Raw genomic sequence first — 144,179 nt, forward strand, 5'->3', positions numbered from 1 at the left:
TGCTTTTCGTTTTAGAAATATTTAGGTCTAACTTATTAATTGCCACCCACTTTGAAACTAACTGCAGCTCTTTTAAGTGTTTCAGTCATTTCAGTCACTGTAGTAGCTAACATGTATAGTGTTGAGTCATCTGTATACATAGACACACTGGCTTTACTCAATGTCATTAGTAAAGATTGAAAAAAGTAATGTGCCTAGACAGCTGCCATGGGGAATTTCTGATTCTACCCGGATTATTACGGAGAGGCTTCTAATTAAGAAGACCCTCTGTGTTCTCTGTCTTCTGTTAGACAGGTATCTCTTTATCCAGATTATAGCAGGGGGTGTAAAGCCATATCACAAGTTTTTCCAGCAGCAGACTATGATCGATAATGTCAAAAGCCGCACTGAAGTCTATCAAAACAGCCCCCACAATCTTTTTATCATCAATTTCTCTCAACCAATTATCAGTCATTTGTGTAAGTGCTGTGCTTGTTGAATGTCCTTCTCTATAAGCATGCTGAAAAAGTTGTCAATTTGTTTACTGTAAAATAACATTGAATCTGGTCGAAGACAATTTTTCAAAAGTTTACTAAGGGTTGGTAACAGGCTGATTGGTCGGCTATTTGAGACAGTAAAGGGGGCTTTAATATTCTTAGGTAGCGGAATTACTTTTGCCTCCCCCCACACACTTTCCAGTAGGCTTAAATTGAATATATGGCAAATAGGAATGGCAATATCGTCCGCTGTTTTCTAAGTTGTCAGACCCCGCTGGCTTGTTATTGTTGATAGACAACAATATTTTTTTCACGCCATCCACACTCACTTTATGGAATTCAAAATTACAATGCTTGTTTTTCATAATTTGGTCAGATATACTTGGATGTGGAGTGTCAGCATTTGTTGTTGGCATGTCATGCCTACATTTGCTAATCTTGCCAATGAAAAAAATCACTAAAGTAGTTTACAATATCAGTTGGTTTAGTGATGAATGAGCCATCTGATTCAATGAATGATGGAACTGAGTTAGCTTTTATTCCTAAGACGTCATTTTAAGGTGCTCCAAAGCTTTTCACTATCATTCTTTGTCATTTATATTTGTTTCATAGTGGAGTTTGTCCTTTTTAATTCAGTTTAGTCACGAGTTCTTCATTTGCAGTACGTTTGCCAATCGGTTGCGCAGCCAGACTTATTTGCCATTCCTTTTCCCTCATCCCTCTCAACCATTCAATTTTTTTCAATTCCTTATTAATCCACTGGGATTTAACAGTTTTTACAGTCATACAGAACTGTCTTATTTGTGTGTATGGTTTGTGCTTTCTTGGGTGCAGGCACGTGAGGGTGTGTTCATAAGGGAGTGAGACTTGTTTTTTATGGGGTTTTGTCACGATTTAGTGTAATGGGGTTTGGTTGGACTATTTATAACAGTGTTCCTGTTGTTTTTAATCTTTGATTGAAAGTGGACCAGCTGTTGACACAGAGCTCTTCACTGACAAACTGGCTGAGTGAAGAAGGGAAGTGACTAGAGGCCATCACACTGATGAAACACATGTATGATGAAGCAACCGTAAAAGAAAAGATGAAGCTGACCTTTGCCTACTGCAAAAATATTGTCCATGACCCACAGAACTCCTCTGACATACTCAGTGTTTCTGTGGTTCCTGGCCATACTAGGCATGGTATGTATGAAATGGACTCAAATCCATAATATGCACGTGTGAGAACGCTTGAATGACATGTATTGATGTATTGTTTTTTTTACAAAGCATGACCATGTCGCAGTGTGGCCATTGCCAGATGCTGCACTTGATGAATTTATGAAATTGCTTCTTCCAATTATTGATCAACATGCACCTGTTATGAAACTGACTGTTAGAACTGTTAAGGCTCCATGGATTAATGAGGAATTTAAAAACAGTATGGTTTAAAGAGATGGGGCAAAAGGAGTGACTAATAAATCTGGCTGCACATCTGACTGGCTGAAAATGTAGAAATTATGTGACTAAACTTAGATTGAAAGCTACTGAGGATGGTAGCTGACTCTATAGCCACTCCTTTCTGTCATATCTGAGTCGAGAAGAAAGTATTTTGTCCTCAGGCCTGGAGGGAAGGCAAAGTCATTCCGCTACCCAAGAGTGGTAAAGCGGCCATAACTGATTCTAACAGCAGACCTATATGCTTGCTGCCAGTTCTTAGCAAACTGTTGGAACAAATTGTGTTTGACCAAATACAATAACAGACTTTCAGCATGCTTATAGAGAAGGGCACTCAACATGTAAAGCACTGACCCAAATGACTGATGATTGGTTGAAAGAAATTGATAATAAGAAGATTGTGGGAGCTGTACTGTTAGATTTCAGTGCAGCCTTTGATATTATTGACCATAACCTGTTGAAAAAAAGTATGTTATGGCTTTTCAACCTCTGCCATATGTGACTCAGCACCTGGATTCGGTCTTATGTAGCAATGTTTGAATTTCTGTTATTTACATTGGATAAAAGTAGACTGCACTGCATTTTAGGAAACAATGGGAAAGTAATTCTGCTTTGAAAGTTGATCAACTTGTAAACTCTGTCACATCCTGACCAGTAAAAGGGGTTATTTGTCATTGTAGTTTGGTCAGGGCGTGGCAGGGGGTGTTTGTTTTGGTGATTTTGGTTTAGGTTCTATGTTTTCTATTTCTGTTTAAATCTAGTTTTCTATTTCTATGTTGGGTTTTTGGTAGGACCTCCAATTAGAGGCAGCTGGTTGTTGTCTCTAATTGGAGGCCATATTTAGTTGAGGTTTGTTTCACTTGTGTTTTGTGGGTGGTTATTTCCTGTATAGTCTGTGCACCTTATGGGACTGTTTCGTCATTTGTTTCTTTTGTTTAAGTGTTATTTCTAATAAATGAAGAAGATGAGCACTTTACCCGCTGCGGCTTGGTCCAATCCTTACGAGGCTTATGACAACTCACTTTTGAGAAAACCATCTTTCAATGTTTTGGTACAACCATTGGAGAGCCCTTTGTCTACACCCATTCAGCATTGTTCACACCCTCTTAAGCCTTAGACCCACCCATCTCTTTAAGGGTTGATCCGTGTGTTTTGTACTAAATTGCCAGCTACTTCCAGACATCTCAGAACAGCTCACTGAACATGACTTGCCATAGCAGAGCTGGTTAGACTGTTACAGTATGTTATCCAGAGCGTTGGTGACTGTAACAGTGCTGCTGGCAACAATTGAATTACGCTTTGTTGCCGACGTTTATTGACACTGGACATTCAACGGGTGTTGAGCGTTCACAAATTAATCAGTTATTCTGCGCTCTGGCACACTAAGACGAGCATCTTTTGTTACGACATGTAGCTAGATAGCTAGCTGGGTAAACAATGAATCCCAACGCATTACATTTAGTTAGTTAGCGAGCCAGCCAGCTAACAGTCCACTAACTTCAAATGTAAATACTTTGTCAAAATTAGAGCTAAACAATGGACCATAATCACAACTCATGACGTTACTACCCTGCATGAATCAACCAGGTTCTATGGCTATAACTAGTCAAGCAAATGTGTTTGAGATACAAAGAATAAGATCATACACATAATGTTAGTTAGTGACCCAGCTAACATTAGCTAGCTAACAGTACACTGGAAATGAAACCACTTTCTGTCAAAATTGGAAATGTGTAATATCTGAAAATGTAGCTAGCTAGACTATCTTACCAGTATACATCATGGTTGGACGCGTCTCCTGTCTGATGCCATGCACAATGTAATCCAGACTGGTGTTTTCTCCATCTCCTTAGCTATCATACTCAAATTACACTGATTTCCAAACTCGGTCCTCCAGAAAGTGGAGAGCATACACATAACATTAGCTAGCTAACCGTACACTTTAACTTGCATAGGTTTATGCAGTTTTACTACACAATAAAAAAAAATTAAATGAGATTACCTAGACATGCTGACCAGCTCCAATATACAGACGCGTGCTATATGGCAGACCAATCCCAACTAATCTCTCTATGTCCAGTCCACTCATTATCTCAGCCAATCATGGCTAGCAGGAAGGTTGCTTGCTTTTTCTGTGGCTAAACCAACTAGGCTCGTAATTTAACAATTTTGTTCGAATTTACAGATGGCATACAAGTTTGATATTAAGGCACATGAAAGTTCACATGTTTGAGAAGGCATTTCTGCTAAAAAACGCATTTTGATTTAAAAAAAAAGCTTTACTTCAAATGTCTCTCCTGTGAAGTTGTGACTTGCGACATACACCTAGTTTCCTGAATCTTGGAAGCTTCTCTAATGTCAAACATGTAAAGTGTGGTGTACCACAGGGCAGATCTCTAGGCCCTACTCTTTTCTATTTTTACCAATGAACTGCCATTGGCATTAAACCAAGCATGTAGGTCCATGTATGCTGATGATTCAACCATATACACATCAGCAACCACAGCTAATGAAGTCAATGAAACCCTTAACAAAGAGTTGCAGTCTGTTTTGGAATGGGTGGCCAGTAATAAACTGGCCCTGAACATCGCTAAAACTAAGAGCATTGTATTTGGTACAAATCATTCACTAAGTTCTAGATCTCAGCTGAATCTGGTAATGAATGGTATGGCTGTTGAACAAGTTGAGGAGACTAAATTACTTGGTGTTACCTTAGATTGTAAACTGTCATGGTCAAAACATATAGATTCAATGGTTGTAAAGATTGGGAGAGGTCTGTCCATAATAAAGAGATGCTCTGCTTTTTTGACACCACACTCCAAAAAGCAAGTCCTGCAGCCTTTAGTTTTTTCTTATCTTCAGTATTGTCCAGTCGAGTGCTGCAAGGAAAGAACTAGTTAAGCTGCAGCTGGCCCAAAACAGAGCGTCACATCTTGCTCTTCATTGTAATCAAGGGCTGATATAAATACTATGCATGCCAGTCTCTCTTGGTTAAGAGTTGAGGAGAGACGGACTGCATCACTACTTTTTATAAAAAAATGAACATGTTGAATATCCCAAATTGTTTTGCATAATCAACTTACACACAGCGCTGACACACACACTTACCCCAACAGACATTCCACCAAGGGTATTTTCACAGTCCCCAAATCCAGAACAAATTCAAGAATGCATACAGTATTATATAGAGCCATCATTGTATGAAACTCCGTTCCATCTCATATTGCTCATGTGAACAGCAAACCTGTTTTCAAAAAACAGATAAAGCAACATCTCACGGCACAACGCCTCTCCCCTATTTGACCTAGATAGTTTGTGTGCATGTATTAATATGCCTTTTGTTAAAAAAAAAAAAAATCTGTCCTTGAGCTGTTCTATTAATATTCTGTATTATGTCATGTTCCATGTTTTGTGTGGACCCCAGGAAGAGTAGCTTCTACTTTGGCATCAGCTAATGGGGATCCTAATAAAATATAAAATTCCCAAATTACCTTTAAGGTGACAGAACCATGTATTACAAATCTGGTAGCTAAGATTTTATTTTTGTCTTGTCTGTAGATTGAGCAAGATTTAGCACTGATGTTTGGTGACGCAATTTCCTCAAAATTCCTGGGGAAATGGCCTACTGTCTTCAAACAGGTCATCCTGCAGGGTCATAGACACACCAACAACCGAGCTGATACACAAGGAGTTCACAGCTGAGGTGGAAAATGGTACAGTCATGCCACTTTATACTGTAATATGAAGTTCTACGATGAGCATGTGGGAGGCAGACATGTTTTGAAAGTTTTCTGTCAGAATTAAAATGTGTGTTTCTAGGCTGGGAGAGTGACAAGTTGTCCATTCTTCTCCTCGTCCATTTTCTGCCTCCCTCCGCTCAATGCCGCAACAAGCTGGGAAAAATGAACATCTTGTGAAACGGCTGAACATCTTGTGAAGTTCCTAAGGGTCAGGCTACAATTCAACACAAATTTGTTATTGATCCCCTCCTTCCCCCTCTTGCCCTTCACCCCTCAAGTGGTATAAACACTTACCCCAACAAAGAGCACTATCATCAGCTTTACTGCTATAATACCTCTTACTAATTACACTAACTTTAGCAGTATAAAACTGTAATACATATCAGAATCACTATCTGGTTTGTGAGACTTATAGTAAATGTTGTGAGAATTTATAGTAGATGTCCTAATGATATTATTGTCTTAATGGCAGCAACCAGCAGCATCTTGATGGCATCGCTGGAAATCAACAGCCCTATCTGCTTGCCATGGGGACCCAGAGAACGAGCATTCATGCCTACTTCATCATGATTGACAAACATGCGGCACCTTAAGGCATTTGGCTCAGTGGGCTGTTTTGATGAGCTTTCAAAGCTCACTTTGTTTTTGGTACCTCATACAGTCAGGGTCTGGCAAACGGATACACTTTTCTACAAACAACAATCTACGACATTGACGTTGATACAACTAAGGCGAATATAAGGGTAGCAGAGCTGAGGGCCAGAATGTTGCATTTAACATATCTGTTTGAGACAAATGTTTTGTTTTGCTTGCAAATGCCACCAGGCAAATGCCAATAGCCTTGTAAAACATATGAAGTTAATTCAATGTCTTTGTCTAGGGAAATCTCTGCGTTTGAAGTGTGGTCAGGTTGGTTGTTCACATCTATTTGGCACTTTTTCTGGATGTAGAAAGCATCTTAACAAGGCACATGAAGAGCGTACCAAAGCATTTTCTGATAATGATGGTGAAGGCTCCTCTACAGCTGCTAACAATTTTGCAGCAAACGATTTTGGTGATATGCCAGCACCAAGCTCACATTGTGATTCAGCTCTGTATAATAAGAGTGTGGTGGATAATGGTGCCACAACAATAGCTCAACTCAAAGCAGCAGGAGTTGGTGAAACAACGGTGAACACTTTAGTCAGTTCCATGGGAAAGATAGTTGATGATATCCTTAGTCAAGCTAAAGAGTCAGTGAATACGTTTCTGACTTTACAGGAAACTGGAAACAATGATATCGGGTGTAAAATAAATCTGTGTTTTGGGCAAATAGAAAATCCTTTCAATGTATTGAATTCTGAAACCAAAAGGTTTAAATATTTCTGAAGAGAAGTGGGGAACTGTAGATCCAGTTGAATATGTTCTTGGCACAAGATTTGACACGCGACGCAATAGAACCACTGGAACATATGACCAGGTTATTGTTAAAGATAAATGAATGTACATACTAACATCTGGAAAATGGGTCTATTTACAAAAATGCACACAAAACAGAAATTTGCAGCCTGTGGCTGGTCCCAAAGAAAGTCTACTTTATGACTTTCGTGGTGGATTTTTCTTTAAGAATCATGCTCTATTCTCAAAAGGGAAACATGCAATACAAATTCAACTCTTGAATGACTACTTTGAAACCGCTAATCCTCTTGGATTGAAGCGTGGCATACATAAATTGGGTGCCCTGCACTTTAAGAAATGTCTCTCCAAAGTTGAATTCCTCTCTGCTCAATATTCACCTGGTTTCTCTATTTCACACTCAATGTATAAAAACCTATGGGTTTCACTCACTACTTGACCAAATTGTACGAGATGTAAACATTTTGGAAAGTGATGGAATGAAGGTTCCCTAGTACGATTATCAAATTCATTGAACTATTGTCCAAGTAACAGGTAACAACCTTGGCATTCATGGTTTATTTAATTTTGTGGAATCTTTTAATGCAAGACATGGCTGCCGTTTCTGTCTTGCTGAGAAAGATGACTTTCAGACAGAGTTTAGTGAAGACAGTTCCAAGATAGTATTGCGAACTAAAGAGATGCATGTGACATCTTTGATCACTCGTCCATTGCTGTTCTGGTTAGTGTTTATTGGCTTATTTCACTGTAGAGCCTCTAGCCCTGCTCCTTATACCTTATCCAACCTCTCAGTTCCTCCACCCACACATGCTATGACATCTTCTGGTTTCAATGATGTTTCTAGAGACTATCTCTCTCATCATCACTAAATGCCTAGGTTTACCTCCTCTGTATTCACATCCCACCATACCTTTGTCTGTACATTATACCTTAACTATTTTATCGCCCACAGAAACTTGCTCCTTTTTCTCTCTATTCTGGACGTCACAGACGACCAATTCTTATAGCTTTTAGTCGTACCCTTATACTCATTCTTCTTTGCTCCTCTGGGGATGTAGAGGTGAATCCAGGCCCTGCAGTGCCTGGCTCCACTCCTACTCCCCAAGCGCTCTCTTTTGATGACTTCTGTAACCGTAATAGCCTTGGTTTCATGCATGTTAACATTAGAAGCCTCCTCCCTAAGTTTGTTTTATTCACTGCTTTAGCACACTCTGCCAACCCGGATGTCCTAGCTGTGTCTGAATCTTGGCTTAGGAAGTCCACCAAAAACTCTGAAATCTTCATCCCTAACTACAATGTTTTCAGACAAGATAGAACGACCAAAGGGGGCGGTGTTGCAATCTACTGCAGAGAGCCTGCAGAGCTCTGTCCTGCTATCCAGGTCTGTACCCAAACAATTTGAACTTCTACTTTTAAAAATCCACCTCTCCAAAAACAAGTCTCTCACCGTCGCCGCCTGCCTTAGACCCCCCTCGGCCCCTAGCTGTGCTCTGGACACCATATGTGAACTGATTGCCCCCCATCTATCTTCAGAGCTCGTGCTACTAGGTGACCTAAACTGGGACATGCTTAACACCCCAGCCATCCTACAATCCAAGTTTGATGCCCTCAATCTCACACAAATTATTAATGAACCCACCAGGTACAACCCCAAAGCCGCAAACACTGGCACCCTCATAGATATCATCCTAACCAACGTGCCCTCTAAATACACCTCTGCTGTTTTCAACCAAGATCTCAGCGATCATTGCCTGCACCCGTAATGGTTCAGAGGTCAAACGCCCTCCACTCATCACTGTCAAACGCTCCCTGAAACATTTCAACGAGCAAGCCTTTCTAATCGACCTGGCCCTGGTATCCTGGAAAGTTATTGACCTCATCCCGTCAGTAGAGGATGCCTGGTTATTTTTTTTTAAATGCCTTCCTCACCATCTTAAATAAGCATGCCCCTTTCAAGAAATTTAGAACCAGGAACAGATATAGCCCTTGGTTCGCCCCAGACCTGACTGCCCTTAACCAACACAAAAATATCCTGTGGCGTTCTGCATTAGCATCGAACTGCCCCCGTGATATGCAACTTTTCAGAGAAGTTAGAAACCAATACACACAGGCAGTTAGAAACGCCAAGGCTAGCTTTTTCAAACAGAAATTTGCTTCCTGCAACTCAAACTCTAAAAAGTTCTGGGACACTGTAAAGTCCATGGAGAATAAGAACACCTCCTCCCCACTGCACTGAGGATAGGAAACTCTGTCACCACCGATAAGCCCACTATAATTGAGAATTTCAATAACAATTTTTCTACGGCTGGCCATGCTTTCCACCCCTTACTGCATTCAACAGCACTGCACCCCCCACAGCTACTCGCCCAAGCCTCCCCCATTTCTCCTTCTCCCAAATCCATTCAGCTGATGTTCTGAAAGAGCTGCAAAATCTGGACCCCTACAAATCAGCTGGGCTTGACAATCTGGACCCTTTCTTTCTAAAATTATCTGCCGAAATTATTGCAACCCCTATTACTAGCATGTTCAACCTGTCTTTCGTGTCGTCTGAGATTCCCATAGATTGGAAAGCAGCTGCTGTCATCCCCCTCTTCAAAGGAGGTGACACTCTTGACCCAAATTGCTACAGACCTATATCCATCCTACCCTGCCTTTCTAAGGTCTTCGAAAGCCAAGTCAACAAACAGATTACCGACCATTTCGAATCCCACAGCACCCTCTCCGCTATGCAATCTGGTTTCAGAGCTGGTCATGGGTGCACCTCAGCCATGCTCAAGGTCCTAAACGACATCGTAACCGCCATCGATAAGAAACAATACTCTGCTGCCGTATTCATTGACCTGGCCAAAGCTTTTGACTCTGTTAATCACCACATCCTCATCGGCAGACTCAGTAGCCTTGGTTTCTCAAACGATTGCGTCGCCTGGTTCACCAACTACTTCTCTGATAGAGTTCAGTGTGTCAAATCGGAGGGCCTGCTGTCCGGACCTCTGGCAGTCTCTATGGGGATACCACAGGGTTCAATTCTTGGGCCAACTCTTTTCTCTGTATACATCAATGATGTCGCTCTTGCTGCTGGTGAATCTCTGATCCACCTCTACGCAGACGACACCATTCTGTATACTTCTGGCCCTTCTTTGGACACTGTGTTAACAACCCTCCAGACGAGCTTCAATGCCATACAACTCTCCTTCTGTGGTCTCCAACTGCTCCTAAATACACGTAAAACTAAATGCATGCTCTTCAACCGATCGCTGCCTGCACCTGCCCACCTGTCCAGCATCACTTCTCTGGACGGTTGTGACTTAGAATTTGTGGATAACTACAAATACCTAGGTGTCTGGTTAGACTGTAAGCTCTCCTTCCAGACTCACATCAATCATCTCCAATCCAAAGTTAAATCTAGAATTGGCTTCCTATTTCGCAACAAAGCATCCTTCACTCATGCTGCCAAACATACCCTCGTAAAACTGACCATCCTACCAATCCTCGACTTCGGCGATGTCATTTACAAAATAGCCTCCAATACCCTACTCAACAAGCTGGATGCAGTCTATCACAATGCCATCCGTTTTGTCACCAAAGCCCCATATACTACCCACCACTGCGACCTGTACGCTCTCATTGGCTGGCCTTCGCTTCATAATCGTCGCCAAACACATTGGCTCCAGGTCATCTACAAGACCCTGCTAGGTAAAGTCCCCCCTTATCTCCGTTCACTGGTCACCATAGCAGCACCCACCTGTAGCACGCGCTCCAGCAGGTATATATCTCTGGTCACCCCTAAAGCCAACTCCTCCTTTGGTCGTCTCTCCTTCCAGTTCTCTGCTGCCAATGACTGGAACGAACTACAAACATTTCTGAAACTGGAAACACTTATCTCCCTCACTAGCTTTAAGCACCAGCTATCAGAGCAGCTCCCAGATCACTGCACCTGTACATAGCCCATCTATAATTTAGCCCAAACTACTACCTCTTCCCCTACTGTATTTATTTATTTTATTTATTATTTTGCTCCTTTGCACCATATTATTTATATTTTAACTTTGAACTTTCTTCAAATTATAATTCTACCATTCCAGTGTTTTACTTGCTATACTTTATTTACTTTGCCACCATGGCCTTTTTTTGCCTTTACCTCCCTTATCTCACATCATTTGCTCACATTGTATATAGTCTTATTTTTGTCTACTGTATCATTGATTGTATGTTGTTTTACTCCATGTGTAACTCTGTGTTTTTGTATGTTGTCGAACTGCTTTGCTTTATCTTGGCCAGGTCGCAATTGTAAATGAGAACTTGTTCTCAACTTGCCTACCTGGTTAAATAAAGGTGAAATAAAAAAAATAAATAAACATGCAAATTCTGAGCTTCCACTATGGTTATATGGAAAGAAACAAGTTACTTGAGGGTTCCAATGATTTGGGCTTAATGCCATTCAATCTTGTTTTCTACTGCGCAATCTATTTGAAGCACTTGATTGCAGAAAACCACAGATTGTTTAAGCATTTCTTTCCTGGAAAAAGGTTGTTACCAAAGCAAAATTTTATGGTGCATTATCCATGATGTATTCAGAAAATCAGGCTGATTCTCCATAGCTGGTGTATGTGCTGCGAAGCAAAACACAATAAAAAATATATATAAATACAATGAAAAGCTTTACAAACATAATAAAAATATTGGCCGAGAAAGACCAAAGTGGCATGACATACAACTGCCAAACATTTGACCTAGGTAGATTGGATATTGGTCCAGGGAAAGCGGTGTCCTTAAATTTGGAAGGAGCTCATTAGGTGGCAAATGCACTCTGGGTGCCTTCTTCCACTAAGGTTTTGAGTGTAAAATGGCCCAAACATCAATAGAATGTATACCGTTCAAATTTGGTTGTTTGTATTAAAGTTCATTGTGAGATGCCAATATTTCACGCATTCCAGTCTATTCTTGTAAAAGATAACCAGCAGTATGTTGTCATCTTGGCTTTAAACACACTGTTTCTTTGTGAACATTTCAATGTGTTTAAAGTTGTACGGACAAGAAAGGGACTCCATGTTGTTGACGTTAAAGATCTTTTGTATCACAAAGCATTCGACATACAGATGTCCTGTGGTGGTGATGATTCAAGTTAGTTTGGTCCCGTACTGCTTCATGTGATTTCATTTCCACGCTTGTACACAGTATCAGAACAATTAAGACATTTCCCCACCGAGGCACTGGTGTGTGGCTTTCAATTCATACTGTCCCTATTGCTTTATTTTATTTCAAAGATTGTGCACCATGCAAGTACTGTTTGGGCTGTTTTTGGCATCTCATGTAATAAACAAATGCTGTTATGCAATATTTTGTGTTGACTGATTTATGGTAGTAATCACATTTTTCTGCGTCTACCCTGATCAAGGTCAATTCATTTAGTATTATGAGTCAGAGTAAATGTGTAATGACACTGGTAGGAGTAAACATTACACTCAACAATTAACTCTAGAATACTGAACAACACTGCAGAGTAAAAAAAGTGACAGTTATTTTATATTAATACTGTACAGAGTGAAACGCTATGACTCAGGAGTTAAATTTCTACACTAAGTTGAGCAAATACAACTCTGAAAAAATAACTTGCCAGAGTACATTTTACTCTTTTGACTGGGACCAAATGTTATCTTTGGTAGAGATACATTTTCTTTAAATAGAGTTAAATTCACTCTAATTTCTACTCTGTACTTGTCTTCAGCCTCGTCGTGGTACACACACACACCTAACCACATGCAAAAAGGGTTTTCTATTATTGGGGTTTCTATTATTGACTGCAGGTCGGTGGTGGGGTCATCTTTCTTACGCAGGCGAGACGATGAGCCACCACACACACACACTACATTACCTGTGGTGAAGGCTTGACCTAAAAGAAACTCCCTTCCACTGTATAGAGTACTGTAGATGTGTTTCTGGATTGTCCTCTGATTTTCATGAACTCTAAAACATTATAAACTATATAAGCATTCCCACCAGGATAATAATAGGCTCATCAAATCTGCTTTCATTCAAAAGATGTGAAGCTTCAAAGTTGACATGTTGAATTTCTACACAGCTGGATCGCCTATTTTTACTGAAACAATCATAGTTGCTGTAAGTATTTAGCCCAGTGACATACACTAACAGCAGCATAATAACATAGTAACACACAAAAAATGGGACCTGAGGCTCCCTAGTTCCTCACCGCTTCTATGAAGCCACACTGATGCTTACCTAACTTAACACTGAAGGGAAGAGCAGGAGAGAGAATAAGAGAAGTTATACCCCTTACAAACCAAGACGAAAACCTGCCAACTTTAGCATGCTGGCAACTTTTTCCATCTTTTCTATGTATCTGTCTGAAAGCTATTGCTGGTTTCAAAGCACAAACTTTTATTGCCCCCAACCGACCTAGTCATGATTGTGGTAAAGTTCTGCCTACGGCTTAGTATAATATAAATGTAGCCATAAAGCTGATTGGCACAAATTACATTTTAAATATTCTATTGTTGTCAGACATCACACTTGTTCTTGGCAATCACAAAGCTTCACAGAAATGCTTTTAATGCATTTATTTTCTCAATTTAAATGTGTGTAGTTCTGTCCTTGAGATGTTCTAGTATATTGTCACAGATATGCTTTGGCATTTAGCCTGGGGGAATTCACACTGCAATTTCATATATTTTTTTAAATATTTGACAGGTAACTATTTAAATGCTCTTTTATTTAGATAGTAAATGATGGGTTGATCTGCATACGTTTTCAACTTGGCCTACTAGCGATGTGTAGTTTATCGGTCTTCAGCCAAAATAACCAATGTGTACTGAGGAATTTGAAAAGAGAGTACGTTCACAATGGGGTAATCACATCTAACATGGATCAAAAAAAATTATCTCAAATCCAGGTTAGATTTTTTATTTAACATGATCGGAAAGAGCAGATTTAGTGTTTTTATAAAAATTAGGACATGGGCTCTGTTTCAAAATACTACTTTTAAATTAGCCTAGGCTATATGACAGTGGTTCCATATATTCCATGGCACTCAAGTTGTGTGGGAAAAATATGATTTGTATTTTATAATCCATTATATATAAAATATGTGTTGACTGTGATCAAGGCAGGGGAATGTAAGTGTCTTGTCTGTTTAATGAACAAAATAAGAACTATTGATTTAATTTGCATGGCGCAGCCTTGTAGCCTAAAGGTTGCACAGACCAGTGACATAGTTAAACTCGAAATATATTATTTTATTTTGAAAATACATGTTATTAGTCTTTTGTTTGTCATGACCTGACTAAATTAATTAGTAATACAGATAATGGAAACACTTACTGAGGGATACAAAGTATATTGAAAGCAAATGCTTCCACACAGGTGTGGTTCCTGTGTTAATTAAGCAATTAATATACCACCATGCTTAGGCTCATATATCAACATGCTGGGCAGGCCATTATTTTGGCTACCATGGCTATGCCCTCATAGGATGACAATGCCCCCATCCTCAGGGGACGAGTGGTCATTGAATGGTTTGAAGAGCATGAAAACCAATACAAATCATGTATGCCATGGCCGTCTCAGTCACCAGATCTCAACCCAATTAAACTCTTATGGGAGATTCTGGAGCAGTGCCTGAGACAGCGTTTTCCACCACCATCAACAAAACACCAAATAATGGAATTTCTCATGGAAGAAGGGTGTCGCATCCCTCCAATAGAGTTCCAGACACTTGTAGAATCTATGCCAAGGTACATTGAAGCTGTTCTGGCTCGTGGTGGCCCAACGCCCTATTAAGACACTTTATGTTGGTGTTTCCTTTATTTGGGCAGTTACAGTACCTGTAGATTTCTTTGTGATGGTGTATATTCAATGGATTTATTAGCCGCCCACCCACATCGACACACCCCTACCACACTCAATGTGCCAGCATGCTTTCTGGATATGGTCAGGTTAACTCTTCTATAGGGTGGTATCAGTGGTCAGTGTGGGAGTCAGACAGGAGGGTGGATGCACGGCTCCATCGGCAGTTTGGCACTCCTCTATCTATGACTGTTGGCAGCTCTGTGAACTATGTATTCAACAGGTGTGACACCCTACCCCTCACTCTCTCTGTGGTTACTTTGTAAACAGGAAGCTGAATAGTAAAAACCACATGTTGAGGAAGGAATCAACAAACTGATTTATGTTAGTGTAACTATATTCAATGTAAAGGGTGAGCTCATTATTTATTTGCTTTTAATGACTCATGCATGAGCGAAGTTGGCTACTTTCTTAATTTTGTGTGGTTAAGTTGAGGGCCTTTAAAAATTATCTTATCGTGTTCTTTAAGAGAACACTAAGAACAACATGAAATGTAACATTTAAAGTATTATGTTCATGAATTGCAATAATTATTGTAGAGAAACATGTTGCAGTAGCCTATAATTTAACAAACTGTACAGTATGACTTCATTTCTTTTCAGACGGGGAATTAACCCATGTCTACCGCACGGTGGGGGTCTACCACGCCTTCCCAGCTCGTCCACTGCAGTCTAATCGCGTAGCCGGTCACTGACACATCTCTCTCCCAGACTCCCACACACATCCCGTTCTCTCACACGCACAACGGGACAAAAGAAGACGGAGGTCCGTTACAGCCAACTATTCTCTCCACATTTTACACCAAAAAGTAAGTATTTGTTTATTTGTGGGGTTATTAGATGTTAGTTAATATCAGAGGTATTTTGATAACTTTAATGACAGTCAGCACGCTACATAGCTAACTTAGTATGGCTAGCTAGTTTACATTTCTGAATAGAGATAAAGTTATCTGGTTTATAACTGAGCCTTACCTAAAGTAGCTAGCTGTAGCTATTAGTAATTTACTGTGAATAACATTTGGTAGGGAAATGTGCTATGCAAAGTGGAACTTCCCATCACATCCCGAAGTTATGGACAGCTGTCAAGCCTCGGGGTAGATAGAGAAACGATGAGCGAGCGCTATGCGCCTTTGTTTAATTTGGTGATTAGAAAGAAAGTTGTAGAAACATTTCCCCTCTGGCTGTACTTTACTATATGTAACGTTAGCTACAATAACAATAACGTTAGGTCGATTTGTGAAGTTCACACTTCTTGCATTGGATAGCTGACACAATCTAAAAATTGTGTTTTTCCTTTGCTTTGGCCTTGGTCTTGAGAGATGGACCCATGAATGTTGTAGCTCCAGGCTTGGTGCAATACGGCTTGGTGCAATACAACTTGGTGTAAACGGATTCTGTGTCCATGTGCCGCCTCCATTTTTCCTGTGAGCTGACAGTTGTTGTTAATAAACAGAGAACGCTGGGGACCCATAACAAGGTACTTAACCCCAGAGGGAGGTCTATACCATGACAGGGAAATGGACTCACAGATGTGAATATTATGGATGTGACAAATAGAACAATTTTATTAACGTTTAAATAGACGGCTTTAATCGGTTCCGTTAAAACATTGAGAAAATTCATAAAATTCCACATGCACTATGCATAATCTGATCCTATTTCGTATGACCGCTAGGGGGCAATTAAGTTCTATTGACACTTAGAAAAAAAGGGTTCCAAAAGGGTTCTTCGGGTGTCCCAATAGGAGAACCCTTTTTGGTTCCAAGTAGAAACGTTTATTTTCTAAGAGTACCACAGTCATAGGCTGAATTTAATCTGAAACCAAACAATTGGCCTTTAAGCCCTTTATAAAGTGTCCACTTACTGTTGTGTTCGATAGCGATCACTTGAGTCTGCAAGTGTTTTGGCCAAAATGAGCATTGAGACATTGCACACTCCATGTCCCAACTGACACTTCCATTTGTGTCAATTGGAAGACAATCCATTTGCGAGCATTGTGTTCCGCGACCTGTCTTGTGCATGACTCACTCGCTATGAAACACGGGCACTGGGGCAAAACGAAGCATCAGCTGATTTAGCTTGTTGTAGCCTGCCTGCTGCTAGCTAGCTTCAATGACAAACACATGGATTGAATTTTAGCTAGCTAGCTAAGGATGTTGGGCACTGCACTGATAGATTTGTCACTTATTTACAATAGTTTGACAGCTTGCTGATGAAGTTGTGGACATGTTCCCAGCAGTCAGTCAGGACCTCAGCTTGTTTCCAAAAGCACCAACTGCTTCATTGTAAAGTTGAGTCAGCTAAAAGCACAGCGTAGCAGCAGACTCGACAGGGGCAGAGCAGGCTGTTCGTGGCTGTCGCTTGCCTTTCTGTATAATTTTTCCAGCTTAACGACGATGATGTGCGGAGTGCTCAATATCCGTGGCAAATCATTTGAAAGATGCATATCTCCTACTAACGTTACAGCATTGTTGACCAGACCATGCGTGCGTCCGTCCGTCCATGTTGATTTTGTCCCCCAAAACCATACGCGATCAGGACACGCTGGTTGAAATATCGAAACCAACTCTGAACCAACTACATTAATTTTGGGACAGGTCGATAAGCAAACATTTATGACAATTTAGCTAGCTAGCTTGCTGTTGCTAGCTACACTTCCCTCGATCCTGACTAGTCTCCCAGTCCCTGCCGCTAGGGAGCCAGCCAGCTAATGTTAGCTAATTGGCTAACAGTACACTAGCTTGAAATGAAACTATTTTCTGTCAAAATTAGAAATGTGTAATATCTGAAAAAGTAGGTAGCTAGACTATTTTACCCGTATACATCATCATGCATGATGGACTCATCTTCTTGTCATGGATGCCATGCCACGGTTGCCCTTAGATTGAAGACGTAATCCGGAGACAGGTGTTTTCTCCATCTCTTTAGCTTAGAGGTCAACCGATTAATCGGAATGGCCGATTTAATTAGGGCCGATTTCAAGTTTTCATAACAATTGGTAATCGGTATTTTTGGCCACCTTTATCTAACTAGGCAAGTCAGGTTAAGAACACATTCTTATTTTCAATGACGGCCTAGGAACGGGGGGTTAACTGCCTTGTACATTGCACTCCACGAGGACCCTGCATGGCAGGCTGACTACCTGTTACGCGAGGGCAGCAAGAAGCCAAGGTAAGTTGCTAGCTAACATTAAACTTATCTTATAAAAAACGATCAATCTTAACATAATCACTAGTTAACTACACATGGTTTATGATATTACTAGTTTATCTAACGTGTCCTGCGTTGCATATAATCGATGCGGTACCTGTTAATTTTTCATCGAATCACAGCCTACTTCGACAAAAGGGTGATGATTTAACAAGCACTGTTGTTGCACCAATGTACCTAACCATAAACATCAATGCCTTTCTTTAAAATCAATACACAAGTATATATTTTTAAACCTGCATATTTAGTTGATATTGCCTGCTAACATGAAATTGTGTCACATCTCTAGCGTTCCGTGCAAGCAGTCAGGGTATATACAGCAGTTTGGGCCGCCTGGCTTATTGCGGACTGTGTGAAGTCCATTTATTCCTAACAAAGGCAGTAATTAATTTGCCAGAATTGTACATAATTATGACATAACATTGAAGGTTGTGCAATGTAACAGGAATATTTAGACTTAGGGATGCCACCCGTTAGATAAAATACGGAACGGTTCCGTATTTCACTGAAATAATAAACGTTTTGTTTTCGAAGGGATAGTTTCCGGATTCGACTATATTAATGACCAAAGGCTTGTATTTCTGTGTGTTATTATGTGATAATTAAGTCTATGATTTGATATTTGATAGAGCAGTCTGACTGAGCGATGGTAGGCAGCAGCAGGCTCGTAAACATTCATTCAAACAGCACCTTCGTGCGTTTTGCCAGCAGCTCTTCGCAATTCTTCAAGCCTATCAACTCCCAAGATTAGGCTGGTGTAACCAATGTGAAATGGCTAGCTAGTTAGCGGGTGCGCGCTAATAGCGTTTCAAACGTCACTCGCTCTGAGACTTGGAGTAGTTGTTCCCCTTGCTCTGCATGGGTAATGCTGCTTCGAGGGCGGCTGTTGTCGATGTGTTCCTGGTTCGAGCCCAGGTAGGAGCGAGGAGAGGGACAGAAGCTATACTGTTACATTGGCAATACTAAAGTGCCTATAAGAACATCTAATAGTCAAAGGTATATGAAATACAAATCGTATAGAGAGAAATAGTCCTATAATTCCTATAATAACTACAACCTAAAACTTCTTACCTGGGAATATTGAAGACTCATGTTAATAAAAAGGAACCACCAGCTTTCATATGTTCTCATGTTCTGAGCAAGGAACTTAACCTGTTAGGGCTAGGGGGCAGTATTGACACGGCCGGATAAAAAACGTACCCGATTTAATCTGGTTACTACTCCTGCCCAGTAACTAGAATATGCATATAATTATTGGCTTTGGATAGAAAACACCCTAAAGTTTCTAAAACTGTTTGAATGGTGTCTGTGAGTATAACAGAACTCAAATGGCAGGCCAAAACCTGAGAAGATTCCATGCAGGAAGTGGCCTGTCTGACAAGTTGTTTCATCTTGGCTCTTTTTATTGAAGACTGAGGATCTTTGCTCTAACGTGACACTTCCTACGGCTCCCATAGGCTCTCAGAGCCCGGGAAAAAGCTGAACGATATCGAGGCACCCTCTGGCTGTCACGACTTTCTTCGTCGGAGGACGATATAGCGAAATCGTCGTCTGAAAAGGTGGACCAATATGCAGCAGAGTTGGCGTTCATTTTCTTAATTTATTAAAGAACGTTGAACACGAAAAACAAGAAAACAATAAGCACGACCAATGACAGTTTTGCAGGCTCACAAAACACGCAATGCAAAAACAATCTCCCACAAATACGAGACAAACACACCCAACTAATATAGGACTTCCAATCAAAGGCAACACCAAACAGCTGCCTTCAATTGGAAGTCCACCCCAATTAACTCAACATAGAAACACACTCACTAGACTACACATAGAAATACATAAACATAGACCATAACTCAAAACCCGGAAATAATAAATCAAACGCCCTCCTAACTAACACACCACCCTGAAACACATAAAACAAATACCCTCTGCCACGTCCTGACCAAACTACAATAACAATTAACCCTTATACTGGCCAGGACGTGACACTGGCTGAAACACATTATCGCTTTTGGCAAGTGGCCGATCAGAGTACTATGGGCTTAGGCGCGTGCCCGAGTCGACCGAATGCTTTATTTTCTTTCGTCTGTTTACCTAAACGCAGATTCCCGGTCGGAATATTATCGCTTTTTTATGAGAAAAATGGCATAAAAATTGATTTTAAACAGCGGTTGACATGCTTCGAAGTACGGTAATGGAATATTTAGATTTTTTTTGTCACGAATTGCGCCATGCTCGTCACCCTTATTTACCCTTTCGGATAGTGTCTTGAACGCACGAACCAAACCAACATTTGTTATTGAAGTAGAAGTCCTGGGAGTGCATTCTGACGAAGACAGCAAAGGTAATAGCATTTTTCTTATAGTAAATCTGACTTTGGTGAGTGCTAAACTTGCTGGGTGTCTAAATAGCTAGCCCTGTGATGCCGGGCTATCTACTGAGAATATTGCAAAATGTGCTTTCACCGAAAAGCTATTTTAAAATCGGACATATCGAGTGCATAGAGGAGTTCTGTATCTATAATTCTTAAAATAATTGTTATGCTTTTTGTGAACGTTTATCGTGAGTAATTTAGTAAATTCACCGGCAGTGTTCGGTGGGAATGCTAGTCACATGCTAGTCACATGCTAATGTAAAAAGCTGGTTTTTGATATAAATATGAACTTGATTGAACAAAACATGCATGTATTGTATAACATGATGTCCTAGGGTTGTCATCTGATGAAGATCATCAAAGGTTAGTGCTGCATTTAGCTGTGGTTTGGGTTTATGTGACATTATATGCTAGCTTGAAAAATGGGTGTCTGATTATTTCTGGCTGGGTACTCTGCTGACATAATCTAATGTTTTTCTTTCATTGTAAAGCCTTTTTGAAATCGGACAGTGTGGTTAGATTAACGAGAGTCTTTAAAATGGTGTAAAATAGTCATATGTTTGAAAAATTGAAGTTTTTGCATTTTTGAGGTTTTTGAATAACGCACCACGGAATTACACTGGCTGTTACGTAGGTGGGACGATTTGGTGCCACCTACCCTAGAGAGGTTAAACGTTTGCTTTTTTACATGGCACATATTGCACTTTTACTTTCTTCTCCAACACTTTGTTTTTGCATTATTTAAACCAAATTGAACATGTTTCATTATTTATTCGAGGCTAAATTGATTTTATTGTATTATATTAAGTAAAAATAAGTGTTCATTCAGTATTGTTGTAATTGTCATAACAAATAAATAAATAAAACAATCGGCCGATTAATCGGTAGTGGCTTTTTTTGGTCCTCCAATAATCAGTATCGGTATCGGCGTTGAAAAATCATAATCGGTCGACCTCTACTAACAATAATGAAAATGTCTGCAGTTTCTACTGGTCATTGTTTTCAGGCTGGTTATATTGGTGCTAGCTAGGTACAAAGCTAAAGTTAGCTACCCCAGAAGTTGCGGTCAGACAAATAATGCTTTCTAGCCAACTGTATTGTAAACACATCATTCGTGGCAGGTGTTTGCTTGCTTGCAGACTTTTTGTACAGCTTTGACAGTGCTACTGATAGTAGTGGTGGAGCTTGGCTTGCACGTGCAAATTCAGCACATACAACATTCTATAATAGTGTTATTTGACATGTCAAATTAAAAGCTTATTTAACTGTTATTGTCAAATAGTGTTATTTGATGCGTATCTTTTTTGACACGCAAAGACCCACATGGCGTTCCATAGTATGTCGTGAAGCTAATAGCAGTGACTCTATTACTGTGTAAATCCGGTAGGGCAACATCTGAACAATAGCGCACTTGGTAACATTAGTGTGTACCGGTGCTCGACCAGTCGCGAAAGCCAACATCACCCACAACAGAGAACGGTTGATTGTCAAGGGCAATGAATCCCATTATCTTGGCATTAATGGATTTTGCCTTTGAGTTGTCTCACTGAAAATATCTTACTCATTCAAATGACTGCTTGACTTGTTGACTGCTCGATCCACACAGCGTACATTGTGGGCTAGGTTCGGAATGCTGTGTTGCACGTGTAGCGCAAAAGTTTATGTGGCGTCATTACGTCCTGTACCTACGTTATAAAGGTATGCACGGTAGCTTAGACATCGGTTGTTAACATTGGCGTTAAACTAGACATCGGGCCGATACCGATGTTGCCATTTTTAGCTAATATCTGAATGTTCACCGATGATATGTTCACCGATGTATTGTGCATCCCTATTTTGCACACCTAGTGTATGTAAAAACAAAAAATGCCTTTGTTACAACTATGAAACAGAAAGCATGTGTTGTTCATAACAATATGCAACCAATATACAACCAAGACACACAATAAGCAAGATGTGAGGTCAAATAAACAACGAAGCTGGTGATTGCGTTGCTGACGTTGTTTTTTGCTTGAGATGTAGTAGGGCCTGCTCTCTCGGTGATGACACTTTGTGCTGATAATCGGCCCGTACCATTGTCACCGGCTTACGGTGCTGTCCCTTTCTATCTCCCGTCTCAGTTTCATTTGGGTGTGTCACAGGAAACTGCTCAGTGTGCACCATTCTGTATTTTTTGCACTTAGGCCTCGAGGCTCAGAATCAGAAGAATAATCATCAGAGATGTCATGATTAATTTCTTCCCGACCATCTGAGTCGTTTTCATTCAGATTATGTAGCAGTGCTAACGCAGCATGTGTATCCATTCCTCTTGGTCTTCTTGCCATTGTAAATTACACACACTCACTGTGTACTCCAGGTAGGCCAGAGTAGACTGATAGGAGTGGTTGGATTTAGTGGACTGATAGAGGGTATCAATTGTGGACTGATAGAGGGGATCAATACAATAGAATGGCCCACCCTGTATGTACCCTATATCAAAGTAACTGCAATCAAGCGCTTCCTATAGCCATCGATGAGCTTCCTGCACCTTTGTACTGGCAGTTTGGGCCACTCCTCTTGTGCCAGTTGCTCCAGTTCTTCCAGATTTAAAGGGTGCCTTCTCCCAACTGCTGTTTTCAGATCTCTCCACAAGTTTTCAATGGGATTTAGAACTGGACTCATTGCTGGCCACTTCAGAACAGTCCAGAGTTTTGTTTTTAACCATTCCCGGGTGCTTTTCAAAGTGTGTTTGGGTCATTGACCTTATATGGAGACCGAGCTTCCTGACCCTGGGTCCGACATTGCGCTCCAAAATGCCTTGGTATCAGTGGAGGCTGCAGAGGGGAGGACGGCTCATAATAGTGGATGGAACTGAGCAAATGGAATGGCATCAAACAAATGGAAACCATGCGTTTGATGTTGTTGATACCTTTCCACTTATTTCGCTCCAGCCATTATCACGTGCCCGTCAAGGTGCCACCAACCTCCTGTGCTTGGTATTCTCCTGATTTCATGATGCCATGCACATGTTCAAGGCACACATTGCCAGAGGCAGCAAAGCAAACCCAAAACATTTTTACATTACATTTTAGTCATTTAGCAGACACTCTTATCCAGAGCGACTTACAGTAGTGAATGCATACATTTCATTTCATACATACAATTTTTTTTTCATACTGGCCCCCCGTGGGAATCAAACCCCGAACCCACAACCCTGGTGTTGCAAACACCATTGCGTTGCAAACACCATGCTCTACCAACTGAGCCACAGGGTGTCTCTGAACCTCCTACATATTTGACTGTAGGGAAGGTGTTCTTTTCTTTGAAGGCTTCATTTTGTTTTCTGTAGACATGGAAATGGTGTGCTTTTCCAAAAATATCTAATTTGGTCTAATCTGTCCACAGGACATTCTCCCAGAAGGATTTTGGCATGTTCAGGTGTGTATTGGCAAATTGCAGTCAGCCTTTCTTGGTCTCCTACCATATAACCCCTTTTCAAAAAAATGACATGCCCTCCTAAAACTGGTTATAACTCCAGTTCAGTTTGTGATATTAAGATTCTAACAACGACAGTGTGTTATATAGACATATTTAGAAAGTCAAGGACAGAGGGGGGCATGACTTTAAAAATGGCAGAGTAATAAGATCATTTGATTAATGAGCAGTCCAAATGACTGCTTTAGCGGTTCTAGTGTTAAGGATTATGTGCTTTGTGTAGTAGACTATAGTATCTGCTGCTACTGTACTTAGGCCTACTTTGTTTTTATGTGCTCGACTAGGATATCTGGTTCTGATCAATCCTGTCCTTACAAGTTAATAATGTGAGGGCAGATGCTGGAGATGAGAAGCAAGTACAGGGAGTGAACATTTAATTAACAATGGGCATGGAACAGGACAGGACCGCGTCTGGAAATGAAAACATAACGACAATAATGCTGACACGGGGAACCAAAGGAGGAATAGACAGAGATAGATGGGGCAATCAACAAGGTGAAGGAGTCCAGTTTAGTCCAATGAGCGCTGATGCGCATAATGATGGTGACAGGTGTGTGTAATGAAGCGCAGACTGGTGCCCTCGAGTGCCAGAAAGGGAGAGCAGGAGCAGATGTGACAGTACCCACTCCCCTCTAGGGGCGCCACCCGGCGTCCCACCTGGGCGAGCCTAACGGGCTGGCCGAGGCATGGGCGCTGGACAAGCCGGCTGAAGTGTAGAAGCCCGACGAGCCTGCAGAGGTCGTGGGAGCTGGCTGAGGCGTGGTAGCCTGACAATCCCGCTGAGGCGTGAAAGCCTGACGATCCCACTGAGGCGTGAGAGCTTGACGAGCCGGCTGAGGCGTGGGAGCCCGATGAGCCGGCTGAGGCATGACGTGGGATGGGTGCCTACCGAGGCAAGAAAACCTCTTGAACCAGCTAAGGCATGGAAGCCCGACGAGCCAGCTGAGGCACCCTCGGTTCCATTGGCGACAGCACCCGGACCCGACGTCACCAACAAAAACAAAAATATTCACGGTATGCCGACGGATGTATGGTTACCATGGGAACATCCCTTGGCTTGTTCAGTGGACAAAATAAGTTGTCGGAGAAACATTCAAAATGATGTTTCTCTCTGTGTGTTTGGCTCTGGTGTATAAAAGTCAGTTTCACTCAGGCTTTAGACAAGTGGGAGATAGAAGTTGAGGCTTTCATTAAGAGTCCAATCAAATCTCTAACCCAACTTTACTGTCTGGTGTTTATGATTTCAATGCAATAGACCTAGATGTCTTTATAGAGTGCTACTTTTGCTGTCTTTGTATGAGCGACCCTTCAGTGGTGTAGGATTTAATATCCCCTACTGCTGAAGTACTGCTGAGCTCACCACAAAAAGTGGGGGTTCCCAGTCTTTCCTTTTGTTTTGTCCTGCTACCATTGACTCTTATGACGTGTGGGCTAGGCCTATATTTAACTAGGAGGGTTGGATTAGCACACATACCTAGACCTATATACGAGGGACATGTTTACCACTAGTTCTTGATAGAAGGTGCTATGTAAATCCTGCCCTGCCAATGGAAGTGTTGGGGAAAGTGTCCCAATTTAGTTAGCTACTTCTCTTATTCTGTGGGTTTGGCTTTCACACTTCTCTAATCTGTGCCTAATCAGACATTACACAGGCGTCTGTCTGTTGGAATAAAACCTTTGTGATGAACATCTTCAAACACACACATACTTGCTCGTCCTCATTGAGGCAAGAATCAGTGTTAAATATTAGGTTACTGATTATACAAAGCCAGTTTGGTTCAAAGTTCAGAAAAACGGCGCAGCTTTTGTCTGGATCTAGACAGTCTATTCAACAGTCTATTAAAAGCAAATAGATAATGATGTTCTTTTCCTACCGAAAGCCATGGAGAATAGGCCTAAGGTCTAAGCAGTTAGACCATCTGTGTGTGCGCCTTACACTGTCTGGATGAACTGTTTAGCCACAGTTTGACAATCAGTGGATTGTAGCAGCCTAGCCTAGCCTACACTCAAGTTCAAAGGACATGAACAAAACCTTTAAAACTGAATGGGAAAGGGAACAAAGAGAGGGAGAAATGTGGTGGACATTCTAAAGAGTATTTTCCTACTACTAAGCTTTCAACTTGTTGTCTGTCTGTCTGTCTCGGGAGTCAGACTGTAGTGGAGAGCTTGATTGTATTATTCTTAGGTTGCTGGTTTGGTTTGGGTGTGTTCCCTGCCGAACGTCGGTCAGAACGCATTGATGGGAAGACGCAGTGAACAGTTTACTTGAAGATAGAAAGTATAAAGAGCACAGTATGCTCATGGGCAACAAGATGACCTTCAGCCTTGTATGAAGGGAGCTGCCAAGGAAGCGACCTTATAGAGCACATGCTAGTGAGAGACTACATCCAGAGAGAGAGAGCCCAGCTACGGCAGTCCCAGCGAGCCATTCAGGTCAGTCTCACTTAGCTACGTGAGCTACAAGAAGTAGTACAGCTCACAGAGACTCTCCGCTCCGTGCTGCCACCGCTCACATCCCACTCCATGGCTAGCCTCTCTTCCACTAAGCCAGCCTCTACAGAGCTCATCCTGAGTCATCCAACCAGCAGAGAGAGTTCTGCTGGCACCACCACAGCTTGTGATGGACAGAATGACAGCAGTGAGTGGCTTGCCCCCCCACCGTGGCCTCCAATTAGTGACGAGTCACTGCTGCAGTGTCTCCAGACCACCATGGTACTATAGCCCTCTTCTGCCTACCCCTGTCCCGGAGCCCAGACCCCACAATGTAGTGGAGGGCTAAAGTTGCTGTTTGTTTTGGGTGTGTTCGCCTTGGGGTGTCGGTCAGAACGCATTGATGGGAAGACACAGTGAACGGTTGACTTGTACTTTACTTGAAAATAAACAGTATAAAGACCAAATTATGTCTAGGGCTATGGCTGTATCACTAGGAAGGCTACTGCTTATACCACTGATCCATAACAGAGGGCCAGGGTTCTGGTCTCGAAGCACACGTTCCACTGTGCTCAGCGGGTACTTTTGGTACTGCAGGTTAGCTGAAGCCGAGCCCAAAAGGACAATTCCTATAGATGGCCCCATAGAGAAGTAATATTTTTTTATTCCTAAAAAGACACATTTGTTGTCACCGTTGTACCAAAAATATCCATAGAATTTTTCCAGTAATTGTCTTTGAGTCCGATTTTTTTTTTTTCTCCATCAGTAGCCAGGTTTTCATCCAACCTTTTTATGTGAATAAAATGTTGAATAAAAAATGTCACGACAGGCCTGATGGAAACAGCTAATTTGTCGGTAAACTTACCAAATGTCGACTGAACAAAATCCGCTAGACAAGGTGGGATCTTTTTGTGTCTGTAAAATTAATTATGCAAGAAATGGCGGTGGAAATGCTTTTATGTGCTAATATTAATTTGATAAGTATTATGTGGAAGTAAACTTGGAGTCAACCAATGACATGTTGTGTGGTCCTCCCACTACGATTGGGGTGCATACTGTTTATTAGAATACAGATGAATGAAGTTATGATGAACTTCACAGGGTGGTGAAAGTGCAAGTTGTTGCGCTTGATGATCCTTTCCAAAAAATATTGATGGTCTTTTTCTGGTGATGATTAATGCTTGGCTGCATTTTGACAAATAAAAATATGCTCGCTCTTTTTTGACAAATAAAAATATGCTCGCTCTTTTGTCGATTTAATAATTTCATCATGTAGGCTATACCCACACTATATATGCGAGCTGTTGGCTAGAGTGCACGTGCCAATACCAGTGGGCACATTCTCTATATGACACACATTTTTTGTGACAAACCATCAGTACAGTTGAAAATGCGATGGAAACCCATTTAACTTGAATTTTTTATTTAGTACATGGGAATTTAACCTCAAAAGTAATTGTTATGTGCACAACGTCATCGCGCACAGTCTTTTATCCGCAACAAGTCAATTTGATGGAAATTTCTCTGGTGGGAAAATGTGCATATTGTTTGTATGCGGATATAAGAATATTCGCATGAAAATCTGTTGCCAATTGGATGGAGACCTAGCTACTTGCAGCTGACGATATTAACATTTAATATTCATCCAATGTTTGCCATTCTTCTGGATGACACTAGGGGTGATACATTCCTAGACCACTGTTACTCAACCCACAAGCAAGCATACAACGCCCTCCCTCATCCCGCCTTCAGCAAATCAGATCATGTCTCTATACTCCTGCTTCCTGTTTCCGAATAGAAGCTAAGCAGGAAGTACCCATGACGCACTCCGTAGAGAAATGGTCTTCCAAATTGGAGGCTATGTTGCAGCACTGCTTTTCTGGCACTCACTGGAATATGTTTCAGGACTCTGCCGATAGCATCGTCTCGGGCTTCATCAGGAAATGCATCACCAACATTGGCCCCACAGTGATGGTTCGCTGCTTCCCCAATCAAAAGCCCTGGATTAACACTGAGGTACACGCTAAGGTAAAGGACAGAGCTACCGCACGCAGGCCTATTGCATCCAACAGCTACTGCGGAGGACACAAACGCGAACAATAAGTCCTGCTACGACCTCCCCCGAGCCATCAAACAGGAAAAAGGACAATATAGCAACAAGGTAGAATCCTATTACACCTGCTCCGGAACTGGACGCATGTGGCAGGGGCTACAGTCCATTACATATTCAAGTAATGGCCTTTGAGTGTGGACTGTATTATTATGCATGCAGGATGGACTGGTTACCTTGTGCTATGCTCCAAAATGTCTATCCACGAGTCTGGGAGTGAACGTATAGCCCTAAGCTATGCTGTTGGTTCATTGATTGTGCAGGGCGGCTTACAGTTAGCCTACAATTATAGTGAATTTGTATTTGATTTTCAATAGCCTAGTAATAGGGATTTTTTTAGATTTTCACAATTAATTACCTTTAGTTATACAGAATATCTCACCGCTATGCGCTTCCATCTTCTCTCTCTCTATTCCTTTCTCGAGCGCGCAGAGGGGCTTTCAGCAGTTTAGTGAAATGTGTTTTGTTGCGAGAACATTTTACTATCTGTTCCGCAACAGATTTCACTTAGTTTCCCAAATTAAGCACTGGGTAGCTGCAGAAACAGGGTTGGAGAGCCAATGGCATACAGTTTGGGGCAGAATATCACCTTACACGCAGCAAGAGCATTCTCCTCAAACAGTGGTTGATGTGTGGAGTGAAATAAGTGTTGTTATATTTCTTTCTCAGCAGCTCATATTAAGCACAGCTCAGCAATAAAACCCAAGTAGCCTACCCTGCATCTTTGAAAAACGGACCGATGGGAAAGGCCTCCATTTGCTATTCCAGTGCATACAGATGACATGTATTTTTCCCCCGGCCCTTGTTCCTGCCTGTTTGATAATGGGCTGTTCTAAATCGAAACAAATTTGACATGTTAGTAAAGACAATATTACATTGAGAATAGTCTGATGGGTACAAATATTATTTACATTTACATTTAAGTCATTTAGCAGACGCTCTTATCCAGAGCGACTTACAAAATGGTGCATTCACCTTATGATATCCAGTGGAACAACCACTTTACAATAGTGCATCTAAATCTTTTAAGGGGGGGGTTAGAAGGATTACTTTATCCTATCCTAGGTATTCCTTAAAGAGGTGGGGTTTCAGGTGTCTCCGGAAGGTGGTGATTGACTCCGCTGTCCTGTCCTCCTATTATCACTTGATGAGAGAACAGCTATGCAGCCGGAGGAATGGAACAGAGCGCAAGCTTTTTTAGTGACTTTCTCAAATCATCAATAGCCTATACTCGCACCATGCAGCTCACATGTTTTGATTTCTAAGACATTCTAAGGTTTTTATCATTCACAACTAAAGTTGCCAAATTACTCTAAATCTAGCATATAAGACCCGTTTCAAATGATCACTTTTACTGTCAACATATGCACACTCGCTCCGGAATGGGAAAATTACCCTTTCTAAGTTAAATTATATTCTTCTTACTATAAAATCATATAATATTAAATTATGGCACATCTTGTCTGCTAAATGAACAAGCCTACAGCCTATGGCATGGAGCATAGCCAGATAAAATACAGTAGGCCAACTCATTCTGTTTTTCTGAAACACATTTTCTTCATATCATAATGTTTCTTCAGACCTGACTAATAAATAAATAATGGATTATTTAGACCTGACTAATAAATAAATCATGGATTTATTGTGATGGTGTGTATGAAATTGAATTAGACTTTTTTAAATGTAAACGTTTCCAAAGGTGCTGTAATGAGCATGATGGGAGACAGAGAGCTGGTTTCAACAGCAGGGCGCAGTAGGTGTTTATTGTAAAGGACCACAGGAGGAGGCAGGTAGCTGGGTCCAGTGGTAGGCAGAAGGTCATACACAGGGGGTCCAAAAAGGCAACAGTACAGGCAGGGAAAAGGCTGGTAACGTCGTCCGGGAGATCAGGCAATAGGTTAATAACAGGAAATCCGATAGGCTAAAGTACAGGCAGGAAATAGGCAAAAGGCGTCATTAGTGAGGCAGGCAAAAACTATCATACACGGGAGGATTAAATTATGGGAAAAACAGAGCTCCGAATAGAAGTGTGTCACAAAACAAACAATACCTCACAATGATGGGGTGCAAAGAGCTGAACGAAATAGTGTGTGATAATGACATACAGGTGTGTGAACAGGTGATCAGAATTCAGGTGATTGGGGTCTGAAGAGTGAGCTGCGTTCAGGGGATCTATGTGTTTGAGAGTGTGAGCTGGAAAGTGAGCTGCGTTCAGGGGGTCTACGTGTTTGAGAGTGTGAGTTGGAACCAGCTCCTTCAAGTTGGATGGGTTCCGCTGGTGTACAGCAAGTCATACCACAGATTCTGAATTGGATTGAGGTCTGGGCTTTGACTAGGCCATTCCAAGACCTTTACCCTCTATGGGCTAGGTGGGACGTTAGCGTCCCACTCTATTCAACAGCCAGTGGAATCGCGTGGCGCGAAATACAAATACCTCAAAAATGCAATCATTTCAATATTTCAAACAAATGACTATTTTACACCATTTGAAAGATAAGACTCTCGTTAATCTAACCACATTGTCCGATTTCAAAAAGGCTTTACAGCGAAAGCAAAACATTAGATTATGTTAGGAGAGTACATAGCCACAAATAACCACACAGCCATTTTTCAAGCAAGCATATATGTCACAAATACCCAAAACACAGCTAAATGCAGCACTAACCTTTGATGATCTTCATCAGATGACACTCCTAGGACATTATGTTATACAATACATGCATGTTTTGTTCAATCAAGGTCATATTTATATAAAAGAAACTGCTTTTTACCTTAGCATGTGACGTTCAGAACTAGCATTCCCACCCAAAACTTCCGGTGAATTTACTAAATTACTCATGATAAACGTTGACAAAATACATAACAATTATTTTTAGAATTATAGATACAGAACTCCTTTATGCAATTGCTATGTCAGATTTTAAAATAGCTTTTCGGCGAAAGCACATTTTGCAATATTCTGAGTACATAGCTCAGCCATCACGGCTAGCTAATTTGACACCCGCCAAGTTTGGGGCAACCTAAACTCAGAATTACTATTAGAAAAATTGGATTACCTTTGCTGTTCTTTGTCAGAATGCACTCCCAGGACTGCTACTTCCACAACAAATGTTGTTTTTGTTCCAAATAATCCATAGTTATGTGCAAATATCCCCGTTTTGTTCGTGCGTTCAGGTCACTATCCAAAGGGTAACGCGCGAGCGCAATTCGAGAGAAAAAAATTCAAAATGTTCCTTTACCGTACTTAGAAGCATGTCAAACGCTGTTTAAAATAAATTTTTATGGTATTTTTCTCGTAAAATAGCGATAATATTCCAACCGGACAATGCTGTATTCATTCAAAAAGGAAGAGAAAAAATGGCGGTCTTGTGAATGCGCATTTCCCATCTCTTCGCCACCAGGCAGTCCACTGACAAACTGTGCTCCTGTTATCTGCCCGGAGACAGGAGACGCGTCAATCCACTTTCTGAACGCTTTAGAGAGCCAATGGAAGCCTTATAAAGTGCTACATAACCCCACGGGCACTGTAGTTTTGATAGAGAAGGAAAGGGAGAACTACAAAATCGCAGACAGGCCACTTCCTGCTTGTAATCTTCTCAGGTTTTTGCCTGCCATATGAGTTCTGTTATACTCACAGACACCATTCAAACAGTTTTAGAAACTTCAGAGTGTTTTCTATCCAAATCTACTAATAATATGCATATTTTCATTTCTGGGAAAGAGTAGTAACCAGTTTAAATCGGGTAAGTTTTTTATCCGGCCATGAAAATACTGCCCCCTTGCCCAGACAGGTTAAATGTTTCCTCTTAAATCACTCGAGTGTTGCTTTAGTAGTATGCTTACGGTCATTGTACTGCTGGAAGGTGAACCTCCGTCCCAGTCTCAAATCTCTGGAAGACTGAAACAGGTTTCCCTCAAGAATTTCTCTGTATTTAGCGCCATCCATCATTCCTTCAGTTCTGACCAATTTCCCAGTCCCTACTGATGAAAAACATCCCCACAGCATAATGCTGGTGTTCTCGGGGTGATGAGAGGTGTTTTGTTTGCGCCAGACATAGCATTTTTCTTGATGGTCAAAAAGCTACATTTTAGTCTCATCTGACCAGAGTTATTTTTTCCATATGTTCGGGGAGTAACCCACATGCCTTTTGGCGAACACCAAATGTGTTTGCTTATTTTTTTTCTTTAAGCAATGGCTTTTTTCTGGCCACTCTTCCATAAAGCCCAGCTCTGTGGAGTATTCGGCTTAAAGTGGTCCTATGGACAGATACTCCAATCTTCACTATGGAGCATTGTTGCTCCTTCAGGGTTATCTTTGGTCTCTTTGTTGCCTCTCTGATTAATGCCCTCCTTGCCTGGTCCGTGGGTTTTGGTGGGCAGCCCTCTTTTGGCGGGTTTGTTGTTAATAATGGATTTAATGGTGCTCTGTGGGATGTTCAGACTCTGGGCCCTTTCAGAACAGGGCTGTGGTCCAAACACTTAAGACACACCCTATCCCCTCAGCCCTCAAATTAGTGGACACTTCTGACGACGTATCATGACGTCTGACGAGTATACACTTGCAAGGGAAGAAGGAATGATTTTTAAATGGACCACCCTTGGCCGGAAATTCATCACTCGTTCATCCCACGGTAATTGTGTTTTCAGCCACCTGTAGCTTGTGGGAGCTTGTGGGCACCTGTAGCTTTATATGTGCTACAGTCAATTATGAGTGTATGTCTACTTATATTAAATATATAATGATTAATATACGCCTACTGTATGATAGCTAACAAATTAATTAGCTAACTAACCTTAGCCTGCCTAACTTCTGAAGAAGGAAAATGTTTTATTTCTACATTTTCCAAAAGATAACCAAACGAAAATGTATTTACTTTTTATGTAGTAGCAAAATGTCCAACTTATTTGCATTCGTTTTTACTTACACTTGTATGTTGATTTCTCTATTGATGTTGTTTTTAAGTTTTCGCAGACTTTTCTTAGTGGATGTACAATCGTCGCGAGTTGAATTATGGGGAGTTTCAGGCCCCGGAGTGAACATAATTGTACACTCGTAAAGCCAACTAAAAATGAGGGCTGAGGGGCTTACGTTGCAAACCTCCCTTGGCTAATCATTTGGACCACCCTCCAAGATGGCGACGGTGATTCGCCCAAGGGCATAAGGCGAGGGTAAGTGAGCGAGGGTGTGTCTTTTAAGTGTTTGGACCGCAGCCCAGTTTTATATATACTGAGATCATGTGACACTTAGACTGCACACAAGTGGACTTTATTTCACTAATTATGTGACTTCTGAAGGTAATTGGTTGCACCAGATCTTATTTAGGGGCTTCATAGCAAAGGGGGTGAATACATATGCACGCACCACCTTTCCGTTTTTTATTTTGGGGAATTTTTTTAAACAAGTAATTTTTTTCATTTCACTTCACTGTTTTGTGTATGTCCATTACATGAAATCCAAATAAAAATCTATTTAAATTACAGGTTGTAATGCAACAAATAGGATACACGTCAAGGGGGCTGAAACTAACAAAAAAAAATCACAATGCCGTCGTAATATAAGCATGAACTGGCCGGACCTGTTTCAGATGGGAAGCATACGGACTTAAGGCTACCTGCCAAAATGACTACCGCCCTGTAGCACTAACGTCTGTAATCATGAAGTGCTCTGAAAGGCTGTTCATGGCACACATCACTTCCATCATCCCAGACTCCCTAGACCAACTCTGATTTGCATACCACCCCAACAGATCTACAGACGATGCAATCTCAATTGCTCTCCACACTGCCCTCTCCCATCCGGACAAGAGGAATACCTATGTGAGAATGCTGTTCAAATCAAAATCAAATCAAATTGTATTGGTCACATACACATGGTTTGCAGATGTTAATGCGAGTGTAGCGAAATGCTTGTGCTTCTACTTCCAACTATGCAGTAATATCTAAAAAGTAATCTAACAAATTCACAACGACTACCTTATACACACAATGTAAGGGAATGGAATAAGAATATGTACATAAATATATGGATGCGCGATGGCCGTGCGGCACAGGCAAGATGCAATAGATGGTATAAAATACAGTATATACATATGAGATGAGTAATGTAGGATATGTTAACATTATTAAAGTGGCATTATTTAAAGTGACTAGTGAAACCATTACTAAATTCATTTATTAAAGTGGCCAGTGATTTGAGTCTATGTTGGCAGCAGCCTCTCTATGTTAGTGATGACTGTTTAACAGTCTGATGGCCTTGAGATAGAAGCTGTTTTTCAGTCCCTCGATCCCAGCTTTGATGCACCTGTACTGACCTCGCCTTCTGGATGATAGCGGGGTGAACAGGCAGTGGCTCTGGTGGTTGTTGTCTTTGATTATATTTTTGGCCTTCCTGGGTGCTGTAGGTGTCCTGGAGGGCAGGTAGTTTTCCCCCAGTGATGCGTTGTGCAGACCGCACTACCCTCTGGAGAGCCTTGCAGTTGAGGGCGGTGCAGTTGCCGTACCAGGCAGTGATACAGCCCGACAGGATGCTCTCGATTGTGCATCTGTAGAAGTTCGTGAGGGTTTTTGGTGACAAGCCACATTTCTTCAGCCTCCTGAGGTTGATGGCTGTGGACCTATTAGGGCGGTAAGCAAACTGGAGTGGGTTTAGGTTATCAGGTAGGTTGGAGGTGATATGATCCTTGACTAGTCTCTCAAAGCACTTCATGATGACAGAAGTGAGTGCTACTGGGCGATAGTCATTTAGTTCAGTTACCTTAGCTTTCTTGGGAACAGGAACAATGGTGGCCATCTTGAAGCATGTGGGGACAGCAGACTGGGATAGGGATTGATTGAAAATGTCCGTAAACACACCAGCCAGCTGGTCTGCGCATCCTCTGAGGACGCGGCTTGGGATGTCGTCTGGGCCGGCAGCCTTGCGGAGGTTAACACGTTTAAATGTTTTACTCACGTCAGCCACATTGAAGGAGACCCCACTGTCTGGTAGTGGGCCATGTCAGTGGCAATGTATTGCCCTCAACGCGCAAAGAAGTTGTTTAATTTGTCTTGAAGCGAGACGTCGATGTCCGCGACAGGGCTGGTTTTCTTTTGTAATCCGTTCATCAACTACAGCTCAGTGTTCAATACCAGGAGGTCAGAGAATTCACTTCTCTGATGTTAGGTTAGCCTATATCCTATATTTTCTGTGTTTTTGAATGGAGCAGAGAGTGAAACCTAGGCTGCTTCCAGTTCCATAGTCTGGTATTTGAGTCAATTGGATGTGTACCTGTGGATGTATTTCAAGGCCTACCTTCAAACTCTGCGCCTCTTTGCTCGACATCATGGGAAAATCAAAATAAATCAGCCAAAACCTCAGAAATAAAATTGTAGACCTCCACAAGTCTGGTTAATCCTTGGGAGCAATTTCCAAACGCCTGAAGGTAACATGTTCTAGAGGTCGACCGATTAATTGAAATGGCCGATTAATTAGGGCCGATTTCAAGTTTTCATAACAATCGGTAATCGGTATTTTTGCATTTACATTTACATTTTAGTCATTTAGCAGACACTCTTATCCAGAGCGACTTACAGTAGTGAATGCATACATTTCATACATTTTTTTTCTCCGTACTGGTCCTCCGTAGGAATCGAACCCACAACCCTGGCGTTGCAAACACCATGCTCTACCAACTGAGCCACACCATTCCATTTTGGCCACTGATTTGCCTTTTTTCAAATGTATTTATTTTATTATTATTTTTATTTTTTTACACCTTTATTTAACTAGGCAAGTCAGATTAAGAACACATTCTTATTTTCAATGATGGCCTAGGAACGGGGGTTAACTGCCTTGTTCAGGGGGGATTCGTTTTTGCAACCTTCCGGTTACTAGTCCAACGCTCTAACCACCTGCCTTACATTGCACTCCACGAGGACCCTGCATGGCAGGCTGACTACCTGTTACGCGAGGGCAGCAAGAAGCCAAGGTAAGTTGCTAGCTAGCATTAAACTTTTCTTATAAAAAAACGATCAATCTTAACATAATCACTAGTTAACTACTCATGGTTGATGATATTACTGGTTATCTAACGTGTCCTGCGTTGCATATAATCGATGCGGTGCCTGTTAATTTATCATTGAATCATAGCCTACTTCGCCAAACGGGTGTTGATTTAACAAGCACATTTGCGAAAAAAGCACTGTCGTTGCACCAATGTACCTAACCATAAACATCAATGCCTTTCTTTAAAATCAATACACAAGTATATATTTTCAAACCTGCATATTTAGTTAATATTGCCTGCTAACATGAAATTGTGTCATATCTCTAGCGTTCATTGCACGTCGAGTCAGGGTATATGCAACAGTTTGGGCCGCCTGGCTCGTTGCGAACTAATTTGCCAGAATTGTACGTAATTATGACATAACATTGGAGGTTGGGCAATGTAACAGGAATATGTAGACTTAGGGATGCCACCCTTTTGATAAAATACAGAACGGTTCCGTATTTTACTGACAGGAAAAACGTTTTGTTTTCGAGATGATAGTTTCCAGATTCGACCATATTAATGACCTAAGGCTCGTATTTCTGTCGGTTACACCAGCGGTTACACCAGCCTAATCTTGGGAGTTGATAGGCTTGATTGAAGTCATAAACAGCGCAATGCATTGTAAAGGGCTGCTGGCAAAATGCACGAAAGTGCTGTTTTGAATGAATGCTTACGAGCCTGCTGCTGCCTACCATCGCTCAGTCAGACTGCTCTATCAAATTAAGTCTATGATTTGTATAGACTTGATAAGTCTATAGCTAGTTAGCCGGGTGCGCGCTAATAGCGTTTCAAACGTCACTCGCTCTGAGACTTCGAGTGGTTGCTCCCCTTGCTCTGCATGGGTAACGCTGCTTCAAGGGTGGCTGTTGTTGATGTGTTCCTGGTTCAAGCCCAGGTAGGAGCGAGGAGAGGGACGGAAGCTATACTGTAACACTGGCAATACTAAAGTGCCTATAAGAACATCCAATAGTCAAAGGTATATGAAATACAAATCGTATAGAGAGAAACAGTCCTATAATAACTACAACCTAAAACTTCTTACCTGGAAATATTGAAGACTCATTTTAAAAGGAACCACCAGCTTTCATATGTTCTCATGTTCTGAGCAAGGAAATTAAGCGTTAGCTTTTTTACATTGCACATATTGCACTTTTACTTTCTTCTCCAACACTTTGTTTTTGCATTATTTAAACCAAATTGAACATGTTTCATTATTTATTTGAGGCTAAATTGATTTTATTGATGTATTATATTAAGTTAAAATAACATGAAGGAGGCCTGGCTCTGGGCACAGGCACTGGACTCACCAGGCTGGGGAGACCCACTGGAGGCCTGGTCCGTGGAGGAGGCACAGGACTGACCAGGATGGGGAGACCCACTGGAGGCCTGGTCCGTGGAGGAGGCACAGGACTGACCAGGATGGGGAGACCCACTGGAGGCCTGGTCTGTGGAGGAGGCACAGGACTGACCAGGATGGGGAGACCCACTAGAGGCATGGTCCGAGGAGGAGGCACAGGATAAACCGGGCTGTGGGGGAGCACTGGAGTTCTGGTACGTAGGCTATTCACCCATACTCCAGGCTGAATGCCCACTTTTGGCCCGGCACGGGCGGAGCGCAGGCATTGGGCGAACTGAGCCCTCCCAGCGCCCTGGAGACACAGTGCGCAGAGCCGGCGCAGGATAACCTGGACCGAAACGGTGCACTGGAGACCAGACGCGCTGAGCTGGCACAATCCGTCCTGGCTCGATGCCTACACTCGCATGGCACTTGCGGGGGGCTGGCCTATAGCGCACCGGGCTATGAGTGCGCACTGGAGACACCGTGCGCTTCACAGCATAACTCGGTGCCTGACCAGTACCACGCTGCTTCCGGTAAGCACGGGGATTGGCTCAGGTCTAACGCCTGACTCCGCCAATCTCCCCGTGTGCCCCCCCAAAACATTTTTTGGGGGCTGCCTCTCGTGTCCGTCGCGCTCCCTCGGCAGGTTGTTGCAGTGGTCAAATAATTGTTCCCATGTCCAGTCAATCCTTGACTCCAAAACCTCCAGCGACCAGGATGCCATTACCTCCCAAGCACGCTGCTTCATCCCCTCCTGGTGCTGCTCCTTCCTCCGCTGCTTGGTCCGTTGTTGGTGGGTGATTCTGTAACGGCCGTCGTCAGAATTAGACCAAGGTGCAGTGGAGGATGTGTTCATCATTAGAATTTTAATAGACTGAACGAACACAATACAAAAACGACCAGAAACAGTTCTGTCAGGAAAAAACACTAACAGAATACAATCACCCACAAAACCCAAAGGAAAAACAGGCTACTTATGTGTGACTCCCAATCAGCAACAACGAACTACAGCTGTGCCTGATTGGGAGCCACACACGGCCAAACCAAAGAAACCAGCCAACATAGAAAAATGAACATAGAACGCCCACCCAATGTAACACCCTGGCCTAACCAAAATAAAGAACAAAAAACCCCTCTCTATGGCCAGGGTGTTACAACCTGGTAAAGTGATTGCTGTCCTCGTAATGAAATTATCAACAACCCTGTATATATACAAATGACCATATACAGTGATTGTTTAAAGCCAAACTATCAAAACTATTGCTCATGTTGAACCTGAACAATCTAAATAAAATATATTGTAATCTCCATTCAACAGGTAGCCTATAGCCAGATGAGAGTTGTGTCTCCAGTAGCTTACTTTTATTCTGGTAAAAGACCATTTTCAACAGCGCATAGATAACAATAACCTATCAAATGACATAGGTTGTCACTCAACTAGTAAAGCCACTTTAGTATTTGAATGCTGAAAGTGCCATGCAGATGTTCAAGATCAGGAACAGGCCGCATACCTGGTGTTGGTCAGCGCTTAAAGCTGGGCACTGTGCCCAGTTTGACTAGGCTACTGATATTCCATGGGGTTGCTCGGCATGCAAAATGACTTGTAGATCAATGACTATCAACACAGTTACATGCTTAGTTTGACATTGAAGGAGAGGACGCATCAGTCGTCACATTAGGTATTTTCAGAAGGTAGAAAGAAAGTAATATGAACAAAACATTTTAGTGAATCGGCAATGCCTAACAGTTTGAACTGATTTTCTGACCAATGCATTCTACATTTGGATCGGTTTGGGGTCCGCAGACCGATGCAGTCTGAACTTAAACATTTGAATCTGCGACCAGTATGGGTGAATCGTTACATCCCTACACACTAAAAAGAGGTTGTTGTCTAGAAGTGGAGATGACAGTAGAATTGCAATATATGGTCTACCACAGGACTTGGGGATATTAAGGACTGGGGGTGAAACAGCACTGCAGGGATAGGCAGTATACCCTCTTTTACTATATATCAGTATTGCTGCATGGACCGGTTTGGGTTTTTATTTTACTTTCTGCAATGGTATTTCAATGTTTGGTTTGTTAAATGTGATACGCCACTCCAATGCTGTTTTTATATTTCACCTCATATGCTAGATGAGTTGTCTCTCTTCCTCTCCTTCTGCTTGCCACTTCCCCATGCGCTTCCCACACCCAGCCCTTTCCCCCGTCACTCAAGGAGAGCAAGTTGTTGCTCGACCTCGGAGTCACGGGCACTTACCGACAAGTTGTCTGCATGGTTAGATGCAACAGGACAATGATGCTGCTTTCCACTTTGCTTCTCATTATAAATCTGCAAGCGTTCTATTATTACACTATTTGTTTGTGTATCTTACTGTCTGCAAACAGATAGTTTGTATTTTCTTAGCAAGTGAATAAATTGCGTCAGCTGGCTAGCTAAATGTACTCATTTAGTCAGCGCAAACGTAGTTAGCTAAAACAGGCTCATAACAGTGCTGATGTAGGCTTAGATCAGCATTTTGTTTGTGCAACGATATCTTCTAAATCAGAGAGGAATAGGCTAGCATTAATATGTTAGCTAGCTAGCTACATGAAGTAAGAGAAAACAAAAATATAACATCCAATTAGGATCAGCTGGGAAACACTGACCAACACTTTGGTTCCTACCCTGTCACAATAATTCCTCCCAGGCTTTTTCATTCGTTGTCATGCTTTCCTCCTGGCTACCCTAACCCCGGCCAACAGCTTCGCACTCCCCGCAGCTACTTGCCCGAGCCTCCACAGCTTCTCCTTCACCCAAATTCAGAGAACAGATGTTCTGAAAGAGCTGCAAAACCTGGAGCCGTACAAATCAGCTGGGCTAAACAATCTGGACCCTCTCTTTCTAAAATTATCCACTGCCATTGTTGCAACCCCTATTACTAGTCTGTTCAACCTCTCTTTCGTATCGTCCGAGATTCCTAAAGATTGGAAAGCTGCCGCGGTGATCCCACTCTTCAAAGGGGGTGACACTCTAGACCCAAACTGTTACAGACCTATATCCATCCTGCCCTGCCTTTCTAAAGTCTACGAAACCAAGTTAACAAACAGATCACTGACCATTTCGAATCCCACCTTGCCTTCTCTGCTGTGCAATCCGGTTTCCAAGCTGGTCACGGGTGTACCTCAGCCACGCTCAAGGTACTAAACGATATCATAACTGCCATCGATAGAAGACAGTACTGTGCAGCCGTCTTCATCAACCTGGCCAAGGCTTTCGACTCTGTCAATCACCGTATTCATATCGGCACACTCGACAGCCTTGGTTTCTCAAATGACTGCCTCGCCTGGTTCACCAACTACTTCTCAGATAGAGTTTAATGTGTCAAATTGGAGGGCCTGTTGTCCAGACCTCTGGCAGTCTCTATGGGGGTACCACAGGGTTCAATTTTCGTGCCAACTCTTTTCTCTGTATATATCAACGATGTCGCTCTTGCTGCGGGTGATTCCCTGATCCACCTCTACGCAGACGACATCATTCTGTATACATCTGGCCCTTCTTTGGACACTGTGTTAACTAACCTCCAAACGAGTTTCAATGCCATACAACACTCCTTCCGTGGCCTCCAACTGCTCTTAAACGCTAGTAAAGCCAAATGCATGCTTTTCAACCGTTCGCTGCCCACGTCCGCACGCCCGACGAGCATGACTACTCTGGACGGTTCAGACCTAGAATATGTGGACAACTACAAATACCTAGGTGTCTGGCTAGACTGTAAACTCTCTTTCCAGACTCATATTAAACATCTCCAATCCAAAATCAAATCTAGAATCAGCTTTCTATTTTGCAACAAAGCCTCCTTCAATCACGTCGCCAAACTTACCCTAGTAAAACTGACTATCCTACCGATCCTCGACTTCGGCGATGTCATCTACAAAATAGCTTCCAATACTCTACTCAGCAAACTGGATGCAGTATATCGCAGTGCCATCCGTTTTGTTACCAAAGCCCCTTATACCACCCACCACTGGGACCTGTATGCTCTAGTTGGCTGGCCCTCGCTACATATTTGTCGCCAGACCCACTGGCTCCAGGTCATGTATAAGTCTATGCTAGGTAAAGCTCCGCCTTATCTCAGCTCACTGGTCACGATAACAACACCCACCCGTAGCACGCGCTCCAGCAGGTATATCTCACTGGTCGTCCCCAAAGCCAACACCTACTTTGGCCGCCTTTCCTTCCAGTTCTCTACTGCCAGTGACTGGAGCGAATTGCAAAAATCGCTGAAGCTGGAGACTTCAGCGATACATAGTCCATCTGTAAATTGCCCACCCAATCTACCTACCTCATCCCCATATTGTTTTTATTTACTTTTCTGCTCTTTTGCACACCAGTATCACTACTTGCACATCATCTGCCCATCTATCACTCCAGTCTTAATCTGCTAAATTGTAATTACTTCGCTACTATGGCATATTTATTGCCTTACCTCCTCACGCCATTTGCACACACTGTATATAGACTTTCTTTTTTTTCTATTGTGTTATTGACTGTACGCTTGTTTATTCCATGTGTAACTCTGTGTTGTTGTTTGTGTCGCACTGCTTTGCTTTATCTTGGCCAGGTCACAGTTGTAAATGAGAACTTGTTCTCAACTAGCTTACCTGGTTAAATAAAGGTGAAAAAACAAAACAAAAAAGAGCAATATTTTAGAAGTGCTGCCCACTGTATTCCAACTATTTACAATAGTCATTATATTTCCATGATTTCAACAGATCACCCAAGTGTTTTTATCTAGTTTGCCCATATCATGCAGCCCTATGTGGCACAGTGTGGAAATGATAAGAAATGAGTGCAGGAAATGCAGAAATGAATGAAAATGCTGAAAATTATTGATTGAAGTTGGATTGAACAGTATAAAACAATCAGCATGGAGAAAACCCCACCTATAATTTGTGTTGCCACTCCCCTGCCACCCATACACCACTTATGAAGCATATTTCGAACTTGTATTATTCAAAAATGCTGTCACATACCGCCATATCATAAAAAAATATTGTGGTATGATATTTGGGCCATTCCGTACAGCACTGTATGTCTGTTGAGAATGAGCCATGTCGGTGCTGTGAAGATCAAATTACTGTTTTAACCAGGACCCTTGCTTGTGTATAGGATTAGAGTTCTGGAGGGGGTTTCTCTTTCTCTCTCTCTGCCTCACCATCTCTCTTTCGCTCCCTCTCCCTTGCTCTGTTGTTTTTCAGTGCCAGCAAGTAGTCAGGGGCAGGAGTGCAAATCTGTTGAAAACTTTAAAAGGATACCAAAACTCTCTCACGCTGTGCCGTACTGTGATTTGCTGTGTTGAAGGATTCCAGTTGGAGGTTTGTCTCCCTGCTTATTCCCTCCTGATTCAGGGAATCCTCCAACTGGGATTTCTGAAACTTTGGGAATATTTCTGTAATTTTGCAGCCCTACTTTACTTTGTAGCCTAATTATACTACTGTAGCTCCCGAGTGGCGCAGCGGTCTAAGGCACTGCATCTCAGTGCTTGAGGCGTCACTACAGACATCCTGGTTTGAATCCAGGCTGTATCACAACCGGCTGTGATTGGGAGTTCCATAGGGCGGTGCACAATTGGCCCAGCGTCGTCCGGGTTTGGCCGGTGTAGGCCGTCATTGTAAAAATACGAATTTGTTCTTAACTGGCATGCCTAGTTAAATAAAGGTAAAATAAAACAAATAAAAAGTAGCCTTCATCTAACCTAACTGTTTCTTTCTCTCAGTTGCAGAGTCGTAACCATGGGGAAGGGATGCATCACAGCAACTAAGTACTTCCTGTTCCTCTTCAACCTCCTCTTCTTTGTAAGTGACATCACCACCTTCAGCCCTAGCCTGCTATCTATGTCAATGGATATCTATGACAACCCCAGCCACTGTAGCCTTCATTTGCATCAAATCCATCTGATTTAAGAGAATATTACTCTACGTGTATAATGACTAGTAGTTATTGAAGATCATTCATAGAAAATGTGTGTATCCAGTGCCCAGTTTCTGTTTGCTGTTCTTTCCATGTTGTTCCTGTTTTCATTATCATTTGAATATGGTAGGCTGTTTATTGAAATATCCCAGAGATTAGCAGAGTACATGTTATTTTCCAAACTGATGTGTTGTAGTACTGTACACATTCAGAACTGCTGGTTTTCATCTTCTAGAAAGGAAGGAAATACCATTGAGGTCAAAAGACTTTACCTGGCAGAGACTGTCCATAAGAGGTTTTAAGAGAGTTCCACGAAACCATGCTAGAAGTAATTTTCTTTAGCTCCGGTAAAATAGGTCTTTAGTTTTGAACGGTTTGAGCTAGAGAGAAGTGGTTTTCTGCATTGTAAATGTGCAACCATGGACACAAAGCCATGCTCTGTTTGTTTCTATGTCAGAGCCTGTGGTACAACTAAGCCTATTCACTTGCTAATAGTTCTCACAGGCAAAGTAAAATGATAAAAACGATACCAATGTAACAACAGGCTGAGTGCACCAGACTTGAAAAATAAGAGAAAAGAGAGGGAGCAGACATAGTATAATTTCTTATTTTAGAGACATACCGCTTTTCCAGTTGTCTCTATTTGTTATCTCACTGATCTGGTTTGCAATGAGCCCAACATTTACAGTAAGAATCTACCTGCCTGTATTATATTGTACTGGTCCAGGACAATTGTTGCTATCTGGCTCTAAGGACCATGAAAAAGAGTGCCACCTTGTAACTCAATTCCTTTTCCCTCTGTAGATCTTTGGAGCATTGATCATGGGCTTTGGACTGTGGGTTCTCCTGGATAACCAGAGCTTCATCGCAGTTCTGCGTAAGTAAGAACACAGGCACACACACACCCTTTGTGATCTTGCCTGATAGTTGTTGATACTGTCTTTCTTTGCTCAAGTGTTCTATGCACAGGGGAAGCCAAAAGTAGAGATTGGAAATTGTGCTTGTCAGATCCTAAAGTGTTACTACCTCAATCCATGTCCAATCCTAAACCCTTAGCCCAGTCTGTGCAGTTTATGTGGCTCTCATCTTACTTGTCTCATTCCCACAAACACCAACCCAAGGGAAGAGGGCCATAAATTAAGAGCAGATGGATGTAAGCACTAAAACAAAAATGTGACCCACAACTGATAGATAGCGTATGGTACTCTCAACCACTAGAAACAGCTAAACAGCTATATGCACACACACATGCATGCGCAAGTGCAAACACATACAGGCGGAAGTGATAGATCACTAGCGATAGGTTAGTGATTAACATCTGAAGTAGTTTCATACTGTGTTAGAGGATGGCAGTTTACTTCAACCCTACTAACTTTGCCGTTCACACACAGCACGTCACCTTATTTCCTAGATTGTCTCCATATGTGATAGATCACCTTAATTTGGTGTTATGTAGCAAAATTTGAAACTGTGTTTTTTACATTGGATAAAAGCAGAGACACAGGGCTACAAAATGGTATATCTTACGCTGTATTTGAGGAACAATGGGAAAGTAATTCTGCTTTGAAAGTTGATAAACGTGTAACCTCACTTTTGAGAAAATGTCCCTTGAATGTTTTTGTACACCTACTGGAGAGCTCTTCTTTGTCTACACCCATTGTTCACACCCTCTTAACCTCTCTAGGGCCGGCGGGACGAAATCGTCCCACCTACGTAACAGCCAGTGGAATCCAGTGGCGCGTTATTCAAATACCTTAGAAATGCTATTACTTCAATTTCTCAAACATATGACTATTTTACACCATTTTAAAGACAAGACTCTCGTTAATCTAACCACACTGTCCGATTTCAAAAAGGCTTTACAACGAAAGCAAAACATTAGATTATGTCAGCAGAGTACCCAGCCAGAAATAATCAGACACCCATTTTTCAAGCTAGCATATAATGTCACAAAAACCCAGAAGACAGCTAAATGCAGCACTAACCTTTGATGATCTTCATCAGATGACACACCTAGGACATTATGTTATACAATACATGCATGTTTTGTTCAATCAAGTTCATATTTATATCAAAAACCAGCTTTTTACATTAGCATGTGACGTTCAGAACTAAACTTCCGGTGAATTTACTAAAAATGTACTAAATTACTCACGATAAACGTTCACAAAAAGCATAACAATTATTTTAAGAATTATAGATACAGAACTCCTCTATGCACTCGATATGTCCGATTTTAAAATAGCTTTTCGGTGAAAGCACATTTTGCAATATTCTAAGTAGATAGCCTGGCATCACAGGGCTAGCTATTTAGACACCCAGCAAGTTTAGCACTCACCAAAATCAGATTTACTATAAGAAAAATGTTATTACCTTTGGTGTTCTTCGTCAGAATGCACTCCCAGGACTTCTACTTCAATAACAAATGTTGGTTTGGTCCCAAATAATCCATAGTTATATCCAAACAGCGGCGTTTTGTTCGTGCGTTCAAGACACTATCCGAAAGGGTAAAGAAGGGTGACGAGCACGACGCATTTCGTGACAAAAAAATTCTAAATATTCCATTACCGTACTTCGAAGCATGTCAACCGCTGTTTAAAATCAATTTTTATGCCATTTTCCTCATAAAAAAGCGAAAAAAGCCACTTGCCAAAAGCGCAAATGTGTTTCAGCCAGAGGCTGCCTCGATATCATTCAGCTTTTTCCCGGGCTCTGAGAGCCTATGGGAGCCGTAGGAAGTGTCACGTTACAGCAAAGATCCTCAGTCTTCAATAAACAGAGACAAGAAGAACAAGATCTTGTCAGAGAGGGCACTTCCTGTAAGGAATCTTCTCAGGTTTTTGCCTGCCATATGAGTTCTGTTATACTCACAGACACCATTCAAACAGTTTTAGAAACTTTAGGGTGTTTTCTATCCAAAGCCAATAATTATATGCATATTCTAGTTACTGGGCAGGAGTAGTAACCAGATTAAATCGGGTACGTTTTTTATCGGGCCATGTCAATACTGCCCCCTACCCCCAACAGGTTAAGCCAGCCCCACCCATCTCTTTAAGGATTCACATGTGAAGTCATGTGCTACACAGTGAGTAGTGTAGTAAAGATTAAGACTAAGAGGTAAAAGTAGTAGCCTACAATAACGAAAAATTCCAGTTACAGATAAATATTTTATAAATATTAGATGACACTTGTCTAAATTGATAAGTCATGTGAAATACATGCTATAATCCCACAGCCACATTTTGTTAAGTGGATGGGTCTCTACAGAAGGTGTAAACGGTAAAGCGAAATGGTTACTTGCATAGTAGCAATATCAAAAATAGATAGTGTCAATATAAAGAAAAAAATAACAAGTGTCGATGCCAGTAGAAAAAAAGCAAAATAATATACAGTATGTACAAGAACAATATCAATAACGATATCAGTGATGTATGAGTTATATGCATACAATCAAGGGAAAAGTGGTTGAGCAGTAGGATAAAATGTTTTAATTGTAGTAGCAACGTATGGCAAGTGTGTTAGGAGAGAGTCATGTGAATAGAGGCACTGCAGATAGTGTTGATGACTGGGAACTCACCCCCTGTCCAAACCACGCATGAACAATGGAATCTATATTCGGAGAGCCTGTTTCTGTGCTGCCATTGACTTTGGTGCAGGGCATGTGATGTCCATAGCCTCTTCGTCGCAAAACTCCCTGATCTTGTCAAAAATATATGTTTGTCTAGCTGTGTCCAGTCCAGGTGGTGCTTGTACAGGCAGACCATCTATGGGAGGAAGGATGTCAGCATTGCACAGCAACTGAAACCTGGTCATGACTGAGTCCGAATGCTCCTTGGAGACAACAATACCAGGCTCCAGAGCATCGAAGCTGTAAAACAGGAAATAACCAAAAAAATTGAGAGGACATTACAACCTTGCGTAACATCAATTCACCTCCCAAGTTTAGATAAGAAGAATAACCTAATACAATGCAATGAAAATAATATTCACATGAAGTGCTGGTACTGCTTGATCTGTGGCAGCTGCCTGAACTACGGAGTCAGGTGTTGTTGCAAGCCATAGCTTTCCACTAGGAAGTGAATGTCCAGACTGTGGTGGAGCTTGTGCATGGTCTGCCAGGCTGAATACCAGAGCACAATCTTTTTCTTGTTTTGACCACTGCAGACAGACTGCTCACTGTAAACAAGTGCTTGCTTGAGCCAGCTCTCTTTTTGATGGGAGGCATTAGATCATTCTCCTTGTATGACTGGCGGAGGAGAGTCAGGGGTGTTCTACTGATGCTGAAAGTCAAATTCCAGGTAAAAAATGTTAACATTATAGTACAATAGATAGCCGTAATCACCGTCAGACACACCTGTATAACTTGATGGGTCATGTAATCCTCTGATCTTTTGTTTAGACATGCTAGCTAAACAATGAACCATAATCCTAATCCGTAGTACTAGCAATAAAAATCGATTGTCATAGCTAGATAAAGTCAACCAAATAGGTTCAATGTTAGCTAGTTAGCTAGCTAACATTAGGCTATAACTAGCAATGCAAATGGATTTCTGAGATAATATTACTCCACAGATCATACACATAATGTTAGTTAGCAAGCCAGCCAGCTAGCTAACAGTAAGCTTTAATTTGCAATAAAAACAACTTTCTGACAAAATTAGATACATTTGAAGTCGGAAGTTTACAGACACCTTAGCCAAATACAGTTAAATTCAGTTTTTCACAATTCCTGACATTTAATCCTAGTAAAAATTCCCTGTCTTAGGTCAGTTAGGATGACCACTTCATTTTAAGAATGTGAAATGTCAGGATAATATTAGAGAGAATGATTTATTTCAGTTTTATTTCTTTAATCACATTCCCTGTGGGTCAGAAGTTTACATACACTCAATTAGTATTTGGTAGCATTGCTTTTAAATTGTTAGGTCAAACGTTTCGGGTAGCCTTCCACAAGCTTCCCACAATAAGTTTGGCCCATTCCTCCTGACAGAGCTGATGTAACTGAGTCAGGTTTGTAGGCCTCCTTGCTCGCACACACTTTTTCAGTTCTGCCTACAAATTTTCTATTGAATTGAGGTCAGGGCTTTGTGATGGCCACTCCAGTACCTTGACTTTGTTGTCCTTAAGCCATTTTGCCACAACTTTAGAAGTATGCTTTGGGTCATTGTCCATTTGGAAGACCGATTTGCAACCAAGCTTTAACTTCCTGACTGATGTCTTGAGATGTTGCTTCAACATATCCACATCATTTCCCTCCCCATGATGCCATCTATTTTATGAAGTGCACCAGTCCCTCCTGCAGCAAAGCACCCCCACAACATGGTGCTGCCACCCCCGTGCTTCACGGTTAGAATAGTGTTCTTCGGCTTGCAAGCCTCCCCCTTTTTCCTCCTAACATAACAATGGTCATTATGGCCAAACAGTAAAATTTGTATTTCATCAGACCAGAGGACATTTCTCCAAAAGTATGATCTTTGTCCCCATGTGCAGTTGCAAACCGTAGTCTGGCTTTTTTAAGGTGGTTTTGGAGCAGTGGCTTCTTCCTTGCTAAGTGGCCTTTCAGGTTATGTCGATATAGGACTCGTTTTACTGTGGATATAGATACTTTTGTTCCTGTTTCCTCCAGCGTCTTCACAAGGTCCTTTGCTGTTGTTCTGGGATTGATTTGCACTTTTCGCACCAAAGCACGTTCCTCTCTAGGAAACAGAAAGCGTCTTCTTCCTGAGCGGTATGACGGCTGCGTGGTCCCATGGTGTTTATACTTGAGTACTATTGTTTGTACAGATTAACATGGTACCTTCAGGCGTTTGGAAATTGCTCCCAAGGATGAACCAGACTTGTGGAGATCTACAATTTTTTTTCTGATGTCTTGCCTGATTTCTTTTGATTTTCCCATGATGTCAAGTAAAGAGGCACTGAGTTTGAAGGTTGGCCTTGAAGTACATCCACAGGTACACCTCCAATTGACTCAAATGATGTCAATTAGCCTATCAGAAGCTTCTAAAGCCATGACATAATTTTCTGGAATTTTCCAAGCTGTTTAAAGGCACAGTCAACTTAGTGTATGTAAACTTTTGACCTACTGGAATTGTGATACAGTGAATTATAAGTGAAATGATCTGTCTGTAAACAATTGTTGTAAAAATGACTTGTGTCATGCACAAAGTAGATGTCCTAATCGACTTGCTAAAACTAGTTTGTTAACAAGAAATTTGTGGAGTGGTTGAAAAACAAGTTTTAATGACTCCAACCTAAGTGTATGTAAACTTCCGACTTCAACTGTATGTATAATATCTGAATCTGTAGCTAGACTCTTACCCCTATACATGGATGAATGCTTCACAGCAGACAGCAACCCCTTTCATTAAATAACATGTCCTGTGTCGTTTCCGTTTTTTTTGTACAGCTTTCTTGGCCCGTTGTGTCAAATCACTCTGGTTCCCATCGTCTGATTCATTTTCAGAGTCAGAGAGAGTGAACATGGTATGATTGTCCTCCTGAAAGTAGTCCATCACAACTTGTTCCCACTGACCTTTGTCGATAGCGCCAGATCAATTCAGGGCAGCAATGTTATTGAGAGAAGTCGCAACACATTTGTAGTTCTCCATGGCTAACGTTATATCTTTATCAAAAACTGCAGTAGAAAGGATTATCTACTCATAACGAGCAGCTCATTTTATAGACTGAAGATGCTACACGGCAGACCAATCCAAAACTCATCTCTCGGCATGTCCAGCCCATTCATTATCTCAGCCAATCATGGCTAGCGTGAAGGTTTCTGACTTTTTCTTTGGCTAAACCAAATCAGTTCGTAATTCAACAACTTTATTCATATTTACAGATGGCATTCACGTTTGTTATTAAGGCACATAAAAGTTCAAATGTTCAAGAAGGCATTTCTACCCGAAAACGCATTTTGATAAAAAAAACGCCTCCTGTGAAGTCGTGACTTGCGACATACGCCTAGTTTCCTGAAACGAGTCATATATGCAGGTACAAACACTTTGCACGCCCGCGCAGATGCAGGTGCGCAGACACATATCGTTAGATCTGTTTCAATACCTTACATGCCGTGTGAAGAGGTAGCAGATTTCCCCACCATCTTTTCTGCTTTAGTTTTATTGGTTTCTTATAGACACTGCGAGTCAGTAGGAAGCCCAGTCTCACTCTGTAGCCCAAGGAGAGCAGGCCATCAAGGGAAACATGGATGAAAAACCACCTTTTATAAATCTACCTTATCCATTATAAATGCTGACAATGTGTTCAGCTTCAGCAACAGATGGAGCTACAGAAGAGCATAAAGTTGATCCTCTCCCTTCAATGATTCTTTTGATTTTCATCTGGAAGTCATACATCACCAACTTTCTATTTGAACTGCTCTTGGAAATGTACTTCTCTTGGCATGTAGGATTCTTTCCTGCATAACTCTGAACTTAATTCTAGTTGATTGTATTCCATCAACGAGTTGTATTGCTGGAGCAACCAGTGAGATCTCTCTCAGAAGGTTAGGTGGAGTAGTAGATAGTCTATATTTAGTCTGGAGAGAGTATTAACTGGCCAGAACTGGAAGTGTTTCCCGGACCTCTCTTCCCTGTGACACACACACACACACACACACACACACACACACACACACACACACACACACAGAAACTTAACATGTTTCCCGGAGCTCTCTGGTCTGGCCTGGGTCCTCCCTCCTCTCTTCCCTGTGGTCATAATTTTCCACTGGGTCTCCTTTAAAAAAAAGATTACTCATCTCATGGGGCTTCTTGGCTAAATAAAGGCTAAATTAAATATATCACTGAGGAATGGAGATTCTGGAATCGGCATTTCCCTCTTGATGTTTTCCAAGGTCACTGAATGTTGATTGATGCCTGCTGCTAAGCCTAGGCGATCATCCCTCTCTGCTGATCTAGGATCTGTGCCCCCCTGCCATATAATCATATTCATTATAATCTAAAAGGCGTACCCAATCCTAAATCAGCACTACTCCTACTCTGACACTCATTGTGAATATGGGATACTGAACCACCCTGGATCTGTTCTGACCAAGGTCGGGTGTCCGGGACATAACACAAAGCACAGCCCTGGCCCCAGTCTCTTTATCATGCATTGTTTTCATTATCCAGCTGTTCCTCTACAGATAGCTGAGATCCTGTATGCTCCCCCTATTCCCTCGGATCATACCCTTACCTTTTTCCCCCAGGACCCACTTTTTCACATAAAAAAAATGCCCCCAACCTAGGATATGTATAGACTTTTTTAACCTGTTGGGGCTAGGGGGCAGTATTTGCACGGCCGGATAAAAAACATACCCGATTTAATCTGGTTACTACTCCTGCCCAGTAACTAGAATATGCATATAATTATTGGCTTTGGATAGAAAACACCCTAAAGTTTCTAAAACTGTTTGAATGGTGTCTGTGAGTATAACAGAACTCATTTGGCAGGCCAAAACCTGAGAAGATTCCTTACAGGAAGTGGCCTGTCTGACAATTTCTTGCCCTCCTTGATCATCTCTAACAACTACAGGGGATCTCTGGCATGACGTGACACTTCCTACGGCTCCCATGGGCTCTCAGAAGGCGGGACAAAGCTGAACGATGTAATTCCATCCCCAGGCTGAAACACATTAGCGCGTTTGGCAAGTGTTCTATCAGAGGGCCATTAGACTGAGGCTCGTGCATGAGGGGATAGCATGCTTTTACTTTCACTCTCTTTGTAATAAAAAAAAGAATTTCCCGGTCGGAATATTATCGCTTTTTTACGAGAAAAATGGCATAAAAATTGATTTTAAACGGCGGTTGACATGCTTCGAAGTACGGTAATGGAATATTTACAAAAAAAATGGTCACGAAATGCGCCGTGCTCGTAACCCTTCTTTACCCTTTCGGATAGTGTCTTGAACGCACGAACAAAACACCGCTATTTGGATATAACAATGGATTATTTGGGACCAAACCAACATTTGTTATTGAAGTAGAAGTCCTGGGAGTGCATTCTGACGAAGACAGCAAAGGTAATAACATTTTTCTTATAGTAAATCTGACTTTGGTGAATGCTAAACTTGCTGGGTGTCTAAATAGCTAGCCCTGTGATGCCGGGCTATCTACTTAGAATATTGCAAAATGTGCTTTCACCGAAAAGCTATTTTAAAATCGGACATATCGAGTGAATAGAGGAGTTCTGTATCTATAATTCTTAAAATAATTGTTATGCTTTTTGTGAACGTTTATCGTGAGTAATTTAGTAAATTCACCGGCAGTGTTCGGTGGGAATGCTAGTCACATGCTAATGTAAAAAGCTGGTTTTTGATATAAATATGAACTTGATTGAACAAAACATGCATGTATTGTATAACATAATGTCCTAGGTGTGTCATCTGATGAAGATCATCAAAGGTTAGTGCTGCATTTAGCTGTGGTTATGTGACATTATGGGTGTCGGATTATTTCTGGCTGGGTACTCTGCTGACATAATCTAATGTTTTGCTTTCGTTGTAAAGCCTTTTTGAAATCGGACAGTGTGGTTAGATTAACGAGAGTCTTGTCTTTAAAATGGTGTAAAATAGTCATATGTTTGAAAAATTGAAGTTTTTGCATTTTTGAGGTATTTGAATATCGCGCCACGGGATTACACTGGCTGTTGAGTAGGTGGGACGCAAGCGTCCCACCTAGCCCATAGAGGTTAAAGCTTATTACCTGCAATTCTATGTAGTTTAACAAGACTCAAGACAACAATAATAAAATTGATAATAATTGATAAGGAAAATAAAATCTAGACCCGATTTCCCCAAATATTATTTCACTACCAAATGTTTTATTATGATAATCTATATGAACCTTCAATTTAATTATACATATTATTTTTTACAGAAAGTGAATTGATCAATTCCCAAGCAAAGTCAATTTGTAATTACTCCTCGACTTTAAAAGGTTGTAGCTCAGCTCCTGAATGTCATAGAGAGAAGCCTTGTGCATCAGAGTCGTGTCTTCCTCTGGCATTTTGCCGCTTGCTTCTAGCCTAAAGCATCATGTTATTCCCATCAAATTCACCATAGAATCCTCAAACAAGGTTCTAAAGACTGTTGACATTTAGTGGAAGCTTTAGGAAGTGCAAAATGAAACCTAAGTCACTGTATACAGTCAAGGCAATCACTTGAAAAAACTACAACCTCAGATTTCCCACTTCCTGGTTGGATTTTTCTCAGGTTTTTGCCTGCCATATGAGTTCTGTTATACTCACAGACATCATTCAAACAGTTTTAGAAACTTCAGAGTGGTTTCTATCCAAATCTACTAATAATATTCATATCCTACATTCTAGGCAGTTTATCCTACATTCAGGCAGTTTAATTTGGGTACGTTTTTCATCCGGCCGTGAAAATACGGCCCCCTATCCCGAAGAGGTTTTAAGATGAGAGAAAGATTATAGCTCATAGAAAGATTTTTCATTGTACACAAACACACACTTTATGAGGTAAAAATATGTATTATATCCATTGTACGGGTTGGATTTGGGTTCAATCTCAAACTGCTGCATTTATCAGTTTAGCTCAGGGAAAGTTTTTTCAGTTTACATGTATCCTACACCAAATCTTGTTGAGGTAAAAACGTGATATATTATATCCATCTTACAGGTTGAATTTGAGTTCGATGTGGAATCACTGTGTTTAAAATTAGAATATGTACTCCATTTTAAGCGTTCATTCGGTATTTGAATACAGACTAAATATGTTGCCCTAGCTGGAAATGTTTATACATTGAACCCTGCTATGCCAAATATTCCCCCTAAGTCTGAGTAGGTGCTGGTTTCCAAATGTCACCCTATGGGCCCTGGTCGAAAGGGAATAGGGTGCCATTTGGGACGCAGCCTCGAAATAAACTCTTTAAATGTACGTTTCTGTGGAAACCACCAGAGGAACTATTTTGGAAGTTCCAGGGGAAGGAGACCTACTTGGAAATGTGCCACAGTACAAGACAGAGTAGAGCAGAGAACACATCCTGACAACTGGGAAAAGTTGTGTTTTAGCTACGCTACCACTAGAGAATACAGATGTGTTACGCGGAGCGACACAGGGGAACCCAAGAGCAGACTCAGATGAGGAAACAGGGATGAATGAACCAAAATATTTATTGTTACACAGATAGATATGGAGTGCAGATCCGGGCAAGCTCGGATGTGGAGACTGAGGTTGGAGTTAGCTGAGTAGAACAGGGTAAACAGATCCTGAGGGGAATCCAAGGTAGTTGGGTGGTGAGATGTGGAACAGGAGCCAGAGACAGAGCAGTAAATGCAATGAGAGGATAACGGTGTCAGGCAGGGTAACAGGCAGAGCAGAGTAACAGATCTTGAATAATCATAAATGGCCACAATCATGAACTGACTGAGCAGAGATTATGATCTGGCAGAGTGGAAGTGGCAGGACTAAGTATTTGTAGAGGTCTTCATTATGGAACGAGTTGCAGCTGGTAGGGATCTGCTCTGACTCCAGCACACCTGTCTCCAAACACACAATCTCACAAAGAGGGAGAGGGACAGAGAGTGTACAGGGGGAGTAACTGCAGGTCAAGAAGACACCGGATGAACGCCAGAGGGCGTAGCAGGAGCAGATGTGACAAGATGTGCATTCGGAGAGAAGTTAGTAGTCTGAAGGCTTTGAGATCCTGCTTTCAGAAAGTATCCAGCTGTGAAATGAAGTCTGCATGCAAGTTTCACTGTTTTGTTTGCTAACTTTTCTGTCACCAACAACCTTGATTGGGCTGATCTCTGTCAGTCCACTGTGTTCCTTGCTTCACGTGCTTTGAGTCTTACAGTATAGTACACTGGTGCTCAGTACAACTGCTCCTCTCTCTCCTCTATTTCCACAAATAATCTGTGTTTTGTAGTGAGAGGCTCCTATCAGTGGGTGCCAAGTGCTGTAAGACAGGTGGAGCTTAGATCTGTGTTTTCTGTGTGTGAGCCCTTTAACTAGCTTATTTCAGTATGGCTCTGTAATGCCGTATGTGTGTAACACACACATACATTGGAGAGGGCTTTACTGGATATAGATCAGTGTGTGTGTTGCATCCCCATAAATTATAGTCCTGAGCCACATACAGTTTGTCTATATGGGATGTCCTGCTCTGTACTTAGTAGTAGACCCACCCTGAGAAACCCAGGCCTTTTCATTATCCCATAACCACTGCCACTGACATATGCATGCATGTAGGTTATGAGTGTGTGTATGAAGTATAGATGTATGTGTTTTTGCCTGTCTGAAGTGGGATAGCCTATATATGTCTGTCTGTACACACTACATACACACAGTGATGTACTGTACTACGCTGACTTGGTTTACTTTCACTATAGCTATACTGTAGAATAGATATATGATTATACAGGCATTGTTTATCCTTCATGGACATGTAGGGTCAATTGCAACGAAGAGGCAGAACTTAAAGTGCCCCTGCAGGTTAACGCTGTATTTCTTAAAACGATACTAACGGGAGATAACATGCACCTGCGTGTTAAAACAAAGTTGTTTGCAACAAAAAATTCTTATAGAGCAGTTGATCTCTCATGTTACCTTGCCATGTGATTATGATATGATTATGATACTAGACAGCTGCGTCTACGTTCTGGACCCAGTAAGAGTGAAAAAAGACTAGAGTATAAGAATATAGAAATAGTGGGCTGTTTCACCTTCAATGGAAAAAGAATATGTGTGCTATTTGAAATAACTTTATTACACTACATTTTCACTTGATAAAAAACATCAATATATAGGCCTAACGCATCATGATTGACTTCATTTAATACACATTTCAAATATGGACAGTCCAGGGATATTTCCCCAAATCTTGATAAGAAATTACCATACTTTTTAAAGACAACTATCTTTTAAAATAAATAATAAAATAACAATAGGCTACACAAACAGTAGTTTACCATTCATATAAGGTGGCTGGTATTGCCACAGTATTGATTTAACAAAGGCAGGTTCTGAAATTAATATATTCTGCACTCTGAACCAATACTTTGAAGTGACTTATTGTGTTTTATCTTTAGAGCATTTTGGCTGGTTTGATGTGACTATATTGTAATTCTATTATTCATGGAACAGGGTTGAGTAAAGGTTATTATGCAGTATATAGGACTCTCTGATTCTCCTGGCCGTGGCCCCAGTGATTTGGAGCCGTGTCCCAGAGCTATGAGCCAGGCTTAATTTCAGACAGAGATTGAGCCTCTGGAGCTTCTCTGGACCTCCTCCAAGAGAGAGAAAGAGATAAAAGACAAGAGGTCTCTATCTCTCACAGCCAGTCAGCCATGCAAAATGTCTAAAGACAAGTGAACTACAGCGCTTTCTGAAAGTATTCAGCCTTATTCTAAAATTGATAAAAAATTACAAAGCAAAAACAGGTTTTTAGAATATTTACATAAGTATTCAGACCCTTTGCTATGAGACTCGAAATGGAGCTCAGGTGCATCCTGTTTCCATTGATCATCCTTAAGATGTTTATACAACTTGGAGTCCACCTGTGATAAATTCAATTGATTGGACATGATTTGGAAAGGCACTCGCCAGCTCCGAGACAGGATTGTGTCGAGGCACAGATCTGGGGAAGGGTACCAAAAGATTTCTGCAATATTTAAGATCCCCAAGAACACATTCTTAAATGGAATAAGTTTGGAACCACCAAGACACTCTTCCTAGAGCTGGCCGCCTGGCCAAACTGAGCAATCAAGGGAGAAGGGCCTTGGTCAGGGAGGTGACCAAGAACCCGACAGAGCTCCAGAGATCCTCTGTGGAGATGGGATAACCTTCCAGAAGGACAATCATCTCTGCAGCACTCCACCAATCAGACCTTTATGGTAGAGTGGCCAGACGGAAGCCACTCCTCAGTAAAAGGCACATGACAGCCCACTTGGAGTTTGCCAATAGGCACCTAAAGGACTCTCAGACCATGAGAAAATAGATTCTTTGGTCTGATGAAACCAAGATTGAACCCTTTGGTCTAAATGCCAAGCATCACGTCTGGAGGAAACCAGGCACCGCTCATCACCTGGCCAATACCATTTCTACGTTGAAGCATGGTGGTGGCAGCATCGTGCTGTCTGGATGTTTTTCAGCGGCAGGGACTGGGAGACTAGTTTGGATCAAGGGAAAAATGAACAAAGCAAAGTACAGAGATCCTTGATGAAACCCTACTCCAGAACGCTCAGGACCTCAGACTGGGGCAAAGGTTCACCTTCCAACAGGACAATGACCCAAAGCACACAGCCAAGACAATGCAGGAGTGGCTGCGGGAAAAGTCTTTGAATGTCCTTTAGTGGCCCAGCCAGAGCTCGGACTTGAACCCAATCCAACATCTCTGGAGGGACCTGAAAATAGCTGTGCAGCGACGCTGACAGACCTTGAGAGGATCTGCAGAGAAGAATGGGAGAAACTCCCCAAATACAGGTGTGCCAAGCCTGTAGCGTCATTCCCAAGAAGACTCGAGGCTGTAATCGCTGCCAAAGGTGCTTCAACCAAGTACTGAGTAAAGGTTCTGAATACTTATGTGAAATGTGACATTTCCGTTTTTATTTTTTTTACATAAATTAGCAAAACATTTTAAAAAACTGTTTTTGCTTTGTCATTATGGAGTATTGTGTGTAAACTGATGATGGTAAAAAATATTTAATTCATTTTAAAATAAGGCTGTAATGTAACATTATGTGGAAAACAACAAGGGTTCTCAATACTTTGTGAATGCGCTGTATCTCCTCCTTTGCTTTGGTGGGCCATTCAAACTTGTGAAGAACAGAGAATTGCTAGACTGTTTAGAATGCCTCATTTGAGCCCTGGTCTGTGGCAGGCCGCATTGCTTTGCTTGACTATGGTACTACTGAATGCACAGGTTAGATGGTACTTCACCTGCCACATGTGCATACCTTTTTAGTTGAGCATACCTTTTAGTCCAGGAGTAGGCCTGATTTTAGCTAGTGGGTAATATGGATTCTGGTTTAGTGTATGGTCTGTTGTGGGCTGAGGGTTTACCTTTTCCACTATGTCTTCCCTACAGAGGAATCCTCTACCACCCTGAAGGTAGTGTCCTACATTTTCATCAGTGTGGGGTCTCTCTCCATGGCCATGGGCTTCCTGGGCTGTATAGGAGCCATCTATGAGATACGCTGCCTGCTGGGCCTGGTGAGTAAACACACACACCGAGTAATATGAAGTGGAAATATGATGTGAAACCTTTGCAATTACCTAAGATTTCTGCATAAATTGGTCATCAAATTTGATCTTCATCTAAGTCACAACAATAGACAAACAGTCTGCTTAAACTAATAACACACAAACAATGATACTTTTTCATGTCTTTATTGAACATACCGTATAAACATTCACAGTGCAGGGTGGGAAAAGTATGTGAACCATTGGATTTAATAACTGGTTGACCCTACTTTGGCAGCTATAACCTCAACCAAACGTTTTCTGTAGTTGCGGATCAGACATGCAGTCTCAAAACTGCAATATTCTTGGGATGTCTGGTGTGAACCGTTCTCTTGAGGTCATGCCACAGCATCTCAATTGGGTTGAGGTCAGGACTATGACTGGGTCACTCCAGAAGGCATATTTTCTTCAGTTGAAGCCATTCTGTTGTTGATTTACTTCTGTGTTTTGGGTCGTTGTCCTGTTGCATCACCCAACTTCTGTTGAGCTTCAATTGGCGGACAGATAGCCTTACATTCTCCTGCAAAGATCAACTTTTATGACCAATTTATGCAGAAATCCAGATAAGAAAAAGTATGTGAACCCTTTGGAATTGCCACTGTACACACAACACCACTACTAACACGCTAATGCTAAACCTAAAGTTTCACATTTCGAATTACGCATTGACTCTTGGGTCTTCAATTGTTATTTGGCGGCCTTGATTTGTTATGGAAGTGTGTATAGACTAGAGGTCGAATGATTATGATTTTTCAACGCCGATACCGATTATTGGAGGACCCCAAAAAAACGATACCGATTAATCGGCCGATTGAGATATATATATTTGTAATAATGACAATTACAACAATACTGAATGAACACTTTTATTTTAAGTTAATTTAATACATAAATACAAATCTGTTTAGTCTCAAATAAATAATGAAACATGTTCAATTTGGTTAAAATAATGCAAAAACACATTGTTGGAGAAGAAAGTAAAAGTGCAATATATGCCATGTAAAAAAGCTAACGCTTAAGTTCCTTGCTCAGAACATGAGAACAAAGCTGGTGGTTCCTTTTAACATGAGTCTTCAATATTCCCAGTTAAGAAGTTTTAGGTTGTAGTTATAATAGGAATTATAGGACTATTTCTCTCTATACCATTTGTATTTCATATACCTTTGACTATTGGATGTTCTTATAGGCACTATAGTATTTCCAGCCTAATCTCAGGAGTTGATAGGCTTGAAGTCATAAACAGCACTGTGCTTCAAGCATTGCGAAGAGCTGCTGGCAAACGCAGAAAAGTGCTGTATGAATGAATGTTTACGAGCCTGCTGCTGCCTACCACCGCTCAGTCAGACTGCTCTATCAAATCATAGACTTAATTATCATGTAATAAACACACAGAAATACAAGCCTTAGGTCATTAATATGGTCAAATCCGGAAACTATCATTTAAAAAACAAAACGATTATTCTTTCTGTGAAATACGGAACCGTTCCGTATTTTATCGAACGGGTGACATCCATAAGTCTAAATATTGCTGTTACATTGCACAACCATCAATGTTATGTCATAATTATGTAAAATCCTGGCAAATTAATTACGGTCTTGTTCGGAAAAAATGGTCTTCACACAGTTCGCAACGAGCCAGGCGGCCTACACTGCTGCATATACCCTGACTCTGCTTGCACTGAACGCAAGAGAAGTGACACAATTTCCCTACTTAATATTGCCTGCTAACATGAATTTATGCAGGTTTAAAAAAAATATACTTGTGAAAGGCATTTATGAAAGGCATTGATGTTTATGGTTAGGTCCATTGGTGCAAAGACTGTGCTTTTTTTGCGAATGCGCTTTGTTAAATCGTCACCCGTTTGTCGAAGTAAGCTGTGATTCGATGATAAATTAACAGGCACCACGTTGATTATTTGCAACGCAGGACAAGCTAGTTAAACTAATAATATCATCAACCATGTGTAGTTAACTAGTGCTTATGTTAATTCTTACGACAACGATCCTGTAACCGGGACTGAGTTTGACAATAGCCAGTGAAAAATCAGAGCGCCAGATTCAAAACCACAAATCTAATAACTTCAATTTCTCAAACATAGGACTATTTTACACCATTTTATAGATACACTTCTCCTGAATCGAACCACGTTGTCCGATTTCAAAAAGGCTTTACAGCGAAAGCAAAACATTAGATTATGTTAGGAGAGTACATAGACACAAATAACCACACAGCCATTTTCCAAGCAACTAGCATGCATCACAAATACCCAAAACACAGCTAAATGAAGCACTAACCTTTGACGATCTTCATCAGATGACACTCCTAGGACATCATGTTACACAATACATGCATTTTTTGTTCGATAAAGTTGATATTTATATCTAAAAACAGCATTTTACATTGGCGCGTGACGTTCAGAAAATATTTTCCCTCAAATACTGCCGGTGGATCAGCACAACAATTTACAAAAATACTCGTCATAAACGTTGATAAAATATTAAACTGTCATTCAAAGAATTATAGATGAACATCTCCTTTATGCAACCGCATTGACAGATTTCAAAATAACTTTACTGGGAAAGCACACTTTGCAATAATCTGAAAACTGCGCTCAGAAAAATACACTAGGCAATACAGATAGCCGCCATTTTGGAGTCATCTAAAATATTAAATAGCATTAGAAATATTCACTTACCTTTGATGATCTTCATCAGAAGGCACTTCCAGGAATTCCCAGGTCCATAATAAATGTTGTTTTGTTCGATAAACTCCATAATTTATGTCCAAATAGCTCCTTGTTGTTCGCGCGTTCAGTTCAGCTACTCCAAATGTAGGAAGCGCGCGGAAAATGTCACGACGAAAGTTAAAATAAAATCTATTTACGTTCGATCAAACATGTCAAACGTTGTAAAACATCAATCTGTAGGGCCTTTAGAACGTGAAAATTCAGTAATATTCCAACCGGACGATTCCAGTGTCTTGAAAACGTTTTGGAACACAGCTACCTCATCATGTGAATGCGCGCCAATGAACTGATGTCCTTCCCTGGGTCTACAACTTCCCAGCCTTCTCGTTCGGACTCTGTTCATCGTAGATGCCTCAAACAACTTTCTAAAGACTGTTGACATCTAGTGGAAGCCTTAGGAAGTGCACAATGATTACTGAGTCACTGTGTGTTCGATAGGCAATGACTTGAAAAGAGTCCACACATCAGATTTCCACTTCCTGGTAGGATTTTTCGTCAGGTTTTTGCCTGCCATATGAGTTCTGTTATACTCACAGACATCATTCAAACAGTTTTAGAAACTTCAGAGTGTTTTCTATCCAAATCTACTAATAATATGCATATCCTAGCTTCTGAGTTTGAGTAGGAGGCAGTTTAATATGGGCACGTATTTCATCCGAACGTGAAAATACTGCCCCCTACAAATAAGAGGTTAAGATTGATTGTTTTTTATAAGATACGTTTAATGCTAGCTAGCAAATTACCTTGGCTCCTTGCTGCACTCACATAACAGTTGGTCAGCCTGCCATGCAGTCTCCCCGCGGACTGCAATGTAATCGGCCATAATCGGCATTCAAAAATGACGATTACCGATTGTTATGAAAACTTGTAATCGGCCCTAATTAATCGGCCATGCGGGGTTACAGGGAGATAAACCTGGGAGCTTCAGGGGTGTAGTGAGGTCAGCCATGCTCTACTTCTGCGAAAACATTTCAAATGACTTACCTTATTTCAGTGTCCATTCAACTTCTGAGATTCCATTTCAGATTGACTACTACTATACTCTAACTTGAGCATGAACATTGATTTTTTTTAACTAACTAACATTTCAAGTCAATAACATTGATTAACATTCTCTGTAAAACTTGGTTTGGCCTGTGTCATGCAAACTAGACCATTGTTGTTTTGAACTGTTATAATGAACCTGTCAAACTCACTTTCCCATTATGCTCTCTGTCTGTCTCTCCCCAGTACTTCACCTGCCTCCTGCTCATCCTCATTGCCCAGGTAACCGCTGGGGTGCTCATCTACTTTCAGAGAGACCGGGTGAGTTATACCTTCCTCCCTATGTCCTTCCCTGTTCTTTCTACCCCACACTCTCTCCATCTTCACCTCCCTCTGCCTCACTCTTCTACCGCCTCTCCCGTCATCCCTCTCCCACCCCCCTTAATCCTTCTCCCTCTTTGCCTTCCTTTCCCCCCTCTCCCTTTCCCAATCCCTGCCCCTCTCCCACCCCATCTCCCAAGTCCCGCTCTCCCCCCTTCTCCTTCCCTCTCTTGGCCTCGCAGCTGGGACATACCTTGCATTCCCACTCCCCCCTACACAGCTGTACCTTCCCTGACTCCTGGGAAGGCCTTCTCAGAATCCCCCCTCTGACCCCTGACTGTGATGGAATGGACAGTTAGTGTAACAGGAACAGGGTGTGCCAGGAGTGAAGCATTGTTCTGTGATGAATCAACGGTTGAGTTCTGATTCTCGACCCTTCTCCGGAAGTGTACACTCGTGTACTTCCACTTATGGATTTAAAAGGATTTAAGAAATATGGTGGAAACTTCCTCCAGCCATGCTTGCTCCAGTGCAGTGTTTTTAGGGGGGATTGAACGAGTAGACACCACTGGGTGAAGAGTAGAGAATCGGACTGCAACCCATGAGTGATACCAGTGGAAAGTGAAAGACTGGGAGACTGAGAGCAGGTGGGGTTGAGAGAGAAATGTGTGAAATCTGCAGAGGATGCGTGTATTGCTGTACTGTGGTGTTGTATGTTTTCATTGTGAGCAGTTCATACAGGTAGTTCCGCTTCTACTGGGGTGGGGGTGAGGGGTGGGAAAGGTTGTGGAGGGGGGACAATGTGGAAGGCATTTGCTTGTGAAATGTGTTTCCAGCTCTGTCGTGACGCTTGCCAACTCTGAGCGGCTGGTGAAATGACAGCATGGGGATGGAGACGTGCCATCACGGTGTATGATGGCACGTCGCCCCCTATAGGTGGGAGAGGGGCACTAGCAGCACCACAAGGGTTGGTCAACTGTATATCTACTGTAACTCTAACATTAAAACAGCATAGATACAAACTTGAGTTTGAGCTATTTCAAATTGCACAAGCTCAAGGAGGAAGCTTTTATTTAATTGTTTAACTCAAAATCGAGGTAGAATAATGATATTCAAGATTTCATATCAACTTGTTTGGACCTGTGATTCTTGTTTTATAGAAGAAAGAAGAGTAGGCTAATGGGTGAAATTGGATGTGTGTGTGTGAACAAACGGGAGTGTTTTGTTTGAGCCGATCTGACCGGTTTGAGTTCTGTTAGCTCGGCCGTTCCCATGACTCACGATAGGTGGGGGTTGCTATGGCTGTTCGTGTGTGTGTGTGCGTGTGTGTGCATGCTTGCGCTCTGTGTTTAGGGTTTACCACAGGCCAGGGCAGGGTGGCACACTTTCCCAGAACAGGGTTGGGCTCCCTCACCTCTCCTCCCCTATTAAGGCATGTAGGCTAGGCACAACTCCCCTGCCTCCCTACCATGTGGCCCTGTAATATACACTGAGTGTACAAAACATTAGGAACACCTTCCTAATATTGAGTTGCACCCCCTTTTGCCCTCAGAACAGCCTAAATTAGTCGGGGCATGGACTCTACAGGGTGTCGAAAGCATTCCACAGGGATGCTGGCCCATTTTGACTCCAATGCTTCCCACAGTTGTATCAAGTTGGCTGGATGTCCTTTGGGTGGTGGACCATTCTGGATACACACGGGAAACTGTTGAGCGTGAAAAACCCAGCCTGGCACCGAATACCATTCCTCGTTCAAAGGCACTTCAATCTTTTGTCTTACCAATTCACTCTCAATGGCACACAAACACAATCCATGTCTAAAATGTCTCAAGGCTCAAAAATACTTCTTTAACCTGTCCCTTCCCTGTCATCTACACTGATTGAAGTGGAGTAAACAAGTGACATCAATAAGGGATCATAGCTTTCACCTGGATTCACCTGGTCAGTCTATTCCATGAAAAGAGCAGGTGTTCCTAATGTTTTGTACTCTTAGTGTATAGCTTGTTGTCATTATTTGTATATAGAAAGACTGACATTGTGCTGTTTATGTGTGCGTTATTACCCATGCTCTGTGCTATATTCAGGTCTCATAATATTAGTGCATCATGCCTAGATAATATTAGTACCTTTTATTGTCCTAACTTTAAAAGTTAAATTAGCTCAAGCATGTATTATTTCCTTTGTCTCCCTATGCAGCTGAAGCATGAGATGTCCAACATCATCAAGGGGATGTTGGTCAACTACACTGGTCAGAACAGGACCACAGAACACACCTGGGACTATGTACAGAGGACGGTGAGTAACTGGACCTACCTTAGTTTCCACTTTATCAACATTGATATTTACACTGAACAACAATAGAAACCCAACATGTAAAGTGCTGGTCCCATGTTTCATGAGCTGAATAAAAGATCCCCGAAATGTTCAATGCGCAGAAAAAGCTTATTTCTCTCAAATGTTGTGCACAAATTTGTTTACATCCCTGTTAGTGAGCATTTCTCTTTTGTCAATATAATCCATCCACCTGAAGCTGATTAACCTGTCTGGGCCAGTGGGACGCTTGCGTCCCACCCTAATCAACAGCCAGTGGAATCGCGTCGCGCTAAATGCAAAACCTCATAAATGCTATAACTTCAATTTCTAAAACATATGACTATTTTACACCGTTTTATAGATACACCTCTCCTGAATCGAACCACGTTGTCCGATTTCAAAAAGGCTTTACAGCAAAAGCAAAACATTAGATTATGTCAGCAGAGTACCCAGCCAGAAATAATCACACAGCCATTTTCAAAGCAACTAGCATGCATCACAAATACCCAAAACACAGCTAAATGCAGCACTAACCTTTGACAACCTTCATCAGATGACACTCCTAGGACATCATGTTACACAACACATGCATTTTTTGTTCGATAAAGTTAATATTTATATATAAAAACAGCATTTTACATCGGCGCATGACGTTCAGAAAATCTTTTCCCTCAAATGCTTCCGATGAATCAGCGCTACAATTTACAAAATTACTATTCGAAAATATTGTTAAAATGTAATATTGTCATTCAAAGACTTATAGATTAACATGTCTTGAATGCCATCTCTTTGCCAGATTTTAAAATAACTTTACTGGGAAATCACACTTTGCAATAAACGACGTGGTATGCCCAGAAAAAAAGTCTAGGCTATAAATGTTGGAGCCATCTTGGAACGATCAACCATCAAAAATACTATTGTAAATAATCCCTTACCTTTGATTATCTTTATCAGAAGGCACTTCTAGGAATCCCAGGTCCATAACAAATGTAGTTTTGTTCAAAAAAGTTTATAATTTATGTCCCAATAGTGTTAGCGCGCTCCGAAGGCTAGTGAAAATGTACCGTGTGCGTCTGACTTGTCGTCAGGAATGAGCAAAAAAAATATATTTAAGTTCGTTCAAACATGTCAAACGTTGTATAACATAAATCTTTAGGGGCTTTTTCAACCAGGGCTTCAATAATATTCCATTGGGACGGTTGCATTGTCTTTCAAAACGTTTCGAAAAGGGAGAGTACCCATGGGCGCCGACGTCACAATGGTAATGGCCCATCCCCTGTGACCAAGATAAACATCCTCTCTTTCAGTCAATTTTGATAGTAGGAGACTCAAACCACTTTGTAAAGACTGGGGACATCTAGTGGAAGCCATAGGAAGTGCTAAATGAATCACAAGCCCCTGTGTGTTTCAATGGCAAATGTTTGAAGTGATATCCACACATCAGATTTCAGTTTCCTGTCAGGATTTGTCTCAGGGTTTTGACTGCCATATGAGTTCTGTTATACTCACATACACCATTCAAACAGTTTTAGAAACTTTAGGGTGTTTTCTATCCAAATCAAACAATTATATGCATATTCTAGTTACTGGGCAGGAGTAGTAACCAGATTATATCGGGTACGTTTTTTTATCCGGCCGTGCAAATACTGCCCCCTAGCCCTAACAGGTTAAACAACATGATCATTAACCTCTCTAGGGGGTGTGGGATGGTAGCGTCCCACCTGGCCAACATCCGGTAAAATTGCAGAGCGCCAAATTCAAATGAAATTACTATAAATATTTAACTTTCATGAAATCACAAGTGTAATACATCAAAATAAAGCTTAACTTGTTGTTAATCCAGCCGCCGTGTCAGATTTCAAAAAGGCTTTACGGCGAAAGCAAACCATGCGATTATCTGAGGACAGCGCTCAGCACACAAAACATTACATACCAGCCAAGTAGATTAGTCACGAAGGTCAGAAATAGCAATAAAATTAATCACTTACCTTTGATGATCTTCGTATGGTTGCACTCACAAGACTCCCAGTTACACAATAAATGTTAGTTTTGTTCGATAAAGTCCCTCTTTATATCCAAAAACCTCCATTTTGTTGGCGCATTTTGTTCAGTAATCCAATGGCTCAAATGCGGTCACAAAAGGCAGAAGAAAGTTCCAAATAGTATCCATAAAGTTCGTAGAAACATGTCAAACGATGTTTACAATCAATCCTCTGGTTGTTTTTAGCCTAAATAATCGATAATATTTCAACCGGACAATAGCGTCGTCAATATAAAAGAAAAACTAGAAAGGTCATGCGCAGGAAACAGCTCTGGGGACATCCCACTATCCACTGACTCAAAGTTGTCATTCTCCCTCATTTTTCAGAATAAAAGCCTGAAACAATGTCTAAAGACTGTTCACAACTAGTGGAAGCCATAGGGAATGGAATGTGGGTCCTATCCCTTTAAATGGTGGAAAAGCTTTCATTGGAAAAACAGCTATTTCAAAATAATGGCACTTCCTGGATGGATTTTCCTCAGGTTTTCGCCTGCCATTTCAGTTCTGTTATACTCACAGAAATTATTTTAACAGTTTTAGAAACTGTTGGAGTGTTTTCTATCCAAATCTACTAATTATATGCATCTCCTAGCTTCTGGGCCTGAGTAGCAGGCAGTTTACTTTGGGTACGCTTTTCATCCGGAGGTGAAAATAGTGCCCCCTACCCTAGTGAGGTTAAACATGTGCACCTTGTGCTTGGGTCAATAAAAGGCCACTCTAAATGTGCAGTTTTGTCAAAACAACACAATGCCACGGATGTCTCAAGTTTTGAGGGAACAAGCAATTGGCATGCTGACTGCAGGAATGTCCACCAGAGCATTTGCCAGAGAATTGAATGTTAATTTCTCTACCATAAGCCGCATTCAATGTCGCTTTAGAGAATTTGCATCACAATCGCAGACCACGTGTGACCACGCCAACCCAGGACGTCCACATCCGGCTTCTTCACCTGCGGGATCGTCAGAGGGGGTGCGGAGGAGTATTTCTGTCTGAAATACACCCTTCTTGTGATGTAAAACTCATTATGATTGTATGGGCCTGTCTCCCAGGCCCACCAATGGCTGCACCCCAGCCCAGTCATGTGAAATCCATAGATTAGTGCCTAATGAATTGATTTAAATTTACTGATTTCCTTATATGAACTGTAAGTCAGCAACATCTTTGAAATTGTTTCATTTGCATTTATATTTTTGTTCAGTATAGTTCAGTTGTCAACTGAATGTGATACTGTGCTTTCAAAAGCACAAGCACTCTCACGGCGCTATTTATTCAAAAGGTTTCCACTTTAACATCCCCCTCCCGTGTTCATTCTTGCATATCTGGCTCTCCTGCCAAGCCTATCACGCCATAATGTTCATGCGAGCATCAGGCAAGGAGTGTTGGGTTTCAGCAAAGAATTTAACTGGTACATATGAATCATGCTTTCTCTCCCTATTTCTTTTGTTCTTTCTTTCTGCCAATCCCCCTCTCTCTCTCCCCCATCCTCTTCCCTCCTCCCTGTCCTGCCTCCACCCCCCTTCCCACCTTCCAGATGAAGTGCTGTGGTTGGACTGGCCCAGGCAACTGGTCGGAGAATGTATGGATCAGGAACAGTTCTGTCTCCATGTACCCCTGCTCCTGTCGGAACGAAACCCTGCCCGGGACTGATGTCAAGGAGACAGGGCTCTGTGAACACTTGTCCAACGACCTGCCGGTCTACGAAAAGGTATGTTGAAGGAGGGAGATGGAGAGAGGGGGGGACAGATGTCAAGGAGTAGGCTGTGTGAACACCTGTCTACTGACCTGCCTGTCTACAAAAACAGTATGTTGGAGAGAGGGGGAAGGGAGGGAGAGCTAAAGAGAGAGGATGGGAGAGGGGGGACTGACATTAGACCATGCTCTACCGATCTGCCAGTCTACGAAACGGTATGGAAGGAGGGAGGGCGACAGATGTCAAGGAGACTAGGCTCTGTGAACACCTGTCTGCTGACCTTCCTGTATACGAAATAGTATGGAGGGAGGGAGAGGGACAGATGTCAAGGAGGCTGGGCTCTGTGAACACCTGTCTGCTGACCTTCCTGTATACAAAATAGTATGGAGGGAGGGAGAGGGACAGATGTCAAGGAGGCTGGGCTCTGTGAACACCTGTCTGCTGACCTGCCTGTATATGAACCACACCCTGGCTCTTGTTCATTAGGGCAAACCATAGCAAAACTTCTCTGTTTATATTTAATTTGAACAGGAAATGTATTTTTAGCAAAGGTCTGTCTCATCTCATTACAAAGTTGTATTCCTATATGAATCTAATCAGACCCCATCTGACCATCCGACAGCAACCCAGTCATGTCCCAGATGGTAATTCAGTAAGGCAGGACTACAGTAGTACTTAATCACCCTGCTACTGTATGTTGACAGCAGCAATCCCTGTTGTTTGTGTTGAGTAAAGGCCTCTATTCACACAGCAGAGACACACACACAGCAGAGGGCCGATGAATGTTTCCTATGTTTTCCCGTAAGGCTGTTGGACTGTTATTATAGAGGGATCCTTTTTATGTTCTCTCTTTCCAGCCAGCCTCTGGTTGTTATTCTACCGCTCTACAGGCCCCGCCAAAGACAACACACACACACACCGGTATGCATGCTGCACTGAGCCTCGTCCAAAGACAACAGTGGTGTTTGGAGAGCGCTCTGTGTCCTGACTCGTTTGGATCATCCCTTTATTCATACCTCTTTCTCCACACCTCTGTCTCTCTCTCCCTCTCTCTCCCTGTATCTATTTCTCTCCCCTCTCTATTTCTCTCAATCTCTCTCTTCAGGAGAATTCTGAAGAGACTCCGGGATGCTGGCCTTCTAGGCAGAGTTGCAAAGAAAAAGTCATATCTCAGACTGGCCAATAAAAATAAAAGATTAAGATGGGCAAAAGAACACAGACAATGGACAGAGGAACTCTGCCTAGAAGGCCAGCATCCCGGAGTTGCCTCTTCACTGTTGACATTGAGACTGGTGATTTGTGGGTACTATTTAATGAAGCTGCCGGTTAAGGACTTGTGAGGCGTCTGTTTCTCAAACTAGACACTCTAATGTACTTGTCCTCTTGCTCAGTTGTGCACCGGGGCCTCCCACTCGTCTTTCTATTCTGGTTAGAGATAGTTTGCGCTGTTCTGTGAAGGGAGTAGTACACAGCGATGTACGAGATCTTCAGTGTCTTGGCAATTTCTCGCATGGAATAGCCTTCATTTCTCATAACAAGAATAGACTGATGAGTTTCAGAAGAAATGCTAATGCTCCAGATACTCAACTAGTCTGAAGAAGGCCAGTTTTATTGCTTCTTTAAACAGGACAACAGTTTTCAGCTGTGCTAACATAATTGCAAAAGAGTTTTCTAATGATCAATTAGCCTTTTAAAATGATAAACTTGGATTAGCTAACACAATGTGCCATTGGAACACAGGAGTGATGGTTGATGATAATGGGCCTCTGTACGACTATGTAGATATTCCATAAAAAAATCTGACGTTTCCAGCTACAATAGTCATTTACAACATTAAAAATGTCTACACTGTATTTCTGATCAATTTGATGTTATTTTAATGGACAAAAAAACATGGACATTTCTAAGTGACCCCAAACTTTTGAACGGTAGAGTATGTACAGTTGAAGTTGGAAGTTTACATACACCTTAGCCAAATACATTTAAACTCAGTTTTTCACAATTTGTGACATTTAATCCTAGTAAAAATTCCCTGTCTTAGGTCAGTTAGGATCACCACTTTATTTTAAGAATGTGAAATGTCAGAATAATAGTAGAGAAAATTATTTATTTCAGCTTTTATTTCTTTCATCACATTCCCCAGAAGTTTACCTACACTCAATTAGTATTTGGTAGCATTGCCTTTAAATTGTTTAACTTGGGTCAAACATTTCGGGTAGCCTTCCACAAGCTTCCCACAATAAGTTGGGTGAATTTTGGCCCATTCCTCCTGACAGAGCTGGTGTAACTGAGTCAGGTTTGTAGGCCTCCTTGCACACGCTTTTTCAGTTCTGCCCACAAATTTTCTATAGGATGGAGGTCAGGGCTTTGTGATGGCCACTCCAGTACCTTGCCTTTGTTGTCCTTAAGCCATCTTGCCACAACTTTGGAAGTCTGCTTGGGGTCATTGTCCATTTGGATGACCCATTTGCAACCAAGCTTTAACTTCCTGACTGATGTCTTGAGATGTTGCTTCAATATATCCACATAATTTTTCTCCCCATGATGCCATCTATTTTGTGAAGTCCACCAGTCCCTCCTGCAGCAAAGCACCCCCACAACATGATGCTGCCACCCCCGTGCTTTACAGTTGGGATGGTGTTCTTCGGCTAACAAGCCTCCCCATTTTTCCGCCAAACATAACGATGGTCATTATTGCCAAACAGTTCTATTTCAATTTCATCAGACCAGAGGACATTTCTCCAAAAAGTACAATCTTTGTCCCCATGTGCAGTTGCAAATCGTAGTCTGGCTTTTTTATGCCGGTTTTGGAGCAGTGGCTTCTTCCTTGCTGAGCGGCCTTTCAGGTTATGTCGATATAGGACTCGTTTTAATGTGGATATAGATACTTTTGTACCTGTTTCCTCCAGCATCTTCACAAGGTCCTTTGCTGTTGTTCTGGGATTGATTTGCACTTTTCGTACCAAAGTACGTTCATCTCTAGGGGACAGAACGAGTCTCCTTCCTGAGCGGTATGATGGCTGCGTGGTCCCATGGTGTTTATACTTGCGTACTATTGTTTGTACAGATGAACGTGGTACCTTCAGGCATTTGGAAATTGCTCCCAAGGATGAACCAGACTTGTGGAGGTCTACAATTTTTTTCTGAGGTCTTGGCTGATTTCTTTTGATTTTCCCAGGATGTCAAGCAAAGAGGCACTGAGTTGAAAGGTAGGCCTTGAAATACATCCACAGGTACACCTCCAATTGACTCAAATGATGTCAATTAGCCTATCAGAAGCTTCTGAAGCCAGGACATAATTTTCTGGAATTTTCCAAGCTGTTTAAAGGCACAGTCAACTTAGTGTATGTTATCTTCTGACCCACTGGAATTGTGGTACAGTGAATTATAAGTGGAATAATCTGTCTGTAAACAATTGTTGTAAAAATGACTTGTGTCATGCACAAAGTAGATGTCCTAACCGACTTGCCAAAACTATAGTTTGTTAGCAAGAAATTTGTGGAGTGGTTGAAAAACAAGTTTTAATGACTCCAACCTAAGTGTATGTAAACTTCCGACTTCAATCTATTTAATTTTTTGGGCAAAAAATGTGGGGCTCAAAGCTGCCCTGAATGACGAGTCGCCACTGTGTATGGTATGTACATTACCTGGATTGTGCCATTAAAGGATTTCTAAAATTATATATCTGTCTCTCTCGCTCTCTCTCCCTCCCCCCTCTCTCTACAGGGCTGCATGCATAGTGTGGAGGGCTGGCTTCTGGAGAACTGTGGAGTTATTCTTGGAATCTGTGTTGGAGTGGCAGTCATTGAGGTATCGCACACACACACAGGCCCTCACACACACATTACATACATCCCCACACACAGTCCCTCATCATGTGAGGTATGAATGTGTATGCATCCTGCACCTTCAAGATTAATAATAGGAGGTCTACTGTGCCCTACCCTGTTTCTGCGCCTAGTGTGGTTCTCTTTGTGTATGCTAGTTTTGGTTTTCATGCTTGTATGTGTGCTTGCCGTGTGTGGGCGTGCGTGTGTCTGTCTATCTGTGTGTGTGTGTGTGTGTGTGTGTGTGTGTGTGTGTGTGTGTGTGTGTGTGTGTGTGTGCACGTGTGTGTGTGTGTGCACGTGTGTGTGTGCACGTGTGTGTGTGCACGTGTGCGTGCGTGCGCTTTTAGCATAACTAACCCAGTTGTTTCGTCCTCCAGCTTCTGGGAATGATCCTGTCTATGTGCCTGTGTAAGAGTGTTGTCCAGGAGGACTACACCAAAGTACCCAAGTACTGACTACGAAGACCTGAAGACAGGAAAAGCTATACACCACACACAGCATAGAAACACAGACATGCAGCCACACACTCTGACAGTGAAACACAGACACAGTGTCCGGACACACACACACACACACCCTCTCAATCAAGCACAACATATGCACCTGCATCTTTTTGGACACACACATTTTGCCTTATCTTTCATCAAATTACTTGGTTTTAGAAGACACTCATCTTTAGGTATTAATGAATTCAGCGATGGGTTATACCGTATCTGATGGAGTGAGTGTGAACAAACACCCATATGAACCCAAGATGTTCCTCAGTTCTCATCGATTATTTTCTGTCTCTTCCTGAAGCGCTTATCGGGGTTGAAAGGTAATTAGTTAGTAAGCTAGCTTTGTTTGTGAGAGCACTTTAGTGACTTTTTGTGAGCTGTTGATCAGTGAGACAGAGAGAGGATCCTGGACCTGTGCTGATCTAGGATCAGGTATCCCCTTTCCGTTCTTATCTATTCATTATTATCTAAAAGGCAACTGATAGTAGATCAGCACTCCTACTTTCTGAAGATGGGCTTTGGGGAGGAGCTTGAGATGCAACACTATGGAACACTGTGGAGGGGGTACTGCAGGAGGGGTATCCCACAGCTGCTATTTGTGGTGCTGGGGTGGGTTTTACTCCACTCTTTCATCATTCTCTCCACAGAGGCCTTAGTATCTTCTGCCTTCATCTGCCCTCCCTCTTTCTTACGGGTGTGTCTGGTCTGACTGGTCTCCGGAAAACGAGTAGCTACCAAGATTAATTAATAGATTTCATGAAGTATATTATACACTGAGTGTACAAAACCTTAGGAACACCTTCCTAATATTGAGTTGCACACCTTTTTTGCCCTCAGAACAAGTCTCAATTCATCGGGGCATGGACTCTACAAGGTGTTGAAAGCGTTCTACAAGGATGCTGGCCCATGTTGACTCCAATGCTTTCCACAGTTGTGTCAAGTTGGCTGCATGTCCTTTGGGTGGTGGACCATTCTGGATACACACAGGAAACTGTAGAGCATGAAAAACCCAGCAGCGTTGCAGTTTTTGACACTTAAATCGGTGCCCCTGACACCTACTACCATACCCCGTTCAATGGCAAATCTTTTGTCTTGCCCATTCACCCTCTGAATGGCACACATACACAATCCATGTCTCAATTGTCTCAAGGCTTAAAAATTATTCTTTAACCTGTCTCCTCCTCCCCTTCATCTACACTGATTCAAGTGGATTTAGAGCAGGTGTTCCTAATGTTTTGTACACTCAGTGTATATGTGTGTATGATATATTATGCTTGTGTTTTACCTTCTTTTATTATTTTATTTTCCTAATTTCTTAGTCATTTTTTCATGGGATTTTTTAAAACATGTGACTAGTAAGGGACAAATTAGTGATGGTTTGAGTCACTGAGCTTGGTCAGCATTTTATATTGGAAAGAAAGCGATCGCCTCAACCCGCCTGCTCTGTTTTTGTTTTATTTTCAGAATGCTATTCTTTGTTTCCACTCTTATTGTGTGCGCCCCAAATTGCAACCTATTTCCTATATAGTGCACTCTACTTTTGACCAAAGCCCTATGTATTCCCTATGAGCCCTGGTCAAAAGTGGTATGCTTTAAAAGAAAAAGGGCACCAATTGGCATGCAGACATTGTCTCTTATTAAGAGTCTGGCTGGCTGATGTAGTAGCATCACTGCTATTATCGGCACTATTTTCTGTGGAATAGGCAGAGAAATTGGATCCTGACTTTATGTAGCTATTGTAGTCAGAATGAGACTGTTGGTGAAACTGTTGGTCCCCTTAGGTCTCTGGTCTTCAGCCCACGAATTCCACCACCATGACTGTCAGCCCTTTAAGAGGTTGCTACATTTCTCATTTCAGCATTACTTATATAACTACACATTCAAAAACAGATGTATTATTATTTTATTAAGTTGGCCATTTTCGACACGAAGAGGAGAGTTTTTAATAATAAGACGAGGCGTTATTCGAAGTGGAGGTATGAAAATGAAAATCCCTGTGAAGTCCTCTTTGTACTGCCAAATTGAGACTTTTATAATTGAACTTATATTATGTTTTGAAAGTTTCTATTTGACTCAATAGAAACATTCTAAAGTCATGTATGTATTTGTTGTATGTTACTTGTAAGGGTGTTCCTGGAGTTAGAAGCCATGTTGAAAAGGAAAACTATTGGGATTTTCTATTCACTATCAAGAATTGTTAATAAACTGAATCCATCACAAACCATTAGCAGTATTATATTTTATTAAGAAACTATAAAAACAAGGATTTATACTGTTTTGTGAGTTTTATTTTAAATTTTTTGTGGACTGTCTTGTTGATATAGGAAGAAGACTCACAATCTGCAGATTTACAGTGCCTTCGTAAAGTATTCAGACCCCTTGACATTTACCACATGTTGTTATGTTACAGCCGTATTAAAACATTTTTTTATCATCAATCTAAACACAATGCCCAATAATGACAAAGCAAAAACAGGTGTTTAGAAATATTTGCTAATTCTTTCAAAAAAAAAAAAAAAGGAAATATCACATTTACATAAGTATTCAGACCCTTTACTCAGCCCTTTGTTGAAGCACCTTTGGTAGCCATTACAGCATCGAGTCTTCTTGGGTATGACGCTACAAGCTTGGCACATCTGTTTATGGGAAATTTCTCCCATTATTCTCTGCAGATCCTCTCAAGCTCTGTCAGGTTGGATGGGGAGCGTCGCTGCACAGCTATTTTCAGGTCTCCAGAGATGTTCGATTGGGTTCAAGTCCGGGCTCTGGCTGGGCCACTCAAGGACATTCAGAGACTTGTCCCGAAGCCACACCTGCGTTGTCTTTGCTGTGTGCTTAGTGTCGTGTTCTTGTTGGAAGGTGAACCTTTGAGCGCTCTGGAGAAGGTTTTCATCAAGGATCACTCGGTACTTTGCTCCGTTCATCTTTGCCTCGATCCTGACTAGTCTCCCAGTCCCTGCCGTTGAAAACATCCCCACAGCATGATGCTGCCACCACCATGCTTCACCGTAGGGATGGTGCCAGGTTTCTTCCAGATGTGGCGCTTGGCATACAGGCCAACGAGTTCCATCTTGGTTTCATCAGACCAGATAATCTTGTTTCTCATGGTCTGAGAGTCTTTAGGTGTCTTTTGGTACTCCAAGCGGGTTGTCATGTGCTTTTTACTGAGGAGTGGCTTCCGTCTGGCTACTCTACCATAAAGGCCTGATTGGTGGAGTGCTGCAGAGATGGTTGTCCTTCTGGAAGGTTATCCTATCTCCACAGAATAACTCTAAAGCTCTTGATCACCTCCCTGACCCAAGGCCCTTCTCCCCAATTGCTCAGTTTAGCCGGGCGGCCAGCTCTAGGAAGAGTCTTGCTGGTTCCAAACTTCCATTTAAGAATGATGGATGCCACTGTGTTCTTGGGGACCTTCAATTCTGCAGAAATATTTTGCTACCCTTCCCCAGATCTGTGCCTCGACACAATCCTGTCTCGGAGCACTGAGGACAATTCCTTCGACCGCATGGCTTGGTTTTTGCTCTGATCAATGGAAACCGGATGCACCTGAGCTCAATTTTGAGTCTCATAGCAAAGGGTCTGATTTTTTTATTTGTTATATATTTGCAAACTTTTCTAAACCTTTTTTGCTTTGTCAGTGTGGGGTATTGTGTGTAGATTGCTGAGGAATTCTATTTATTTAATCCATTTTAGAATAAGGCTACAACATAACAAAATGTGGAAAAAGTCAAGGGGTCTCAATACTTTCCGAAGGCACTGTAAATGGAGAGCAGGCTGAAATGTGGCCAAGGCAGGATCAGACAGCTGCAATACTGAACACAGCCAGAAGATAGCAGCATAGGCACACAGTTAATGTCTGTCTGCCCCAGCTGACCAGAGAGTAATGTTGAAAGCCTGGGCCTATATTCATAAAGCGTCTGAGAGTATAAATGCTGATCTAGGATCAGTTTTGTCTATTAGATAATAATGGATTAAGATTACATGGACGGAGTAGTCTGATCCTAGATCAGCACTGCTACTCTGAAACGCTTTGTGGATATGGCCCTGGTGGAGCAAGAGTACAGGAAAAAATGGAGCTTCTCTAATGTTAAACAAAGTGGAGTGGAGTGGACTGCAAGGCAGCTCTCTTGGCCCTCTACTGTTTTCTATTTTTACCAATGACCTGTAACTGCATTAAACAAAGCATGTCTCCATGTATGCTGATGACTCAACTTTATAAGTGTCAGCAATCACAGCTAGTGAAATCACTGTTTTGGAATGGGAGGCCAGTAATAAACTGGTCCTGAACATCTCTAAACCTCAGAGCATTGTATTTGGTACAAAATGCCCTAAGTTCTAGATCTCAGCTGAATCTGGTAATGAATGATGTGGCTGTTGAGCAAGTTGAGGAGACAAAATGACTTGGTATTACTTTAGATTGTAAACTGTCATGGTCAAAACATATTGATTCAATGGTTGTAAAGATGGGGAGAGGTCTGTCCATGATAAAGATCCTGAGTATTGTCAAGTGCTGCAAAGAAGGACCTAGTTAAGCTGCATCTGGCCCAGAACAGAGCGGCACGTTTTGCTCTTCATTGTAATCAGAGGGCTGATATCAGTGAAGGGAACGGCACCTCCATACCTTCAGGCTCTGATCAGGCCCTACACCCAAACAAGGGCACTGCGTTCATCCACCACTGGCCTGCTGGCCCCCCTACCTCTGAGGAAGCACAGTTCCCGCTCAGCCCAGTCAAAACTGTTCGCTGCTCTGGCACCCCAATGGTGGAACAAGCTCCCTCACGACGCCAGGACAGCGGAGTCAATCACCACCTTCCGGAGACACCTGAAACCCCACCTCTTTAAGGAATACCTAGGATAGGATAAAGTAATCCTTCTAACCCCCCCCCCTTAAAAGATTTAGATGCACTATTGTAAAGTGGTTGTTCCACTGGATATCATAAGGTGAATGCACCATTTTGTAAGTCGCTCTGGATAAGAGCGTCTGCTAAATGACTTAAATGTAATGTAAATGTAATATCAGTACTATGCATGCCAGTGTCTTTTGGCTAAGAGTTGAGGAAAGGCTGACTGCGTTGCTTCTTGTTTCTATAAGAAACATTGTGTTGGAAATTCCAAATTGTTTGCGTAGTTACATACGACCAGGGGTCTTTTCACAGTCCCCAGTTCCAGAACAAAATTAAAGAAGCATATAGTATTATGCAGAGCCATGATTGCATGGAACTCATATAGCATAAGTGGCCTAGTACAATAGCATTACAATAGCAATACCTAGTATGGCCTAGTACAATAGCATTAATACATGCACACACATAGGGGGAATGCACACAAACACACACACACACACACTAGTGATGCACAGGGTAACTCATAACCCGGTTCAGAGCTGGTGGTTTTAGGGTCATGAAATATTGTCTGGATGAAAGGCAGGTGGGTGGCTGGTGGGCTGAATAAAGAGAAAACAATACATAAAAAAATCCCAAAAATGTATAATTCTTGTGCAATTTATATCTACAGGCTACATTGAGGTTTTTCTTTAATTAAATCTGGCATTAGTGTGTAAACCTAAGCTCTAGGACCTAACTGTACAAGCACCAAATAGCCTACACGCCAATGGCCAAATGCTTTTGGGAACGCGCAGAACAAGTATGAACACTAACCACTTTTCCATCTACAGTTTTAATGCGAGTAAAGTCATACCATATAAAAAAAATCACTACAGGAAGTTTTGGGTACAGTTTTATAAATGCAGGCAAATCAGTTCTTCGTTTGACATGGTGGGATCGTTTCGTGTCGATATAATACATTATGTGACTAATGGTGTTGGAAACACCTTTATGTGCAAATATTGATATAATAACTATGATATGGAAGTAAACTTGGAGTCACTCGATATGGTGTGTGGTCCTCCCACTACGACTTGGGAAGCATCGATCATCATGTCACCAGAATAAGACCCTCAATATTTTTGTAAAGGAGCATCAAGCTCTTCACCTTGCACATTCACCACCCTGTGAAGTTCATCATCATTGATTTAATCAGTAGCCTAATAAACTGCATTCTTTCCTGAGTCGTAGTTTCCACCGCCATTTCTCACATAATTTATTTTACCGACAAAAAAAGATCCTACCATGTCCCAACAATCAACAAATTGTCTGTCGGCATTTATAAATTTGTACCACCATTTCATGTTTCCATCAGCCCGGTCGTGACTTTTTTTATGCATAATGTAATTCATCCACATGAAATGGTTGAATGGAAACATGGCTAGTGGTGGAAAAATTAGCATAGTTTCTTAATGCGGATTTTATAATATTAGCATGAAATCTAATCTGTTGCCAATTGGATGGAAACCTAGCTGGTGTCAGAGTTTAATTCAATAAGAGAAAAGCTGCGAAATTGAGATTTTAAAATAAAGAGAAGGGAGAGACAGAAAAGTAATGTTTGGGAATGATTTAGTGAAGTGGTAAAAGAGGATGATAGCAGTGAATGTTACGTGTGATGATTGTGAGATGCTATTCAAATTCGACAGTAACAAGATGGGGACTTCAAATAGGCCTATGGCACGTCAAGCGAACTGTAGCCTACTGTTCAGATGGGTAAAATGGAAACTGAAATCTGGACACTGACTGTAGGTCTATAACCTCGCACATAGCCTTAATATTAAGTATCTTTATCACCGTCATAAAAGCTGATAGCATTTCAACCACATAAAATATGCATCCAAGCCAAACTGAAATCTTATCAGAAACATGTTGGGTCATTTTTACAGCTTGCTATTTCCTTACAACCAGTCAAACTGATGTAATTTGAAAATGTTGCACAAAGCATCATTCCCGTTTTCTTTTCATTATTGCATTCCCGGTCCCTAAACATCTTTGCTCTGCGAAAGAAGCAGAGCTGACAGAGAACTTTACCGATGTCAACTAGAGTGAAGCATTCATCGATTCATGGCATTATTCAGGGGAGCAAGGGTTTATTTAGTCTTCTAGGGCAACATATAATGACAGAAAAGAAGCAGAAACATCTAAATTAGGCTAAATAAATCCTGCACACTGTCAAAATATTGTTCCGCCATCTCTGACTGTAGCATATATTTGCTGTTAGGGTCGGGTGCGGGAATCAGAGTTTCACTTTATCACATACGGGCATCAGAGTATAAATTTATCACATATAGTCGGGCGGTTGCTGATGGGTTATTAGCAACTGAGGGTGGCGCACCATTAACACGTATACACACTCAGAAGCACATTAGCCTCAAACACACACACTCATATGCAAACATACATACACACACATATACTCTAGTTGTCCAAGAATCACTGCCCTTGCCAGATTAAGATTGCCTTAAGCCTGGAGGTAACAGAGATGTGCTCTGACTCACTGTCTGAGCTCACATACCAGGGAGAGAAAGAGAGGGAGAGAGAAGAGGAGTCTGAGGAGGGAGCAAGAGAGAGGAGAGAGAGTGAAAGAAAAAGAGAGAGAGAGGGAGAGAGGAACAGAGAGAGAGATCAGTCTCATTCCATTAGCTGTTTAAATTGTTCCTCTGATAGGCAGTGAGGCATCGTGTCTCGGGTCCCAGATTAGTGGCTGCTCCATAAGGCTCATTTCCTGCTCAGCAGCCCACCATCACCTAGCACGGAGCTCAAAATGACTCACAACACCCTCCCCAATCCCCACACAGCTCCTTTCTTTCTCACAGGGCTAGTCTGTCCAAAGTGACTTACAGTACAGTGAGTGCATACATTTTAGTATGTGTATGTGATCCCTGCAGGAATTGAACACACAACCTTATAATTGCTAGCTAGTGCCAGTCTCTTACCAACTGAGCTGCTCAGGACCTGAAAGCAAGATAGCAGTCATCCTTCCTTAACATGCAGCCTCCGTGTGTGTGTGTGTGTGTGTGTGTGTGTGTGTGTGTGTGTGTGTGTGTGTGTGTGTGTGTGTGTGTGTGTGTGTGTGTGTGTGTGTGTGTGTGTGTGTGTGTGTGTGTGTGTGCGCGAAATGAATATGGTGCAGCTCCAGCCCTGCCAGATATCAGGGAACATCAGGAATATGAGTCTGTGAAAGCATGCTGTTTCCAGCCTCGCGCTGTAGAGAGGGTGAGAGAGAGAGAGAGAATTGGAGCCAGGTCCAAATGAACACTCCTCCTCTCCTATATATCCCATACAGAGTGACACATGTGCATGATTTACATTTGACTTTATCTGGATAAGTCTGTGACTTTTGATGGATTGACATTGCAGTTGGGTGTTGTTATTCCTGCTTATCTCACCAGCGCTAAAGAAGTCGATTCATTTGTATGGCTCAGATTACACCCTAGATGTATTAAAACTTCATAAAAGTTCATTTAAACTGTAATGTGATGTGATAGCTCGCAGTTAGGGAGTGTGTGTCTATCTCTTCTGTACAACTCCAACCACATGACACTGATTGATGGAGGTGGGTGTAGAAAGAGTAGAGAGTATCTTGTGAGAGTAGAATTGATTGCCACTACAGGCAGCAGTGTTAGGATTCTCATTAACCTATGGTAATGCATCTGTCACACTGATATGATCGGCTGATCGAGCCTCACAGCACAGTTGTAGGGGATGGCTATCCACGCTCAGCTATCTACGCTTCAGTTGTCTCTCTCTCTCTCTCTCTGTGTGTGTGTCTTTCTCTCTCTCTGTTGCATACGCACACACACATATCCCTATATCCCCAGTTCTTCTCCGAGCAGCGTGTGTGTGTGTGTGTGTGTGTGTGTGTGTGTGCCTGCCTGTGCATGCATCCATGTGTGTGTATCCCCTATATTCCCAGGTCACCTCAACATAGCAGCAGCTACAGATTCTAATGTAATCTATGCTCAGTAACCCAATGAGATCCCAGCATGGTCCCAACACAGTAAGCCAATGAGAGAACAGCACGGCTGCATGGTGCCAGACCAACTATAACCTGTAGATAGCAGTCCACATGAACACATGGCTCTGTTTGCTCATGAACTTAAGTTACACCAGGGCCTCACCAAAGTGTCTCACATGCCTTTACACCACATACAGTAATATATTAGAACCCAGATCCAAATCCTACATGTACTAGCTAGCTAAAATGTATATTACAGCTGGCTCTCACAGTCTCGTGTCAGAATTAGACATTCAGCCATGTTTTTTAAACGTAAAATGTTGAAGTTGTTCCGAAGGTCAAATTTCGAAGTGTTTAAAGTTAAGTTTAGGCATTAACTCATTAACTTAATTTTTTAAGTTTATGTAACGAAAACGCTGTGAGTTGAGAAGCAGGTGCAGGTGAAACATTTAATAAAACAACAAACATGAAACGAGACAACGTATCAGTGGTGTTTACGCATGAACACAGGAACAATACTGACTGAGGAAGGAACCCAAGGGAGTGACAGATATATGGGAGGTAATCAGGAAGGTAATGAAGTCCAGTTGAGTATGATGATGATCTGCAGGAGCGCGTAATGTTAGATGCCAGGTGTGCATAATGATGGATCCCAGGACCGGTGGTTAATATACCGGCGAAGTCGAATGCCGGAGGGAAGGAGCGGGAGTAGACGTGACAGTACCCCCCCGACGCACGGCTCCCTCCGCAGGACGACACCAACAGAAGGCTCCAGTCCACCAGGTACTGGAGCCGACCCCACACAACATTGGGAGTCCAGTAGGGATCTGATGGCATATGCCGGTTTTCCCTCGATGTCCAGGGGGGATGGAGGTGTGTAATGTGGGACAACATCAGCTAGGGGACTAGGAACCACCGGCCTGAGAAGGGAGACATGAAAAGAAGTTGAGATATGGTAGTCACTGGGAATCTGTAACCTATACGTCACCTCTTGGCCCTCCGGAGAACCTTGAACGGGCCCACACACCGGGGGCTCAGTTTCTTGCAGGGCAGGCAGAGTGGGAGGTTCCTGGTAGAAAGCCAGACACGATCCCCAGGGTGGAACACATGGGTCGCTCTGCGGTGGTGGTCTGCCTGCTCCTTTTGATAGTGGATGGCGCGCTGGAGTCTCACGTGAGCATCGCTCCACACTTCTTCTGCGCGCCGGAACCACTCATCAACCGCAGGAGCCAGGGCTGGCTGAAAACCCAGAACACACTGGAAGGGGGTCAACCCAGTGGAGGAGTGACGTAGAGAGTTCTGGGCGTACTCTGCTCATGGAAGGAATCGCGCCCACTCTTTTTTTCCTTTTTTTTTCTCATTTACAACTGCGACCTGGCCAAGATAAATCACAGCAGTTCGACACATACAACAACACAGAGTTACACATGGAATAAACAAACATACAGTCAATAATACAGTAGAAAAAAGAAAAATCTATATACAGTGAGGTAAGGTAAGGTAAGATGAGGTAAGATAAGGGAGGTAAGGCAATAAATAGGCCATGATGGTGAAGTAACTACAATATAGCAATTAGACCCTGGAATGGTAGATGTGCAGAAGATGAATGTACAAGTAGAGATACTGGGGTGCAAAGGAGCAAGTTAAATAAATAAATACAGTATGGAGATGAGGTAGTTGGATGGGCTGTTTACAGATGGGTTATGTACAGGTGCAGTGATCTGTGAGCTGATCTGTCAGCTGGTGCTTAAAGCTAGTGAGGGAGATATGCGTCTTCAGCTTCAGTGATTTCTGCAGTTCGTTCCGGTCATTGGCAGCAGAGAACTGGAAGGTAAGGTGGCCAAAAGATTGGCTTTGGGGGTGACCAGTGAGATATACCTGCTGGAGCATGTGCTACGGGTGGGTGCTGCTATGGTGAATCAGTGAGCTGAGATAAGGCAGGGCTTTACCTAGCAGAGACTTGTAGATGACCTGGAGCCAGTGGGTTTGGCGATGAGTATGAAGCGATGGACAGCCAACGAGAGCGTACAGGTCACAGTGGTGGATGATACATGGGGCTTTGGTGAAAAAACAGATGGCACTGTGATAGACTGTGTCAAATTTGTTGAGTAGAGTGTTGGAGGCTATTTTATAGATGACATCGCTGAAGTCGAGGATCGGTAGGATGGTCAGTTTTACAAGGGTATGTTTGGCAGCATGATTGAAGGATGCTTTGATGAGAAATAGGAAGCCAATTCTAGATTTAATTTTGGGTTGGAGATGCTTAATGTGAGTCTGGAAGGAGAGTTTACAGTCTAGCCAGACACTTAGAATATGTGGACAACTACAAATACCTAAGTCAGAACCGTGCAGTGTAGTGATGCTGGATGGGCGGGCGGGCAGGTGCGGGCAGTGATCGGTTGAAGAGCGTGCATTTAGTTTTTTTTCCATTTAAGAGCAGTTATAGGCCACGGAAGGAGAGTTGTATGGCATTGAAGCTCGTCTGGAGGTTAGTTAACACAGTGTCCAAAGAAGGGCCAGAAGTATACAGAATAGTGTCGTCTGCGTAGTGGTGGATCAGAGAATCACCAGCAGCGAGAGCGATCACTCTGCTACATATAGCAAATAATACATCACTGTTTTTCTACTCCAGCCCAACACAGCAGCATCCCACAGCAACAAGACATAAGTGGAGTAAATCAATTACTGTCTGCATCCCAAATGGCACTTTATTCCCCATATGTATACAGAGAAGAGATTCAGACCGAGAATTGAACCCTGTGGCACCCTCATAGAGACTGCAAGAGGTCCGGACAACAGGCCCTCCGATTTGACACACTGAACTCTATCAGAGAAGTAGTTGGTGAACCAGGCGAGGCAATCATTTGAGAAACCAAGGCTGTTGAGTCTGCCAATAAGAATTTGTTGATTGACAGAGTCAAAAGCCTTGGCCAGGTCAATGAATACAGCTGCACAGTAATGTCTCTTATCGATGGCGGTTATGATATCATTTAGGACCTTGAGCGTGGCTGAGGTGCACCCATGACCACCTCTGAAACCAGATTGCATAGCGGAGAAGGTACGGTGGTATTCAAAATGGTCGGTAATCTGTTTGTTGATTTGGCTTTCGAAGACCTTAGAAAGGCAGGGTAGGATAGATATAGGTCTGTAGCAATTTGGGTCTAGAGTGTCTCCCCCTTTGAAGAGGGGGATGACCACAGCAGCCTTCCAATCTTTGGGAATCTCAGACGATATGAAAGAGAGGTTGAAAAGGCTAGTAATAGGGGTTGCAACAATTTCGGCAGATAATTTAAAAAAGAGAGGGTCCAGATTGTCTAGCCCGGCTGATTTGTAGGGGTCCACGTTTTACAGTTCTTTAGGAACATCAGCTATCTGGATTTGGGTGAAGGAGAAATGGGGGAGGCTTGGGCGAGTTGCTGTGGAGATTGCAGGGCTGTTGACCGGGGTAAGGATAGCCAGGTGGAAAGCATGGCCAGCCGTAGAAAAATGCTTATTGAAATTCTCAATTATAGTGGATTTATCGGTGGTGACAGTTTTTCCTATCCTCAGTGCAGTGGGCAGCTGGGAGGAGGTGCTCTTATTCTCCATGGACTTTACAGTGTCCCAGAACGTTTTGAGTTTGTGCTACAGGATGCAAATTTCTGCCTGAAAAAGCTAGCCTTAGCTTTCCTAACTGCCTGTGTATATTTGTTCCTAACTTCCCTGAAATGTTGCATATCACGGGGGCTATTCGATTCTAATGCAGAACGCCACAGGATGTTTTTGTGCTGGCCAAGGGCAGTCAGGTCTGGAGAGTACCAAGGGCTATATCTGTTCCTGGTTCAATTTTTTTTTAAAGGGGCCTGCTTATTTAAGGGAGGCCCCCGTAGGTTGGTGTGGAGCCCAGCTGCCGATGAGGCCTTCTGTCTGCTCAAGGGACATTTCACCTCCATCCCATTGCTCAAACATCCAGATCCCACGATATCCTTTTTGGTAGAGGTGGACGCTTCAGATGTAGGCGTGGGGGCAGTTGTACCGTGTGCTTTTTACTCTAAGAAACTGTCCCCTGCAGAGAGGAATTACGACGTCGGTGATCGTGAGCTCCTGGAGGTGAAGTTGGCATTAGAGAAGTGGAGACACTGGCTGGAGAGCGCCAAGGAACCATTCGTCATTCTCACCGACCCTCTGAACCTAGAGTACATATGGACAAGCGAGGAGGCTGAATCCGAGGAGGCTGAAGCCAAGCAAGGTGGGCTAAGGTTTGACTCCACGCTGATCTATCACCCAGGTTCAAAGAACACCAAGGCCGATGCCCTGTCCCGTCTCTACGATTCGGGAGAGGGTCCTGTCCAGAAGGCTCCTATAGTCCCATCCTCCCGAGTCGTAGCTCCTGTAGTCTGGGACATCCGCAATGCTCTGGAAAGCAAGCTCGCACCCACTAACTGTTCTCCCGAGCGCATTTAAGTTCCTACAAGGATAAGGGACCAGCTGCTGCCATGGGCACACACAGCTGTCATCACTGGACATCCAGGTATTTCTCGCACTACCAAATCCATCTCTGGGAAACACTGGTGGCACACCTTAGCACGGGATGTCACGCACTACATCAACTCCTGTTCTGTATATACCCAAACCATATCCCCACGGAACACTCCAGCAGGGAATCTCCTTCCCCTTTCCGTGACTCAGCATTCCTGGTCCGATCTATCTATTGCCTTTGTGACCTCCTCTGATGGTTTCACCACCATTTTGGTGGTTGTAGATAGATTTTCCAAATCCTGTCGTTTCATCCCTCTTTCTGGTTTCCCTACTGCTCTCCAGGTCGCTGAGGCACTCTTCCAGCAGGTCTTCCGGAATTACGGCCTTCCGGAGGACATCGTCTCTGACCGTGGCGCCCAATTCACATCACGGGTACGGAAAGCCTTAATGGAGAAACTCGGGGTCATGGTCAGCCTCACTTCTGGGTACCGGTGGAGAGGAAGAAGCAGGAGTTGGGGAGGTTCCTGAGGAGTCACTGTCAGGACGGGCAGGGAGAGTTTTAAAAGTGCCTTAAAAGAATTTAAAAGTGCCTTCCTCACCATCTTAAGATGCCTTTAGGACCTAGATTTGGCGCTCCGGTACAGCTTGCCGTTCGGTAGCAGAGAGAACAGTCTGGAGTCTTTCGCAATTTTTAGGGCCTTCCTCTGACACGGCCTGATATAGAGGTCCTGGATGGCAGGAAGCTTAGCCCCAGTGATGTACTGGGCTGTACACATTACCTCTGTAGTGCCTTACGTTTGGAGGCTGAGCAGTTGCCATACCAGGCAGTGACGCAACCAGTCAGGATGCTCTCGATGGTGCAGCAGTAGAACCTTTTAAGGATCTGAGGATGGGCTTACAATAAATAAATAAACGTTCTATCGCTGAATTCGAACATGCAACATTTGACACCAGAGGCAGATGCTTACGCCCATCCACCATCCTTGTACAGCAAAACCAAAACCTACTTGAAGGTAACAGCATTCACTGTTGCCCCTAGTGGTTGGTTTCCACTTCATCTCCTGACATCCTCTGACATTACGTTAACAGTCTGTCACAGGAGACTACACCACATACAGTGGCATCTCAACACTGAGGAGAGGGAATCAGTGCTTGGTGTTGATGTGATGATTGGAAGGACTAATTCGTTTGAACATAGACTGTCCTGTAAAAATAAAATCCCTAGAAGTGACAAAGACCCTTTGACCAATATTTGACTGCAGTTGAAACTATTTGTGACTGTCCAACAGGCTCTAATAGAGAAACTCCAGCCTCATCGCCATCACCAGATGTCTTCCATTTCCCTCTTCTCTCTTCTCCAGGGGGACTGTGTGATTTATTTATCCCATCCGCACAGTGCCAGTAACACACCCAGGTTGGGAGCATACAAGACCATGGGAATTCCATGGGAATGGTGGGGACAGGGACCAGGTGCAGTGCCTATCAGAGAGTCAGTACATCACACAGAATTAAATAGGACACATACTGTAGGTATGTATCTCTATGGTACATCACTGAGGATATTGAGTGAGTCCGCCATATCCTCCTTGTCTTCCAACAGCGTGTCATATCACAGAAGAAGACAGAAGAAAGACAGAAGGAGAGACAGGAGGAAAGTAGAACATACTATATATGTGCTAAGGGTACAGAGCATTTGGTCTCTTTCTCAATACTTTCTTTTTGAAGTCTTGTCACAATGGCTTGGGGCTTTAGGTGTGTCAAGGCTGTGCTGTCCTCATAAAGGAAAAGGAGAAAGGACAGTCAGTACACATAAAGAAAAGGACATCCTTGTTTCACAGAGACAGCGCTTCCTGCCTTCACCCACGCTTCACTTCCTGTTGTCCCCTATAATGTGACACATCTGACTGACAACCTATTGACCCTCCTTTGTCCTGGATGTTTTAGAGAAATAAACCTGTCTTCCTGTCCTGGCTTGGGCTAATCAAGGTTACTCTCTTCTGTGAAGGCTGTGTTTCTGAGTGCACACATCCTGTCATCTCTTGTTTTGTGACAGGATATAGGCTACATCTTCACAAAGAGACTGCGATTCCAGGTTGTTTTTGTAAAAGATCATTTGTTCTCAATAACTTACCTGGTTGAATAAAGCCAATGAATGAAACGGCAAGAACTGTTTCCCAAAAAACTGCTATAACTTGATTTCTGACTGTACCGCCACATTTGAGTGTCACAGATAATAATGTTCATGAGTGGTTTGGTGGCCTTAATCTCGTAAACTGCAATTTGGAAAGCACAGCTTTGAGCTTGACTGCGTAACAATTTCAAATGCTCATTTGCAGGCCTAAAATGGTGGAAAACAATTCCCCTCAATTATCAACCAAGCGTTTACAATGGAGGTATATGAGTATGCAACATGGGCATGGGTGTTTTCTAGTAAGATAAGGACAAGTTATTGTGACTGACAACAGTATGCAACAGTATGTAACAGCTCCATTCATAACAGCAGCTTTCTTCAGGGGACATTTTTTATCAGAACTTTTGCATTTTATGAATTTATGCATTAGTGACTTCTAAATGAAAAGGGGAAGAAAGCAGAATAGAAAGGGTGTTGGAGCGGTTGGGGAGGAGCAGCCATGAGTTCGTAGAATATTCCTGGAGACTGATTAGAGAAGATGTTAATGATATTCATTGGCACAATCTAATATGAACAGAATGGCCCCTGCTGTGACTGTTTGTTCCATCTGTTCTGCCCCCTTCTCTTCCCTCGATCCCTCTTTATCTGTCTCTTTCTCTTTCATGCTTTTGTTCTATCCATGCACCCTCTATCCCCCCCATGGCTCTCTCTAATCCCTCTTTCTCTCTCTCCCTCGCTTCTCCCTTTCTCAGTGGTGTATCATGTTTACAGCTGACTAAACCACCAGGGGATCCTTGCTGCCACATCCCCGTCCTCTCAGCGGAGGCGTTGGCATGTGTGCGTGCTTTCGTCTGTCTTGGTGTGTGTTTGTCCTCTGTGTTCCCGTCCCTGGTTCACAGCGATGTCACCTTTAGTCCCCCACACTGCACTGAGCCCCCGTCTTTAGTTCTCCCAGCAGGGGAGTGAGGAACAGAGGATGCTTTATAAATGGCACCCTATTCCCTATGTAGTGCGCTACTTTTAGTTGGCCCTGATTAAAAGTAGTTCACTAAATAGGAAGCCATTTGGGGTGCAGACAGACACAACCAGCAGCACTGTACCCTGGGTATTTTGGAGCAGAGCCATGTGATAGGGAGACAGCTGGGCCACATTAAATGGAATGACAAACATGTCACCATGTTGGTTCTCTCTAATGCTGCAATGCATTATGGTACACCCAAGTACTGACTGTCGACAGAGCAGAGTAGTGTGCTCTGAGCTACAGGAATTTTACCAAAGGAATGCTTGGTAAAAATCTAAAGGATAAAGTACTTCTGTGAGGCGATAGATAAGTGTAGCCGATCCTACGCCACCCCAGGTCTAAATAAGAGCATGGGAAGCTCTGCCTAACATACAGTGCATTCGGAAAGTATTCAGACCCCTTGACTTTTTCCACATTTTGTTACGTAATAGCCTTATTCTAAAATGGATTAAATAATTTTTTCCCCCTCATCAATCTACACATAATACCCCATAATGACAAAGCAAAAATAGTTTTTGGGAAAATGTTGCACATTTATTAAAAAACTAAAACAGAAATACCTTACTTCCATAAGTATTCAGACCCTTTTCTATGAGACTCGAAATTGAGCCCAGATGCATCCTGTTTCCATTGATCATCGTTGAGATGTTTCTACAACTTGATTAGAGTCTGTCAATCTGTGGAAAATTCAATTGATTGGACATGATTTAGTAAGGCACACACCTGTCTATATAAGGTCCCACAGTAAAGACCAAACCATGAGGTCGAAGGAATTGTCCGTAGAGCTCCGAGATGGGATTGTGTTGAGGCACAGATCTGGGGAAGGGTACCAACACATTTCTGCATCATTGGAGGTCCCCAAGAACACAGTGACCTCCATCGTTCTTAAATGGAAGAAGTTTGGAACCACCAAGACTCTTCCTAGAGCAGACCACCTGGGCAAACTGAGCAATCGGGGAGAAGGGCCCTGGAAAGGGAGGTGACCAAGAACCCAATGGTCACTCTGACAGGGCTCCAGAGTTCCTCTGTGGAGATGGGATAACCTTCCAGAAGGACAACTATCTCCGAAGCACTACTCCAGTCTGGCCTTTATGGTAGATTGGCCAGACGGAAGCCACTCCTCAGTAAAAGGCACATGACAGCCCGGTTGGAGTTTGCCAAAAGGCACCTAAAGACTCTCAGACCATGAGAAACAAGATTCTCTGGTCTGATGGAACCAAGATTGAACTCTTTGGCCTGAATGCCAAGCGTCACGTCTGGAGGAAACCTGGCACCATCCCTACGATGAAGCATGGTGGTAGCAGCATCCTGCTGTGGGGATGTTTTTCTGCAGCAGGGACTGGGGAGACTAGTCAGGATCGAGGGAAAAATAAACAGAGCAAAGTACAGCTAGATCCTTGATGAAAACCTTCTCCAGAGTGCTCAGGACCTCAGACTGGGATGAATGTTAGTCTTCCAACAGGACAACAACCCTAAGCACACAGCCAAGACAATGCAAGATTGGCTTCGAGGAAAGTCTCTTAATGTACTTAAGTGGCCCAGCCAGAGCCCAGAATTGAACCCAATTAAACATCTCTGGAGAGACCTGAAAATAGCTGTGCAATGATGCTCCCCATCCAACCTGACAGAGCTTGAGAGGATCTGCAGAAAAGAATGGGAGAAACTCCCTAAATACAGTGCCTTGCAAAAGTATTCATCCCCTTGGTGTTTTTCCTATTTTGTTGCATTACAACCTGTAATTTCCATAGATTTTTATTTTTATTTCATGTAATGGACATACACAAAATAGTCCAAATTAGTTAAGTGAAATGAAAAAAATTACTTGTTTCAACAAAAACAAATACGGAAAAGTGCTGTGTGCCCCTAAATAAGATCTGGTGCAACCAATTACCTTTAGAAGTCATATAACTAGTAGATTGCACACAGGTGGACTTTATTTAAGTGTCACATGATCTCAGTATATATACAGCTGTTCTGAAAGGCCCCAGAGTCTGCAATACCAAGGAGCTCTCCAAACAGGTCAGGGACAAAGTTGTGGAGAAGTACAGATCAGGGTTGGGTTATAAAAAAAGATCAGAAACTTTGAACATCCCACTGAGCACCATTAAATCCATTATTAAAGAATGGAAAGAATATGGCACCACAACAAACCTGCCAAGAGAGGGTCGCCCACTAACTCATGGACCAGGCAAGGAGGGCATTAATCAGAGTAACAACAAAGAGACCAAAGATAACCCTGAAGGAGCTGCAAAGCTCCACAGCGGAGATTGGAGTATCTGTCCATAGGACCACTTTAACTTTTTAGTGACAGGGGGCAGTATTCGGGAAATTCGGATGAATGACGTGCCCAAATTAAACTGCCTACTACTCGGCCTCAGAACGTAGGATATGCATAACCCATCCAACTTGAAGGAGCTGGAGCAGTTTTGCCTTGAAGAATGGGCATAAGTCCCAGTGGCTAGATGTGCCAAGCTTATAGAGACATCCCCTTAGAGACTTTCAGCTGTAATTGCTGCAAAAGGTGGCTCTACAAAGTATTGACTGGGGGGGGGGGGTGAATAGTTATGCATGCTCAAGTTCTTTTTTTTTGTCTTATTTCTTGTTTGTTTCACAATAAAAAATATTTTGATCTTCAAAGTGGTAGGCGTGTTGTGTAAATCAAATGATACAAACCCCCGGCCTATTAGCTGCCACCGATCGTTGTTTCTGTGTCGTTTAGTTTTGTCTGTCTGTTCCGCACCTGTTTTGTGTATGTCATTAGTGGGGACTTAATTAATGTGTGTTTTCAGTTGGGATTTTGTGCGGGATTGTTTATTGTCCACGTTGTGTGATCGACAGTTTTTTTTGTGGAAGGATTTACCGGGCTGCGCTCCTTGCCTTAGGAATTATATTTTGTGCTGTACGGGCGCAGTTAACAAATACTGGAACTGTGTATAGCGCCCTGTGCTTTTCGGCGTGTGTGAGTAAGAATTATTAAAAGACACTCACCTCCAGCACCTCTGTCTCCTGCACTTGATTCCACCTATCAGCCAGTCCAAGTCCGACGTGACAGAATCCCGCACCAAAACTGATGGAGTCAGCAGGAGCAGAAGCGCCATCCATGGCTGAGCAGGTCTCCCAGCATGCCGGCCTCCTCCTAGGCTCGGCCACGGATCAGGTGTTGGCCCGGTTGGAGAGATGGGAGAGAAGTGCCTCCCCAGCAGGACCAGCTCCGGTCCCTCACCCTGCGCCCCTACCCACATCCACTGAAGCGGGTGCCAGCGGGATCCGGATTTCACCTCCCAGGGAGTTCGATGGGACGGCCGCTGGGTGCAAGGGGTTCCTCCTCCAACTGGAACTGTACCTGGCGACCGTCCGCCCCCCTCCCTCCAACGAAGAGAGGGTGAGCGTCCTCGTCTCGTGTCTCACGGGTCGAGCCCTGGAATGGGCCAATGCGGTCTGGGATGGTCCAGACTCGGCCCGGGGTGACTACCCTGAGTTCACCCGGTTTTCGAACATCCCCCGGAGGGCAGGGCGGCGGGTGAGCTACTATTCCATTTGAGACAGGAGACGAGGACCGCTCAGGATTTCGCGTTGGAATTCCGGACTCTCGCCGCTGGATCGGGGTGGAACGAGCGGGCCCTGATAGACCACTATAGGTGCAGCCTTCGCGAGGACGTCCGCCGGGAGCTGGCATGTAGGGACAACACCTCCACTCTGGACCAACTGGTGGATTTGTCCATTAGATTGGAGAACCTGCTGGCTGCCCGGGGACGTTCCAGTTGGGGCATGTTCGTTCCGCCTACCAGTCCTCCCGCTCCACAGCCCATGGAGATAGGGGGGGCTGCACCGAGGAGGACCGGAGGGGGGGGGTCTCTCCTGCACCCGATGTGGACGCAGAGGACACACTGTGGACCGGTGCTGGAGAGGTCCCTTCGGGAGTTCGGAGGGCAGGCAGAGCACTGCTTCGGCCCCCCAGGTGAGTCCGCACCAGCCACACCCAGAGCCCCCTGTCGACCACTTGTACACCTCCGTTTGTTTTCCTGATTTTTCCCCTCACTTCCAGTGTAAGGCGCTAGTCGATTCATGTGCAGCTGGGAGTTTTATGGACCATGGGTTAGCTAAGAGGTTAGGGATTCCCCGGGTTCAGCTGGACCACCCCTTCCCTGTGCACGCCCTAGATAGTCGACCGCTAGGGTCAGGCCAAGTAGGGGAGGTCACTGTGCCACTGGTTATGCAGACGTGGGGGGGTCATGTGGAGCGTATCAGCCTGTTCATCATTGACTCCCCAGCATTCCCAGTGGTACTGGGAATCCCCTGGCTAGCCACACACAACCCCCAGATTTCGTGGAGGCAGAGGGCTCTAACGGGGTGGTCGAGGGAGTGCTCAGGTAGGTGCATAGGAGTTTCCATCGGTGCGACTACGGTGGAGAGTCCAGACCAAGTCTCCACCGTGCACATTCCCTCAGAGTATGCCGATTTGGCTATCGCTTTCAGCAAGACGAAGGCGACTCTATTACCACCCCATCGACGAGGGGATTGTGCGATAAACCTCCAGGCTGACGCGGTTCTTCCTAGGAGTCACGTGTATCCTCTGTCTCAGGAGGAGACAGTGGCTATGGATACATACGTCGCTGAGTCCTTGAGACAGGGATACATTCGGCCCTCTAAATCCCCCGTCTCCTCGAGCTTCTTTTTCGTGAAGAAGAAGGAGGGAGGTCTGCGCCCGTGCATTGACTATAGAGGTCTAAATGCTATCACAGTGGGTTTCAGTTACCCGCTACCTCTCATTGCTACGGCAGTGGAGTCATTTCACGGGGCGCGCTTCTTCACGAAATTGGATCTCAGGAGTGCGTATAACTTGGTGCGTATCCGAGATGGAGACGAGTGGAAAACCGCATTTAGTACCACATCGGGCCATTATGAGTACCTCGTCATGCCGTATGGGTTAAAGAATGCTCCCGCTGTCTTCCAATCCTTTGTGGACGAGGTCCTTAGGGACATGCTCGGGCAGGGTGTGGTGGTGTAAATCGATGACATCCTGATCTGCTATGCCACACGCGCCGAGCATGTGTCCCTGGTGCGTAAAGTGCTTGGGTGGCTGCTGGAGCATAACCTATACGTCAAGGCTGAGAAATGTGAGTTCTTCAAAAGAGCCGTCTCATTTCTAGGATATCGCATTTCCACCTTGGGGGTGGAGGTGGGGTGTGACCGCGTGATGGCTGTGCGTAATTGGCCAACCCCAGCCACTGTGAAGGAGGTGCAGCGGTTCTTGGGGTTCGCTAATTATTATCGGAGGTTTATCCGGGGTTTTGGCCAGGTAGCAGCTCCCATTACCTCACTGATGAAGGGGGGGCCGGTGCGGCTACGATGGTCAGCAGAGGCGGACAGAGCCTTTAGTCGTCTGAAGGTTCTGTTCACCAATGCACCTGTCCTGGCGCATCCGGACCCCTCTTTGCCATTCATAGTGGAGGTGGACGCGTCCGAGGCTGGGGTAGGAGCTGTGCTGTTTCAGCGTTTGGGCGTTCCTCCGAAGCTCCGCCCATGCGCGTTCTTTTCTAAGAAGCTGAGCGCAATTATGATGTGGGGGACCGGGAGCTGTTAGCCGTGGTCAGGGCTTTGACGGTGTGGAGACATTGGCTTGAGGGGGCACGTCACCCTTTTCTCACCTGGACTCCCGACATCGGGTAGGGGACTTGCAGTACCTCGTGGACTGGGAGGGGTACGGTCCAGAGGAGAGGTGCTGGGTTCCGGCGGCGGACGATCTGGACCCCTCTATGCTGCTGGACTTCCACCGTCGCCGACCGGATCGGCCGGCGCCTCGCTCTCCGGGCCGTCCCCAAGGGGAGGGGTACTGTCACAGGATCTAACGAAAGTGGCGCCCCTCCTCGGTCAGGCGGCGCTCGGCGGTTGTCGTCGCCGGCCTATTAGCTGCCACCGATCGTTGTTTCTGTGTCGTTTAGTTTTGTCTGTCTGTTCCGCACCTGTTTTGTGTATGTCATTAGTGGGGACTTATTTAATGTGTGTTTTCAGTTGGGATTTTGTGCGGGATTGTTTATTGTCCACGTTGTGTGATCGACAGTTTTTTTTGTGGAAGGATTTACCGGGCTGCGCTCCTTGCCTTAGGAATTATATTTTGTGCTGTACGGGCGCAGTTAACAAATACTGGAACTGTGTATAGCGCCCTGTGCTTTTCGGCGTGTGTGAGTAAGAATTATTAAAAGACACTCACCTCCAGCACCTCTGTCTCCTGCACTTGATTCCACCTATCAGCCAGTCCAAGTCCGACGTGACAGAGGCTGTAATCACTGCCAAAGCTGCTTCAACAAAGTACTGAGTAAAGGGTCTGAAAACTTATGTAAATGTGATATTATACATGTGCAAAAAAAATTCTAAAAACCAGTTTTTGCTTTGTCATTATGGGGTATTGTGTGTAGATTGATGGGCGAAAGAGGGAGAGGAGAACCCAGATGTTTGATGGGTGAAGTCCTGTAAGATAGGTGAGAGTAGAGGAGTGAAATGCAGGGGAAAATGAAGAGGGGACAACCCAGATGTTTTCTCTCTCCTAGGATGGACCCGAGGGCGAGTAGGGGGCTGGTCCAGAAAGAGTTGGAAATCCCGGATGATGTTGGGGACCAGGATGTCCGCCACCTGGACCCAGGAGCACTCCTTGGGACCGTACCCCTCCCAGTCTGCTAGGTACTGGAGCCGACCCCCACGACGTCGAGAGTCCAAGAGGGACATAACAGCATAGGTCCCCTCAATGTCCATGGGAGGCGACGGGGTGTCATGGGGGATGGCGTCAGCCAGGGGACCTGGCACCACCGGTCTGAGGAAGGAAACATGAAAGGAAGGTGAGATCCGGTAGCTGGTGAGGAGATTGAGACAATAGTTGAATTTTTTTAATTTCACCTTTATTTAACCAGGTAGGCTAGTTGAGAACAAGTTCTCATTTGCAACTGCGACCTGGCCAAGATAAAGCAAAGCAGTTCGACACAGACAACAACAGAGTTACACATGGAATAAACAAACATACAGTCAGTAATACAGTAGAAAAAGTCTATATACAGTATGTGCAACTGAGGTAGGATAAGGGAGGTATGGCAATAAATAGGCCATGGTGGCGAAGTAATTACAAAATAGCAATTAAACACTGGAATGGTAGATGTGCAGAATATATGAATGTGCCGGTAGATCCCAGGTTACCTTGAAGGCCCCACAAACCGGGGGCTCAGCTTCCGGCAGGGCAGGCAGAAAGGGAGGTTCCTGGTGGAGAGCAAGACAGGATGGAACACCGGAGCCTCACTGTGGTGGTGGTCCACCTGATCCTTCTGTCAGCGGAACCACTCATCCTCTGCAGGGGCGTCAGTCTGGCTCGGAGTCCATGGAGCCAGGGCCAGCTGATATCCCAGGACGCACTGGAAGGGAATCAGTCCAGTGGAGGAGTGACAAAGTGAGTTCTGGGTGTAATCCGCCCAGGGAAGGAACAGGGCCCCACTCACCTTGCCGGTCCTGGCAGTGACTCTGCCAGTACCCGGATGTGAGGCTGACCGTGACCCTCAGCTTATCCATAAAGGCATTCCAGACCTGCAACATGAAACGGGGGACCACAGTCGGAAACGATGTCCTCCGGAAGGCCATAGTACCGGAAGACCTGCTGGAATAGGGCCTCAGCGACCTGGAGAGTGATAGGTAGACCAGAGAGAGGGATAAAATTACAGGATTTAGAGAATCTGTCAATAATGACCATAGTGGTACAACCATCAGAAAGGGGGTGATCAGTTGCAAAGTCTATGGACAAATGAGACCAGGACTGCTGAGGCACGGGAAGAGGAAGTAGTTTCCCTGCTGGAGCATGCTGGGGAGATTTGGATTGAGCTGACTAGAACCAAAAAATTTGATCATATTACTCCAGTGCTAGCCTCCCTACACTGGCTTCCTGTTAAGGCAAGGGCTGATTTCAAGGTTTTACTGCTAACCTACAAAGCATTACATGGGCTTGCTCCTACCTATCTTTCCGATTTGGTCCTGCCGTACATACCTACACGTACGCTACGGTCACAAGACGCAGGCCTCCTAATTGTCCCTAGAATTTCTAAGCAAACGGCTGGAGGTAGGGCTTTCTCCTATAGAGCTCCATTTTTATGGAATGGTCTGCCTACCAATGTGAGAGACGCAGACTCAGTCTCGACCTTTAAGTCTTTACTGAAGACTTATCTCTTCAGTAGGTCCTATGATTAAGTATAGTCTGGCCCAGGAGTGTGAAGGTGAACGGAAAGGCTGGAGCAACGAACCGCCCTTGCTGTCTCTGCCTTGCCGGTTCCCCTCTTTCCACTGGGATTCTCTGCCTCTAACCCTTTTACAGGGGCTGAGTCACTGGCTTACTGGTGTTCTTCCATGCCGTCCATGGGAGGGGTGCGTCACCTGAGTTGGTTGAGTCACTGACGTGGTCTTCCTGTCTGGGTTGGCGCCCCCCCTTGGGTTGTGCCATGGCGGAGATCGTTGTGGGCTGTACTCGGCCTTGTCTTAGGACGGTAAGTTGGTGGTTGGAGACATCCCTCTAGTGGTGTGGGGGCTGTGCTTTGGCAAAGTGGGTGGGGTTATATCCTGCCTGTTTGGCCCTGTCCGGGGGTATCATCGGATGGGGCCACAGTGTCTTCTGATCCCTCCTGTCTCAGCCTCCAGTATTTATGCTGCAGTAGTTTATGTGTCGGGGGGCTAGGGTCAGTCTGTTACATCTGGAGTATTTCTCTTGTCTTATCCGGTGTCCTGTGTGAATTTAAATATGCTCTCTCTAATTCTCTCTTTCTCTCTTTCTGTCTTTCTCTCGGAGGACCTGAGCCCTAGGACCATGCCTCAGGACTACCTGGTATGATGACTCCTTGCTGTCCCCAGTCCACCTGGCCGTGCTGCTGCTCCAGTTTCAACTGTTCTGCCTGCGGCTATGGAACCCTGACCTGTTCACCGGACGTGCTTGTTGCACCCTCGACAACTACTATGATTATTATTATTTGACCATGCTGGTCATTTATGAACATTTTAACATTTTAACATCTTGACCATGTTCTGTTATAATATCCACCCTGCACAGCCAGAAGAGGACTGGCCACCCCTCAGCCTGGTTCCTCTCTAGGTTTCTTCCTAGGTTTTTTGCCTTTCTAGGGAGTTTTTCCTAGGGAGTTTTTCCTAGCCACCGTGCTACTTTCACATGCTTTGCTTGCTGTTTGGGGTTTTAGGCTGGGTTTCTGTACAGCACTTTGAGATATCAGCTGATGTACGAAGGGCTATATAAAAATAAATTTGATTGAATTTGATTGAGCACATATGGAGCATGAGTTGACATTGTAGGTGACGTCCTGCGCCAAGGTGGGGCACCAGTACTTTTCGGAGAGGGATTGGATAATGCGGGTGATACCTGGGTGTCCTGTGTGTCCAGGTCAACAATCGATCTCTTACTCCTGTGGGAACGTAGATGCACTCCAGAGGGCAGGTGGCAGGAGTGTGTTCCCACTCCAGAGCCTGGCAGATGTACACATCTACATCCCAACACATGGGAGGACCAATTGACGGGCTGGTGGACACTCACAGGACCCTCAACCGGCGTTGAACCAAAGGGTACGGGAAAGCAGGTCCTCCGCTATCCTGCTCCCTAGGCAGAAGTTGACATACTCGACCTTGTGATGGTGGCATTGTGATGATGGAGCCACGGGAGGCCGAGGATTACCTTGTGTGCAGGTGTGGAGGTGATGAAGAAGGGAGGGCTTCCCATGTGCATGGGTCCCTCAGTGAGGGTGAGTGGTGCGGTGATGTGCATAACTGTGCCGGATTCCAATGGTCGTGTGTCCAGAGCTTGGATAGGAAAAGGAGAGAGAGCGGGTATGAGGTTAAGTTTAGGGAGGAGGCAAGGGCCTGGTCGATGAAGTTCCCAGTGGCACTGGAGTCCACTAGAGCTGTAGAGACAACACTTGAGGGACAGACAGCCAGTGAAATAGGAATCGTAAAGGGTTTGGCGGGAAATGATGAAAATGGGATACTCACGCTTACCCTGGGAGATGGTAGGTCATGGGGCCACCCCTCTGCTCTAGTGGACCGCAGGTTAGGGCGCACCGGACACCACTGAAGCTGGTACCCCTCCTGGCCGCAATAGGGACAGAGCCCCAGCTGTCTGCTGCTGAGTGGTGTGTGGCCCTACCTCCATGGGTTCAGGCTCTGTCTCAGGACAGCCAAAGCAGGGAGGCGAGTGCTGAGGTGGACACCAGCGCTCCCGCAGAAGGTTATCCAGACGGATGACCATTAAGATGAGAGCGTCCAAGGAAATATTGTCATCCCGACATGCCAACTCCGTCTGGACCTCCTCACGCAGTCCACTGTGGAATAGAGTGTGGAGCGCCAGCTCATTCCATCCACTGGAAGCTGGTACAGTCCAAAAGGTGAGGGCATACTCCGCAGCTGTCTGGGCGCCCTGCCAGAGCCGGAAAAGTCGCTCACCTCCCTCTCTGCCCTCTGGAGGATGGTCGAAGACTGCTCTGAACAGAGCTATGAACCTCTCATAGGAGCCCAGCTTCTCCTCTCCTCTCTCCCAGACGGCCGTAACCCACGGTCAGCAGGGAAATGACCGTGGCAACCTTGGGCCTCTCGGTGGTGGGAGCTCCTGTCTGATAGGTGAAATAGAGGAAGCACTGGATTAGCAAACTACGGCAATTTGATGGAGTTCCGTCATATTTTTCCAGAAGAGATAGTCGCACATCGCTGACCTGGGCGGACGGCTGTGTAGGCTGGGGGATTGGCTCACTGTGACGACCCGTGGTAGGAGGCCTTCTGATAGGGTTATGGAGAACCTCACTGGTGGTGGAGGCGGTGGAGAATGTGAAGGAGAATGTGAAAGACCTCCTCCATGGCCATATCCAGTTGCGCCAGCTGGTTGTTGTTCATTGACCATCTGGAAGATGCTTTTATCCTCTGCTCCTTCTATATTGTTGAGGTGTTATTCTGTAACGTATACGCTGGGAGTCAGGAAGCAGGTGCAGAAGGTGAGTTTATTATAGAATAGGCTTCTACACAAAGGCTATCTAAATCATGATCCCTGGCCTCCCCTGCTCTTGCTCATTTAAACCCTTTTGTGCTGCCTAACCAATGGCTGTGCTGTATACAGTGGCACTTCAACAGGCGAGTCAAAGGCTTCTTTGGCTTCTTTTTTAAAAACAGTATCTGTGTGTGGACTTGGCCTACTGATGTCCTATTCAATTTGACAGGGAGAGCTTGGAGATGAGGAGGACCGGAGGTAAGCTTGCTACTGCTATAATTGATATGAATAAAAACAATATGTTTCATTGCCCATAATGAAGCTATTTATCAGAGTACTTGACCTCACCATAAGCCAGATTTGAGTAAGTTACATAACTTACAATGAAGCGGCAGCCGTAGAGATGGACAGGCATGGTTGCTGAAGCTCTGGACTGGGAACTGTCGCCGGAAGCTCTGGACTGGGGACTGTCGCAGGAATCTCTGGACTGGGGACTGTCGCCGGAAGCTCTGGACTGGGGACTGTCGCCGGAAGCTCTGGACTGGGGACTGTCGCCGGACTGGGCAGGCGCACTGGAGGCCTAGTGCGTGGAGCCGGGACAGGTGGCACCAGACTGGGGACTGTCGCCGGACTGGGCAGGCGCACTGGAGTCCTAGTGCGTGGAGCCGGGACAGGTGGCACCAGACTGGGGACTGTCACCGGACTGGGCAGGCGCACTGGAGGCCTAGTGCGTGGAGCCGGGACAGGTGTACACCAGACTGGTGACACGCACTTCAGGGCAAGTGCGTTGAGCAGGCACAGGACGTACTAGACTGGGGAGGCGCACTGGAGGCCTGATGCGTGCGACCGGTACAGGTGGCACCAGACTAGTGACATGCACCTCAGGGAGAGTGCGAGGAGGAGGCACAGGACATACCTGACTGGGAACACGCACTTCAGGGAGAGTGCGGGGAGCAGGCACAGGACGTACTGGGCTGTGGAGGCGCACTGGAGACCAGGTGCAGAGAAACGGTGCAGGATATACTGGACCGTGAAGGCGCACTGGAGGTCTGGAGCATAGAGCTGGTACAATCCGTCCTGGCTGAATGCTCACTTTAGCCCGGCACGTGCGGGGCGCTGGCACAGGACGCACTGGGCTGTGAATGCGCACTGGCGACACAGTGCGTAGAGCTGGTGCAGGATATCCTGGACTGAGGAGACGCACCAGAGAAAAACTTTTTTTTTTTTGGAACTGCCTCTCGGTCTTCCGTCGTTGCCGTGCTAGTTCCTCGTATTGTCGCCGTTCCTCTCTCGCTGTCTCCGCCTGCTTCCATGGCAGGGTCTTGTCTCCTGCCATTACCTCCTCCCAGGTCCAGGATGTCCTCCATCCTCTTCTCTCCTGGGCCCAGGATCCCTGCTCTTCCTGGGCACACTGCTTGGTCCTTTGGTGGTGGGAGATTCTGTCATGGCTGTCGTATGAACGAGACCAAGGCGCAGCGTGCGTATCGTACCACATCTCTATTTATTTGTGAAACTATGCAATACATACAATAAACTATTAAAAAAATATATTAAAAAAATAATAAATAACTTAACAAAGAGGTACAACATGCACTAACTCAAACAATCTCCCACAAAACCTGGTGGGAAAAACAACAACTTAAATATGATCCCCAATTAGCGACAACGATGACCAGCTGCTTCTAATTGGGAATCATACAAAAACCCCAACATAGAAAAAAGAAACTAGAACCAACATAGAAATAAATATACTACACAAACTACCCAACATAGAAAAAAGACACTAGAACCAACATAGAAATAAATAAACTAGACAAAACCCCCAACATAGAAAAAAGAAACTAGAACCAACATAGAAATAAATAAACTAGACAACCCACCCCCCAGTCACGCCCTGACCTACGCTACTATGGTCAGGACGTGACAATACAATAGATAAGTACACATTTTTTCTAAATGCTTCTTAAAACAGATAACAAAAAATAATAATTATAAATGTATAAATTAATTGATCAGTTGTCATTAGAAAATATAAATATATTTTTTTTGTTTAAATATGTGTGTGCATGTGAGAGTTAGGCTATATGGAGGAGATTACTGAGTAGTTTGGTTCTTCAGGCTGACCCCCAGTCTTCGCTTCAGTTAATGAGGGGTGAGTATGGCCGCGGTTATGGGTGGGCCCAGTAACATGGTGGATAAAGTCCATAGAGCTCAAAAGATTCCGAAATTCAATGGCCTTGGAGTCAGTCTCTTTGTCAACATGAATATTAAATTCACCCAACACAATGATTTTATCATAATTCTCAAGGACAATAGACAGTAGTTCAGAGAAATCAGTAAAGAAAGTGAGGCAGTGCCTTGGTGGACTACAAAGGGTTATGGCCAGCACTGGTGGCTGACATTTAAACAGTATAGCATGATGCTCAAAAGACCCAAAGTTGCCAAATGAAATGTCCTTACAGCTGAGAGCATTAGTAAAAATAGAAGATCTCCCCCCACGCTTTTTCCCTTTTCCGAGCATAAAAAGACTTAGTCCGAGGGGAGGCTTCAATAAGAGCAGCATTACAGTCTGAAGACAGCCATGTTTCAGTGAGAAACATGCAATCAACTGCACTCAGTAATGAGGTCATTCACGAGAAAGGTTTTAGTAGTGATTGCTCTTACATTTAAAAGTGCCATATTCAATGTGTGGGCCACTCTGCCCCTGTGGCATCTGCCTAGAGGTAACCAATGGAATAACAACCAAATTATTAATGTTACAACCAGGTAGCCTTGGTTACAGCGTTGGGCCAGTAACCGTAAGGTTTCTGTTTCAAACACCAGTGCTGTGGCATTGAGCAAGGCCCTTAACCCTAATTGCTCCAGTGGTGCTGAATAAATAAATAAAAATGTAGACATAGCCTATTTAAAACAAGTTATTGTTTCATTTTATTAGAATTTCATTATAATTATTCACTGTCCTTTTAGGTCTTATCAACAGTGAATATAATGTTGCTAATTGACAAAGTTTGGCATGTCCATGGCTCAGACAAAATGCATTTTACAGTAGGCCTATGTCAGTGTGAATGATATGTTAACAATATCTTACATATTGAAGCCATGCAATTACTGTTAAAAAACATGTTCAAAATATTAAGGAAAGATAGGATAAGGCTACTGTCATGACGTTGGCCTCTTTGAGTACAGGGAGGACAGTTGACCCCCTCCCCCCTTGCACCATCCCCCAACCTACCTTCCCCCACCCAGTCCCTGTGGGAAGGAGTGGTAACATTCCAGGAGAATCTCTTGCCACATGGCCCATAGAGAGACACAGGAAATTCTTCCAACTCACAGAATTGGGGAGCCAAGCGACATTTGTGTTCTGGAGAAGGTATGGAAGATTGGTGAAGAATCCAGCTACGAACTGGTCCGCTTGGTACAATTTTGTGATACTCAGAAGAGACAATATAGCCATATTACCATAAAACGGTTTATATAATAGCCTCATGTGGCTTCAGCCCCAGGGAGGAGCGTACCCTAGTGGTGAAGGGTCCCAACATTTGACCTACGGTTTACACTTATGATATCCAATCAATGGAGATTGTATGGATTATCATCTCATTCAATTTAATAAGTTAAATTGTCGAACATACCTTTCTAGGTTCTTCCAATTAAATGAGACAACTTAAACTTTGCATATTAACCTGGATGAAGCAACCTCTCAGGTAATTCAAGTTTAATACCCAGATAGCCTACCCAGGTAGGACTAATCATTGGCATTGATTAATTCAATTTGCTTTTGCAAATTCATTCACGTCCAACTTCCACAGTACTGTACAGTACTGATGGTTCATTAACGTCTATAAATAGATTAAAATCGTCTTTGCAGCTCCCCACATTCCAAAACCAAATTTTGGAAAATTAGGAAAAACATTTTTTTACGATGATGTCCACGCCAAACTAGATAAATCTGAAAAGTTATCTACAAAAAGGAGCGCTCAACTTGACAACATGCATGCTGTTTTGTTGAATGTTACTCAAAATAACACGGTTCTCCTCAAAGCGCTGCAAACCAAAGACGATTAGTTAATGAACACAGTGACAAAGTTGGATGATAAATCAGCAGAACTTATTGAAGTCGCTGACCAAATGAATGATGAGAGAATTCAGGTGATGAGGATGGAAATATTGATTTCTAAGCAAGCAGAGGAAATCTCATCACTGAATCTCTCGCTCCGTACTCAAGACCTCTATCTGCAAACCATTACAGATAAGTTTGAGACCGAAAGGAGCAGGTGTGACACTCACGTGTCCAAAATCAGTACTCTAAGCTCTCAAGTTGACTCTGCAATGCAGCAGAATTCCACCCTTAGGTACCATCTGGAGGAAATCCAGAATGGTCACGCTCTACAGCGCGACTACCCATCCAAGCAACCGGAGCACTGTACTCACAGGAGTGAAGACAATAGGTTTCAGACCTTGCCTCCCTCATGTGTCCCTCAGTCTTCTCCTCTTGGCCCTTCGGCACTGAGTAATATGGCGCCTCTTGGTCAACAACAACAAGGCTTGGCTTCTTCTCTTGGCCTTTCGGCCCCAATTTCTCCACAGGATGAAGCCAACCCTCTCCGCCCGCTTGGCGCGGAATACCTTGACAAACTCGTCAAGAATTTCCCCACCTTTGACCCCGTTCCAGGTCAGCCAAACGATACTGAGACGTTCCTAGCTGACATAGAGGACGCGTTGGATGGCTACCCGAACGCTACGGGTTCTGACAGGGTTCACCTGTTGAAGCGAACGTCGAATAGACACGTGACGAGGTTCATTCGTCTACAACAGCAATACGTGCTAAATGACTACGCTAAACTTGCCACAGCTTTGTAATTAGAATTCAGTGGTTCTGCGACTCGCAAACACGATAGCTCACTGGCTAACACCGTCAAACATGCTCGGAACGAACACCCACAAGCTTACTATCATAGGCTTCGTTCAGCTTACTTTGGCCTACTCACTGAAACAGGAATGGAAGAGCTGTTACCATTCAAACAAATGTTTCTGTCGAACATGTATCCCACCTTCATTACCTACTTGGGCCCTGCCGCTCACGTTGGCTTGCCTATCTTACAACTCAGAGAGCTTGCAAGCACAGCTTTTGAGGCATCAAAAGCTCACAACGCTAAGAGCCCTGACCACTCGGTTTTGAAGTTTGACCAGGAGCACTCACTCCAGTTAGAGGGTACATTATCAGGTATTGGAGCGTCGAGAGATGACGCACAACAACAGTTTCTACCACGAAACCATGATTCCAATAACCTCCGCGGTCTAAATAACTGTAAAGTACGTAGCCATCAACATGACTACCACTACAATCGACCCGTTCGCTACGTTCCTGCACTCAACCCACAAAAAGTGTCAGAGCACAAGGGTAACAAAGGGTTGAAGGACGATCAAAACGTAGACCAATGTTCTCCAGAAGTCCCACTACGGGAAGAACTTAAGCGAGAACAATTTGAGAAAAGGGTAAAAGATTTAGTCACAAGGACTAGATGGGGAATTACCGGACACCAGGTCCGCAGGAATTAACACCCATAGCAAGGACGTTAAAGTTCAAATTTCTCCCGCTCTCATTCAAGACCCTATCCAGGGCCCGCTTGATCAAGAAACAAGCCCCCGGGCTCTGTCTATAGACTCTGATACAAAAGCGAAGAGAAAGGTCAAACGCTTCGTTAAAGCCAAGCCCACTCAAAATCGGAAAAGTCAATCTGCTTCCATCTTGAACAGACATGGCACATCACGTCGTTGCGAACAACCACTCCACTTTGTGGGGAATATGTCCACTAACCACGAATCTAAATGGCCATACCTGGAAACAGTCCTGGAGGACTGCTTAGCTTGTCATGCGCTAATTGATTCGGGTGCGACAATATCACTCATCTCTCAAACATTGTTTGATGATCTCAAAAGGGCTTTGAAGCCAACTAAACGTTGGTTAAAAGTGGAACGATGCGACACTAAACTTCGAGGGGTCACTCAGACTACCTCGCCTCTCACATTGAGAGTCATGCTGAAACTACACTTCCAGGACGTATCGCTCGTTCACCCTGTGTATGTTACCAGCCTCGAAACTGTACCCCTGCTACTTGGAGCAGACTTGATGGATCGGTTACTCCCACTGATGGATTGGAAAACCAACCAGGTATGGTCACAGGCCACGGTGCCTTCTCCACTGACCACACTGTCTCCCCCTAACGCTATCTGCAACGCAGTCATTCACGAGGGGTATCTGTCGAAAGCACCCCTTGGGAAAAAGACGTTTAGAAACCTCTTGGTACAGAATCCGATCCACGGAGATAGTATGATATCTCGACACATTCCATCAGCCAACCTGATTGACCAGTCTTTTCATGATTATCGAGCCAGCTGTCTCTGTGAATAAGCAACTTCCCTCCTCCTTGCAGTCGTGCAATACGATAGTTGAGATGAACTCTTGCCCTTTGGACACTTCCGCAAGCACTGCGGCCGTCTCAGCAAGAAAAACATTGATGCGCAGAGTATACTCTGTTTCCGATGATACACCTTCCGCTTTGTTGGGGACTGTCACCCCTTACAATGACACTAATGGCGTCAGTCCAGCAACTGACCCGATGACTCCCACTGTTGAAACACTTTGCGATATCACAGACCGATATCCTCGTCTCAGTTCGCAGGTAATGAAGAGGTTGCCACACGCGGACGCGGTGGTGACTGACAGACCTCGACAGCCACTGAGCGTTTTGAAGCACAAACACCAGGAGATTTGGTTGAAAGGTTACAGCCATTCTCATAACAACGCGGCCGCTGACAACTCGTACATAGGGTTCGACCTTTTCATTTGCGCATCGAACACCAACACCACCCGCTGGTGGGGGGGTCCCGAGGCACAAAGGGGGGGAATAGTAGCCCAGACCCATGATGAGCCTCATCGAGGCCGGTGGGGGGGTCAAGACTAAGGACAACACCGTACGAGGCCGCCAGAGCATAAATCAAATCTAGTTGTAAACTCCCCTATGAGAACAGTGAGGAGCAGACAGGCCCCTAGACGGGGATTATCCTGTTAGGGCTAGGGGGCAGTATTTACACCGCCGGATAAAAAACGTACCCGATTTAATCTGGTTACCACTCCTACCCAGTAACTAGAATATGCATATACTTATTACATATGAATAGAAAACACCCTAAAGTTTCTAAAACTGTTTGAATGGTGTCTGTGAGTATAACAGAACTCATTTGGCAGGCAAAAAACTGAGAAGGTTTCATGCAGGAAGTGGCCTGTCTGACAAGGTGTCGTTCTTCTTGTCTCTGTTTATTGAAGAGTGAGGATCTTAGCTGTCCCGTGACACTTCCTACGGCTGCCATAGGGTCTCAGAAGGCGGTAAAAAGCTGAATCGTGGCTTTGCAGGCTCTGGCTGAAAAAAAGTAGCGCGTTTGGGTAGTGGCTGGTTACAGTACTGTGAGACTCAGGCTCGTGCCCGCGTCGACCGAAAGCTTTGTTTACTTTCCTCTGTTTAGCTAAATGGACATTCCCGGTCGGAATATTATCGCTTTTTTATGAGAAAAATGGCATAAAAATGGATTTTAAACAGCGGTTGACATGCTTCGAAGTACGCTAATGGAATATTTAGAATTTTTTTGTCACGAATTGCGCCATGCGCACGACCCTGATTTACCATTTCAGATAGTGTCTGGGACGCACGAACAAAACGCCGCTATTCGGATATAACGATGGATTATTTTGGACCAAACCAACATTTGTTATTGAAGTAGCAGTCCTGGGAGTGCATTCTGACGAAGACAACAAAAGGTAATCAAACTTTTATAATAGTAAATCTGATATTGGTGAGTGCTAAACTTGCCGGGTGTCTAAATAGCTAGCCCGTGATGCCTGGGCTATGTACTTAGAATATTGCAAAATGTGCTTTCACCAAAAAGCTATTTTAAAATCGGACAAATCGAGTGCATAGAGGAGTTCTGTATCTATAATTCTTAAAATAATTGTTATGCTTTTTGTGAACGTTTATCGTGAGTAATTTAGTAAATTGTTAGCGAATTCCCCGGAAGTTTGCGGGGAATTTGCTAGTTCTGAACGTCACATGCTAATGTAAAAAGCTGTTTTTTTATATAAATATGAACTTGATTGAACAAAACATGCATGTATTGTATAACATAATGTCCTAGGGTTGTCATCTGATGAAGATCATCAAAGGTTAGTGCTGCATTTAGCTGTTTTCTGGGTTTTTGTGACATTATATGCTAGCTTGAAAAATGGGTGTCTGATTATTTCTGGCTTGGTACTCTGCTGACATAATCTAATGTTTTGCTTTCGTTGTAAAGCCTTTTTGAAATCGGGCAGTGTGGTTAGATTAACGAGAGTCTTGTCTTTAAATAGCTGTAAAATAGTCATATGTTTGAGAAATTGAAGTAAATGCATTTCAAAGGTTTTGAAAATCGCGCCACAGGATTCAACTGGCTGTTACGTAGCTGGGACGAATTCGTCCCGCCTAGCCCAGAGAGGTTTTAACTTGGAAGACATCTAAGATAGTACTGAGGTGTACCACACTTGTGCTCACTATATTATACAACTGCATACCACCAAAAATAATTGAATGCAGCTCAGATATCTCCTGGCTTGGGTCATAGGCAGAAAAGGTAAGAAAATTGATTGAAACACGTATGAACTACTATACCTTAACGTTTGCCCTAATGAACCTTATTCCTATCCCAGATGGTCTATTATAACGGCAAGGTTATAGGCGAGGTGTTGATCTGTTTTAGGAGAGGTGTGGTGTGGGCCTCTCCTCTGAATGACAGGAGAGGAAACGATAAGCTCATCTCTTAGGTCACCAGTCACTTTTTCCCTTCTTTACCATGTATGTCCTTCACAGTCTGCTGGAGCCATCCAATCATAAACACTTTCCTTTCAAAGCCATCCAATCACAAGCTAGTTCCTCTGAAAGCCATGCAATCAGAAGCCAGTTCCTCTGAAATCTGCCCAATCGCTGGCCTGGAGGACTTCTGGAGGCCAGCCTATCATGTGAGGCTTGTTAACTGTTTTAATGGGTGCAGACCAAACAGACAGGGAGAATGGAACCAAGGCAGACAGGGTTTTATAGATTTTGGGGGGATAGTGTGGAAGATAGTGGTGTTCCATCCCAACCTTATTAAAGTCTTCCCCAGGCAGGCTCTCAAGGCCTGTGTCGGGGCCACACTGCACCTGGGGTCTGACTCTCTGAGACTGGACTTAACCCTTTCTCTCCTTTTCTGGCCATCACTATTATGGTGATGTGTTGGTTAGTGTCCCATACTACCTCCGAAGGTGGCCTGGGAAAGAGAAATTTGAAACTCCAGTAGATCCGTCTATTTACACTATAAATGTATTTTGTCCAGGAACTAGTATGTGTCGTCAAAGTAGTGTAGGGTAAAGAGCCTCTTAGTTGGTTAGTGGTTGGCCTTGGTCGGGACAGCACTGGACCTGCGGTCTGGCTCCCTGGCCTTCTGACTTGAGAAATTGACTTACCCTTTCTCTCCTCAGTCCCATCCCATCTCCCCTGTCCCCTCTCCGTGTGGCTATTGTGGCGAATGAATGGCCACCACTCTTTAATCTGGAGTTTGTGGTAATGAGTTGGTTAGATTAGTTGGTTACTGGCTGTAGTGGTTAGTTGGCTTGAGGTTGCCTTGTGGTCACAGTGAGTGGAGATGATAAGTAAGCACAGCTGATCTTACTGACCCTCCCGACCTACACCTCCTCTCTTTCCACTAACTGTGTTTTATGTGACACATGTGTGCCCATAAAATGTTAAGTCTGTTTCCTCTGAAGGAACACATGGTCCAGTTAAACCTCATAGACTTTATAAACTCTAACCCTCTAACAGGGAAAAAGAGGTTAGACAGCTGGACAGTTTTGCCTGGCTGTTGTACACCTGATTGGGTACTTACCTTTTAAAACGACATTAATTTTGACAGCTATTATTCCTCTATATAGCTATTCTTCTTTGTCGTATTCAAACCTGCCCTTGGCTACCTAGCCAAGACCCCCCCCACCCCCTTCACCCCCTTCACCCCCTCCCCCCCTTCACCCCCTCTCCTCCCTCTTTCCTTTTAAAGCCAAACCACAAACTCCTTCACATACCTGCCCGTGCCTACACACATCAAGGACCCAGTCTCCTGCCCAGGGAGAAAGAAGTAGAATGTTCCACTTGATTGGCCTTGTCACTTTGATTCATGTGGGGGTCTGGGTGCCCACCCTCCCCCGTACCTCCCTGTACCCCTCTCTGGGGGAGCGGGTAAAATGGAAATTATAAATTGTGAGCAGCGTATTATTATAATTTTTTCTTGCTTTCGAATCTGCAGGCGGCTGATTGAAATGTCACTGTCTTTACTGCACTGCAGCTGTGGTGTCTCACAGACAGAAAGAAGAGGGATAGATGAAAGGAAGGAGAGAGAGAGCAAGAACGAGAAAGGTAGCTGAGCTTTTCATTGCAGATTGTAGGCTACAGTAGGGTAAATGATGCCAGACATTACAGCCTCTTTTTCACCTTTTCGCGTCAGTGTGTTTGTTTCACAAGCTCAGCAGGCGGTTCTCATCAGCCTCTGTTTGCGTGTGTGTTTATGTGTGTGTGTTTCACAGCTGTGGTGGGGGTTTCTCACCTCAAGAGGAGTTCACACCAAGTCAGGTCAGATGCCTCCCCTCCTCCATTTCTCAGGCTGGCTGTATCATGAGGGTAAACCAATGTGACAGACTTGCTGATGCACTGACGTTACAATCCTCAGGTGTTGTTGCATTTGTTATAACAGGTGAATGTCTTTCTTTTGCTTTTCTGGTGGATTGTTTAGCGCAATTAGGGGCATGAAAGGTAAGCTTCTACATTTGCATTGCTTGCTGTTTGGGGTTTTAGGCTGGGTTTCTGTACAGCACTTTGTGACATCAGCAGATGTAAAAAGGGCTTTACAAATACATTTGATTAAATTTGATTGAAGAACAAAAATCTTTTTTCGAAATCTTTTTTTTTTAATGTTTATTTTGTTTAAAATTGAAATTGTTTTTATATATACACTAACGTTCAAAAGTTTGGGGTCACTTAGAAATGTACTTGTTTCTGAAAGAAAAGCACATTTCTCAATCAGAAATACAGTGCAGACATTGTTAATGTTGTAAATGACTATTGTAGCTGGAAACGGCAGATTTTTTATGGAATATCTACATAGGCGAACAGAGGCGCATTATCAGCAGTTCCAATGGCACGTTGTGTTAGCTAATCCAAGTTTATCATTTTAAAAGGCTAATTGATCATTAGAAAACCCTTTTGCAATTATGTTAGCACTGCTGAAAACTGTTGTCCTGATTAAAGAAGCAATAAAACTGGCCTTCTTTAGACTAGTTGAGTATCTGGAGCATCAGCATTTGTGGGTTCGATTACAGGCTCAAAATGGCCAGAAACAAAGCACTTTCTTCTGAAACTCGTCAGTCTATTCTTGTTATGAGAAATGAAGGCTATTCCATGCGAGAAATTGCCAAGAAACTGAAGATCTCATAGAACGCTGTGTACTACTCCCTTCACAGAACAGCGCAAACTGTCTCTAACCAGAATAGAAAGAGGAGTGGGAGGCCCCGGTGCACAACTGAGCAAGAGGACAAGTACATTAGAGTGTCTAGTTTGAGAAACAGATGCCTCACAAGTCCTCAACTGGCAGCTTCATTAAATAGTACACGCAAAACACCAGTCTCAACGTCAACAGTGAGGAGGCGACTCTGGGATGCTGGCCTTCAAGGCAGAGTTCCTCTGTCCAGTGTCTGTGTTCTTTTGCCCATCTTAATCTTTTCTTTTTATTGTCCAGTCTGAGATATGGATTTTTCTTTGCAAATCTGCCTGGAAGGCCAGCATTCCAGCTATGCCTTTCAAAGCACTTCATAGCTACAGACATGAGTGCTACGTTTCGGTGGTAATTTAGGTAGGTTACCTTCGTGTTCTTGGGCAGAAGGACTACGGTGGTCTGCTTAACCTCTACTCAACAGCCAGTGTAATCCCGTGGCGCGATATTCAAATACTTCAAAAATGCAAAAACTTCAATTTTTCAAACATATGACTATTTTACACCATTTTAAAGACAAGACTCTCATTAACCTGTTTAGGATAGGGGGCAGTATTGACACGGCTGGATAAAAAACATACCCAATTTAATCTGGTTACCACTCCTACCCAGTAACTAGAATATGCATATACTTATTACATATGGATAGAAAACACCCTAAAGTTTCTAAAACTGTTTGAATGGTGTCTGTGAGTATAACAGAACTCATTTGGCAGGCAAAACCCTGAGACATTTTCTGACAGGAAGTGGATACCTGATGTGTTGTATTACCTTTAAACCTATGCCATTGAAAAACACAGGGGCTGAGGAATATTTTGGCACTTCCTATTGCTTCCACTAGATGTCACCAGCCTTTACAAAGTGTTTTGAGTCTTCTGGAGGGAGATCTGACCGAACAAGAGCCATGGAACGATGATGGCCCATTAGACACCTGGCGCGCGAGTTCATATTGGGTACCCTCGTTCCAATACGTTATAAAAGAGAATGCATTCGTCCACCTTGAATATTATTCATGTTCTGGTTAAAAAAGGCCCTAATGATTTATGCTATACAACGTTTGACATGTTTGAACGAACGTCAATATATTTTTTCCCCTCGTTCATGACGAGAAGTCCGGCTGGCTTAGATCATGTGCTAACAAGACGGAGATTTTTGGACATAAATGATGAGCTTTTTTGAACAAAATTACATTCGTTATGGACCTGTGATACCTGGAAGTGACATCTGATGAAGAGAATCAAAGGTAATGGATTATTTATATAGTATTTTCGATTTTAGATCTCCCCAACATGACGTCTAGTCTGTATCGCAACGCGTATTTTTCTGGGCGCAGTGCTCAGATTATTGCAAAGTGTGATTTCCCAGTAAGGTTATTTTTAAATCTGGCAAGTTGATTGCGTTCAAGAGATGTAAATCTATAATTCTTTAAATGACAATATAATATTTTACCAATGTTTTCTAATTTTAATTATTTAATTTGTGGTACTGACTTGACTGCCGGTTATTGGAGGGAAACGATTTCCTCAACATCAATGCCATAGTAAAACGCTGTTTTTGGATATAAATATGAACTTGATAGAACTAAAAATGCATGCATTGTCTAACATAATGTCCTAGGAGTGTCATCTGATGGAGATTGTAAAAGGTTAGTGCATCATTTTAGCTGGTTTTATGGTTTTGGTGACCCTGTCTTTGAATTGACAAAACATTACACACAACTCTTGTAAATGTACTGTCCTAACATACTCTAAATTTATGCTTTCGCCGTAAAACCTTTTTGAAATTGTAAAACGTGGTTAGATTAACGAGATGTTTATCTTTCAAAGGGTGTAAAATAGTTGTATGTTTGAAAAATTTGAATTTTGACATTTATTTGGATTCAAATTTGCCGCTCTTGAAATGCACCTGCTGTTGATGGAGTGCACCACGGGTGGGACGCTTGCGTCCCACCTAGCCCATAGAGGTTAATGAGAGTCTTGTCTTTAAATAGCTGTAAAATAGTCATATGTTTGAGAAATTGAAGTAATAGGATTTTTAAGGTTTTGAAAATCGCGCCACAGGCTTCAAGTGGCTGTTACGTAGGTGGGATGAATTCGTCCCGCCTAGCCCATAGAGGTTAACCTGTTAGGGCTAGGGGGCAGTATTGACACGGCCGGATAAAAAAACGTACCCGATTTAATCTGGTTACTACTCCTGACCAGTAACTAGAATATGCATATAATTATTGGCTTTGGAGAGAAAACACCCTAAAGTTTCTAAAACTGTTTGAATGGTGTCTGTGAGTATAACAGAACTCATATGGCAGGCCAAAACCTGAGAAGATTCCATGCAGGAAGTGGCCTGTCTGACAAGTTGTTGTTCATCTTGGCTCTTTTTATTGAAGACTGAGGATCTTTGCTATAACGTGACACTTCCTACGGCTCCCATAGGCTCTCAGAGCCAGGGAAAAAGCTGAATGATATCGAGGCAGCCTCTGGCTGAAACACATTATCGCGTTTGGCAAGTGGCCGATCAGAGTACTATGGGCTTAGGCGCGTGCACGAGTCGACCCCGTGCTTTATTTTCTTTCCTCTTTTTACCTAAACGCAGATTCCCGGTCGGAATATTATCGTTTTTTTTACGAGAAAAATGGCATAAAAATTGATTTTAAACAGCGGTTGACATGCTTCGAAGTACGGTAATGGAATATTTAGAATTTTTTTGTCACGAAATGCGCCATGCTCGTCACCCTTATTTACCCTTTCGGATAGTGTCTTGAACGCACGAACAAAACGCCGCTATTTGGATATAACAATGGATTATTTGGGACCAAACCAACATTTGTTATTGAAGTAGAAGTCCTGGGAGTGCATTCTGACGAAGAACAGCAAAGGTAATAACATTTTTCTTATAGTAAATCTGACTTTGGTGAGTGCTAAACTTGCTGGGTGTCTAAATAGCTAGCCCTGTGATGCCGGGCTATCTACTGAGAATATTGCAAAATGTGCTTTCACCAAAAAGCTATTTTAAAATCAGACATATCGAGTGCATAGAGGAGTTCTGTATCTATAATTCTTAAAATAATTGTTATGTTTTTTGTGAACGTTTATCGTGAGTAATTTAGTAAATTCACCGGCAGTGTTCGGTGGGAATGCTAGTCACATGCTAGTCACATGCTAATGTAAAAAGCTGGTTTTTGATATAAATATGAACTTGATTGAACAAAACATGCATGTATTGTATAACATAATGTCCTAGGGTTGTCATCTGATGAAGATCATCAAAGGTTAGTGCTGCATTTAGCTGTGGTTTGGGTTTATGTGACATTATATGCTAGCTTGAAAAATGGGTGTCTGATTATTTCTGGCTGGGTACTCTGCTGACATAATCTAATGTTTTGCTTTCGTTGTAAAGCCTTTTTGAAATCGGACAGTGTGGTTAGATTAACGAGAGTCTTGTCTTTAAAATGGTGTAAAATAGTCATATGTTTGAAAAATTGAAGTTTTTGCATTTTTGAGGTATCGCGCCACGGGATTACACTGGCTGTTGAGTAGGTGGGACGCAAGCGTCCCACCTAGCCCATAGAGGTTAATGTAACCACACTGTCCGATTTCAAAAAGGCTTTACAACGAAAGCAAAACATTAGATTATGTCTAAAGGGTAGAACTGACGCTTTCTGGAGTGGGACACTAACCCGGATGCTGATAATAAATCTCGCTATGCCATCCGACAAACCATTAAACAGGCAAAACTTCAATACAGGACTAAGATGGAATCATACTACACCGGCTCTGACGCTCGTCGGATGTGGCAGGGCTTGCAAACTATTACAGACTACAAAGGGAAACACAGCCGCGAGCTGCCCAGTGACATGAGCCTACCAGACGAGGTAAATTACTTGCCTGTAAATCCATGGTTTTTGGTTGGGGTATGTACGTACGGTCACTGTAGGGACGACGTCATTGATGCACTTATTGATGAAGCCAGTGACTGATGTGGTGTACCTCTCAATGCCATTAGAAGAATCCCGGAACATATTCCAGTCTGTGCTAGCAAAACAGTCCTGTAGCTTAGCATCTACGTCATCTGACCACTTCTTTATTGACTGAGTCACTGGTGTTTCATGCTTTAGTTTTAGCTTGTAAGCAGGAAACAGGAGGATAGAATTATGGTCAGATTTGCCAAATGGAGGGCATGAGAGAGCTTTCTATGCGTCTCTATGTGTGGAGTAAAGGTGGTCTAGAGGTTTTTTTCCTCTCGTTGCACATTACATGCTGGTAGAAATGAGGTAAAACAGATTTAAGTTTCCCTGCATTAAAGTTCCCGGCCACTAGGTGCGCTGCCTCTGGATGAGTGTTTTACAGCTCATTGAGTTCGGTTTTAGTGCCAGCATCGGTTTGTGGTGGTAAATAGACAGCTACGAAAAATATGGATGAAAACTCTCTTGGTAAATAGTGTGGTCTACAGCTTATCATGAGATACTCTACCTCTGGTGAGACAAACCTTGAGACTTCCTTAATATTAGATTTCATGCACCAGCTGTTGTTTACAAATATACACATATCACCTCCCCTCGTCTTACCAGAGGCGGCTGTTCTATCATGCCGATGCACCCCACCAGCTGTATGTTATTCATGTCGTCGTTCAGCCACAACTCAGTGAAACATAAGATATTACAGTTTTTAATGTCCCGTTTGTTGGATATTCATCATCTTAGCTTGGCTATTTTTTTATCCAATGATTGTACGTTGGCTAATAGGACTGATGGTAGAGGCAGATTACCCACTCGCCGTCAGATCCTTACAAGGCACCCCGACCTACGTCCTCGATATCTTCGTCTCTTTCTCATGTGAATCACAGGGATTTGGGCCTTGTCGGGTGTCTGATGGCACCCTATTCCCTTTATAGTACACTACTGTTGACCAGGTCCCATAGCTGGGCCACAGTGACAGGCTAGACTAGCAGTGCATCCCAAATGGCCCCCTATTCCCTTTATAGTACACTACTTTTGACCAGATTCCATAGCTGGGCCACAGTGACAGGCTAGACTAGCAGTATGGCCCAAATGGCCCCATATTCCCTTTATAGTACATTACTTTTGACCAGATTCCATAGCTGGGCCACAGTGACAGGCTAGACTAGCAGTGCATCCCAAATGGCCCCATATTCCCTTTATAGTACACTACTTTTGACCAGATTCCATAGCTGGGCCAGAGTGACAGGACAGACTAGCAGTACGGCCCAAATAGCCCCCTATCGCCTTTTTATATTATACTACTTGTGACTAGATTCCATAGCTAGGGCACAGTGACAGGACAGACTAGCAGTACGGCCCAAATGGTCCTATTTCCTAGTGCACTACTTTTGACCTGAGCCCTAAGGTGTCATTTGGAATGAAGGAACTGCAGTTCAGTGCTTGATTAGTGGACATAGCCCTGCCAAAAGCTAGGCCACAGTGACAGGCTAGAAGATGTTAGTGTCCTCAATTGGGGTCCATTATAAATCAATCATATAAAACCTTATGTTTGACTCCATTCCATTTATACCATTCCAGCCATTACAATGAGCACGTCCTCCTATAGCTCTCCACACCAGCCTCCTCTGGTCTGTGTGCATGTGTGTATGTGTGTATGCGTGTGGTTAATGGGGAGAGAAACCTCTGTGGAGGACGCCTATGTTTTTCTAACTCATCTGGCTTAGATTAGGACCAGCCCGCTCTCCACTGTCTCACTGAGAAAGGAGAGGAAGACAGATAAAGAAGGGAGAGAGAGAGATGGGTAAAGGGAGGGGGAGGAGAGGAGAGGAGAGAGGCAAAACAGAGAGAGGGGATGAGACCTAAGAAAGAGACCAGAGAGAGAGAGTGTATGGAAAAACATTGATACAGGATGAGAGCAGAGTGAGAAAAGAGAAATGGAGAAAGAGGTTTGTGCAGGGTTTAAGGCTTTGTGACAAGAGTTGGCGCTTTTCAAACAGTGCTTAGAGGAAGCCACAGGAATAAACCCTTTAGAAGGCCTTGAGATACAATGAGAAGAGGGAACTGTCTTAGATTAGAACACAAAGGACATCAACGCAGCGCAGGGTTTGGCACAGAGCTTACACGAGACAGCACAACAGCACAGAGTTTGACACAGGGTTTATAGGACTAAATAGGATTGTATGATTGTGTGCCCCCTGGCACTTTCCATCTTCATGCCCACTGACTGAGTACACATGCCTGGGCTGGCACAGAAGCCACGTAGGAAAACTTTACCTTTACCTTCAGAACATCCCACCTCCACATTCTCTCCTTCTCCTACTTTCTCTCTTTGTACCACTCGCCTCTGTCATACTCCTCGATTCAGAATCTTCTCTCCCTCTGCTAATTTCCCCTTCTCCCTCTACTGACTCTTTCTATCCTGCTCTGTTCCTTTCTCCCTTTCTCCAGCCCCTCTCCCCCTCCCTTTCTCTCCCCCTCTTTACTATTTTGCTAATGGTCTCAAGATTGTTACACACTGTTGTTACACATGCAGATTGCCTCTGACACCATAAGCTAGCTCTCTGATCCTCTCCAACCTGATCCTCTCCAACCTGATCCTCTCTAACCTGATCCTCTCTAACCTGATCCTCTCCAAATGAAAAAAAAATCATATCAAATCAAAGTTTATTTGTCGCGGGCAAAAAATGTATTAGGTGAACAATAGGTAAGTAAAGAAATAAAATCAAAAGTAAAAAGACAGTGAAAAATAACAGTAGCGAGGCTATATATAGTAGCGAGGCTGTAAAAGTAGCGAGGCTACATACAGACACCGGTTAGTCGGGCTGATTGAGGTAGTATGTACATCTAGATATGGTTAAAGTGACTATGCATATATGATGTACAGAGAGTAGTGGTAGCGTAAAAGAGGGGTTGGTGGGTGGCGGGACACAACGCAGATAGCCCGGTTAGCCAATGTGCGGGAGCACTGGTTGGCCGGGCCAATTGAGGTAGTATGTACATAAATGTATTTTTAAAGTGACTATGCATGGTGTCCTGAGTGGCACAGTGGTCTAAGGCACTGCATTGCAGTGCTAGCTGTACCACTAGAGATTCTGGGTTCGAGTCCAGGCAATGTCGCAGCCGGCCATGACCGGGAGGCCCATTGGGCAGAGCACAATTGGCCCAGTGTCGTCCGGGTTAGGGGAGGGTTTGGCCGGCAGGGATATCCTTGTCTCATCGCGCACTAGCGACTCATGTGGCGGGCCGGGCGCAGTGCACGGTGACACGGTCGCCAGGTGTACAGTGTTTCCTCCGACACATTGGTGTGGCTGGCTTCTGGGTTGGATGGTTATTGTGTCAAGAAGCAGTGCAGATTGGTTGGGTTGTGTTTCAGAGGATGCATGGCTCTCGACCTTCGCCTCTCCGGAGTCCGTACGGGAGTTGAAGTGATGCGACAAGACTGCAACTACTACCAATTGGATACCACGAAATTGGGGAGAAAAAAAGAGGTGAAAATACAAAAAAAGGGACTATGTATATATGATAAACAGAGAGTAGCAGCAGCGTAAACGAGGGGTTGGGGGGGTCACACAATGCAAATAGTCCGGGTAGCCATTTGGTTACCTGTTCAGGAGTCTTATGGCTTGGGGGTAAAAACTGTTGAGAAGACTTTTTGTCCTAGACATGGCACTCCGGTACCGCTTGCCATGCAGTAGCAGAGAGAACAGTCTATGACTGGGGTGGCTGGGGACTCTGACAATTTTTACTGCCTTCCTCTGACACCACCTGGTGTAGAGGTCCTGGATGGCAGGCAGTTTAGCCCCAGTGATGTACTGGGCTGAACGCACTACCCTCTGTAGTGTCTTGCGGTTGAAGGCCGGGCAATTGCCATAACAGGCAGTGATGCAAACAATCAGGATGCTCTCGATGTTGCAGCTGTAGAACCTTTTGAGGATCTCAGGACCCATGCCAAACCTTTTTAGTTTCCTGAGGGGGAATAGGCTTTGTCGTGCCCTCTTCACAACTGTCTTGGTGTGTATGGACCATTCTAGTTTGTTGTTGATGTGGACACCAAGGAACTTGAAGCTCTCAACCTGCTCCACTACAGCCCCATCGATGATAATGGGGGCGTGCTCGGTCCTCCTTTTCCTGTAGTCCACAATCATCTCCTTAGTCTTGGTTACGTTGAGGGATAGGTTGTTATTTTGGCACCACCCGGCCAGGTCTCTGACCACCTCCCTCAGGAAGTCCAGGATCCAGTTGCAGAGGGAGGTGTTTAGTACCAGGATCCTTAGCTTAGTGATGAGCTTTGAGGGTACTATGGTGTAGAACGCTGAGCTGTAGTCAATGAATAGAATTCTCACATAGGTGTTCCTTTTGTCCAGGTGGGAAAGGGCAGTGTGGAGTGCAATAGAGATTGCATCATCTGTGGATCTGTTTGGGCAGTATGCAAATTGGAGTGGGTCAAGGGTTTCTGGGATAATGGTGTTGATGTGAGCCATTATCAGCCTTTTAAAGCACTTCATGGCTACGGACGTGAGTGCTATGGGTCTGTAGTCATTTAGGCAGGTTGCCTTTGTGTTCTTGGGCGCAGGGACCATGGTGGTCTGCTTGAAACATGTTGGTATTACAGACTGAATCAGTGACATGTTGAAAATGTCAGTAAAGACACCTGCCAGTTGGTCAGCACATGCCCGGAGCACACATCCTGGTAATCCATCTGGCCCCGCAGCCTTGTGAATGTTGACCAGTTTAGAGGTCTTACTCACGTTGGCTACAGAGAGCATGATCACACTGTTGTCCAGAACAGCTGATGCTCTCATGCATGCCTCAGTGTTGCTTGCCTCGAAGCGAGCATAGCAGTGATTTAGCTCGTCTGGTAGGCTCGTGTCACTGGGCAGCTCGCGGCGGTGCTTCCCTTTGTAGTCTGTAATAGTTTGCAAGCCCTGCCACATAAGGCGAGCGTCAGAGCCAGTGTAGTATGATTCAATCTTAGCCCTGTATATATGCTTTGCCTGTCTGATGGTTCGTGGCAGGGCATAGCAGGATTTCTTATAAGCTTACGGGTTAGAGTCCCGCACCTTGAAAGCGACAGCTCTACCCTATAGCTCATTGCGAATGTTGCCTGTAATCTATGGCTTCTGGTTGGGGGTATGTACGTACAGTCACTGTGGGGATGACATCCTCGATGCACTTATTGATAAAGCCAGTGACTGATGTGGTGTATTCCTCAATGCCATCGGAAGAATCCATGAACGTGTTCCAGTCTGTGATAGCAAAACAGTCCTGTAGTTTAGCATCTGCTTCATCTGATCAGTTTTTTTATAGACCGAGTCACTGGTGCTTCCTGCTTCAATTTTAGCTTGTAAGCAGGAATCAGGAGGATAGAGTTTTGGTCGGATTTACCAAATGGAGGGCGAGGGAGAGCTTTGTACGCGTCTCTGTGTGTGGAGTACAGCTGATCTAGAATTCTTTTCCTTCTGGTTGCACATTTAACATGTTCATAGAAATTTGGTAGAACTGATTTAAGTTTCCCTGCATTAAAGTCTCCGGCCAGTAGGAGCGCCGCCTCTGGGTGAGTGGTTTCCTGTTTGCTTATTTCCTTATACAGCTGACTGAGTGTGGTCTTAGTGTCAGCATCTGTCTGTGGTGGTAAATAAACAGCCACGAAAGGTATTGCTGAAAACTCTCTAGGCAGGTAGTGTGGCCTGCAATGTATCACAATATACTCCACCTCAGGCGAGCAAAATCTAGAGACTTCCTTAGATTTCTTGCACCAGCTGTTGTTTACAAATATGCACAGACCGCCTCTCCTTGTCTCTCCCGGAGTGTGCTGTTCTATCTTGCCGGTGCAGCGTGTATCCCGCTAGCTGAATATCCATGTCGTCATTCAGCCACGATTCTGTGAAACATAGGATATTACAGTTTTTGATGTCCCATTGGTAGGATATTCGTGATCGTACCTCGTCTAATTTATTGTCCAATGATTGCACGTTGGTGAGTAATATTGACGGTAACGGCAGCTTTCCCACTCGCCTTCTGCAGAACCTTACGAGGCCTCCCATTCTGTGTCCTCTGTACCTGCGTCTTTTCCTCTTGCAAATAACTGGGATATTGGCCTTGTCAGGTGTTTGGAGAATGTCCCGTGTGTCCTGCTTGTTGAAGAAAAAATCTTTGTCTAATCCGAGGTGAGTGATCGCTGTCCTGATATCCAGAAGCTATTTTTTGCCATAAGATAAGGTTGCAGAAACATTATGTACAAAATAAGTTACAAATAACGTGAAAAAAACACACATAATAGCACAATTGGTTGGGCGACTGTAAAACTGCTGACCTTTTATAAGGTCTAAGGGAGAAAATAACGACAGACACACACGTTTTGAGGACATCCACAACCACACGCAATAGTTCCATCCCGGCTCAATCACTCACTTCTGGTTAGTGTAAAGACTTTCTTTCCATACTTTCTCGATTGAGCTTGCCAGTGCGTAATGGAACCAATCGAATAATGCCAAAAGTGCAAACTCCACCCATCTGGCAATCCAGAGGGGCTCAATAAAACTCTCAAAGTTTATGAAAGAAAACAAATTGTATTTGAACCCAGGATGCTGTTCAGTCTCAGAAGGGTCACAGCTTACCTTGCAGTGCAATAAGCAGAATTCACTGCATGTGTAACTAATTGCATGAAGTTGGCAGTAGTCGTTTTGCTGACAAATGCATGGAAAGAGAATTCAAAGGCATTAATTTAGTTGCCTAATTTTGCCGTCAACACTCTGCCCATATCTTTATGTTCGTCTGGATGTGTGTGTGTGTGTGTGTGTGTGTGTGTGTGTGTGTGTGTGTGTGTGTGTGTGTGTGTGTGTGTGTGTGTGTGTGTGTGTGTGTGTGTGTGTGTGTGTGTGTGTGTGATGTGTGTGTGTGTTTCCACATACTTTTATATATCGTGTATGGATATAGGACACCCCTTCAAATTAGTGGATTTGGCTATTTCAGCCACACCCGTTGCTGACAGGTGTATACAATCGAGCACACCGCCATGCAATCTCCATAGATAAACATTGGCAGTAGAAATGGCCTTACTGAAAAGCTCAGTGACTTTCAACGTGGCACCGTCATAGGATGCTGCCTTTCCAATAAACCAGTTCGTCACATTTCTGCCCTGCTAGTGCTACCCCAGTCAACTGTAAGTGCTGTTATTGTGAAGTGGAAACGTCTAGGAGCAACAACGGCTCAGCCGCAAAGTGGTAAACCACACAAGCTCACAGAACGGAACCACCGAGTGCTGAAGCATGTAAAAATTGTCTGTCCTCGGTTGCAACACTCACTACCAAGTCAAACAGCCTCTGGTAGCAACGTCAGCACAATATCTGTTCGTTGGGAGCTTCATGAAATGGGTTTCCATGGCCGAGCAGCCGCACACAAGCCTAAGATCACCATGCGCAATACCAAGCATCGGCTGGAGCGACGCATGAGACCCTGTCTGAGGCCCTGTGTGTGTGTGTGTGTGTGTGTGTGTGTGTGTGTGTGGAGGGGGGGGAGGTCAAAGCAGCATGTCTTCTCCATATAGTCCCACTCCCACACACACCAAGTCTAGGTGAATGATGGAAACAAAGGATGCAATCTGTCAAATACAACATTGAAAGAATAAATAAATAATCCCCACTGCTGCTACTGTATATTCTGTCAACTGTCAGTAGTGGAGGAGGAGTGGGCGAGTAGCTCTGAGGAGGATTTGATTTGGAATACATTTCATGTAATAAGATTAACTTTTTATTTTTGTATCATATTTCAGAACAGCAGATTTCTGACTATCTCCTTCTCCACACAGACAGGAAATTGCCCCATAATCCTCCGGCAGGCAGACGGTGTGCGGCTCTATGCGGTGTGCGGGGAGCAATGCTTTGAGAGTTTGCGAGTGAAATTGGAAGTTGGAATTAGTAAGCCTTTCTTTCAAGACCTCTCTTCTCTCCTCCCCTCCCTCTGCTCAGCATCCTAATCCTAGCGGGGCTGCACTGTTCTATCAGAAACACATACACTGATAACACACACACACACCCCACATAGCGAACCCCATCCCTGTTCTCTCGCAGGGGAGATATAAAAGCAAAGAGAAATCATGTCTGTGTTCACAAAACTTCAGGACTGACAGGCTCACTCTGGAACCCTGACTGAGCTGTGTGTGTGCGTTCATGTGTTTGGGCTGAATTTCCCCCCTACATATTCTGAAAGGCGAACAGCAGTAAATCTTCCACACCTTGAAAAGAGGATGTTTAGGAGTTGTGACTCAAACAGAGAGACTTTAGGCTGTGGACTGTAATGGTGATATCTGGTAATCCTTTACATCTGCTATACACTGAAAACACCGACAAAATATCTTTGTATTTGGATTGTAATCTGGAGTGTAATCCGCATCTGAAACACTTACAAAGCGTTTTCCCCTGTTTCAGTAAAAGCTGAGGGATAGGGCAGGAGAAATGTAATCACTTTCAAATGAATTGACAGAACTATCCATCACTGACCATCCATGATGTCAAAATTATAGTTTTGAGGCTATATAGTGTATATTTACATTTACTTTGCAAACATTGGAGAAAAACAAGCTTATATTTTGGGTTTTCATGGAGTGTGACAGTTGAACTAAGCTCATGAGGCATTTATAAGTTTTATTTTTCAAGAATCAATGGGTACACATCATTAATTTATAAGTCTGAAAATAAATGTTGCAACTGCAGATTGCCCCTTTAAGAAGTAGTGGTTTATGAATATTGGTAATAATTTTGACTAGGGGTAGAAACCGGTTCAGGGAACAGAACCGAAATCCAAAAAATAATAACATTTTCTGAAGAATGGAAACAGAACCGGGAACGAAAGTGATCTCTAGTGTTTTGGAACAGGACTGTTCTTTTTAGTAAAAAAAATATTCCTGATGTCTAGTATTTAATTCTGTAATTATGTGAAGTTATAATGCTAGTAATAGCCTAAACACATTCCAATTCACGTCATGTAATGATGCTCTGCACTTCAAGCCACCTCCTTGTCCCTTATGTTGTCCCTTACCTGTGAAATTCAGTCACATCTCGCACCTGCACTTATCTAAATAAATAACAATATATGCCATTTAAGCAGACACTTTTATCCAAAGAAATGTACAGTCAGGTGAGCTTACATTTTTAACTACAACTACAAGAAATGTCTGACCTCTGTGATTGCCAACAAGGGTTTTGCCACCAAGTACTAAGCCATGTTTTGCAGAGGGGTCAAATACTTATTTCCCTCATTAAAATGCAAATCAATTTATAACATTTTTTACTTGTGTTTTTCTGGATTTTTTTTGTTATTCTGTTTCTCACTGTTCAAATAAACCTACCATTAAAATTATACACTGATCATTTCTTTGTCAGTGGGCAAACGTACAAAATCAGCAGGGGATCAAATACGTTTTTTCCCTCACTGTAGATACCTTATTTACAAAAGTATTTAGACCCTTTGTTTTGATACTCGAAATTGAGCTCAGGTGCATCCTGTTTCCATTGATCATCTTTGAGATGTTTCTACAACTTGATTAAAGTCCACCTGACGTAAAGTCAATTGCTTGGACACGATTTGGAAAGGCACTCACCTGTCAATATAAGGTCCCACAGTTGATGGCGCATGTCAGAGCAAAAACCAAGCCATGAGGTCGGGATCGAGGGAAAGATTGAGCAAAGTACAGAGAGGTCCTTGATGAAAACCTGCTACAGAGTGCTCAGCACCTCGGACTGGGGCGAAGGTTCACCTTCCAACAGGACAACGACCCTTAGCACACAGCCAAGACAACGCAGGAGTGGCTTTGAGACAGGTCTCTGAGCAGCGACGCTCTCCATCCAACCTGACAGAGCTTGATAGGATCTGCAGAGAAGAATGAGAGCAACTCCCCAAATACAGGTGTGCCAAGCTTGTAGCGTCATACCCAAGAAGACTCAAGGCTGTAATTGCTGCCAAAGATGCTTCATAAAAGTACTGAGAAAAGGGTCTGAATACTTACAGTACCAGTCAAAAGTTTGGACACACCTACTCATTCAAGGGTTTTTCTTTATTTGTACTATTTTCTACATTGTAGAATAGTAGTTAACACATCAATGCGATGAAATAACACATGGAATCATGTAGTAACCTAAATATATTTTATATTAGAGATTCTTCAAAGTGCCACTCTTTGCGCAGATGACAGCTTTGCACACTCTTGTCATTCTCTCAAACAGCTTCATGAGGAATGCTTTTCCAACAAGGAGTTGCCACATATGCTGAGCACTTGTTGGCTGCTTTTCCTTCACTCTGCGGTCCTACTCTTCCCAAACCATCTCAATAGGCTGTCTCATTGTTGTCGGGCGTACCACTGTTGTGTCATCAGCAAACTTAATGGGGGGTGTTGGAGTCGTGCATGGCCATGCAGTTGTGGGTGAACAGGGACTACAGGAGGAGACTAAGCATGTACCCCTAGGGAGCCTCCGTTTTGATGGTCAGCGTGGTGGATGTGTTGTTGCCTATCCTCACCGCCTGGGGGCAGCCCATCAGGAAGTCCACGATCCAGTTGCAGAAGGAGGTGTTCAGTCCCGAGGTTCTGAGCTTGGATTTGCGCTTGGAGGGCATTATGGCATTGAATATTGAGCTGTAGTCAATGAAAAGCATTCTTACATAGTTATTCCTTTTGCCTAGGTGGGTGAGGGCAATGTGGCGTGCAATAGGGATTGCCTCATCTGTGGATCTGTTGGGGCGGTATGCGAATTGGAGTGGGTCCAGGGTGTCTGGGATGATGGTGTTGATGTGAGCCATTACTTTCAAAGTATTTCATGGCTATATTTGTTTTTTTAGTTTTTTATTGAACCTTTTTTTTAACTAGGCAAGTCAGTTAAGAACAAATTCTTATTTACAATGACGGCCTAGGAACAGTGGGTTAACTGCCTTGCTCAGGGGCAGATGACGGTACCTGCCACTATAGATGTGTGTGCTATGGGGCATTAGTCATTTAGACAGGTTACCTTGGCGTTCTTGGGGACAGGGTCTATGGTGGTCTGATTGAAACAAGTTGGTATTACAGACTGGGTCGGGGTTTAGGTCGAAAATGTTAGTGAAGACCTCTTTAAAGATCTTAGTCACATCAACTAAGAAGAGTGAGATCACACAGTCATTCAGAACAGCTGGTGTTCTCATGCATGGTTCAGTGTTGCTTGCCTCAAAGCGAGAATACAATGGTTCTTCCTTTAAAAGTTACAAACTTATGCCTCGACTGTTAGTGGTAGATGGTGGCATTCTGTCATTGCACCACACTATCACAAGGGGGAGTTAGAACTCTGATCTATCAGTAGTCTAAACTGTGGCACAAATTGACTATCTTTTCTTAAATTAATGGAGACGTTTTCAGTCTGAGAGTCTCTCTTCTCTGGCACTAGAGTCCTGCATTAGGCAACAACAACAAAAAACTGTTGGTGGTCCTGGAGTTAAGAGAGAACTTGGGTAAATACAATGGGGGAATTACACTTGACATGTGGACTGACGATTTTCGAAAAATAAGCACGGTGGGATTTTGGTTTCTCTCCCTCTAAAACAGAAATAAATAGTTCTAAATAACAAACTGGCTTTATTTACAAACTGGTTAGAATGTCTCACCCCATGTTCAAGAATGGCTGTTTTCCCTTTATTCGGATTACAACCGCTCACTTTCGGTAATTTAAAAACGAAATAATCTCCAAAATATCGTTATTTTTTAAACAAGCCAGAGAAAGTTGGTTGCAATTTCAGTTTAACACAGTTACCATTAAAAGACGAGCTGTTTATCTAAAAAAAAAGACCAAAAGAGAACAGGCGAAATGAACATAGTTTTCATCAAGCCAGTTTCTTTCTATGGTGCTACCCATTTCAGGGTTAGGACTGTAACCACCAGAGGACTTGAAAATTATGTTGTAAACTCTGCAAACAACGTTTCCACTCCGAGAATGAGAATGGTAAATGACTGTAATTAATACATTCATGCAATACATTGGAATACAAAAGAGGCCACCCACGCATGATGGGCTTTTAGCAGGACAATAGACTCTTGCCAAGAAGGATGGTAGGGGGAGCATTGTATTTAAAGACACTGCACAGTAGCCTATAAACATATGCATTTTGAAATAGTGAGATTTTTTTTTTTAATTCAATAACATATTTCTACCACGGCAGATGCTGTGTTTTTGGTTGAGGGCCAAGGGTTTACCTTCTGAATTAATGATTATATTGAAGATAGAAGCCGCCTCTTAATGAGTTCCAAGAGCCGATCTGTTATCCAACGATAATTACTATTATGATTAACCCAGCGTTATAATTATATAGCCTCTTAGATATTAGACAACATGTTTCCCACGGGGGACCAGTACGGGAACAAAAAATGTATGAAATGAAATGAAATGTATGCATTCACTACTGTAAGTCGCTCTGGATAAGAGCGTCTGCTAAATGACTAAAATGTCAAATGTAAATGTAATGTTTTCAAACACTTGTTTTTCACAAGGGCTATTAACAGGACAATAGGCACGATGTGGTCCCAAAAACACCTCACTGACATAGGGTCCAGCATATCTCTTGATGATGTCATTGAATGTCTCTGTGATCCATGCCTGGGCCTGCAGCACGCAAAGTTCTTTGTTTGTCAGACAAATCATTGGGTCGAAACTACAGAACAGTACAAAACAAGAGAACACACATATATAAAATGTCTTACAGAGCCTTTCCATATGTCCACTCAAGTTTCTTCAACTGTCTTCTGACTGTGATTAGAGCGATGTTGATGTTGTGCCATGATGCCAGCAGATTACAGATGGCCTTTGCTGAACGCTCATCATCTTCATTCATCAGTTGAATAAATATTGAAATTTACATGGTTTTTAGAGTGAAGTACATCGGAAAAAAGCAAAAGAAAACTGCAAGACTCAATAGGAGAAAAAACAAGCAACAAACAAAGAAGATAGGCTTTTGAAAAATAACTATTTTTCATAAAATTGTAGTTATCTTAGCAAGCTGAATTGTTTACCAGTTGCTAAGCAGTTGCTAGGGACTCTTTTGGAAGAAGCTAGCTAGCTAACGAAGAACAACAAAGAATATCTAGTTAACAGAAGAAAAGAAAGAGAAAATCAGGACAGAAGAAAAAGGATATCAAAGTGAAACAGTTCTCTAAAGACACAGGAGACAATAATACAAGAAACAACCTTCTGTAGCTTGTCAACTATGTGTCTGTCTATCCCTGTTCTCTCCTCTCTGCACAGGCCATACAAACGCTTCACACCGCGTGGCCGCTGCCACTCTAACCTGGTGGTCCCAGCGCGCACGACCCACGTGGAGTTCCAGGTCTCCGGCAGCCTCTGGAACTGCCGGTCTGCAGCCAACAAGGCTGAGTTCATCTCAGCCTATGCTACCCTCCAGTCCCTAGACTTCCTGGCGCTGACGGAAACATGGATTACCACAGATAACACTGCTACTCCTACTGCTCTCTCTTCGTCTGCCCACGTGTTCTCGCATACCCCTAGAGCATCGAGCCAGCGGGGTGGTGGCACTGGAATCCTCATCTCTCCCAAGTGGACATTCTCTCTTTCTCCCCTGACCCATCTGTCTAGAACAAGGCTCCGGGCAGCCGAGCGGAAATGGAGGAAAACTCGCCTCCCTGCGGACCTGGCATACTTTCACTCACTCATCTCTACATTCTCCTCTTCTGTCTCTGCTGCTAAAGCCACTTTCTACCACTCTAAATTCCAAGCATCTGCCTCTAACCCTAGGAAGCTCTTTGCTACCTTCTCCTCCCTCCTGAATCCTCCTCCCCCTCCCCCCCCTCCTCCCTCTCTGCGGATGACTTCGTCAACCATTTTGAAAAGAAGGTTGACGATATCCGATCCTCGTTTGCTAAGTCAAACGACACCGCTGGTCCTGCTCACACTGCCCTACCCTGTGCTTTGACCTCTTTCTCCCCTCTCTCTCCAGATGAAATCTCGCGTCTTGTGACGGCCGGCCGCCCAACAACCTGCCCACTTGACCCTATCCCCTCCTCTCTTCTCCAGACCATTTCCGGAGACCTTCTCCCCTTCCTCACCTCGCTCATCAACTCATCCTTGACCGCTGGCTACGTCCCTTCCGTCTTCAAGAGAGCGAGAGTTGCACCCCTTCTGAAAAAACCTACACTCGATCCCTCCGATGTCAACAACTACAGACCAGTATCCCTTCTTTCTTTTCTCTCCAAAACTCTTGAACGTGCCGTCCTTGGCCAGCTCTCCTGCTATCTCTCTCAGAATGACCTTCTTGATCCTAATCAGTCAGGTTTCAAGACTGGGCATTCAACTGAGACTGCTCTTCTCTGTGTCACGGAAGCTCTCCGCACTGCTAAAGCTAACTCTCTCTCCTCTGCTCTCATCCTTCTAGACCTATCTGCTGCCTTTGATACTGTGAACCATCAGATCCTCCTCTCCACCCTCTCCGAGTTGGGCATCTCCGGCGCGGCCCACGCTTGGATTGCGTCCTACCTGACAGGTCGCTCCTACCAGGTGGCGTGGCGAGAATCTGTCTCCGCACCACGCGCTCTCACCACTGGTGTCCCCCAGGGCTCTGTTCTAGGCCCTCTCCTATTCTCGCTATACACCAAGTCACTTGGCTCTGTCATATCCTCACATGGTCTCTCCTATCATTGCTATGCAGACGACACACAATTAATCTTCTCCTTTCCCCATTCTGATAACCAGGCGGCGAATCGCATCTCTGCATGTCTGTCAGACATATCAGTGTGGATGACGGATCACCAGCTCAAACTGAACCTCGGCAAGACGGAGCTGCTCTTCCTCCCGGGGAAGGACTGCCCGTTCCATGATCTCGCCATCACGGTTGACAACTCCCTTGTGTCCTCCTCCCAGAGTGCTAAGAACCTTGGCGTGATCCTGGACAACACCCTGTCGTTCTCCACTAACATCAAGGCGGTGACCCGATCCTGTAGGTTCATGCTCTACAACATTCGCAGAGTACGACCCTGCCTCACACAGGAAGCGGCGCAGGTCCTAATCCAGGCACTTGTCATCTCCCGTCTGGATTACTGCAACTCGCTGTTGGCTGGGCTCCCTGCCTGTGCCATTAAATCCCTACAACTCATCCAGAACGCCGCAGCCCGTCTGGTGTTCAACCTTCCCAAGTTCTCTCACGTCACCCCGCTCCTCCGCTCTCTCCACTGGCTTCCAGTTGAAGCTCGCATCCGCTACAAGACCATGGTGATTGCCTACGGAGCTGTGAAGGGAACGGCACCTCCATACCTTCAGGCTCTGATCAGGCCCTACACCCAAACAAGGGCACTGCGTTCATCCACCACTGGCCTGCTGGCCCCCCTACCTCTGAGGAAGCACAGTTCCCGCTCAGCCCAGTCAAAACTGTTCGCTGCTCTGGCACCCCAATGGTGGAACAAGCTCCCTCACGACGCCAGGACAGCGGAGTCAATCACCACCTTCCGGAGACACCTGAAACCCCACCTCTTTAAGGAATAGGATAAAGTAATCCTTCTAACCCCCCCCCTTAAAAGATTTAGATGCACTATTGTAAAGTGGTTGTTCCACTGGATATCATAAGGTGAATGCACCATTTTGTAAGTCGCTCTGGATAAGAGCGTCTGCTAAATGACTTAAATGTAAATGTAATCAGTGAGTTGATAGCTTGAATAGTCTCGCTGGAAATGGAATACAATGTAAAAATGTGCAGCATACAGTAAAGACCAGCAGTCGATTTATTTAAGCATCATCTAGCCTACTTTACAGTATTGTAGTCAATTGGTATAATAGGATTTGAAGCAATAGCCTACCGGTGTAATCAACTATTTCAGCACCTTTTCATGCTGCTCTGAGACAAGCATGGGGACTGGTCTTGATAAATCAATTCGATTTTTATTTTCACAGAATTTTTGTTTGGACACTGGTTAGCCTACAATTAGGGTGTGGAAATGTTAGGATTATTTTGCTCTTCACTCGCAGTCACTTAGTAGCCTACTCCTGACGTTGTACAGCGCCATATTTTCCTAATGGAAACCCTGAGGGTTTAGTTTTTCATTTTTCTTGGAATAGAAATACCATAATATCATCAAATTAATTAAGCTACATTTCTTAAAATCAATCCCATTATACTATGTTCTTACAAAAAAAGGTTTTACATTCTCTAGTAAATTCTCCAATATTAAAAACAGTCAAATGCTTCTCAAAGATGCCCTCTGGTGGTCAAACTAGCACTAACTAGAATTAATGGCAACAATGGTTGACACTTAAATAACGTGCCATAGAATTCTGCGACAGCCCGTAATCTGTGCTGCAGTACGACACAACTTTTAACCTCTATGGGCTTGCGTCCCACCTACTCAACAGCCAGTGTAATCCTGTGGCGCGATATTCAAATACCTTAGAAATGCTATTACTTCAATTTCTCAAACATATGACTATTTTACACCATTTTAAAGACAAGACTCTCGTTAATCTAACCACACTGTCCGATTTCAAAAAGGCTTTACCATGAAAGCAAAACATTAGATTATGTCAGCAGAGTACCCAGCCAGAAATAATCAGACACCCATTTTTCAAGCTAGCATATAATGTCACATAAACCCAAACCACAGCTAAATGCAGCACTAACCTTTGATGATCTTCATCAGATGACACACCTAGGACATTATGTTATACAATACATGCATGTTTTGTTCAATCAAGTTCATATTTATATCAAAAACCAGCTTTTTACATTAGCATGTGACGTTCAGAACTAGCATACCCCCCGCAAACTTCCGGTGAATTTACTAAATTACTCACGATAAACGTTCACAAAAAACATAACAATTATTTTAAGAATTGTAGATACAGAACTCCTCTATGCACTCGCTATGTCCGATTTTAAAATAGCTTTTCGGTGAAAGCACATTTTGCAATATTCTGAGTAGATAGCCCGGCATCACAGGGCTAGCTATTTAGACACCCACCAAGTTTAGCACTCACCAAAATCAGATTTACTATAAGAAAAATGCTATTACCTTTGCTGTTCTTTGTCAGAATGCACTCCCAGGACTTCTACTTCAATAACAAATGTTGGTTTGGTTCAAAATAATCCATAGTTATCCTCTATGGGCTAGGTGGGACGCTAGCGTGCCACCCGTGGTGCACTCCATCAACAGCAGGTGCATTTCAAGAGCGGCAAATTTGAATCCAAATAAATGTCAAAATTCAAATTTTTCAAAAATACAACTATTTTACACCATTTGAAAGATAAACATCTCCTTAATCTAACCACGTTTTACGATTTCAAAAAGGTTTTACGGCGAAAGCATAAATTTAGAGTATGTTAGGACAGTACATTTACAAGAGTTGTGTGTAATGTTTTGTCAAGTCAAAGACAGGGTCACCAAAACCATAAAACCAGCTAAAATGATGCACTAACCTTTTACAATCTCCATCAGATGACACTCCTAGGACATTATGTTAGACAATGCATGCATTTTTAGTTCTATCAAGTTCATATTTATATCCAAAAACAGCGTTTTACTATGGCATTGATGTTGAGGAAATCGTTTCCCTCCAATAACCGGCAGTCAAGTCAGCGTCACAAATTAAATAATTAAAATTAGAAAACATTGGTAAAATATTATATTGTCATTTAAAGAATTATAGATTTACATCTCTTGAACGCAATCAACTTGCCAGATTTAAAAATAACCTTACTGGGAAATCACACTTTGCAATAATCTGAGCACTGCGCCCAGAAAAATACGCGTTGCGATACAGACTAGACGTCATGTTGGGGAGATCTAAAATCGAAAATACTATGTAAATAATCCATTACCTTTGATTCTCTTCATCAGATGTCACTTCCAGGTATCACAGGTCCATAACGAATGTAGTTTTGTTCAAAAAAGCTCATCATTTATGTCCAAAAATCTCCGTCTTGTTCGCACATGATCTAAGCCAGCCGGACTTCTCGTCATGAACGAGGGGAAAAAATATATTTCCGTTCGTTCAAACATGTCAAACGTTGTATAGCATAAATCATTAGGGCCTTTTTTAACCAGAACATGAATAATATTCAAGGTGGACGAATGCATACTCTTTTATAACGTATTGGAACGAGGGTACCCAACATGAACTCGCGCGCCAGGTGTCTAATGGGACATCATCGTTCCATGGCTCTTGTTCGGTCAGATCTCCCTCCAGAAGACTCAAAACACTTTGTAAAGGCTGGTGACATCTAGTGGAAGCAATAGGAAGTGCCAAAATATTCCTAAACCCCTGTGTTTTTCAATGGGATAGGTTTAAAGTCAATACAACACATCAGGTATCCACTTCCTGTCAGAAAATGTCTCAGGGTTTTGCCTGCCAAATGAGTTCTGTTATACTCACAGACACCATTCAAACAGTTTTAGAAACTTTAGAGTGTTTTCTATCCATATATAATAAGTATATGCATATTCTAGTTACTGGGTAGGATTAGTAACCAGATTAAATCGGGTACATTTTTTTTATCCAGACGTGCAAATGCTGCCCCCTAGCCCTAACAGGTTATATCCAAACAGCGGCGTTTTGTTCGTGCGTTCAAGACACTATCCAAAGTGTAAATAAGGGTCATGCGCACGACGCATTTCGTGACAAAAAAATTCTAAATATTCCATTACCGTACTTCGAAGCATGTCAACCGCTGTTTAAAATCAATTTTTATGCCATTTTTCTTGTAAAAAAGCGATAATATTCCGACCGGGAGTGGTGGTTTTCGTTCAAAGAGAGAGAAAGTAAACATTGAGTCGACTCGGGCACGCGCGCCCCGTCCCATTGTCCTCAGATCGGCCACTTACAAAATGCGCTACTGTTTTTCAGCCATGGGCTGCAAAGCCACGATTCAGCTTTTTGGCGCATTCTGGGAGCGTTAGAAAATGTCACGTCATGCCAGAGATCCCCTGTTTTTGTTAGAGATGATCAATAAGGCCATGAAATGGTCAGAGAAAGCACTTCCTGTTTGAAATCTTCTCAGGTTTTGGCCTGCCAAATGACTTCTGTTATACTCACAGACACCATTCAAACAGTTTTAGAAACTTTAGGGTGTTTTCTATCCAAATCAAACAGTTATATGCATATTCTAGTTACTGGGCAGGAGTAGTAACCAGATTAAATCGGGTACGTTTTTTATCCGGCCGTGCAAATACTGCCCCCTATCCCCAACAGGTTAAAGGAAGAACCACTGTAGAAGGCATTTAGCTCAACTGGTATGCTCGTGTTGCTGGGCAGCTCGAGTCTGGGTTTCCCTTTGTAATCTGTGATAGTTTGCAAGACCTGCCACATCTGTCGACCATCAGAGGAGCGTAGTTCGTTTCGATCTTAGCCCTGTATTGAGGCTTTGTCTGTTTGATGGCTTGTCGGAGGTCGTAACGGTGTATCGATGTACGTTGAGAGTCGGGAAGCAAGTTCAGGGAGTGATTACATTTAATAAATAAATAAGAAACACAAACAGCGCACCGACATGACAGAAACAGAAACAATGACGACTGGGGAAGAAACCAAATTGAGTGACATATAAAGGGCAGATAATCAAGGAGGTGATGGAGTCCAGGTGAGTGTCATTATGCGCAAATGAGCGTAACACTGGTGACAGGTGCGCGCTAACGAGCAGCCTGGGGACCTAGAGGCTGGAGAGGAAGCACACGTGACAGTACCCCCTCCCCGACGCACGGCTCCTGCTGCAGGACGACAAAGATGACGATCCTGGGGATCAGGAGCGGACTGGTCACCTGCTAAGGGGCGGGAACCTGTCGATCCAGCTGAGTTGCGGGAGCATGATGACCTAGAGCGCCGGAGAGAGAGCATACGTGACAGTACCCCCTCTCCGGCGAGTTTGGCTCCAGCTGCAGGACGCCAACCAAAGGGACGATCCCGGGGATCCGTAGCGGACCGGTCGCCTCCACTGAGGAGCAGAAACCTGACGAACTGGCTGAGGAGTGAACCTGATGAGCTGGCTGAGACCTCCCCATTGCCTCGGCTGAGGCACGGGAGCCTATCGAACCTTCTGAGGCATGGAAGCCTACAAACCAGCTGAGGCCTCCCAGGTAGCTCCGGCTCCAACACCTGGACCCGACATCACCCCAACACAAAAAACAAACAAACAAAAAAAACACTCCCTAATGCTTCCCTTTGTTGAGTCATCATTCTGTAACGATGTACACTGAGTATCGGGAAGCAAGTCCAGGGAGTGAATACATTTAATAAATAAATGAACAAAACAAGAAACACAAACAATGTACCGACATGAAAAAAACATAAACAATGACGACTGGGGAAGAAACCAAAGGGAGTGACATATAAAGGGCACATTTTCGACATGCATTTTTCTGGATTTTTTTGTTGTTATTCTGTCTCTCACTGTTCAAATAAACCTACCATTAAAATTATAGACTAATCATTTCTTTGTCAGTGGGCAAACGTACAAAATCAGCAAGGGATCAAATACTTTTTTCCCTCACTGTAATTATGGTCTGATTTGTCAAAGGAAAGGTGAGGGAGGGCCTTGTATGGGTTTCTGTGTGTGGAGTAAAGGTGATCTAGAGTTGTGTCACCTATAGTAGCAGGTGACATGCTGGTGAAAATGAGGCAAAATGTATTTCAGTTTTCTTGCATTAAAATAACTGGCCACAAGAAACGTCGCCTCTGAATGTGTATTTTCTGGTTTGCTTATGGCCCTATACAGCTTGTTGAGTGGGTTCTTAGTACCAGCATTGGTTTGTGGTGGTAAATACAGTAGACAGCTAGTATGGTCTGCAGCTTATCATGAAGTATTCAAATTCATGCGAGCAAAAACTTCCTTAACATAGAGATCGCGCAACAGCTGTTGTTAACAAAGCGACACACTCCTCCCCTTCTCACCTTACCTGAATCTGTCGTCCGTTCTTGACGATGCATAGAAAAACAAGGTGGGTTGTATATCCATGTCCTCTTTCAGCCACAACTCTGAGAAACAAAGGATAATACAGAATTTCAGGTCCCGTTGATAGGACAGTCTCAAACGGAGCTCATCCAGTTTGTTCTCCAGTGACTGCACGTCCGCCAACAAAATAGAGGGCACTGGTGGTCTACATGCTTGCCGACGTAGTTTCGTCATGACACCGCCTTGCTTGCCTCTCTTTCGCCTCTTTTGAGTCCTGGGGATCAGGGCCTGGTCCGGGGGTAAGCAGAATGTCCAGAGCTGCTGAGTCGTTGAAATAGAAATCTTCATCCAAATTGAGATTAGTGATCGCTGTTCTGATGTCCAGAAGCTGTTTTCGGTCATAGGAAATGATGGCGGAGACATTACGTACAAAAAAGTTAAAATCAGCGTTAAAAAAAAACACTAAATAGCAGAACTGGTCAGGAGCAGCTATCCACTGCAGCATCATCTTTCCATCTTCCCATGAGGTGGACAGCCTTATGTATCAGGACAAAGAGGACTAAATAAGTAAGTAAGATATCATACAGTATAAGAAAGAATGGATTTATTTCATGTGCTTTCCTCTTGTCTCTATGGATTAAAAGTATATGTTTGTGACATAAATACATTAAAAGTATAGTAGAGTACATCAAATGCTGCACTCTTGTTTTGCTTGTGATGTGTACATGTTGTTACTTTTTTTCTCTCTCTCAGAGACAGGATCACACATCCTTTGTCTCACACACACACACACACAATCTCACTCACACATCCTTTATCAGAGCAAGGTGTCGCTCTCTACGGTGACAGGGCCAACTCCCCCTTCCTGCCTGGCTCGCTCCATCGCTAGCTGAGTGAACTCTGTTGTCATGGCGACAGAGCCAGTTGTCGTGGCACTGACTTGGAGTGCATCTCCTCAAGAAGAAAAAATGAAGACCCATCCTCATCGCCATAGCAGCAGCATTATGCAACATAGCAGCAGCATTGCCCCGTTTTTGTTACTATTCAAGTCGATAAATATTTATTTGGTTTGGATGAGTTAATGAAGTGTGTGTGTGTGTGTGTGTGTGTGTGTGTGTGTGTGTGTGTGTGTGTGTGTGTGTGTGTGCGTGCGTGCGTGCGTGCGTGCGTGCATGTTTCAGATTGCCCTCTCTCCCTGCCTCTCTCAGAGTACTGAAGAGATATGAGGTATAAGAGCAGCACATGTGTATCTATTTCAGGGGTGGGCAACATACAACCCATGTAATCTGGCCCGGGGGACATTTGAGTAAAAAATGTTTTTTGTTTCTTTGGAAGGAAATTGTTATTTTAGGTTAAACAAAAACTCCAGACCACTCTTGAATGTTTAAAACTAGATAGAAAGTATGTTGAATTTACAATGGACCTATACTGTACGTTTTCAAATTACTGCCATTTTCCTGGCCTGCAAATTGCTTTTGATGAACAGTCTGGATAAAAATCTGTGCGGAGCTGTGGCCCTCAGGTTGAAATGAATGCACATCCCTGATGTATTAGGATACATTACTGTTTCCTTACAGTTATAATGGGGAATCATAGCACAGTCACAAGGGCTACACAACATTTCAGTGTTTACATTGCCATTTGTAAGTGCAAGTGAAAACATTGGAATTTATCTGTGATCAGAGTTCAATAGTAAAAAGGAGTAGAAAGAGATAAAAAAAATCGTATCACTTTATAAGTAAATACAGATCTCTGCTCCCCTAACTTCACTCCCCCACTGTTCCTTTGTCTCTGTATTTACGATGCATAATAACAAACTAAAAACTGTCCACGTTTATTTTGTACACAGATGTGCACAGATAGAGTCCACATTTAGAGTGCCCTCTCCCAATATTGGGCATTCAAGATTAGCCAAGTGAACTGTTCTATATTTCATGTGTTGCACACTTAATTGAAAGTGGCTTTTGCCTCTCTCTCTTACCCATTTATTCTCCCTCTCTTTTTCTCACTCCCCTCCACCTTCTCTCTCTCTCTTTCCTTTTCCCTCTTTCTCATCTCTCTCTCTATCTCGCTCTCTTACCATCTCCTCCTCGCTCACTTTTCCTCTTTCGCCCTCTCACACACACAGGGCCTATATTCTCTTCTCCTCTGTCCCTGTTGGACTCAGTTAAATCTGTTCCATCATTTGACAGGAGAGTGCAGAAAGCGAGTCACCCCCTAAAGGCTCTCATGCTGTGTTCACTTCTCAGGCAGATTAAATCATAAGCAGAGCCTGTGGAGTCTGCTCCATCTGTGTGTGAAAAAGAAAAAAAGAGGCTTATTTCATTTGCATGTTTTTCTCATCTCTCCTCCCGGTCCTCTCTTTTCTCTTTTTCTTCAACATGACCCGCCTCCTACGGCAGTTTGACAATACATCCTTTCCGTAATGACTAATTTAAATGTCTTCGATAATCCGTTAGTGTTATGAATTAAATAGACATTAGTCAAATTTCACTGAGAGAGAAGTGGAGGAAGGAGGATGTGGCATGAGACTGAATAGTGTGGTCTCTCTCTCTCTCCCCCATTTTGCTTTCTCTCTCTCCATATCACTCTCTCGGTTCTTTCTTTCTCTCTCTTCCCACCATCTCTCTCGATCCACTGAGAGATCAATGTCCTATTCTGTTCAATTTTTCATCTGTAAAACAAAAGGTCTCTATAACAATGCCATTGGTTTTCACTTTGGTTCAATGCTACTTTCTACAATGTAAGGTTCACAGTCACAAACCGAACATAGGAGTCACAGATCTGGGACCAGGATTAAGGTATCCTCTGTGTCTAAACCCTGAGTGTCAATGACTTGGGGTGAGTGATTTAGCATAGAGGCCTGTGAAACTAAACAATTAAGGGCACAATAAAAGGCATCTATCCTTGTTTCAGATCAGTTTGTGTTTTCGAGCCAACTGTTGTCTATACAACTTAAACTGGGACCAGGCTAAAATACATCCTGTGTTTTTTGTAGGGTCATGATAAAAGCCTCTATAAGCCTGTATCTCAAGTTAAATCTGGTAACTGATGTAGACTCCTGGGTGGTCTTGTGTTCAGTACAGTAGGTGTTCCAGTTTGCCAGCTTGCCCAGTGTTGTGTAGTCTGTCACAAACCCTCCAGGAGAGGAGGGGAAACCAACCGGCTTCCATTATTAAACAAACCCCTCTGGCGACACAGCAGTGTGTCTCTGTGTGTGTTTGTCTGTCTGACTGTGTGACTGTGTGTTGTTAGCAGTAATTAACAATGCAGTGTTCCTTGAGGGTAAACAGTTTAGTAGGAGGAAGGAAACAGGAGATGGTAATAGAAACAGCAACAAGACGGTAACAAACTGTAAGGTGGGCTAGGATTTATGAAAACATGTCTTCCTGGTAAAACTGAAAAGGAAGATAGAAAGAAAGATAGTTTCAGTTCAGAAAGGTTTTTCTGCGCTTGTGCCAAAATCTGTGACTTGATGATGAGCTCTGGGATCTTGGTCTCTACCTTTGATGTTAAAATGAACCTTTATTTAACTTAAACTGATCCAGTCAGGTGATTCCCGTGAAACTACCCTACTGGGTTCGAATGGTTCCAACACAGAGACATAGTAAACAAAAGCTTTACACTTTCTCCTTTTTCATGGATTTGCCAGAACCTTTTATAGGAAAATAATTTTGAAAATTACTAAAGCTTGCATAGTCAACAATACTATGATTCATACTAGTGTGTGTAAGGGTGTCTTAAAGATGGAGTAGGGAAACAGCGCCATTGTCCGCCCCATTACCTTTGTTATTGTTTTGGTTTTGTTGGCATAGCAGAGATGAGGAGTGTTGTGTAACGTACAAAAAATTGCAGTACATATTCTATTGTTCTATCTCTGTTCTTACACACGTGCAATGACATCCGAGGGAAAAAACCTGTGTTTGTTGTTTGCAGTCACTTCTTTGTTAATATCACAAGCTGGAATGGCAGTTTCAACATTAAGGACTCCAACTTTGACACCACTGATCCAACTGAAGGATAAATGCTCATTTCAGACTCTCACACCTTCACCTTGCCTGTCTCTGTCCTGTTTATAATTAATCCTTTGTGTTGTGGCACATTTCCTCTACCTATCTCATTACAATGACAAACTCTCGCAGCCTGTGACAACATTTTTAATCAATCAAGGACGTTATCTTGGAAATTGGAATGTTTACACACAGTGTGTGTATAGGCTGGCCACAGATCCAGTTGTTAATGAATGTGTCACAGACACATAAGACATAGGGAGTCATCTGTGTTCTGGTGGACACATAATCGCCAATAGTGTGGAGGTCCTGTCCATCTTGTCACTCAATGATAGGAAGAGAAGGAGTCATAACCTTCAAGAAACAGTCAACAGCTCACCTGGAGCTGGTAGTCATGATCCATTATCCCCACATCAACATGATCATCATTAGTAATGCTTCATACCCTTAAAACGGAAGCAGCTGTGTCCTAGAGTTATTTCTTGGTCACTGACTTTAGGTATGACATCACCATCCTTTTCCTTTCCATACAGTTCCTGTGAATGTATAGACAAGTTAACATTCTTCTTCTATTTTATTATAATTTTTCTCCCTCCAATAGCACAACTGTATCTCAACTATAACACAATAGAGACATTATTTCAGTCATGTGCAATTAAACTTATGCTATGATTATAATCCAGATGATTTTATATACATTCATCACATAAGAGGAGCAAAATATCTCATGCAGTGAGTTTATGAGTTCATGTTGATATGCAGTGAAACTTTGTTTTGTCATAGCAATCAGATGACTATATCCATGACTATTCTCTAGGGATGTTTGTGGTGTATCCTTTGTCTGTGGTAAGGTATTTACACCCTGATGGTCTATTGAGTTCAAAGCGTTGGTATAAAGTGCCATTTAATCTGTAGAGCTTCAATATCACCAGTGTGCTGGAGTTTCTTTTCATTAAAGTGTTTACGTTCATGAGAAGACAGCTGTGCTTTAGTTTGATGAGCAGAGCTTTTGTCTGTGTTGTTCTTGCCCACATACAGTGGTCACGTTCGAGCGGATCACTTTTGTCAAGTCAGTGACCACCTTTGGTCACCACCTTTCAAAGTGTGTTGCATTATCGTGACAAAAATGATTGGACTTGCGCCTACATGTCGACTGCGTGAACTTTACATAAATCATGTGATCAAAGCTCATGACATTTTGACTGCAAGTTTCTGCAGTTGCTCTTCACCAACTTCATCCTGCAGAAATCGTCTGTATTGTGGGTGGCTCTATCGTCAACCAATCATTAGGGTGTTTTTGTTTGACCTAAACGAATGTGACCAAGGACGTGACTGAAACTGGAACCAACTTTGCTGGCATTAATGTATACAGTGGATATATACAAATTAATGTGATATTTTAAACTCTGTATCACTAATTGAATACACACATTTGATTTCAATTTGTGAGTGTGTGATATGGGGGTTGGAGGCATGTTTATTTAACTTTTTATGGATAGGGGGCAGAAACTAGAATATGCATATAATTATTAGCTTTGGGTAGAAAACACTCCAACGTTTCTAAAACTGTTTGAATGGTGTCTGTGAGTATAACAGAACTCATTTGGCAGGCCAAATACCTGAGAAGATTCCAAACAGGAAGCGCCCTCTCTGACCATTTCTTGGCCTTCTTGATCATCTCTATCCAAAACAGGGGATCTCTGCTGTAACGTGACATTTTCTAACGCTCCCATAGGCTCTCAGAAGGTGCCAGAACATTGAATGATGACTTTGCAGGCCATGGTTGAAAAACAGTAGCGCATTTGGATAGTGGTCGATCTGAGAACAATGAGACTGGGGGCGCGTGCATGAGCCGACATGAGCCGATTTTTTCGTCTTTGAACGAAAACAGGGTTTCCCGGTCGGAATATTATCGCTTTTTTACGAGAAAAATCGCATAAAAATTGATTTTAAACAGCGTTTCACATGCTTCGAAGTACGGTAATGGAATATTTCGATTTTTTTTGTCACGAAACGCACCGGGCGCGTCACCCTTCTTTACCCTTCGGATAGTGTCTTGAACGCACTAACAAAACGCCGGCATTTGGATATAACTATGGATTATTTGGAACCAAACCAACATTTGTTGTTGAAGTAGAAGTCCTGGGAGTGCATTCTGACGAAGAACAGCAAAGGTAATCCAATTTTTCTTATAGTAAATCTGAGTTTGGTGAGGGCCAAACTTAGTGGGTGTCAAAATAGCTAGCCCGTGATGGCGAGCTATCTACTCAGAATATTGCAAAATGTGCTTTCACTGAAAAGCTATTTTAAAATCGGACACCGCGATTGCATAAAGGATTTCTGTATCTATAATTCTTAAAATAATTGTTATGTTTTTTGTGAACGTTTATCGTGAGTAATTTAGTAAATTCACCGGAAGTGTTCGGTGGGAATGCTAGTTCTGAACATCACATGCTAATGTAAAAAGCTGGTTTTTGATATAAATATGAACTTGATTGAACAAAACATGCATGTATTGTATAACATAATGTCCTAGGAGTGTCATCTGATGAAGATCATCAAAGGTTAGTGCTGCATTTAGCTGTGGTTTTGTTTTTTGTCTTGTCTTTAAAATGGTGTTAAAATAGTCATATGTTTGAAAAATTGAAGTTTTCGGATTTTCGAGGACTTTGTATTTCGTGCCACGCCCATCATTGGATATTGGAGCAGGTGTTCCGCTAGCGGAACGTCTAGATGTAAGAGGTTAAATATCATAAAGAAAACCTTTTATTAACAATGTCAACACTGCCATGTTGATCTGAGCTGGTTGGAAAACC

At 43.3% G+C, this 144,179-nt stretch overlaps 1 protein-coding gene across 2 annotated transcripts; it reads left to right on the forward strand.

The window, feature by feature from the left end:
• Positions 1–15,532: 15,532 nt before the first annotated feature.
• LOC106573025 (CD82 antigen) lies at positions 15,533–75,673 on the forward strand. Of its 2 annotated transcripts, XM_014147625.2 has the most exons (10): positions 15,566–15,716; positions 23,876–23,908; positions 43,631–43,709; positions 44,629–44,701; positions 58,875–58,999; positions 63,007–63,081; positions 65,278–65,376; positions 68,967–69,140; positions 72,852–72,935; positions 73,333–75,673. In XM_014147625.2, exons 2-10 carry the CDS (start codon positions 23,901–23,903, stop codon positions 73,408–73,410), a joined length of 795 nt encoding a protein of 264 aa, XP_014003100.1. In that variant the 5' UTR covers positions 15,566–15,716; positions 23,876–23,900; the 3' UTR covers positions 73,411–75,673. The 2 variants fall into 2 exon arrangements, with proteins under 2 accessions (XP_014003101.1, XP_014003100.1); XM_014147626.2 differs by lacking the exon at positions 23,876–23,908 and having other exon boundaries at positions 15,533–15,716.
• Positions 75,674–144,179: the final 68,506 nt, after the last annotated feature.

Source organism: Salmo salar, chromosome ssa16 (genome assembly GCF_905237065.1).
Source record: "Salmo salar chromosome ssa16, Ssal_v3.1, whole genome shotgun sequence".
Taxonomy (NCBI): Eukaryota; Metazoa; Chordata; class Actinopteri; order Salmoniformes; family Salmonidae; genus Salmo; species Salmo salar.

What these genes read in the sequence shown, in the direction of transcription:
- LOC106573025 (XM_014147625.2), top strand. An exon ending in TCTTCAACCTCCTCTTCTTT is followed by an intron (nt 43,710 to 44,628) that starts GTAAGTGACATC and finishes TTCCCTCTGTAG; the next exon opens with ATCTTTGGAGCATTGATCAT. An exon ending in TTGGAGTGGCAGTCATTGAG is followed by an intron (nt 72,936 to 73,332) that starts GTATCGCACACA and finishes TTCGTCCTCCAG; the next exon opens with CTTCTGGGAATGATCCTGTC.